The sequence below is a fragment of the Saccostrea echinata genome, unplaced genomic scaffold (assembly GCF_033153115.1).
Source record: "Saccostrea echinata isolate AGI-Se365-2 ecotype Australia unplaced genomic scaffold, CSIRO_AGI_Sech_v1 ptg000033l, whole genome shotgun sequence".
Lineage (NCBI taxonomy): Eukaryota > Metazoa > Mollusca > Bivalvia > Ostreida > Ostreidae > Saccostrea > Saccostrea echinata.
Genome location: NW_026889782.1, coordinates 31,090,001 through 31,206,382, shown reverse-complemented (window position 1 = coordinate 31,206,382; position 116,382 = coordinate 31,090,001). Strand labels below are relative to the sequence as shown.

General features: G+C 33.1%; 4 protein-coding genes across 4 annotated transcripts in view; 2 read left to right on the top strand and 2 right to left on the bottom strand.

Moving 5' to 3' along the window:
* The first annotated feature begins 805 nt into the window (after positions 1-805).
* On the top strand, positions 806-15,403 carry LOC133198412 (ficolin-1-like). The gene is made up of 5 exons (XM_061334507.1): positions 806-833; positions 5,888-6,024; positions 6,200-6,296; positions 6,484-6,651; positions 15,147-15,403. Exons 1-5 carry the CDS (start codon positions 806-808, stop codon positions 15,401-15,403), a joined length of 687 nt encoding a protein of 228 aa, XP_061190491.1.
* An 11,770-nt stretch (positions 15,404-27,173) lies between these two features.
* LOC133198411 (angiopoietin-2-like) lies at positions 27,174-40,294 on the bottom strand. Its single transcript, XM_061334506.1, has 6 exons — positions 39,869-40,294; positions 37,444-37,581; positions 36,364-36,398; positions 35,889-35,985; positions 34,106-34,273; positions 27,174-29,989 (listed from the first exon to the last, which is right to left on the bottom strand). Exons 1-6 carry the CDS (start codon positions 40,269-40,271, stop codon positions 29,736-29,738), a joined length of 1,095 nt encoding a protein of 364 aa, XP_061190490.1. The 5' UTR covers positions 40,272-40,294; the 3' UTR covers positions 27,174-29,735.
* A 12,100-nt stretch (positions 40,295-52,394) lies between these two features.
* Positions 52,395-59,017, top strand: LOC133198410 (ribonuclease Oy-like). Its single transcript, XM_061334505.1, has 11 exons — positions 52,395-52,504; positions 52,588-52,861; positions 54,677-54,771; positions 55,113-55,197; positions 55,315-55,358; positions 55,797-55,872; positions 55,987-56,054; positions 56,504-56,614; positions 57,070-57,118; positions 57,202-57,282; positions 58,764-59,017. The coding sequence occupies exons 1-11, from the start codon at positions 52,395-52,397 to the stop codon at positions 58,926-58,928; spliced, it is 1,158 nt and encodes a 385-aa protein (XP_061190489.1). The 3' UTR covers positions 58,929-59,017.
* Positions 59,018-85,318: 26,301 nt separating this feature from the next.
* Positions 85,319-116,382, bottom strand: part of LOC133199113 (uncharacterized) — a 37,174-nt gene continuing 6,110 nt past the window's right edge. The window contains exons 2-8 of the mRNA XM_061334989.1: positions 116,231-116,382; positions 101,306-101,758; positions 100,500-100,748; positions 98,799-99,314; positions 93,616-93,713; positions 87,880-89,049; positions 85,319-87,096 (exon numbers count right to left, since the gene is read on the bottom strand). The exon at positions 116,231-116,382 is cut by the window's right edge and continues 19 nt beyond it. Of these exons, the coding sequence (XP_061190973.1) occupies positions 86,401-87,096; positions 87,880-89,049; positions 93,616-93,713; positions 98,799-99,314; positions 100,500-100,748; positions 101,306-101,758; positions 116,231-116,382 (3,334 nt within the window). The 3' untranslated portion in view covers positions 85,319-86,400. The remainder of the gene's footprint in view (positions 87,097-87,879; positions 89,050-93,615; positions 93,714-98,798; positions 99,315-100,499; positions 100,749-101,305; positions 101,759-116,230) is intronic.

Below are 116,382 nucleotides of genomic sequence, written 5' to 3'. Positions count from 1 at the left end.
TGTCTTTTTGTAATTTTTTTGTAGACCATAATTTATCAGTTCCCCAATCTCCTAATTCTGGCAATATTGTTTCGGTATGTCTGAAATCATTTTATCCGTTAATCTAGGAAAGAGTCGGTTTATCTGTCAAATGAGAAATGGGTACATTTCAAACAGTATTTGCTAAAAAGAATATTTTAAGAGCAAAATGCATCACTCATCTTAAACAAATTGCTGTACCTCTTTTATTAATACAAGGAACCTATCACAACAATTAGTATTTGTTCAAAAATACGTAAGAACTATCATCTATTTTAGAGACATATTCAGGGAGCCGTAGGGGTAAGTGGTAAATTCTTTAAATCTTGAATGCTTCAAGTATATCTGGTAAATATAAAAAGTAATTTCTCTTAAATTCTCGCTTTTTCATTCTTTATTGGAAAATTATGAAAAAGAAAACATTCCAAAATTTTCTCTCTTTTTTAATGGCTGTATTTGATACCCCTTTAAAATACGATGTCCTATTAAAGCGCATTTTAAGCAGCGAAGGTTTTATAAATTGTTAAATAGATATAAACTTTTGCTGTCATGAATGTCACAAATAGCTGAATAATCCATACAAAAGACAAAGATACAAGGAGTAACAATGACAGATATAGCAAAACCGTTTTATTGCTATAACTGTTCTTTTTTCATCTAGAATTAGAATAAATAATTCAAATGCTACTGACAATTCTTTTTCGTTTCATTTTTCACAAAACCTAAGTCTATAAATACTTGCTTCAGTGTAATGGTTGGATTAATCTACACCATTTGTTGGTTAATTATGGATGAGGAAGGGAGAGTTAAACAGGGTAGGAATGAAAAACAAATATTATTTGTAAATTATTAATGTCTTCTTTTCATTTGAAACTAAATAATTCAAATTATCATGATATTTTATCTTTTGGTTGACCACAATTTCTCAGCTTATCAATGTATCCAGAATTTTTTTCAACAATTTAATCATTCGATACACTATACCGTTGACAATCACCAAATACATTTAATTAGTCATCAAATTTCGGTCTCTGCAATTTGTTTCAAAAATGCTACATCTTATAACCTCTCTCTCCTTGTACTGTATACGTTAGGACAGTTGTAACAGTTCATGATGAACTTGTGTTCAAACCAACTGTATATTATTTATGCAATAAAATATGTTCAAACTAAACTAAACCTTGTGTAAGTACTAAGTACTAAATGAGTTTGGGGATTATTCCTGGTTAGTGCATCTGACATGAACATGGTGAACCATGGGGTAAAGCAGAACTGCTGGAATAAATAATATTAATAACGATGACCTATAAAGAAATACTAACATCAAAGACAAAGTAAAGCCGTTTAAAGCCTCATAACCCCGAAATAGTATGTAAGTTATACTTTTACGTGTAGTAGAAAATACGAAATTAATAATACTGTCATTTGTTGGAATGGAAAATGGGGATTGATGTGGATGGCTGTAACATTGCAAAAATATCAAATGTTTCGAAGATTTCATAAAGAACGTTTCAATTCTTTTTTAAAAGTTCGGATATTTTTTTTAAGAATGATACTGTTTCTTAAGAACTTAAATGTAACTTTTTATGCAATGCGAAAAATGGTTGAGGAAAAATGATTTTGAAAATCGTGCATTAAAAAATCATAAGTTTTACACAAGCACAGTTCTTAAAGAAGTACGTGTAAGGATGAATCAAGTTACATTAACTGTCTGTCAGAATGTATTGTCTGAAAATTATCTATTCCTCAATTTTTTACACTCGTTCAAGCTATCAAATATACGGTGAAGTTAAATAAAAGTTCTATTTACGTGGGGGGGGGGGGGGGGGGGGTGGGCGCATAAGGCAGGTTCAAGTCAACAGCTTCAGAGAATCTACATATATCTCATTTAAGTACCGTAAAATCAGTAACGTTGTGATGAAGTCCAAAAGTTGTAACTTTTAAAGAAGACATTGTAATTATGTTTGTAAATAACGTAAATCAAATTTAGAGACAGTACCGATATGTTATGCATAACGTACGTTCTTTGTACTTCTTCAATAGACTATTGAGCTAACTGTTTGTTACTTTATGTTTCAAAAGGACGAAGATAGAGAAGATATGGATTGACAATAGCAAACCGTATGCGCGTACTTGTTCGTGTAAAATACAAGTTAGAATTACGCGTACGCACTTTCGTAACTCTTCGTGTATAGTAATGTATGACATGTAGGTGTGCCTGTGAATAATTAAAATACAATGGTCTTATCGTGAAATTCTTTTGTAAATCATTGTTTGAATAAATAATATGCGTGCATTTATTTCAAATGATTTGTTTTAAATTTTTCTTGTGTCAAAAAATGGTTTAAAAGTCAGTATGTTCTAAATGTAAAACTCTATAAAATTATATTGTTTTAGTGATCAACATTTACTTTTTTTCTGTCAGTCTACAAATTAAATATTCAGATATTTCAAAATGCATTTATCAAATAAAGCGGCAAGTAATGAGAGATAAAGAACGAAATCCTTTATAACATAATACTTGTCGATCTAGACAAATGTACAAACGTATAGAAAATCAAGTGTTATTAATTTATCTTTTGATAACAATTATTTCTAGGAGCTCTTCAAATATGATTTTGTTGATAATTTCAAAAGATACCTTCTTCTTACGTTTTTCAATTAGTTTGAGTTTCTTATGTCTGGATTTCATTTTATTTAAATTTTTCAGGTCTTCCACCTATATGCACCTGAGAGTGAAGATGAACAATGCAGTTTGCTAAAGGCAAATTTTCACCCCCCCCCCTTTGTTTTTCATTTTCTTTCCCCTAAGCATCTTAAATAGTACAATATACGGGAATATAACGTATTTTTAAAAAAAAAATTCAGCAAAAGACAATGAAGGAAATGACAAGTTGTAAACAAGCCTGAAGGCTATATTTTAATTACTCCAAGTCATGAAGATTAAATTAGAGATCAAATTATTTTTCAGACGTTCTAATTGTTGAAATAAAAATAAAATTAGAAATGGAAATATATTATCTTTGAAATTATATAGACTAATTTATATATTGAGAGAGAAATATATAAATTACAAAATAATATTCATTTTAAAATGCCGAGAAAAGAATTTTAAGAAACTTAAAAATAAAAACCATATAAAACATGAAATTGATTAAAACTCATATGAAGTTTCTTTTATATAATTCTACACGACAGCGATAACGCTACTGCTGAGAAAAAAATAATTTATTCTCTCACTCGCACTTCAGTAGATACCTTTCTTTAAATACTGCAAAAATTTTCCTTCTTATGGTAACTTACAAATGAATTATATGTAAAATTAGAATGAGTTTATTTTTTTCTATTCTCAACTTCCTTTATTTAAGTAACAATATTCCACTATTACCTGTATAGGCTATTAAAGCATTTTTTTCCTTAAATGAAATCAGAGGTCAAGTGCTATAAATGTTCAGGATTCCACTGCAATGTAAATGTCTATATCAGATTTCATAATTCCTGCTTATGATCTACTATCATATTCATCCAAAATAGAATCGATATATCGGTGATTAGTAAAATAGAGAATACGTCACTAGTAGGCAATCACTTTTCCGTGATAGATCAAGGATCTGGTATTTATACTTTGTGGCTGAAGCATCAATTTGCAAATTCTTACAAGAACGCAGTAGTTTATTGTATAAACACAGAGGACAGTATGAGTGATATTTGTATAATTTGTTTAATTGTTGTCTTTTTTACGGTGTCTCAAACTACCAATGCGTCTTTAGAATATACCGCAAAACTGGAATTTGATGATAAAAAAAATCAAACAATGAACTTTTAGGAGAATATAACTCTCGGTCGTTGATCGAGTGTGGCGTGAATTGTCAAAGAGAGTGTACATGTAGATTTTTTGGCTATAATCCGAGCTTGAAGAAGTGCCGTGTACACAGGAGAACTTTCACTTCCGTAATGTTGGACGAGACCGGATGGAAATACTATTCTTATAACGGTATGCATTGCTATTATTATCATTCTCTTTTCACACTATATTTCACACACACACACACACACCCTCACACACACACACACACACACACACACACACACACACACACTTGTTAAACGTGTCAAACGGGGATAGAGTTTAACGACTGTCAAAATATAGGGGATTCCTTTATCTTTCTCTGCTCACAGGCTTAGTCACACGCGCGCTTACGTCTTTTGCAAACACACCATGAATGGAATTGCTTGCAAATATTTTCTGTTCTTCTATAAATAGTCTTTGTGTCATAAAGAGAACAGTTTTAAACAATTTTTAGCGATAGATAATATTAAAAGACCTATGGAAGTCGGATCGGGATGTTTTGAATTTTTTTTTAATTACTTATCCGAAAAAAAACTATTCTCAGACATTACATGGAACTGGAAAAAATTAATTCAATTGTTATCAACAAAATTTTACAAACTACTTATACCACCATCTTTTTTATTTTTTGCCTTTCAAACAATTGTATAAAATACTTAAAATACTAATATAAGATGCATCTTCAGTGTTGTCTAACGCCGCACGTCAAACATGTAACAGCCATCGCCATTACGTTATCATTTTCAGTTCACCATCAACAATTTATCCTCTCAAATGCTTCTATTTTTTTATTATTATATTTACTGCCATTTTGCCAAAAATTGTCTTATTTTGAGTTGGAGTATTTAATGTTTGTTTTTTTTTTTAACTTTGTCCAAATGTTTATTTACTTAATCATTTTTTGTGCATAGATCTAATGTATCGCCAGATTCAAAAGTAAGTGACGTAAAAGATTGACTATTCTTCTTCTCACATTCTTCTTCCTCAATTGAAAAGGTGATAAACTTTTAACCTGACTTAACGCCAGACTTGAGTATTAATGCTTATAAAGGTAATAGAAGTTATATTAAAGATACCAGAGTTGCAGAAAATACCAATGTTAATGGAAATCAATGGATGGAGAGATGCTAGGTAGATGAACATGGATGGAGGATGAGCCTTTCACGTCACTTCCTTTTAAATTCGACAATACTCTAGATATACATGTACGCAAATTGAAATAAATTGCAGTATAGATATTGTATATATTTTTGTAATGGGATACCCCGAAACTAGACGCTGCGGTACAATGAATAATCAAATGCAATATGGAAATTTAAAACTTGTTTTAATGAAATAGCTCACAACTAAATGCTCTAGCACAATTAAGTTGGGAGTGTGCTTGAAAAAAGTATTTGTGAGATATAAAACAGATTTATGGATGAACTATAAAATTGAACTCCAAAGGGAAACATCATAAGGACATCGGTAAATGCTTGCCCCTCGGCGATAGAGGAGACCTTATGATGTGTTTATTTTAATATATCTAAAAATAATGCATATATATCGAAATGATTTTTAAGGCAATAGTCCCAAAAGCCTTTTTATCCTTTTGATTTTTTTTTTTGATAACTTTTAATTTTTAAATACTGTAGAGCATCTGTGACATTACTTTTCGATCATCCCTCGTTAGTTTTCTCAATGTACAACGGATCAATCAACAAGTTCGAAAATTTAATGTTGACGACATTTAAACACTACGAATACCATCGATGTTGAACTGAACATTGAGATTTTTTTATAAAGATTTTATACATATTTTACGATATAATAGATTAAAGGAAAAATCCGCATATCTTTTAGATAATAAAATAATTAATCAGAATCAAATCGTAGGAGGTTATCTTGATTTGTCGTGCCATTTCACTAAATTTCATTTTAAGTTCATGTATGTATTTATGGGACTTTGTCTTGTCATATAAAATCGTCCATATATGTAGTTTCTTCATTCTTTTTCTTTTTTTCTCTTTTCTGTTTAAGTTTATCCTAGAGATTGTAAGGATCTTCGTGGAAATGGTCAATGTATGTCAGGTGTATACGAAATTTATCTTTATGGTAGCAGCCTGGGTCCTCTTCAAGTTTACTGCGATATGAAAACAATGGGTGGAGGATGGACGGTATCAATTTATTTCAAAATTCTTTGAATATCATGAAAATTCGAATAAGTAATTCCATTGTTAAAATACCTGGTAAAAAAAGAGAAACATATATATTCTGAGGACACCTTAGTTGCATATGAAATTTACAACTTTTTATGAGAAGAATGATTATACAAATTTATAACTTTTAAAGGTAATCCAAAAAAGAATAGACGGATCTCTGAGTTTTGACAGGAACTGGGCAGAGTTTAAGAACGGTTTTGGTTCACCGGAACAGAAAGTCTGGATCGGTAAATTTGAATATCTGGTTTGCTGCCAAAATTAAGATCCTTGGTCTTTTAAGTGAAATATCAAATTTGAAAGCGAATCATAGATCAGACTTTAACACTGGGTAATCATTGAACTTCTGATTATTGAATTATATTCAAAAGTTCCTGAAATAAATTAATTGGTGATTTCAAATAAACTTTAATACAGGTAATGACGTAATCAATCAGATGACAAAGGGACACAACTCCTCCCTCTACGTTTCCATCACATTAGTGGATCGTACAACACTATATGAGTTATACAACCAATTCTCTGTATTTGATGAAGCAGAAAACTACAAACTCTTTTTGGCTGGACCTGCTACGGGAACCTTAGGTATGCGTATAGGTGTAGAATGTATCTTACAGACTAGAAAAAGGAAGAGAAAGGGAAGAGGGTGTTAGAGATCAGAAGAAATGAAAATTATTCCATACACTGATGTTTATATTAATTTAAAGGCTACAGTGTGTTGAAGATAAACATAACAAAAGTGACTTACGACTTATTATGTTACATAAATATATAATAGAAAATAAACGTTTTTTTAATTGAAATTATCGAACACTCTAGCATTTAAGTTCTATATACTTTGTATATATCCAAGTCTGTTGTTTTTTTTAATACTGTATCTGTAACTCTAACTCATCCCCCTTCACATGTTTACTCATATATGAGACCTTGCTCATTTATATCTCTTACCATAGCACCATTTCATTATACTTAATAGCGCATTCTTATTAAGGTCTTCCGTTTCCAACGGAAGACCTTCTACTGATTGTGATGATTAAGATTATTCTTTTTTTTTTTTTTTCCTAGACGCCAACTTTGACGCTTCATATCTTCCTCATTTTTAAACAGATTTTGTTCAAATTTTCAGAGCTTTTAGACTTTACAAAACACTGTCAGAATACCGTAATACAATTCGGAAATTACCTTCTGTTCACGAGTTATTCCCCTTTGATTGAATTTTGCACGCCTCCCATTTCCAGACAAAGGCTCAGAAATGGTTATAATTGGAGCACAAAACCCTTTGAAATTGAAAAGAGGAAGCATTGAAGTTGTGCACATCGGTTTTTTTTTTTTTTGATTTTTGCATTAAAAATGGCGCTAGAGAGGGGTCAAAAGTTAGAACGCGGAAAACAGCAAAAAATTTGACATATTTTCCTTTATATCTTGAAAACTAGAAATATTTTGTTAAGACATGTAGAACAAAAGTTGCGCATAATTGCAAGGGCTTTCATATTATACTATTTAAAAGGGGCTGGCCCCTATGATTAGGGATCTTGGGCCCTTAAAAGTTTTTGCTTTATAACTCAAAAACGGTAAATATTTCGATCTGGATCTTGGGAACAAAATTGTTCTTTTACACCTTTTTGATCTAATGAAAATGTTGTTTTGTTCGAGTATACCATGGGTATTGCGTAATACGTATTAGAAAGCAGGCCAGGTAAACAGGTAACGTTTTTCATTCGGCAAGGAAATTAGACCTCTTCATGTGTATAACTTAAACAGACTTGCTATCAATAATATGCCCTGCGGTATTTAATGTTAATTTTCTTTTTAATAAGGTTTAAAACGTGGTTTATGGTTCACTATTAAATTATTTATTACAACTAGTCTTTCTTTTCTTCTTTTTTAAATTAGGTTAATAGTGTTCAAAAGCGGAGAATATTAAATCTATCTTTCTACGTTTATTATTACAACAAACTTTGTAAGTGATTTTAAACTGTATGCATTGAATAATTCACGATCATTAGCTGTATGCATATTACGGTCTCCATGTTCAGCTCGATGTTTAGTTATGTAACCCAACGCGCGAATCCCACGCTGTTGATCGAGGTCACCAGTGTACTAGCCACCTGTGACCATAAACAAAGCTAGTATTTGTGATCGCGTATAATGTCAATTTTGTGCAAAGAGCTATTAATTAATGGAAAGTTATGTTTTTAATTATATCGAATCAGTAAGATTACTTTACCGATCTTTTATAATCTTAATTCCAAACACTGGTGCATAAAAATCATTTTGAATTTTAATCGCTGTTTTTGTCTGTTCACGCAACAATACATTTAAAAAAAGTATTGCTCTATCCCGTGTTGTTGTATTTTAATTCATCTGCAATTGTAATTGAATGGGGGCTTCGGTAAATAATTGTAATTACTACGCATGCTACGCACATATTATTTTTACCACCACTCTTGTGAATGTCCATTTATTATTTATAGAATTAAATAAACATTAACATAAATAAAAATTCCTTCAAATATACATGTACTATAATTCAAGTCTTTGTAATATAGCAAACAGTTTCATCCGTCTCTGCCGCTTTGTGTCTTTAAGTGTTGTAGTCCAGTCCTCGTTTACATACACGTGGCCACAGAGAGCCGCGGGCACCTCGATGTTGAAATACATTGTTGCTCTACACCGCACAAACAACTAGCATGTACATGCAGTGTAGTAATTGGCAAAGATTGTTTGAAAAATATAAACTCGCATGTGTTCGCTACGAAGCATTCATTTTAAAATTTTATTTACATGTAGATACCTTATAAGAACAAAATAAAGTAAATGTATAACGCCTAGAACAATGTTTAAAAATTAAAATACAAATATCGTGTGCTCGGAAGGGAAGATGGCTTGAAAGGGTGTGTCTGTGAATGCTTAGATCTAGCAAAACACTTCGCAATGTTAAGCATACTTGTGGCCAAATCCTTTAAAAGTGGGGGCAATCCCTAATCCTCGCACCCTTTCTTTTTGAATCTAAAAATATATACCATACTGAGAGTTGTATATAGAGCGGGAATGTTATTTTATTAGTCCTTAAAGGCACAACTTAAGAAATGACTTATAAATTTTTTTTTAGATAAGATTGTTTCGTGATACAGCTGTGATAAATCTTAGGAACTTCTAAAGTTATAACTTAGGCATATCTTAAGATAACTTAGGAAACGTTTTTGAAACAGGCATGTCAAGCATTCAGTCAGATCTATTACGACGTCCATATTACCATATAAGAGAATGAAATTTTGTTTTGTATATAAAGTGGTTATTACAAATATGCGTGTTACAAAAATGTATGTTGAAATCTTCAAAAGCTATCGAATTATTTGCATACGTGTACTCGTACATATGAACATTGATCAACACTGATCAAGTGTATACCGGGACCCGGGATAGTCTTATTATAGCTCTTGCTTTGTCAAATCATTACTTTCATACCCCTTGCATTTAAGAAAAACAATGTTATAAAAAAAAATAATAATCTGACATATAACAAGTATACATGTAGCGTGTGCAATTTATTTGGCTAGGGGCATGTACACACGTGGTTCGAAACTGTAGGGGGCTACAAATGCGGCCATAACTAGTATATTTTTGAGGTGTTATAAAAAACAAATAATACTCACAAAAGCTTATAAAATTGCCGTTCTATCGATACCTTATATGCCATGTTTCATCCACCAACAACGCCACGACATCGATGAGAAATACGTTTCTACACGGGCATTTTCTTCGAAAAGGATAGGAAGTTAATGAATTAAAATAATTAATTCTTTTAGTTAACGCATTATGTTTACCTCTTTATTTGTTGTATGCAATAAGTATAGACCTTACTAGTAATGACTGTTTGGTTGTCACACCTGTGCATGTGTCGTGCGAGGTACAGCGGTAAGGTAAATTACCGAGAGTCGCGATGTGCGGGGTGATTCGGAATACCCTAAATGACGGTGGTCCATTGAATTTCTACTAGTAAATCAACCTGTCAAATCTAACATGGGCCCACATAATACGACTAAATTCGTTTCATGAATGAACTGGTTCTTAACAAATATATGTATAGTATACAATATCTTTTCTTTAGATCTGTTTGTTTATTATTTTCAACCACAATCTGCAGTACATGTATAGTTACACGAAATCCATGCACAACGGCGCTACACCTGTCAATCAAAATCACTCGATATTGTGAACTCAGTCTGGTGTTACGGCAGCATTTCCGAAGTGATTCAAAATATTCTATCGGCTAATTCTAATTTTTCGCGTTGAATAATAATATTTTGGAACAAAGTTGGAATTAAGGCTGGAGCTGCATGCTGTGAATTTATCACACCTGCAGTCTGCAGTCTTCCCTTCTTACATGTATATGAAGCATCTGTTGAGTAATGAATCAGAGAGCATAATATGCGGAACAAGTTTGATTGAGATTTTTACTTTTCCTTTAAGATAAAATGATTAATAAGATAATTTATGCATCTAATAGATACATATAAATGTACATGTATAGCTTTTTAAAAACAAGAATCTGTAATTGAAAATGTGAAAGTGAAGAGTTTAGGTAATAGTTCTTAACCAAAATTTAATGACAGTTCATTCCTTCCTAGTCTCTATATAACTTTTAATTACGGCCGTGCCCTCTCCCCTTCAAAAGATGTCTAATACATGCTTTTAAATTCTGTTTATGTATCAAGAAATTTCCACAGGTACTTGTGGACAGGATCCCCCCCCCCCAAATTCAACCCCAATGTTTGTTGGACATTTTTTTCCACAAATTATATTTATTACACTTATTCATCATGTGTACCATAGGAAAAAATCGAGTACAAGTACCTGTGGAAATTTCTATTTGCCCCCCCCCCTTCCCAAAAAAACTGTAATTGTTTTCTACGGGCTTGACAACACGTACTTGTGGACAGACCCCACAAATTATATTTATTGCACTTACTCATCATGTGTACCATATGAAAAAATCGTGAAAACCCCAAAATAATCGTTCCACACAAAAAATGCCTCACTATGTATAGTTAAAACATTAATTTTTCATATTTCTTGATGAAATTAACATTAATAAAATCAACACAAAATTAATACCGTATTACATATCACTTGAATTTATCATAAAGCAGAAAATCTGTTCTGCGGGCTTCAAGGCCAGCTCAGGAACCTAAAGATGTCCTCATTTTCCAAGTCCAGTACAGAACGTAAATTAAATGAAATAAATCACACGATCACTGGGAAGAACTCAAAGAAAGAAGACTCTTGAGGAAAAGATATTTTGATTCGACTTATAGACTGAAATAAACCGATATTCTCTTTTTGCCACTCTTTCCTGGTGCCCTGGGACTCTGAATGTAGGATCAGTATTTTTCTCACAGGTCCGTTGTACGGATTGTACGGGGGGGGGGGGGGGGGGGGTGGCAGACCTTCTGAAAATAGTCTTTTGTTGTAGTTTTAATATGTAAATTTTGATTTAGTTGCTGCTTGCACCCTCCCCACTCTTTGTTTCTCTACGATCATACATAGGCGAATCCCAGCAAAAATGTAATGACCCCCCCCCCTCCAACACACACTTTTTTTTTAAATGTGTATTGCGATAGGACTTAAAATTGGAAAACATTTTCTGTATATCTCTACATCGAAAAATATAAAACAAATATTTTTTTTTATATTTCCTTTTTAAAACAACATAGATAATTATGCATAGCTAATTAAATACTGAATTAAATATTTATCTTTGCAGACAATATGCTCTGGGTTATAGAACATGATGTGAAAGCGTATCGTAATGCACCTTGTAATCCGTTGGATTTTCAGATTTAAGGCCAATGCGAAAACCTAAAGACGCCGACATTTTATTATGCTACTGTAATCGAAGATCCGGGGGGCATACAGTTTTTGTCCTGTCCACCTGTCTATTTGTCTGTTAGACTGTGTTAGCCTCTTTGTCCGCAAAAACTTTAACTATGCCCATAAAATTTGATTGGTTGGAACTACTGCTTTCATATTTCTTATGTGTATTCCTAGTAACAAGGACTTCCTTCAGGTACCAACATATTTGACCTCTTGACCTTGAACTTGGAGTTTGATCCTCTTTCGCAAAATTTTACCAAACTATAATTTGGCCAAAACTTTTGAACAGTTGGTGCTATGGCTTTTATACTTCACATCTGTATCCCTTGTGATAAGTCTCCTCCTTGGGTATAAATATGTTTGACCATTTGACCTTGACCTTGGAGTTTGACCAACTTTTAAACAACTTTAGCCTTGACAATAACTTTTGAATGACTAGTACTAGGGCTTTTATATTACATAGGTAATTTTCTTGTGACAAGGCCTGTCATTGTATACCTTTAATTTTGACCATTTTACCTTGACCTTTGATTATGTCCTACTTTTGAAAAACTTTAACCTTGGTTTTAACTTTTGAACAGTTGGTGCTAAGGCTTTTTTAATACCACATGTGTATTCCTTGTAACAATTAAGACCTTCCCTCAAGTACAAACAATTATGTTCCCTTGACCTTGGAGTTTGACCTTTTAAAGAAATTAACCTTGGCCATAACTTTTAAACTGTTGCTGCTGTGGCTTTCATACAAGTATATATTTCACAGTATATTCTTTGTTCAAGACCTTTATTTGGGTAATAACATTTTTTTTTTATCTTTTGATCTTGACCATGGAGTTTGACTTGCATTTGAGAAACTTTTAACTTTTGCCATAAGATGCCATATGGGGGCATCAGTGTTTCAAAAATCACATGTTGTTCAGTATCCAAATTGGGCATAAAACATTTACAATGATCCTTTAAAGCAGTGAGTTGAACCTAATAAATTACGACTATAGAAATTATGATAATTTATTTCGATGTATGGTCTAAAAAAACGTTTATTATACCTCTGTGAAAACTAGCTTACAAGTGAAAAATCACTAGTAAAATAGAATTTGATTGGCCGAGAATGTCACGTGTCCATCATGTTTGCCCTGCAACAAAACGTCGTGTTTCACGATTGTGACGTCACAATTAAACGAGTGAGGAGTTAGATTGTTTATAGCGACGCTGCTAACTTCGTTCGCGCGGTAACAACAACTAAAAATTCACCCCAAAAAATCACCTTAATTAATGGAATTGCATAGAGATATTAGATTAAACGTTCTTTATTAAAATGTTTGCACTTTTCAAAATTCGTTTATGGAAATACAGCTAAAATACGTCATGAGACGTCACAGTCTAGACGTTCCAAATGTCTCGTGCTGTTTGAAGAGGTGGATCTTAAAATTAAGTGAACAATGCACTCGCCCAACGGTCGCACCGTCAGCATATTATCGTTGATTGATTGTGTCGATTTAAATGTGTAAAAATGTAATGGTGTTTGAATGTTACTGGTGTGATCACACAAACTTGTCACGTAGGATTTTTTTTTAATGAAACGAGGCTATTGGTGTACCTGTAACTTACATCTCTTTCATATCGTTCTCATCAAATGCATGTTTGCTTTATTCATTGGATCTCCTTTGTAATTCCTGCATTTTGGTTAATTCGGTATTATAAACAATTTATTGCATAATAGTGAGGGAGACATAAAGATTTCTTCGCAAATGAAAAATCATATTTCTCTCGGGCGTTGCCTTCGGGGAGTATGATTTTTCATGGGCGAAGAAATCTTCAAGTTGCCCTCGGGGAATATGATTTTTTATGGGCGAAGAAATCTTCATGTCTCCCTCACTATCATGCAATAAATGCAAACTGTGAACTTGTCAACTGCGAAACACACAAAAGGGTATCGCTGATATCATACAGAGTGTATCATTGCCTTGATCAGGCCCATAGGAAGCAAATTCAGAGGTTTTTTTTTTGGGGGGGGGGGCACAGCCATACATTTTCAGTTGACAGTTGAGGGGGCACTACTACCATAAATTTCCTGACAAGCAAAAAAAAGGTCACCAACTACCAAAAATTCCTTGACAAGCAAAAAAAAGAAGGTTATCAGACGTTTCTATCGAGGTGGCACAAGCTATAGTATCTATGTCTACTATAGTAATCTATATATCGGCAAAATTATTGGGGGCACGCCCCCCCCCTCCCTCGGTTCCTACGGCCATGTTGATTAAATTTAGGGTCACTAAGGAAAGAATGTTTTGACTGGATGAATGGTCTGAAAGAACATGTGTTAACTTGTCGAGTCGGTAACACAAAGATGGGGTTTGCTTATAACCAGAGTGTGTCATGGTTTGATGCAAGGTCATTTGAACGAGTTCAAGGTCATCAACGGAGAAACAACATTCCTTAACTGTCTTTCTACTGGTGAGACATTGCAAGTTGATACCCCTTACAAGATTGCTTATAACCTTAGAATGTGGCATGACCTTGACTCAAGGTCACTTCTTCCTGTTCGCAGCTCCAACGGAAGACCTACTCGTTGCTTTGCAACGAGCTCTGCTCTAGTTTTGTATTCTATTACGGTTATCGCGAAGATCAGAGAGATGCCACGGACATTATTTTCCAATAAATCACAATCGTTATCGAGAAATTATCAATAAATTCAAATCGGTTTCCTCTAGTTTTGACTGTGTTTCACTAGGAAAAAGATAGAGGTGTCTTTTGATTGTGATGCAGATTGGTGGAGAAAAAATTACTTTTTTTTTTAGAATACATCACACTTTTTCTAAAGCTTGAGATATAAATGAACGAAGAGTAGTACTCTGCTATGACGATGCAAGACACATCTCATGACGTCCAAACCTAGCTTCTGCATTTCTCTATAGAGAGGATCAAGTATTCGCCGTAGTAGAATAGAAATAATTCCCCTAGTTGTCGGAATTGTTGGAAATTATACCCCGTAATTTTGTTGGCAAATAAAAATCTCGCCCTTCGGTCTTGGTTTTTATTTGCCAACAAAATCTCTCGACTATCGGGGTATATTCTCCAACAATTCATCCGACGAAGGAATTATTTCTTAAATACATCCAATGTACATGTAGTTCATTTCTGATATTCTCAGTATTGACAATCAGTGTGTGATATATACTTTAAATTATCTTTTTTTAATTTTACAGGGGATAGAATGTTAAGCACAGGGTTGGTTTACAGAGATCTGTCTGGGATGCCATTCAGTACCCGAGACAGAGACAATGACAGGTATGAAGGTAACTGTGCTGTTTATGCAGGAGGAGGAGGCTGGTGGTTTAACGACTGTTACTTTGCCTTCCTTAACGGTCGCTGGTCCTCTTCAGACTGGATCTACCCATGGTATCCGCCAGTGTTTTACAGTAATTCTATAAAGGAGATTGTCATGATGATCAGACGTCACTAGGTATATTCTTAATATATACATTATATATACCTTGTATACATTATATACATTGCATATATTGGGTCTTCCCATGGTATCCGGCATTGGATTATGGTAATTCTGTAAAGGAGACTGTCATGATGATCAGACGTCACTAGGTATATTCTTAATTATCTATACCTTGTATACATTTACTTTCTCACGTCACTTACAAAATTATACATTCTTACTATGCACATTACTTACTTTTTAATCATTTTAATCATTTTTTAAAACATTTAAGTTGAAATAATTTGTTTCATATATTCTGGATTACGGGGGTTTTATATAATTTCTTGGGAAAGATGCTTTGCTTACTATCATATTTTAGAGAAATTTCTTTGTTTATACTCAACAGACAGAAGTTTGAAAAAAAGCCAGAGATTGCGGTTCCATGGACACTGAAAAAGTTTTATGACAAAAGAGACACTCTACCACCTGTGTACATTATTACGCTCATGTGTTTCTCTTTTTCTGCTGAAATACTTTCCTGAAATTATAGATTCTTGTTACTTTTCTATATTAAATAATGTTCATGATGTATGATAATAAGTGGTGTATATAAATGGTAAACTAGAAATGTTTTCTTGTAATTTTCATTTCCTGTCACAAGAGAGGTCAATTGGTGCAAAGTCACAACGAAGACTAATATACTGTAAAACTTATCACCAAAGCACTTTATAAATACAATTAAGTAATTTATTCTCATTGTATTTTACGCAATGGTACAAAATTTTTCAATTAGACCAATGTTCTATCAAATACACTTTTATTATCACAAAAAAGGACAACTACCAAATACATCAGATATGGGAAGGAAAATGCTTCCATTCGTCTTTGTTTTGGTAGTAATACTAATATAGTTTTGGCGTGAACTGAAAAGACGAACAGTGATCGGTCACAAAAAAATTAAAAACAATACAAATTTGTGAACAGGGCATAAACAAGGGCTCCCAGAAATTCAAGAGTGGGATCAGGTGAACAGAAGTAGTAAGCAGCACCTGTTACACCCGTGGTGAGGCCTTTGTATTGATTAGGTAGAAGGAAAATTCTGTACTAAATTCATATTTAGTATAAAAACAAAGGCCTTACAACTGGCATGAAATAAACTACGAAAAATTTGATAATTTATGTTTTTTAACAAGGTCATAAAGACAGCCATAGAATTTATGACATGCTGACTTAGAACGAGGTTCATTATTGGTTTCAGAAGACAAAGCGTTCATTTCACTTAACGAAAATGAAAATCCCTGTTATATGATCAATAAGATTAAGGAAAGTCAAATTGGAAATTTCAGGTATTATCTGTTTCATTTGATACGTGGAACAATTCAGTTGAGGAGGTTGGATCCTGCTAATATGTTTTTGGATTTTTTGATACATGTACGTGGAACAAATCAGTTGAGGAGGTTGGATCCTGCTAATATGCTTTTGGATTTTTTGTCAGATACATTTTGAGTGTCTACATACATTCCTAATTAAAAATCAATGCCAAAAAGGGTGAGTACGTTCAAGGGCTAGAAACTACCCATGCACTATATTACTATAGGACACAAGGATCTGAAAAAACTCAATTCAGAGTCATCCTCTGGTGACCTTTCTAATAGAGATGTTTCTGAATATGAATCGAATCCGAATCTGAAAATGAATCTGAAACGAATCTGAATCGGAGGGATCTCGATCCCGATTTGAAAACTGGAAAAAGATATCAGTACAAGAAAATTTCTTAATTATACAATAAATAATATAAGTACATGTATATGAATATTGATATTTTTTCTGTGATTTATTTTTCACATGTACGATGACGAGGAATATATGGAATTTAAATACGAAAAGTGTTAAACCTTTTCTTCCTCCTTTTGAATTTAACAAGTTCATAATTACTTTTGCAAAATACAAGTACATGTATTTTTATTCTTCTGTTTTATTTATTTATTTATTTTTTGCATTAATTTTGTTTGTTTGTTTTTTGTTTTGTTTTGTTTGTTTGTTTGTTTGTTTTTTTCATGGAATTCCATATACGACAGCCAACTGCTTACTGCCAACTGCTCACAGCTTACTGCCAACTACTCACTGCCAACTGCTCACTGCTTACTGCCAACTTCCACTGCTCATAGATGATATTGCCTGTTTTGTTATCTTTAATACACATGCTTAATTGAATAAACTCTATGGTAGATTACAATAATATTTATTACAAAAAATTGGCGGATTCAGGAATTTTTAAACAGTGAAGGCAAGGAAGAAATACTATAGGTGGAAAGAGTTTTCCATCTTAAATACAAAACATTTAATTCCCATATTTCCTTGCAAGCAAATAATTCAATAGATTTTTTGACGGGGTGGGGGGTGGGGTATTAAAGGTTTATATACGTCAGAAAAAATGGGGGAGGGGCAAACTTTTAATAGGATCTTGAGTAATATTTGTTGGTATATGCATTTATATCAGAAATACTAATAAAAAAATCATAAAGGCCTTTTACTATATGTAAAAACAGTTGATTTCAGGCAAGGAAAAGCAATATCAGTGCGGGGGGGGGGGGGGGGGGGACCCAACATAATTCCCTTGACAAGGAATAAAATAAGTTAAAGGCGTCTTTAAGGAAGGAGAACTACTGTACAGTATATGTTGGAAATTAATTTAGTGGGTACGTCCCCCCCCCCATCACTACCACCACGAATGTTTTTACAGATCCAACATTAGCAATTAAACCGATTTACATAAGACACATATAAAAATTCCCAAATAGAGGTACTTTTCTTAAGAAACACCGAAAGATATTGCTAGATATTTTACACTAGGGAAAAGTTATGTTATTATAATTTTCAGTAATATTTTTAGTATAAATACATATACCAACAAATGTTACTCAAGTTCGTTCTTTTGTCGTATGTGACCCCCCCCCCCTTCCCGCGTCATAAAAAGCTACCAAAAAAATTATTTGCCTGCAACAAAATGCAGAAATTAAATGTTTTGTTTTTAAGAGGAAATACTCCTTCTTCCGATTTACTCCTTCCTCGCCTGACAGTTTAGAAATTCCTAAATCCGCCAAATTTTGTTATTATTGTAAGAACTACGCACGCTAACTCTCGATTCCCGCCTACATTTTCCATCCATTTAAATCAATGTAAATGGCAATTTGGACTTTAAAACTTGTTTGAATGCAAAGAAAAGTTCATTAGTATTAAGTACTAATTTTAAAAGCCAGTGACAAAGAGTTCATTGCTCTTAATTACAACTCCTTTCATAAGGGGGTAGAAAATTTTATCAATTGAAATCAGGCTGAAAACGTAAACATTACAAGATTTTCAAATACTCATGGAAATGGATAAATGACTTTTAAATCTCACCGTATGTTTAACTTATGTAAAATTCAACATATGAGATTGATAAAGTACATTTTTTTTATTTGTTATCTCATTTGAAATTGGTAATAAATGACTATTTTCCTGTTTTTAATCTTTAAACACGTGACCCCCCCCCCCCCCCCGTGAGACAACAAAACCTTTGGAATGAATTTGTGAAATAAAGTTTTCAATTCATAAGAACTGAAAAAAAAGATTTGTTGTTTCGATGGGGAAGATGTTTTGTAAATCAATTTCCATTTTCCGTTAATTTCGATGGTGAAAAATTTTCTCAACTTAGAGACTTACATCTCTGTTTTCCCAAATAAGTTATGTTTTACATGCGCGGATCTAGATGGGAGGGTCGGTGGGGTCCGGACCCCCCCCCCCTCCTGGAATTTGTAGATTTATTTAATGTATATACTAAACCAACTAAAAGTGACCTTGGACCCCCTAGAAAACGCGGATCCGTGTTAAGTTGGTATGAAAAGTCATAGATATGAAGATAGGAAGCATAAGTAGTTAACCCCCCCCCCCCCTCCAACCACCACCACCACCACCACGAAATAAGTTTTTCACAGTTTGGAAAGGAGCTTAGGTGTTTTTTTTTCTTGTAGGGAAATTTCTGGGTTGAATTTTTTTTTACCGGGGTGGACCCCTCCTGGAAAAAATCATTTTATAAAAATTCACATAATATCAATATAAATATGAAAATTTATTCAAATATGTGTGGCAGTTGGCAGTAAGCAGTGAGCAGTTGGCAGGAAGCAGTGAGCAGTTGGCAGTAAGCAGTTGGCTGTCGTATATGGAATTCCATAAAAAAAACAAACAAACAAACAAACAAACGAAACAAAAACAAACAAACAAACAAACAAAATTAATGCAAAAAATAAATAATAAAACAGAAGAATAAAAATACATGTACTTGTATTTTGCAAAAGTAATTATGAACTTGTTAAATTCAAAAGGGGAAGAAAAGGTTTAACACTTTTCATATTTAAATTCCATATATTCCTCGTCATCGTACATGTGAAAAATAAATCACAGAAAAAATATCAATATTCATATACATGTACTTATATTATTTATTGTATAATTAAGAAATTTTCTTGTACTGATATCTTTTTCCAGTTTTCAAATCGGGATCGAGATCCCTCCGATTCAGATTCGTTTCAGATTCATTTTCAGATTCGGATTCGATTCATATTCAGAAACATCTCTAATAAAAATATTCATTGAAGTTTTGAACAATCAGAGAGCTAAAAAAATGCAAAAGCAAATACTAAATATATTAATGGACAGAAAAGACTATTGTCATTCTGTTGACAGGCTACCGAAAACAGGCTACAATTTTCCATTCGTTTATCATCGGAACTTTTACCTGAGTAAGTGAATTCCGAGATGTTTTTAAATTCTTGCCAGCGAACGTTTATTGAATGATTGGAATTTCACCTGAAAATGACCCTGAATGGAGTTTTTTTTAGATCCTTGTGTAGAGATCTCTGTCAGCGGATCAAATGATCGGATTATAATCGGTTTGAGAATATAATTGTTATAGATATCAGAGACATATGAAAATTTTCCGACTTAAAGAAATTTATCACCTAACACCACTTCCCTCCCCAAGAAAAAAATCCAATATATTTGATTGTTATACAGTACATAGTAAATAAATATCTAAGCAACTGACAAGTTCCTTAGATTAAGAAATCACGTACATTTAGCAATTCTTACCAGATGGGTAAAGCATTATGCACATATAACATTGCAAACTTTTAATCTTTTTTTCTGCTTAGCAGAACATGTTGAAATATGCACAAAACCGAAGCTTTGTTTTACAAAAACATGGTGAATTTAGATATATTAAGATAAAATTATTACGGCTGATTGAGCGGGAGGCCAAATAATTCACAAAATCCATAAGAACGAACAATTATCTGTCTTTGTCTAATTGTTTTTTTTAAACGAGACTACACCATAGTATTAAGTATGATACTTGGATGATTCCCCAGGAAAAAAAATCACAACTTCCAGAAAGTATTGTGGTCATTAACGGAAAAAAAAACGTGATTCTTCTAGCAAAAAGGGTAGGAAATAAAAATGATTTTCTTTTGCTAAATTTATAACATAACTTTTAATTTCTTTCTAGTAATCTTAAAATAGCTACAGTTTAATAAAGGAATTAGCTGCAATCTTGATACTTCAATATCTAATATCAAACAAATGTAATTATGGTTATTAACTCAATATTGAGGATGATTAGATTTTCTACGAATTTCGACTTCTCATGTCATTTGGCAGTCACGTGATTTTAAACCAGTTACGTTAGAGTATTAAAGTCATCTTTTAATTTCAATAGTGGAAGGGCATAACCAAGTTATAATTTTTAGCTTAGTTTAATATTTATAACTCCCACTGGAGTTTTTGGGAAGTTCCACGATCCAATAAAGATTCTATCCCATTGTTAAAATCGTATTTGTATGAATGATTACTAATGTTTTGCTGTTTAACTGAGTTCAATATAGAAACCATTAATTTTTATTCAAGATGTCATCAGGAGCGAAACACTTTTTAAATACCTTTATACTTTCAGAGTTCATTTTTGGTAGCTTGCTGTGAACCACTGTATGTATGCTCTTGCACTAAATCAGTTTATCAAGACCCTAACATTATCCTCCAATGAATCTTCATACAAATTTACGGCCGTATCGGTTAACTAGGAAATGTACGTAAAATTTATGAATCAAATCATAAAAACACATTGCACCCATGCAAATGGCCTCTTAAATATCTCTACTTGTTTTAATTGATTTGTTGACAGAACGACCGTTAGAACGAGCGCAGAAACCTATATTCAGTTTTCATTTCGATCGGGCTCTTCAAACCGCACGTGACGTTTAGTACATCTAGACTCTGAAGTCACATGACGTCGAGTGTAAGTTGCATTACCAAAACGAAGTCTGAACAGTGCTAATTTTAATAAAGACGGTTTAATCTACTAATTATCTGCTATATATCCATCAAATCAAGGTTTATATTTTTCTTGGAACTTCTTGTTATACTGCGAGAACGTTGTTTGCGGCAAGATGCAATTCACAAAGCATTATGGGACCACAGGTAATTCATTCAAATTCATTTGGATCAATGCGCAAAGTCCGAAATTTCTCTTCACGCTGCTCGCTGTGCTCCCTATTATATCTGTAATAACTTCATTTTTTATCCTTCATTACATATTTATTCCCTTTTAAGCCACTGTGTTCCTTTATTTCTCTTACCATGTCACCGTGTCATTATATTCAATATTCCGTTCTTATTATGAAACACATTCAATATACACTAGTGTTTCATATTCTTAATTTTAATTTTCTTTAATTATACAGGTGACAGTATATTAAACACTGGGTCTTCATTCAAAGATCTGTCAGGGATGTACTTTAGTACACCGGACAACGATAACGACAGGGCTGGATATAATTGTGCTGTTCATTACGCTGGAGGGGGAGGATAGTGGTTTAACAACTGTCACGATGCCTTCCTTAACGGTCGCTGGTCTCCAGAATACTGGCGTGAGCCTTGGACTCCAATTATTCAGTTTGGGACATCAGTGAGGAAGACGATGGTGATGTTCAAACTTTATTAGGTAAATATCCTCCATTTCAGTACGGGACATCAGCAAGGAGTTTGATGATGATGATCAGACGTCACTAGGTAAATGTCTTCCATTTCAGTACGGTACATCATTGAGGGGCGAGGATTATGATCAGACGTCACTAAGTAAACATCACACAGTATTTATGCGTAACTTATCTATACCAGGCCTCTATTTGACCTCTAAAATTAAGTCACAAATGCAAAATTTTAGTCACCAAGTAATTTTTTTTTCTTAAGCACCAATTTAAAAACTGATATTAGTCAATATATAGAGACATGTCCTTGCTAACTTTCAAACATCTTTTCTGCTCTTTGTAAAGAAATGATAACTTTTATAGTTCAGGAATTTGACGATCACCAAGTCAATTTAAAATGGTCACCAATTACGTGACTTATAGAAATCTTTTACGCGCCAATCATAATTTTAGGCACCATGGAGACTAAATTAGGAGCCAATTAGAGCCCTGTAAACATGAAACATGAAATATGAAGATGACGAACAGTATTCAATCTCGAAAGTCAAATGAAACAATACAAATTTGGAGCAGAGCAAACACGGACCTCAAACTTTAGAGATAGGATCAGGTGCCATGGAGGAGTGAGCATCCCCTGGCGACCAGTTACATCCGCCGTGTGCTCTCTGTCATGAATGGAAGAAAAAACGGGAAAATGCATCTATATATATGCCAGAAACACTCAGTTTGCACCGTTAAATCAGAATTAATGGTCACAAATAACAACTAAGAAGACATTTATTCTCAAATTTATACATACATTATTTACATTTTATTGATTTCCTGAACCATTTCATCTGATATGATTTTGTATCATTTATTCTAGATGCTTGGAATTTTATTCAATTTCTGAAGAGTCAAATGTATATATTTATAATCTTTATATTTCTTTAATATATAATGCTTTATTTTTTCAAACTCTACAAATTCGGATTTTAAGAAGATGCCACGCTTCGGGGCCACTTGGACGCTGAGGACACTGTTCTGCTAAAAGAGACAGTTTTCCCTTTGTGTTAATCATTGCATTCCTTTAAATTTGATTTGGACAGGCACCTAGTATCCATTTTCGAAGTGGGAGGTGGGGTTGGACAAAAATTGACTGAAAAGCAAAGATTTAAAAATAAATGTCTGGAAAACTTTGACCATCAAAAATCATGAAAAAAAAATGGGGACAACCGGCCTTTAAATAAACATTTTCATTCTAAATAAAGAGTAAAACGTTATGTTTAAAAAATTTGGGGCAATGCGCCCCCCCCCCCCCCGATACTACTTGTCTGTAATTGTAGATTACTTTTTGGTGTTCTAAATTACATTAACTCTGCTTATAAGTCTTGTAAATTAACTGTAAACTACATGTAGAAATATTTTGTTGTAATTTTTAAATACTGCCACACAGATATATCTGGACTGATATAATTTAAAATGCATTATCAAAGATACACACATAAGGTATGTTTTTTGTCCATTATTATTATTATTTTCTGAAGAGTCTTTTTCCCTCGTATATTTTTCTCACCGTCACGGTAGCTCAGTCGGTAGAGCGCTTGCTCCGTGATCGGGAGCCTGTGAGTTCGAATCTCGACCGCGACTGACATAAGTGGATAAAAGATAAGTAGCAACTGTTCTTTCGCCAAGCGCTCGGCACTTTGAAGTTAAAGAGCAAGAGCCACTTAGGGGAGTTATGGCCCTGAGAATTTCTGTAAAATCGAAACTGCTCAGTTTTGGTTGAAAATGCAGTATTTATTACTTGGGCCCTTGGTGATTGTGTATCTATTGAACATGACGTAATTTTCTCTCTAGTTAATGCATTATGACGTCATAAAATGCGTCATTTTCCCCATTTCCTATAAATTCCCTCAGAAATGGCCAAAAGTTGAGGTATTTTTTCAATATTTCATATAGAGCACAACCTCCGATCCAAAATATGCAATTAAATAATGAAAGATCTGTTTCTGAAGATCACAAAACATGTTTTAATTTTTGGATCGTGGGCTGTGCTCATATTTTAATTCTTTGCTGCAGGTAGTCAAATACGCATGTTTTCTGCAAAATTCAAGAACACTGCATTTTCTCAAAGCCTGTTTTCCTATACCTGGATTCTCAAAAAAATGTTAATAGGAATTGAAAGCACTAAGTCTCTACTTTATTTTGATATTTGAAATGAGACGGAGGGTGATAATCAATTAATTGATATAAGGACAGGGCGGGATATAAAGCAACCAGACAAGCCTTAGAAGATGCCTGGAGTGCTGCAAATAATGTAGCTACTTATCTATCGAGGAAATTTTATGGCCATTTTATGGATAAAGAAAACCTAGCTCTTTGCGGGTCCTTCGGATGAGACCTTAAAAACCGAGGCCCCGTGTCACGGTAGGCGATGGTACGATAAAGATCCCTCACTGCTCAATGGCCCTGAGTGCCGAGTAAAGGTCTAAAGAACTACACACGCTAACTCTCGATTCCCGCCTATGTATTACATCCATTAAATTCAATCCTAATGGCAATTTGGTCAAAAAATCTTTGTTGAATGAAAAGAGGAGTTCAATGGTAATTGATTAATAATTTTAATACCAGTGTTAAATAATTAATTACTACTAATTCCAACTCTTTTTATAAGGGGGGTAGACGATGTTTTCCATTGAAATCGTGCTTGAAAGCCTCAGCATATTTTTAAATATTCTTGGATATGGAAAAATGTTCCTTAAATTTTTTTTTTGTTTTACGCAGATAAAATTAAACATAATTTGTGAAGAATTGAGCATTTTTGTCGGTTTTTTTTTTATTTTGGTCAGTAAACATATGCCCTCCCCCTCCCCCGTGAAACACAGAAAGCTTTAGTATGAATTTGTGAAATAACAATCCATATGACCTGTAAAAAGAAATTTTTGTTTCACGGGGGGGATGTTTAAAAAACATTTTCAGTTTTCCGTTTCTATAGAGAAAAACACAAGTTTTACCAAACCTTCAGAGTTATCTCTCTTTCTTTTCCCAAATAAGTGATGTTTTCTGAAAATTCATATAAATATCTATAAAATATGAAAAATTCTTCAAATATGTTAACTTTTAAAATTGACTTGGAGGTAGGCGGGAGAACAATGCTATCGTTCGAAGCCCTTCACCGGTATATGGTGACGTCTCTATATGATTGAACAATTCTCGATTGGGACGTTCAGCAACATACAATTAATAAATGATATATTTTTATCCTCACAAAAAATATAATCCCTTAATTATAAGCGATTTACGCCAAGGAAAATGCCTTCACTTGTTTTGCTGTTGATAGAGAGGCTAAATTGTTTATATGATAAGAAAAGTACAAGTTTAAGTGTCTGTGTTAGAAATTTGATGCGCGCTTCCAATGCACACATAAATTGAATTGATGAGAGCAATGATACGCGCATCGTAAAAATTATTGGTCTTATCAATTGTGCGCGTATTAATTCAATGGACGAGAGTAATAACTGATTTGATGCAAGCATCAATTAATTTATTTAAGGAATTATTTATATCATCAAGTAATTAAAGATACCTTCAATAAGGGAATCTTATGATAAGTTGGCGCTCCACACAGAAATAATAGCGAAATAAATGGAGTGCTTGGCTTACTCCTTGCCCCTATATTCCCCTCTTAATATCTACACTATTACATGTGCGGATCTAGGAAAAGAAACAAAATAATTTGAAAAATAATATTAATAGGGATGTCAACAAATATTCGATTCCTCGACTATCGTTCGATCATATCGACTATCGACTAAGATTTATTTACTGGATTATTCGTTAAATATTTCCTACCTAGTAGCAATTTTAAATTAAAGGTAATAAACTTAGATTCTCCTAATTCATTTATTAACAGATCAATGTTCTCGTTAGTAAACTCAGGGGGAGGTTAAACTGTTCAAAGTAAATTATTTGCATGTCAATTTATGATCGGCAAACATGCCTCCAAAATCTACGGTCTAAATCAAAAGTTATGTGAAAATGAACTTGCATTCTGTAGTGGAACATCAAATATGATGTATCATATTACATGTGAATATGCTGAATCCGTCAAACGTAGCGATATATTCAAGTGAAACTTTCCCAGTAAATTCTTCGCAAAAATGTCAAAGTGCGGAGCCAGAAAAAATGTTGCTATCACAAACTTGATCATCAAGAATTGTCTACCTCTTATTGCTATAAATGGAGAGAGCTCACAAGAATGATTTGGTACTATAGATCCAAATAATAAAGATCCATATAATAAAGCTTCAACCTGCAATTCCATAAGATCTCGCTTAACGCAACTATTCATGAAGAATAATTCAACCTGCAATTCCATAAGATCTCGCTTAGCGCAACTATTCATGAAGAATAATTCAACCTGCAATTCCATAAGATCTCGCTTAACGCAACTATTCATGAAGAACAATTAAACAGCTGTTACATAATTGTAAATGCATTTAAACTGGGGGAGAGTTATGAGCGTAATTAAATGGTCGTTTCTTTCTGATATCAATATCATGCAGTAATTTCAAGATTGTTTTGATTTTTTGCACAAAATCTCATAATTAAAATTTATCGCAAGCTCTTTCTCTCTCTCTCTCTCTCTCTCTCTCTCTCTCTCTCTCTCTCTCTCTCTGTTTTAATAAGTGGGACGCTTTAATAACTGTTTACCAGTCAAAGGGCACAAGACACTTTCAAATGGCTTCAATTAACGGGTACATGTACTTGCGTTATGAAAAGAAAGAACAAATGCGAGCGTTTGATATCCTTTATTTAGATTAATGTGCAGTAAATATCATATTTGAAATCAAGTACATTGAATACATATATGGATTACTCAGAAAGTATTTATTATTCACAAATTCGTTGAACAATGGTGATAGCATATATTAAATAGTGTACAAGCAATTTGTAAAAGACAAATAGTGAAAATGACATGAAAAATTAATTTAATTTCGAGTACTCGACTATCGTTCGACTAAACCCTTCAACTATTCGAATAAACTGAATAAAATTGACATCCCTAAATATTAATAATTAATACATGTAATAATTACTAGCAATGATGGAAAAAATAATGTAAGACATGGTAAATTAAATATTTTTAATATAAACGTACAAATATTTTTCAACGTCTTAGCTTGGCGGTTTGAAAAGCCTATGACCTGCATATCCATAATCATAGATCCAAACCTGTATTCTGGTGTCGAAAAATTCAAATATTGACTTTCTTTGACCTTTTAAAAAAATAAATTAAGAACTTTTGAAGGGACAGAGTTAAGTTTGTTGAGAAGGTGTTCAAGACATAACTGTTTATTTACATGAGGTAGTAATGAATCAAAAGAAATATCGTGTATAATAGGTTTATTGTTAGAACGATGTCCATGGCTACTCTTAAATCTCTGTATATTCTTAAAAAGTCCCATCACATTCACATTTCTACAATGTAGACTTGAAAGATTCCCAACGTTATCGACATTGTCATTGCTACCTTATGGAAAGGCTTTGCCTAGTTTTCTAATCCAATATTCTTCTTGTTGTCTACGGAAAGGTGTACTCAATGATCGGCTTTTAGTATGATGGTAAATCTTTTCTAGAATTCTAAATTTCATTGTCAAAATAGAATGATCAGGTTAATTTAAGTGCTTGTAGAGAAGCTGTCGGTCTCTGTTTTGAATTTGAAATTTAAGTCCCGATATTCCTTTATTAAGTGAACCCTTGGTTTGACCAACGTAAAGAAGCACATAAGGGTAACATTCTATTCCGTAGACAACACAATGTTTTAAAATTCAATCGGAAAATTTTACTTTCTCGGATTTTGACGAGATGCCGAGGTAGAGTCCTTTTTAATATGCAACAACACACCAATTGTTAATATATTCATGTATTTAAGCACATTTTTCACTTTTATAAAGATTTCATAAATTATATTAGTCAATCAGAAAATGATAAAAATGAGAAAAATACCATCTCCGTCGTAATTGATAAAGAATGAGGGTAACAATAATGCTCTTCTTATGTCAGTCGTACGCTAATACGTTGCCCGAACTCTTAAAAAAAATTGATTAGATTTTTTCATCAAGTTTTCCTTGACAAACTGTTAAATACTTGCATAAACATCCAGCCTTCATAATAATTACTTCATATAGACAAAAAATTGAAAATTGTATTAGTTCATTGTCGCAAACCCCCGCCAAAATGTACGATCCTGTCCCATTCTGGCCGTGGTTGAATGAGAAGAGGATATTTCGTAGCTCATTAAAATATTGACAAATGCAAGTAAAGCATAGTCGGATAATGAACTTTGACGCGATCTTTCGATACCCAATCGCAGTATACGAAACATTTCTTGTATACTGTTGATGTCAATTGTTTATTTCAATTGCGATGGAAACAAATATTGTCATTGGCTGAACATGACGTCACAATTTTAAGGCGTAAATATTCAAGATTACAAGACACGTTTTGTGATCAAACAGCTACGGGTAGGAGAGAGCTGTATGCGGACTCCGGACCATGGCTTTAGACGATGGTATTCGTTATAGCAAAAGTGCTTTTTGTTAAGCGTTTTGTATAGATCTGACAGACCGAATATTTGTTTAACGTTATAATAAACACTACATTTCACTATAATAAGTCACATTTACTTTCTTTTTCCTTGTACATTGTTTCATGGCAACATGTCCTTGAAAACAGAACTGTACGTATATGTAATAAAATTGCATTTTTGTAAGCCTCGATAGTAAATAAAGCATTTTTTGGCATTTGCATATATATTTTTTTTTCAAAATATAAATAGAATCTGATAGTATTGATACGAGTTATACAGCAAGTGGTAGAAAGAAAGGAAGAAAATGACAAGAAAATTCAAGTACCCATATCTTTAAAATCAAGTATATATGCTTTTTATTTAATTGATTTTTAAAACTTAAGGGTACATTTTTTTCGTCTTGTTGTGGGAAAATCCATTTGCTATTCAAAGGAAAACAGGCAAACAGGAGGAAAATTTAAGTCCTAACTTCATTGATGGGAATGATTTTTTTCACATTTTGCTATGTCAAAAATAAAATATTCTTTTTTATTCTATATGTTACAATATTTTCACCATATGAAAATAGAACTCGATTCCTTGATAAAGTGTTGTGTATTTCTAAAATGACAAAAATAAAAAATTAAAAAAAAAATTAAAAAATTCTCTCAGCAAATTTCTGTGTGAAGAATTAAACGTCTACAATTGATGGTTAACCGAAAGTAAGCTGAAATTCTAAATATTTTATCTTCACTATTCATTTTTCAATGAACAACATGAAACACGATCAGTGAGGTTTTATCATCATTAGAGTCTCCTTTATTTCATAACCATTACGAACTGTTGGAGTCCAAGGCTCATACCAGAATTGCGGAGACCAGGGACCGTTAAGGAAGGCGTCGTGACAGTTATTGAACCACCAGCCTCCTTTTTTGTTAGCAGCACAGTTTTCACTAGCTCTGTCATTGTCTTGGTCTGTGGTGGAGAAGTACATACCAAACAAATTATCGGTTGAACTCCACGTGTTTAACATACTGTCACCTGTAGTATAAAAGGACATATTGTATATGTACTGAAAAAAGTAGGCTTTTTCATTTTATGAGATTCAGCAGAGAGAATGATGCGCAAATTCATGATTACTGTTGATAATTGAATTAAATGAAGGATTCGATTCAATTCATAGATTTGTGGCCAAATATCCAATCTGAAATTTTCAAGGCTTTCAGAATCGAGCTGAATTCAAGTATGGCTTATATTTACAATGATATATGTTCGTGATTCTGTGTAATACTTAATTTGTTTTAATTCAATATCAATAACTGAAAGTTATTCATGAAACAAGTCTGTCTATCGTGGTAGTTATGAAAGTGCTAATAAAATGTAGTTATAAATATACCAATTTAAACAAATCAGGAAACGTGAATTCCTTGTAGAAATCAACAAGTACTCCTCGTATACACATTATGTCAAGATTGTCACGTGAATTGCACGAAGTGTAGCTTTTGTTGACGTTATTGCTTTAACTATGGTTGATATAATTGAGGTATTGACGTCAATATACTAAAGGGCATAATTTGCCCAGATAGCATGACTACGTTGGCCCAACGTTGGCTAATGGTTGGATCGTTGGCCGATGGTTGGCGTTGGGTGTACAACGTTGGCCCAACGTTGGGCCAATGTCAACATAACACTATTTTACTCAAAAGCCGAGGTTGGTTGGGGATCCAACGTTGGGCCAACGTTGGGCCATTGTTGTTAGCTTGTCACCCCTAAGTTGACGGAGTTTGTTGGGAGACTACAAGGTTGGCCCAACGTTGGGCCAATGTCAACATAACACTATTTTACTCAGAAGCCGAGGTTGGTTGGGGATCCAACGTTGGCCCAATGTTGGGCCACTGTTGTTAGCTTGTCACCACTAAGTTGACGGAGTTTGTTGGGAGTACACATTGGGCTAACATTGTGAATTACGTCCCTATTTTGATACATTTTGTTGGGTAGACAACGTTGAGCCAACGTTGGGGTGAAGTCAGAATTCAGGGAACAGGGTGAAGTGTTCTTTATATAATCGGACAAAGACAGAGAGAGTGAAAGTAAAAGATAAAAAATAGTTAATTATATGTATTTAATGTTACACATACCGTGTGTTCTTAATAAACATGCATGGTGATGTATCAAGCTATTTAAGGTCAGACGATACGTTCCTCAAATATCTGTTTTGTATATCTTCGTATTGTATGGAAAATACTCAAAATCTTAAATACTTTCTGATTTCTAAACTGATTTCTAATCGTCTTTGAAAATTGAAACACTAAAAAGCGTGATATTGGCAAATTAAGTTTTTTCCAAAAGGATTTTATAGGAAACAACATCCTCCGGTATCTTGCACAAATGCCTGGTAAGGTACCTCAATTTTTTGCGAGTAAACATATGAAAGTAGTAATACTTCAATGACAAAATCTTAGAAAAAAAATATATATTATTGAGGAACGTATCGTCTGTCCTTAACGTAAAATATGCTTAAATCTTTAAACGTAGTAATAAATTAAATGTTTTTGAGAATCACATAAACATTTATTTAATTATGCATAAATCTAAATTAACTTAATTGCATGTCAAAAAAATAAAATGAAAATATAAGACGAACACACTATATAAAGACTCCCATTACATAATTTTTCTAAAGTGTTGGATTTAGGGAGCATATTCCAAGATAAGAGCACATTTTCTGACCAAGCAATTAGGACAGGGGTTTTCACAGCGTGAGACTGGCCAGTTTCTATTGTAATCGTGATATCTGATAGGACGGGATGGTCAAATCTGCATCTTTTTAGCACGTCCAACATTATAATCACTGAGGTTTCCCACAGAAGAACGTTGAAGGTGTTATGTAAAAAAGAAAGCTTTAAATTTGAAATGTGTGTTCTTTGTGTGGATTTTTAAAGCTGTGTCAAGACATTTCATATACAAAAATGTAAGTACCATTTACCTCAAATTATTTCAGATTTTAATGCACAAAATGCAAAGTTTGTTTATCTAAACATGCTAAATGCAATCTTTTATCTTTTTTTTTTCTAAGCTTGCTTAAGTTTTATGTAACTAGTTCAGTTGCTAATTACTGTGCCTTTTCTGCATGATGTATAAATCATAAAATAAAACGTATCATTGTTACCATTAAAATCTAATTTGTTCACGGTTAACAGCTCTTGAGCTTCATTTTTGAAAAAATGGTAAAATAAGTGCATCAACCGGGACTGTAACAAAGGAAAATATATAATCACCTCCACATTCCAACTGCATTTGGATTCATAAATTTTATTTATTTTTGAATACATATCTTTGAAAGTTTGGCTGGGTCAGTTTCATAATCATTTAGACATCTATAAAATTCTGTCATATATTTTCTATCAAATGTTAAAAAAAGAAATCAAGAAGTTATTACTTGGTGCATTAATGGAAAGCAAATCTCTTCTTTATAGATTTTAATTCTCATTCTATTTAATTGGTGGAAATAACTTTGCGACTAAAGAGGAGAGTATTTGCTGCCAAAGTTCTCTAACAAAATTGCAAGGAATTCCATTGGATGGGCAAATGAGGAAAACCAGCTTTTTCAAAGATGATGGGGATTTAAAAAAGTAAGTAATAAAATTTCCCCCAGAAAAATACTATAGTCGTACATTGCTACTAAATGTAGAAAAATATAATAAGATTACTAATTTAAAAAAGAATACAAAATAATTAAAATATCCATTGTATTAATAGTTTCTAATGCAAGGAATGAATTACTATGAACTTGTATAAAGTACGACTTTACTTTTAGTTTTCAGCATTTCTCTTTATTTTGAGATTTGCTAAATGGATTTAACATTTATCTATTTAAAAGGAGCTGTTCGAACTAACTGCTTGTGTGTCAGATAAATTTCTATGGAAATTAGCAATTCCACTGCATGTGATCATGAAGGAAGAATGAGTACAGACAGGGAAAGAAAGAAGGAAATGCGTTCAAAAATGAAACAGAGGACAGTGATTGGTTATTAACCTGTTAACAAGTGAATTTGCGAAAAAAGTGTATATTAACAATAAGTGGAAAAGTTTGGAAATTGATTCTAGATACATATTTTAATCTTTAAAAAGGGCAAAATTATTTATTGTTTTAATTATTTTCAAAATAAATTTGTTATTTTATACTTTCATTTGCTTAATTCCCTTGTGTAGAAACAATTAATTCCATCACTAATAATTTATTTTGTTCTGATTAAATATAAGAAGTTAAACAAGCCTGTTATTATTTTTTATTTATTTTAGCTAACTTGTATTTTCAAGCATAGGATTGGAGGTAGATTTTTTTTCTGATTGTAGAGACGATCGGATTAGTTCATTTGCAGATTTGTAACAATTTAATATGACTTACACATTAGGCCAATGTTGGTCCAATACATCGGGCCAACATTGGACCGATGAGCAAACTGACATTGGGCCAATATCATTTCCCAACGTTGGCCCAATGTAATCAATGACGTTGGCCCAACATTGACCCAATGTCGCATTCATTGGGCCAATGTTGGCTCAATGTTGGACCAATATCTGTAGAATCACACTTTACATTGGGCCAACGTTGGCCCAACATATCGGGCCAATATTGGGCCGATGAGCAAACTTACATTGGGCCAATGTCATTTGCCAACATTGGCCCAATGTAACCGATGACGTTGGCCCAACGTTGGCCCAATGTTAGCTGGCTATCTGGGTGGCTAGGCGGAAACCCTTTTGTTGATCAGTAATACTTATACCTGGCCGCTTATATATTCTAACTAAGTATTATTACTCGTATTATTGATTTTTGAAAAAAAAATACTTGGTAAGCTTAATGGAATTCCAGTGATGATAATCTATTTTTAGCTTTCCAGAAAAATACAAAGTCGTGCAAAAATGATGAAAAAAGTAATTTACCTTGAAAACACTTTGACCTTATCAGAAGTTTCTTACATTACTATGACTCGGAGGGAAATACAGAGGTAACATAATATCAAGGTAGTCAATGCTCTATCAAAAAATTGGCTTCTCTCCTTTTTACTAATTCTCTCTCTCTCTCTCTCTCTCTCTCTCTCTCTCTCTCTCTCTCTCTCTGTAGATTGATAGTCAGACATTCTATTTACTTACCCAATGTTCCGATAGCTGGGCCTCCAAGGAAGAGTTTGTATTTGTTTGCCTCATCGGAAACAGAAAACTGATGATATAATTCGTAGAACGTTGTGCCATTTTGTAAAGTAATAGAGACATACAGAGATGAGTTCCTTTCCTTGGTAAGATGGTGAATGACGTCATTTCCTTCAATATCATTTTGTACGAATTCATTATTAATAATATAATAATATGTTTAATTCAGAATAGTTGTACATGTATTGTATTTTAGCCTATCAGACTGGAATATTACACATCCACCCACCCACCCACACACACACACACATCCACACACACACACACACACACACACACACACACACACACACACACACACACATTTATATATAAATTGGAAAATATGTCTTAATTTAAAAATTTACTTCTTTACATGCTCTAAATGATAAAAGGCTGTTATTTGGTCAGAAAGAATAGCGTTTAAGTATTTCAATGTAAATCAATAAATAATGTAAAAACGTAAGTAGAATTGCAAAAATAATCATGTCTATTATATGCTCCTTTGTTTACTAGAAATATATTTATTTTCAAAATGTGCACTCAATTGGTTCAGAAAGGCATGTAAGTTTAAAAAAAAATGTTTGAGTTGCAAATGTTAGGTTATTGAATGCTAATGCAGTGAAACTTTTCCAAACCCGCCCCCCCTGAAAACCGGTTCTCCCTAAATATCGGCCGAATTTATAATTCCCGACAAAATTCTTAACATTTCTTTAAACATTTATTCCCATAAGACCGGTCATCCCTGAAAACCGGACACCGGCCACTTTTCCAAGAACTAAGTGTAAGAAACATAGCTAATTTTTCCTCATGATACCGGCCACTTTTTGATTGCAAGAATTATAGTTGTCGTTGGCCAGAGTGTAAGTATTGACCGGCCAAAGGTGTGAAAAATACCAACCAGAAGTCAGAGGTGTGAAAAACTACAAACGGCCTCTTGGGGTTCTCTGTTGTTTTGTACCCGTGTTGTGAAGGGGTAGTCACCTTGCCAGACTACGTAAGTGAACGATCTAAGTTTTGTACACATGATTAAGCTTCATGAATCATTAAAATATCAAACAACTATTGAATTAATAAAATATCAAACACATAATGAATAAACAAAATATCGCGCTCCATGTTGCATCATACTTTTAAATAGACATAAGCGCCCTTAGAATTGGACACTGAACAAAGACAAAAGTTGAGAAAAAAAAAAATAATGTTTATCAAAATATTCATTTCATGATTAAAAGAACAGAAATTTTGCTGAGAAATGTTGTAATTATTTACTTTTCACTAAGTACAAACAAATTTATAAATGACGTAAGCGATATCCATATGCATGTAGATAGTTTAGGTATGGAGATATTTTGCAAATGATAAATAAAGTACCTCTCCATAGTTTTTTTCTGTTCTTATTTTAAAATTAATCTTTTAAAAATCAACAGGTATGTCGAAATTATCCTTACTAACTGAACAATGATCATGAATTTTTACACCCTCGGTATACATTAGGTACCTGCCGATAATTAATCATGTGCTGACGACCGACAATCAGCTGGCCGGTTGAGAGAAGTTTTACTGTAGTTCAATACGATATCATATAACATTAATTTCAACAAAGTTAAGTTACACTCAGATAACAAGATATGAATTGAAAATGTGCCATAATTGAACAAATTAGCATTCCTTAAGATATTTTCAGATGAGCATTTACCACTCAAGTTGGTAAATAAGTCTAAAGCGGACAAAAATAAGAATTTACCAATCCAATAAGAGGAATGTGGATTTCCAAAACCCTTTTTGAACTCCTTCCATGTCTTGCTAAAGGTCACTGATCCACTGATCCGCTTCTGGATTGCCTAGAGTTTACAAAGTATTTATTAAAATTCTTGTCATTCTTAGCTATAATTGTACTGTTAACCTTATTTTTCAATACATTATCTATTTGCATCATTTCAGTCATTTAAGGCACTGTACTATTTTTTTAAAATCACTATTTATACTTAAATCTATTAGATGTTTTTTCGCCGATAACGGTATTTTTTTCAGAGGAAAATTATATACTAGTAAATTCCATAAACTGTTAGTGAGAGAGATTAAGAGAGAGAGAGAGAGAGATCTTGATCTTACTGTCCATCCTCCGCCATTAGTCACCATATCACAGTAAACGTCTACATGGCTTTCGTTTCCAAAGGGATATATCTGATATATACACCAGATTGTGTTTGTCCGTTAACCTTGAGGTCTTTACAATCTGCATTTAGTTTTAACCCTGTTTGAAATAAAGCAGCAATTAAAAAAAAAATGATTACCAGATGCAATCTTGTTGAATAGATGTTCGGTAAGATTGACGATATCATTATATGGAAAAGTACATTGTTCTACATACATGTAAAAGCCCAAATGACTAACTATATTCAGAAATATTTAAAAAATAGAACATGAACACATCTTAATAGTTTTTAAGATACATACTGGTCTGTTTGTTAAGAGATATTAAGATTCTAAGCATGTCACAGAGGCCATAATCGGAAAATAAGAAGGGCTTTGAATGAATGGTTTAAAAGTTAAAGAAATTACATCGTTATAAAGATTTCTTAAATACTATTAGATTGGTGGTCGTGAAATATGTATACTTTGTTTACGTCAGGTCAAGAATATTTCACTGATTTCCATTGCAATTTAAGTTGTATCTGGGTATTTTTTGCCAATAAACAGTGTGGTATATGTTGTCTCAATCGAAGAACCGGTCTATGAAACTCGAATCCAAGACTTATGTATCGATCCTTTAACGCTATGTGAAATGACGAGAGACCTTCGCTATAACTACATTTCCACGCCAGAGACTTATTAAAGACTTTGCATCAGTAATTATTACAAAAAGATAGTTTTTAAAATATGTTTATATTTTCCCTGATGCATATTGCAGCACCGTTGTGACTACAAAAAGGAGACCGGACCTCATTGAAACAGGAAATATTATTATTAGATTTTGCTGTTAGATAAATCCGACATAGAGAGCTATAGAAAGATACTTAATTAGGTACACTTGCGAATTTATGTCGCACAAGTCGACGCAGTTTACATGCAGTTAGAGGTGGATCAAGTAATGGCATCATCAACTTTGCTTGCTATAGTTATATTCTGAAAACCCTTTAAGACCTTATTTAATTGCTTTCACTTTTCTTTCAATTTCAAATTGATTTCTTTTTAAAAATTATCCAAAGTGTTACATTAAGTGCACCAGGTATTGAAAAAAGGCATTTTAGTTGTACTTAAACCTCCAGATTGAAATGAAATGTTGTTATAATACATACTAGTTAAGTTAAGGTTGGTCAGCAAATCTCTGATTTCCATGTTATCCTGTCGCAGTTGATCTACTTCTCGCTGGAGCCTTCTATGCTCGGTCAGAAATGTTTGAAATTGTTCTATCTTTTCATTACTCTTGCACGCAGCTATTTCATTCAAATCAATATAATTAGAACTTGTATAAAATAAACTAGACATGAAGAAAATTGTCCTCACTGTTGCCATGACTTAACTTTCTCGTTGTCCTGACGAAAACATTTCTTGTTTATATCCTCAAGTTTAAATATCCGCTGAACAGGACGTTTTTAAATAGTTCTATGTAAGACAGCAGTTTTACCGCATCCCTTAAATGTTTAGTCATGAATTTCTTGGAACACAGCAAAGATGATTAATACTTCAAACAAGTTCCTTAAAGCATGGATTTGTTATCAAAAGGTAACATCATTCTGTATGAATAAACAGAATACACAAATGAAATATATGGAGATAACGAACAGTATTCAAGCTCAAAAGTCGATCAATCAATACAAAACAGGAGCAGAGCAAACACGGACCTCCAAACATCAGAGGTGGGATCAGGTGCCATGGAGGAGTGAGCATCCCCTGCCGACCGGTTACACCCGCCGTGTGCTCCTTGTCATGATCGGGAAATAACGGAAAAATCCGTCGACAATTCAGTGTGTAAATAATGGCCTAACAATTGGTGTGAAAAACGACAGTCAAATGTAATTTATTATATTTTTTCATAAAGATACTGAATGAGATCCTTTTCAGAGGTATCCTAAATTTTGGACAATCCTTGATTATTCGCACATACTAATTTTTCATAAAACTTGATCATTTTAAGGAATTTCTTGAATGATAATTTAAAAAGAAGAATTTTATGACACATTCCTGCAATGAAACAAGAAGAAATTAATGAATGAAGTTGATCCATTTAAAACCAATTAAAGAACGTCATGGTGTCTAGACTTTTAGAATGTATATGCAGGTATCAATAAAACCTTTTAGTGCAAATGCTCATTTATCGATATTCAAATTGTTTGTGGCGTCGGCTTGCCACCTAATAAATCCAATTTAAGATATTTTTCAATCAAACCGTTTTACTTTTCTGAAGAAAAAAAAAGGGACCAGTAGACCCATATGATCACTTTTTAATTTTTTTTTTTTCGTTTATATGTTTTAAATTTCTTGGTTAATCTATTCCTTTGTGAAAGATCAGAAGATCGAGAGGCATGTCAATATTGCCTACAATTTAACTACAGGCAAAGATGTTTTGATAGATTTTGACATATTTTTCCTCCATCGCAAACACTGGTTACTTCTGTGACCTGATGCGCGTCACAAAATAAGGGTTTATATAAAAAAGTCATACGCTATGACAAGTTGATTTTTCTTAGTTTGATAAGTCAGTGATAAATTTGCATGATTAAAATTATTTTTAAAAATCCTCTCAAATGGACGGCGGGAATTGTCTTTCTTTATAGATCTTACAAATGCATCAATCTGTACTCCGTTCAGCTTTCAAGGCTTAACTTTTTTTAAACAAATAGGATTTTTGCATATATTTAAAACCCTTTACAATATCTATTACAAATAATTATTTGGAAATTATTGAAATTATTGAATTTAGGGACGCGTTTGATTGACACAATCTTGCACTTTCACAAAGTAAACTTTACCCTTATTTCTTAAAATATGTGGAAATTTTGTTGTATATTAATGAAAAATATTAAAACTATTACCCAGAAAATTCAGAGTAGAAATATGACAAAGGAAAACTAGCTCGACCAGTATTGTCAGTACGTACTGAGTGATGTGTTCAGAGTTTAACAAATTGAACAAACCCGGTGAAACGTAAACATTATCAAAAACAGAGCTCATGCCCAGTTTACAAAAACAGTTTACGTTTTACCGGGTGTGTTCAATTTGTTAAACTCTCTTTTAAATAATCATATTAACAATTGTATAAATTCGACATTTATGATTTGCAAGAAAAAATAATATAAAAATGATATTTTACCCGTCAAAGCATTTTCATCGACTGCATAATGGTGACTTGTTGTGATTTAGGGTGGTTTAATGGTAGCTTAATGGACATTAATCACCAATAAGTTTGGCTTCATGGTTGGGTAATGGTGACTTAAAGATCGTTTAGAAGCATTTAGCACCTATAAGCTATCTTTAAGCCAGCATTAACCTACCATTAAGCGACCATTAAGGACCTGTAATGGCTTAATGGCAACTTAATGATGGTCATTTATTACTTAAAGAAAGCTTAAAGATGCTTAATGGTGACTTAAAGACGACCATTTAGCCAACATTAAGACAACCTTACCACACAAACACACACACACTTACACACACACACACACTCAATGAGAGAGAGAGAGAGAGAGAGAGAGAGAGAGAGAGAGAGAGAGAGAGGTTTACCTTTTTCGACAGTTTGCAGTGTCCTGTTATTAAAAAGTTCGTAGATATCGGCAATATTTTGCTCAATTTTCTGAATTTCTCTTTTCTGCTCCTGACTAAGCGTACCAAGCTGTCTTTTTAACGTTTCTATAGCCTGTTGTAAAGAGGAGATTATTGCTTTTGTAGACCCTATACTACGCTTCACAGAAGTAACGTCTTCAACTAATGCCTTTACATCCCTGACCCTGGCTAAACGGATGAGAGTTTCCTGGTTGATGATCTGTCGAAGAACATCGATCTCCTTGATTTCACGTCTGTCGTTTATTAAAGCTGTAGAGTTCGGATTGTTAGTACCGGTTAACAAGGAAGACACCATAGCTTTACAAATTGTAATGAAAATCGTAAACAGAAATACAGACTTCATTATTTGAATTTAGATGTAATATGACAATACGAAAGAACGCAGTGTTTCCGCTCGGAGATAAAATACGGTATATATAACCAAATTATTGGCGGATTTCCCAAAAGCAACTCAGTTTTATCACAATAATGTATGACAAATCTTGTTATTTCATGTGCTTAAGGATAGGCATATTATAACGGAAGTTCTGTCTTACTGTCCTTGCCTTGTCTTTCTATTCTGAAATTTGGAAATGGTATATAAGATGGCAACATTATATAGGATTTGAACCCCTTTGATATTTACAGTGAATATCCGGAATGACCCACGTTTAAAGTTTATATACCTGGCATTTATTTTACACTTGAATATTACAGATTTTTAAAAAAAAAAAAAAAAACCATAGAGAAACCGAGTTAACAAATGTTTTAATCCGGCATTTATTCTTGGCGAGACTAAATGAAAAAATGAAGATAACGAACACTGATCGATCAAAAAAAATCTACAAATACATATAAACCAATTTTGTGAACTTGGCATGAACGGATCCCCGGAAATAATAGAGGTAGGATCATGTGTCTAGGAAAGATAATCATCCCCTGTTGACCGGTCACACCCGCCATGAGCCCTATGTATTGACCAACTAGACGGAACATTCCGTAGTCAAATTTACTTTTAAGAAAAAAGATTCACAATTGGTATGAAACAGGTTAGCCAAAATACGACCTAATGATAGGTCAAATTTGCTAACAAGGTCATTATAAAAACAATAGAATTTAAGAAATGTTGACCTTAAACCAGGCATAGGAATGGGAAAACTAATTTTAATTGATAAAACAACGTCGTCGATATGACTGAATGTCAGATTGAAGGCCACGGCAAGTTCTTTTTTTTCTTCTGATGTAGAAGTTTTTATATGAATAGTATTTCATCTATTAAAACAGAACATAGATTGCATTTTGGTTGCTTAATAGTGATTTATAGATGTTTTAAATACATTAAGCATCTATAAATCTGGCTTAATATTGGCTTAATGGCTGCTTAAAGACTGTCTAGAGGCAGCCTTTAAGCGCCTAAAAACTATATTTAAGCCATCATTAAGCTACCTTTAATCATGCATTAGGTAGTTTGAAATGGCTTCATGGTACGTTAATGATGGTGTAAATATTAATTCAAGATAGTTTAAGGGTGCTCAATGGTAACTTAAAGACGACCTTTAAGCACCTATAAGACTTCTTCGAGCAAGTCTTAAAGGAAGTAATTCATCTTCTGGATTTTGCAGACTAACTTTACCTTAAAACATTGTCTAAAACATGTGAGATCTTGTTTGCGCTCTGGCAATTGCGATTTTATCGTTTGGCATGGATTTTTAATACGCATGCATAAGGGAAAACAGTTTCTTCATATTGCTATTAAACCCGACTTTTTACAAAACGAACATGAATGAAAAAAACAAAAAAAAAAACAAAATATATATGGCTAACATTTTCTATTTAATAGTCAGTAATCTTTTTTATTTATAATTTTAAGTAAATTTTTAGTAATTTAAAAGTGTTATTGTTTTTTAATTAAATTGAGCAAAAACAGTATTCATCTTGGTGTTCCGCGAGTATTGAAAATGCATATAGTTCTTACTGTGTATTATATCGCACAATTACTTGGTTTTATGTGTGTTATAAGATATTGAATGTTGAAGATTTCCAGTAGCTCAAAAGTCCATTAAAAATCGGGACAGAGCAAATACTGACCTGAAAACATCAAAGGTATAAGGTCAGGTGGAATTGTACTGGTATTGTACTGCTTTACTGCATCACAAATGTCTTCTTTTCTCCTTGTCATTAGTAATTATAATTCATCATATATATTCCGTAACACACATAGCGATGCTTTATCATCATAATGGATTCCTTTAGATCACTGCCATTACTGTCCAAATACCAATAGTAACTGTATACTTCAGCTACACCTCAAAAACATCATAACACTCTTAGTGGGTCTTTATCATCATACAATCTTTCCTTCAAATAAATGCCATTACTACCTGTGGTGCCAAAGACATATAAACATTATGTAACGCACTTGTTGATGCTTTATCATATCGCAATCTCATATCTAAGACTTGCTTGGATGCCAAAGACAAGTCATAAACATTCTGTAACATACGGAATGAGGCTTAATCATTATAAGAATCCCCTTTATATCACTCTCACCAGTAACTGGTGAATATCAAGGACACGTAATGAAAATGTTTTGAAACAAATAGTGGAGTTTGATAAAAAATTAATTCCCTTAGGAATTATTACAAGAAGGATCAACACACAACAATCAAACATGTTTAACTGTCTCTCTTGCTCTCTCTCCTTTTGATAACAAAGCAGCACACCTCGTCACAACCCTTGGGTCACGTAGATAACCTTCCAAATAAGATTTTATATGGTTTTTTTTTAATTTATTTATAAATAATCAAGTACGTTCGAGTACGAAGAAAGATGACACTGATTTAAATTATATATAACGTTTAAAAATATCAATTATCACAAATGATTGTTTGTCAAAGTAATTTTGTGAAAAAGGTGAAGATAACGAACAGTGATCGATTTAAAAAAAATCTACAAACAATGTGAATCTGTGAACATGCACATAAAACACAATACCCCGGATATTACACGGGTAGAATAGGGTGTCAAGGAGGAGTAAGCTTCTCCCGTTTACGCTCATACCTGCTATGAGCCCCATCTATTGATCTGGAAGACAGAACATTCTGTAGACAAAGAACTATAAATGGTTTGGGCAATTTTAGGCCCCCATTCAGAAAATGTTTGTATTTACTATGGGGAGTGATATGGCAAGTGTATTACTAAAAAATATATTTTAATTTGTTCAGGCATCCGGTTGTTAAGGAAATCGTCGCCAAAGACACGTACCTTCAGACCTGAAAATCTGGCATCTATTTTCATTTAATCAATCTTTAATTTTGATACCAACTATAATGTCTTCAGTAAATGTCTATATTCACTTTGGGATATGTCAAAGTGACTGTATTACCTAGAAAATATATTTTAAATTAATCAGACATTCCTATGCCATGGAAACCGTCTTCGAAAACGTATTTCTTCATACCTGAAAATCTTGCTATAATTGACATTTAACAAATCTTTAATTTTGGTAATATCTATAATATCTTCAGTAAATGTCCATATTAATACTTCGGGATATGCTAAGGTGACTGTATTATAAAGAAAAAATATTTTAAATTGATAAACCATTCCGTTGCCATGGACATCATCTTTAAAAAACGTATACTTTCAAATGTATAATTGTAGTAGCATCTATGATTTCTTCCGTAATGTCTATATTATTTATACTGTGGGATATGTTAATGTGAATGTATTGCTAAGGAAATATATATTAAATTAATCAGACATTCCGTTGCCATCTTTTAAAAAACGTATACATTCAGATCTGAAAATCTAGATTCTGTTGTTATTTAACCAAACTTTGATTGTCATAAAAACAATCGTTAATTTTGATACAGTCTCTAATCCCTTCGTTCCGATTTTTTGTTAAAATATACATCTCATAGTAAAATGAAAATTATTAATTTTAACGAAAACTATTTTTTGAAGGGGGTGGGAGATGAGTCATAACAAGTAATCAACTTGTCCGTCTGACCATTAATCTGTCCATCAATGCAGTCGTTTTCGACATTAACTTGTAACTAAGAAACAATAAAAGGTTATATTCTATATATAGGATTAGCTCTATCTTTGATTTGATGTCTTTTCAACAAATTAAAAGCCATGGCAAAAACATTGACTAATTTGTGTTGAATTCATAATTCATACTTTATAATGAAAAAATATGGATTCCCTTGCTTCACTAAACGTGAAGGTGACCCAAGACTAGCATTTATATTGCAATATGAACATCATTAATTCTGTGCATAGTATAATCATATTTGAATTGCAGAAATAAGAAGTCAAACATAAAGTCATTTTAAATACTTGTCAAAATGAATTAAATGTATCAGATATATGTTAAAATCACGCATTAAACGATTGAGGGGCAGTATGAAAACCATCCATCCTTCTGTATTCAATAATTCAGAAGTGAAAAAAGAGAATTAGATAGATTACACGATCAGTACGTACTGGTCCCTGCTGACAAAGCAGGTAACCACATTGTCTTTGTTTGTAAGGCTCATTTTATAAATTATATTTAGAAATTGTTTATACGTAGAGCATGCTCTTGCGTATCGAATCAACTGAGAGATATAAACCCCGTCTGCAGGTGATGAAGATATATTGCTGCATAAGTAAGGGAAGTTGACGATTGAAACGTTTAAGTCATCAAGTTTATCATAAAGCTTGGTTGTCAGGTTACCATTAATGTCCTTTTCTAGTAAAATACATGTATCTAAATATGAAACATATGAGTCAGATTCTTTGGTATTCTTTATTTCAAGCTCACTGGAATAGAACGTATCGACATAAGAATGGAAATAACCATTGTTAATTGACAATACGTCGATATACCTAACTGTCGAGTTGAAGACCAAAGCAAGTGTTTTCTTCTTTTCATGGAGATTTTGAACAAATTCTGCTTCATATAAATACAAAAAGGTCTGCTAATAACGGGGCGCAATTGGTACCCAGGGGAATTCCATGAATAAATATTGAACTGAGATATTTCTTAATTTATTTCCGTCAAGCCTCTAAGGATTTGTGAATAATAAATTTAGCCTAAAACTGTGAGTCTTAATTTATTAAATATTCAATTGACAGAGAATTCTCCTTATTATTTTTTCTATTAGGTCTTAAGATTTCTAAGAAATAGATTTTTAGAAAGTTGATTATTAATCAATGAAATATTAACATCAGATACTATGCATGGCCTCAGCTTTGTCCAAGTGAATTATTTATTCAATTTACGTCTATATGAAGTTACTTAACTACAATTTTATACGAGGATGGAAAAGACACTTGCTGAGAATAATCAAGAATGAATCCCTCATTGTAGATCTTCTGGCGTTGTTTTTCTTTGAATATAGTAGAAAATTATTTTTTTTCTATATTTCCCTCGGGTAATTTTTCGGGTAAAAATGTAGGTGGTTACTTGTTAAGATAGCATTCCTGATTAAAACCAACGACAAGAATGATATTGTTTTTAAATAGCCAACAAATATTGTAGAAACTCTCAATGGTAATAAATGATGACATCAATGACCGAAAAGTAAATTCATTTATTAATTTTTTTCAACATCGTAAACATATACCATTCTAATGCACGAGAGATTTTAGATAAGTTTTAAGTATTCTAAACCGTTAAATGTTGTCAACATTTTGAGGTTTTTGTAGTAGAATACCAAGGAGAGAGAGAGAGAGAGAGAGAGAGAGAGAGAGAGAGAGAGAGAGAGAAAGATATATTCGTTCAACAAATAGGGTTTTTTATGCAAATCAATTAAAGCAAATATTCAGTATATTTGACAAAACATGTTTTGGTTCCATTTGATTTAGGTCTACGCTTGTCTGTCGTAGCTCCATTTCATTTAGGTCTACACTTGTCTGTCGTAGCTCCATTTCATTTAGGTTTACGCTTGTCAGTCGTAGCTCCATTTCATTTAGGTCTACGCTTGTCTGTCGTAGTTCATGTTCTCGTGATTTCTAGGAAACAAATTTATTTCTTAAATGACCTTTTGATACTTGTCCTGAAAAGAATTTTAAAGAGCTAGGTTCACTTTATGCATAAAATGGCCCTGTCCTTATGTCAATTAATTGACTTTTACCTTCAGTCCCTTTTCATATATCAAAATAAAGTAGAGACTTAGTGCTCTTATTTCCTATAGCAAAATTTCTTTTTGAGAATCCAGGTATTGGAAAGCAGGCTTTGTGAAAACGCAATGTTCTTGAATTTTGAAGAAAACAGGCGTATTTGACTAACTTCAGCCAAGAATTAAAATATGAGCACACCTCTCGATCCAAAAAATTAAAACATCGCGGCTATGATAAGGCTGTCCGAAGAATGTCACAGTGTACCAGCCGTAGTAACTTCTCTGAACTACCTAGATATGACGTCATAATGGCATATGACGTCAAGTCACTGCATACTTGAGCTGACATGACGGGGAAAGTGTCATAACTTTTACATTCCTTTCACATCACATGTAGAATTTTTTTACCTTGATGTTTAATTCATGTGTCTGGATTGTTGTTTTAAGACTGTAATGATGGTGAATATTTGCAGTATAAATATCGTTATTACTTTTTCTTGTCTAACATGTACGTATTCAAGCAATTGAAAAAAGGATGTGAAATGCCCCCCTTACGTGTCTCTAGACAGAGTTAGAATCTATAAATCTTATATATATTAGACTGGCACAAGTGAATAATAAGGATTAATTGAACATATTCTGTGTGAATCTACTAGAGAAATATGTTTTCTAACTGAATTTTGCTGGGGGATTGTTTGTAATTTATCCTATTTGTATAAATTGCGATGAAGAGTGGAAAATGACCCCTTGTATGTGGGTAAGTTGAATTTCTCGTGAAATATTTTCTTATGAAATAAAATTCAGACTTGCCCCCAGCACTTTATATATACCCAAGAATACGTTTAATTGATTTATATAACAAGCCGTTCACAATAATTTTGTTTTTCACTTGTGCCGATGCGATTTTTGTGCAACATTTAAGAAATTTTTAAGTGTCCGTCACGTGATCAACACAGTCATGTGACATCACAAAAATGCTTTTTTGTAATACCTTATTCGACTTTCTTTACAACTTAACTGTGTAAGTATACATAGATTACAAATTGAAATCAAAACATTGCTCAATATAAAATAGTATGTATTTAATGCATATTAAGCCTTCGGACAGCCTTAACCTAGCTGCGATGTTTTATGACCTTCAGAAACAGATCTTTCATTATGTTATTGCATATTTTGGATCAGAGGTTGTGCTCTATATGAAATATTGAAAAAAATGCTTCAACTTTTGGCCATTTTTAAAGGAATTTTAAGGATATGATAAAAATGATGCATTTCATGACGTCATAATGCATTGACTAGAGAGAAAATTACGTCATGTTCAGTAGAAACATGGTGACCAAGGGTCCAAGTGATGAATACTGCATTGTCAGCCAAAAGTAAACAGTTTCGATTTTTCAAAAATTTACAGGGCCAAAAAAGGCCCAAAGTGGCCCTTGTTATTTGCTAGAATTTCATCATAAAAAATAGATGGATATATAATTCAGTCTGTTTCCTAAAATTTTAGCAATGATTTTTTAAATTAAACAATATATTTTTAGATAATCTAACAATTACCGAAATGTTTAAGCTTAAAATTTGAATTGTTAAATATAAACAAACTAAAGGTTCTGATTTTTTTTCATTGAAGGAGAGGAATAAAATCGATGGTAAAAATGGTGTAGAGTATTTATATATCAAATTGAAAGTCTCTAGGTTTTAGCGATAATATATTTTGCAAAATAAAACAAATTGCTGAAATTATATTTAAGTACTATTTTTATATGCATGTGCATATGACGATTTTTTAATAAGCAACTGTATCTACCTTTTGTTGAAAAAAAATTTCAATGCTGCTATAGGTACATGAAGCACTGACGTACCGGTTTAAGGAAAAACAAATTCTTAAATCATCAAGGTATACTTAGAGAATGAGCACTAATGCTTAATCATAAAATATGAAAATGCATAGATATGCTCAAAGTCAATTTAAACAATACAAATTATGAGCATAGCAAACAAGGATCTCTGAAAACAAACAAGATCAGGTGCCATGGAGGAATGCCCTGTAAACGGTCATATCTGCCATTAGTATTCTTTCTCATGATCAGGAAAGCAGTAAATCGGTAGATAATTCAGTGTGAAAATAATTGCCTAACAATTCGTATAGAAAAGGTCGGTCAACATATTACTTGTACACAAGGTCATTGTGTCGGCCAAAGAATAAGAAAAATATGACTAAAAGAGATTCTTGACATCATTATATAAAATCAACTTATTTGTCAATAGCCTGCTCAGCTCCTTTAAGAAAAATGAGCGTTCGTAAAAAATGATCTTGTGCATCGAATCAACTTCTAGACAAACCTGATATGCATGTGATAATGTTATATTGCTGCATAAATGCCGCAGCAAGAAACCTTTTCTTTTCATTCATAAGTTAAGAAAAACTGCTTCCTAAGAATACAAAAGGGGTTTGCTTATAACGAAGTTTGTACCAACTACTTGTAGGAGGACCTGATTTCCAAAGACTACATAGATATTATCAATCAGAAACTCATTCTTTTCAATATCAACTTTGGAGTATAATTTGTGTACAATCAGAATGTTTTTAACAAAAATTAGTTGGCATTTGACCAATGGCAAGATATGTAAATTAATGTGTTCAATTTTAATTGAACATAGAACAGTTGTCTATAATTTCAATAAATATTGTCTTTAATTTATCGTGATAAAGTGCTGAAATAGCATACGTCTTCATTTTATAGATATTGGTAAAACTTTGTGATCACAAATTTAATAAAAGTGGCGCAGTGGTTAAAGCGTCTAGAGTGGCGGAGTAAGGAGCTGGTCCTTACGTCGCGGGTTCCAATCCACTGCAGGACGTGGAGAACGGACCTTTGGATGAGACCGTATAAACTGATCGAGGTCCCGTATTGCAGTAGGTCCCCTACTGCTCAATGGCCCTGAGTGTCGAGTAGGTAAAAATTTGCAGCCCTCTACCGGCAAGTGGTGGCCTCTTCATATGAGTGAAAAATTCTCGAGAGGGACGTTAAACAACATACACATAAACAAATAAAAATTCTTTTAATCTTTTATGTGCACACTTCCGATTAACAACACTTCTCGAATATAAAATTGTCTTTTGTTTGAATATGTAACTGTCAGTTCTTATAAAGAATGTGATTAATTATATCAAAAGTTGCTTAGAAGAAAAGAAAAGATGTTTCTTTTCTTGATATAGTTGATAGTACATCAATCGTTTACATTATTTTGATACTGTTCATTAAAAGCCATTAAAAATGCACAGAGAGAACCCAAAGAGAAAGTCCAGTTCAAATGTTTACCATCGCGATTTCTTGAGGGCCATCTTAAAAGTTGTCAAATTTTACTATTGGAACCTATGGGAATTTGTTGGAAAAACGCCAAATTATCACATTTTCCCTAATTTTTTTTTTTTTTTTTTTTTTTTTTTTTTTTTTGTATTTCTGTCCTAGGGATTTCGTTTTCAGTCAAATACATGAAAGTAATTTTTTAAAAAAAATCACCAAGTTGTGAAATTTCAAAAAAGTTGACCATCTGGTTTGGTCGGGAATTATTATAAAGTTTATTTTTCCGAATGCCCAATATCTCTAAATTTGCAATATTGCGGCATGCATTTTGTATATATCGGCACAGATGAATTATTTTGGTAAAAAATAACAATGTTTAGATTGCTGGTATGTTTCCTTTAATAGTCTATCAACAGTGTTTAATAAAATGTCCATGGACGTGTTGAATACTCAAGCGAGTCAAGCGTCATTCTTCAGTCATGCATTACTTACAGATCCGAAAAACAGTGACGTCGTGAAAGCTGTTTCAGCATTTATTCCTAAATATTTCTTAAAAGCACATTTTAAGACCCATAAACGTTACAGATTATGTTCATTTTGTGTTACAACCGCAAAACTTGGATAGGTGTTACATCTATGTTGCAGATACGACTGCATGAAACGAAAAAAGTGCGAATTAGTGGAATAAGACTCGGCCTCGTTAATGCAACACCCATTATCAATAATCAGGAATAACGAGAGAAAAAGGTGAATTAAAGAATTTAAAATAATAATAATTTAAAAAACACACACACACAAATATTTTTTTACACATGCAGTATATTTAGGAATAAATATTAAAAGTTATGATAAAAAGCATGATGCAGCAGAAAATTACACTTCAACAATCAAACCACTACACTGACAGGAGTTTAGATGCCTGTTTTTTCTTTGTTATTAAAAAAAATGTTGAACTCAAGACCTACCATTTTTTTTCAATTTGATTTTTACAAGATGGCTTTCCATACAAAAGAAGTTAATTGTAGTTGAAGTGAAAAACCTTGTTTATATTATGTTCAATTTTGTTCAATTTTTTTTTTTTTAATTAACTATTTTTTATTTTTTTATTTATTTTTTATTCATTTATTTATTTATTTATTTATTTATTTATTTTTTGATAGATTTTATGAAAAAAGTAATACTTAAAAAGTTCTCTCAGGATTTTATTTCACAAACATACATTAACAAAAAATAAATAAATTAATTAATAAAAATTATAAAATTCAAAAAAAGGAAGTAAAAAGGTGAAGCAAAATTTGATGATTAAAAAAAAATGTTCAAACAATTACAATGTCCACATACCATTAAATTGCAACCATAATTAAAAATATGTCAGTATTGTTTTTTTCTTTATATTGAAACTTATTTGGAAGCACACAGGAATTATCGTTGACTCTAAACATTTAACATATTGTTTTTATAAGTTTTTAACCTTAATTAAGTTAAAAGTTTACAATCAATTTAACATGGTGGATAGAATTTTTGCAATAGTTCATTGTAGATTGTTCATAGGTACATGTGGTTTGAAGTCTGGTAGACATCGACATTGCGTTTGTATTCTATGAGTACATGCACGCAAGTTTTGGTCCACAATCTACTCTCTGTCCATCATGCACCATGTGTCCCGAGTAGAAACAGCTGGCTCGCAAAAGAGAATCGTGTCTCCCTAGTCCCAGGCTAATAACATTGATCTCTTAATTAGACAAGCAAACTGATCAAACCTATTTCCTGGTTCAGGCACACAAGACATAGGATAGTTCTCTCCGATGTGTGGTATTGTGCGGAAATGATGTTAATAATACATAGGGCCGTGTATTGAGCAAACTAAAAATTGCATCAATATGATATTTTATAAAGCAATATGCAATATATTTGATTCTTTTACATGTCTATGAAGAAACTCTTGTAAATCATATAATGCAAAAAGTTATTAAATAATGAGTGTTTTATAACCCATTTCAAAGTTCTTTTCTCACTGTAATCACAAAATATACTTGTATAAATTTAATCTTTTAACGATTGTAAAACTGTTAAAATATAGTTGTCTATGTATCTTGTTATAATACTATAAGATGTCCCATCTCCTTAATGTTTATGTCATTATTAATCACTTTTAATTCAAAATAGTAAAATATAATCTTTGGTGCTTGAATTTCTAATTTTTTTTCACAGAATTATAAGAAAACAGCATGCCCGATATTGGAAGTTCTTTTTCGATACGATCTTTCTTGAATATCCGTATGATACAATGTATTGACACAGTCCTACAATAATAATTGCATACATTTAATATCTGCATTTATTAATAAATGTGTGTTTTCCCTTCTGTTTTAAACTATAATGTACAGAAAAACTAACAAGAGGTCACTTGGACAAAATGCTTGTTTTTGTTATTCTCTCCTGCCATTCCTTTTTTTTCCATATTTTTTTTTTCAAAATGATTTTGACCTTATATTGTGGCCATATAAAGGACCTATGATTTTGTAATATTTGATCCTCAATTTTAACTACGCCCTAAAGTCAAAGGTTAATAATTTAAAAAAACTTAGGAATCTTTCAATATTGATATGACTTGTGTGATTTTGTTATATTCTTTTAAATTGTCTATATATTCGTACATATTTAAAAAAAAATCAGTAATTAATTCAAATGAAAAGTTATGTCAACTTTTAACTATTTTGTGATGCATAAAAAATTAGGGTAACATCCGATGTTGAAAGAAGTGTAAGTGACACAAATTTTAGCGATACCAGTAACCTTGCTAAGAATGCCAAAATTGATTTGTTAATTTTTTTTTTATTTTACAGTAATTACAAATAACAAAGTTATTTCTTAGATATTTAATTTTAAATTATACAAAATTACAGATTTGGTGTGCTTACCCATTGACAGTGGATATAAAGATTGGTGGCTTTGAAGATGTAGGATCAGACCTTGTGTTTCTTGCACGATATCTGTGGATTCTCCACAGCCAAAGTTTTGCAGCTTTTCTTACCTTTAAATCCATACTTTGAACAAAAAATCCACGTAAATATGCTCCTGGAAAAGCGGTGTAGGAATGCGTTTCATGGAGAATGGACTGACTTAGATGGGGATAATAGTGTTAACAGTAACATTCTCCAACGACCTAAAAAAAGGCAGAGGTGAATGCATTCGAACATCTTATTGGAAAGAAGTTTTAAAACGTGAATTAATATACTAACATTTGCTATGGCTTGTTATACAGCACCTTAGCAAAGAAGTTGGTTATTGTGATAAAACAGCAGAAGTTTGAAGGAAAATACCTGAATAAAATTGATCATCAAGTAGAGCAACAGAGAAGAAAAGAAACTACAAAAGTTTGCAGCAGATGGGGTCACATCAACCTAAGAACAAAAAGAATATGTGGGAATGAGATGTGCAGAACCAACCTGAAACATGCAGAAATTTCAAGTCAGTACCCTGATGGCAAAGGAACTTTCGAAACTAAAATAACTATGGCAGAACCAAAGATGTCCGAGGTGCGAATTGCAACTGACAATACATCTGGACTGAGTTGCTCAAAACACTGGTTAATTTTGACCCTGGTTAAGTTAGCCGGTGGTTAAATTCTATACCACTAGCCAACTAACCACTGGTCAAATATCTGTTGCTCAAAATAAATTAGCCTCTGGTTAGTTAACCACAGGTTTAAATTTTAGAATATCTTAAGTACATGCAAATTAATTGTCAAATATTAATACACAATGTTAGACTTCATTACAATTAAATGCTGTTTTGTTGCATTGTGTGTTGTTTTGATTTTAACAATATATAAAATTTATATTTTTGCAAAATTTAAAAACCCTAAATAATTCAAGGTAAGGTTTATTTCAGGGAAAGGGTTTTTAGGCTGAGCACAGATTTTGTTCAATGCATACTAATGCTGATAAGCATCTTAAGTAAATTTTTGTTTTCCACGAAAAGTTGTAAAAGATATAAATAAAAACAATGAGTCAACATCCGTTTTTTTCACACAGTGTATAAAACAGTTATAGATAACGGAAGTTTTTTTTCCTCCTAAATTTTCAGTATTCAGGCCTTACTCGGCGTAAGTACATTTAATTTACTGGAGATTTCTTTTAAAGAGAAAAAAAGTAATTAAACAAGGCATCTACTAATTTGTCTTCCCTATTTTATTTATTGTACATGTACTTCCACGAAAAACTAAGAAAAATCAATAAAGTAAGATAGAACCTAATAGCTTTTGAAGGATCAGATTAGAATTTTTTTATTCATGTGGACAAAAAAAAACGCAAATCATTCTTTCATATTTGAATATTTTACTGCTCAAAGAAGAAAGGTGCCAATTAACCAAACTGTGTGACAAACGAGATGACTTCAGCTTTTCCATTGTCTATTTTCTTATTTATGTGATAATATTCAGCTTACTTGCATTTGGCGTTTACATCTCCCAACTTATTCCATGCTCAAGAACAATCACATCTTAAACGAGGCATATTACCGACAGATAAGTTGATATTACAGGGATTTTTACAACCTCGTTAAGTCCCCCGCTTGGTGCAATGACTCGAGCGTTTGCTCTAGAGTCGCGGTGTAAGGAGTTGATCCTTACGCCGCGGGTTCGAATCCCACTGCAAGACGTTGAGACCAGTCCTTCGGATGAGACTGTATTAACCAAGGTCCCATGTCGCAGTACTGCTGGCACGAAAAAGATCCATCACTACTCAATGGCCCTGAGTGCCGAGTATAGGTCAAAATCTGCAGCCCTCCAGCAGCAAGTGATGGCGTCTCCAAATGAGTGAAAAATTCCCGAACTTTATGAGCAGAGAACTTTTTTTCCAAAAAGATTTCTTATTCGACAAATAAAAATTCAATGTAATTGTTCGAACAAATTATTTTATTTAAAAATAGAATAGAGCAAGTTTCAATATACCATTGAAAGGCGTCGTTTGTAAGTAAAGAAAGTACGTACATGCAATTGATTTAACATAGGTTTTATTTAAGAAATGTATTTAATTTTTTAAGATTCATGAGGACATGAACTACGACGCTTCACGCTGGCATATTTCATGAAGCGCTAATGCGCCAGTCTTCGAATTTGCAAAGAATCTTAAGGAAAAATATTTAGAAATGTAAATATAAAAATAAATATGTTTTTCTTTTATTTCCCCTCAACATGAAGAAGTAACAAATACGAAATACTTTTTAAAAAAAAAAAAGAAAAAAAAAGAAAGATTTTCTCTTTATTTACACAGTTGTTTGTTTTTCATGTACCTGATTTCCGATACTTCTATCAAAATATTAGTAATTGCAAACACTTTTCATTACCTTAGACATCTGCGCAGTCTACTCAGCGATTAAGAGTGTTCGATTTGACCATGATGCCCTTCATCCATTTTATGTTACTTATTGTTATCAGGCTTAGCAGGTTTGTACTTAAAAGAATAAGGAAACGGTCTAAAAGGGACAATTTATAGAATCGATAAAATAATGAAACATAGAGTAACAACGCCAATAAACCGCTGCATAACAAATTAAAGGGAATGTAAAGCATATGATGAAAACATAAACGAATGCGAGCAATGACAAAAACATCGGACGCAATAAAGTTGCTTAACTTACCAGTAACTATGAAATATGAATTCTAGAATTCAGATCAATTATCAAACAAAATCAAACTGCAATAAACTAATTTGGGAAACCAGTGACAGGCGGGTTTGTCTCATTGTCTTTATTTACATTTACCTTTTCTTTTTTTTTCTTTTATAGTGATAACAATCATGTGATAGCAGTTGAGTTTGATTTCTTTATTTTGGCACTTCAATGGCCAGTGACATTTTGTAAAATTCAAAACGTAAGTCAAATTTAAATTCTAATATGTACCATATATTCCGTATCCCACAAAGCCAGTAGAACTATTTTTCTCTTTTAAAATATTTCATCTTAACACATATTTGAAAATTTTGCACAGTGCAGCAGAGACCCGCCCAATAACTGGACTATACATGGACTTTGGTATGCAATGTTCATCATTATCATTTCACTAAAGTGAAAAAAATCAAATATACATTTAACTTTTCGTTGGGATAAACACTGCATGAGTGTCAGTAAATTCACACTTACAATAAAACTTATTGACCAGTATTCAACTTTCTTCAAAATTGTGCAATTTCCTCTTTAAAGCAAAACGTATTCATCTTCATATCCTTAATACACTGTGTATTTTTAATTTAATTTTAAAAATTATTTGGCATAGTGGTTTATTTTCGATATAGAATGTAGAAACATTGAATTGGGTGTAACCTATTAAAGCATTTAAAGTAAATATTTCATTTTGAAAATCATAGATGTTGATACCAAAATCTGAAAATAAGAGGTTTTTTTTCAGTTTAAACTCTACTAAAATGTACAAATGTTATTTTGACGTATTTGTACACATTTTTACATATTAAGGCCTTCAAATTTTACGCCTCCATTTGTGACTGACTGCAAACATAATGAAAGTTTTAGCGAGGAAAATATTCCAGAGGTAAGTTTATTTTCTATTTCCGATGATGGATATACATGTATTATATTGAATAGAAGCAATACGAAAGACGATTAAATACTAGTTACAATAAACTTGCATTTTATTTGTTTTCAGATTACTATTAGCGCCATGAATGAGGCATGGCCAGATCTGAAATCAAAGGATGAGAATAAAAAATTTTGGTAAACACTCATAGTCTTTTCTTAATAAAAACAAAGATATGTTTTGCAAAATAACCGGCTTTCTTTCTACATCTTGTCAACTGAAATGAAAAATAATCAATCAAATAATGAATAATCATTTTTCAAATTAAAAATTTATACCAATAAATATGTTATATGATATTAAAATATGTTATATGCATTCAATAACCTTAAAATCTAATTGGAAAAATAGAACACATAGAAGAAAAAAAATAGAAATAAAATAGAAGAAATATTGAAAATATATTGAAAATTGTTTAAATTTTTCATTAAAAAGGTTAATGGTAAAAATAAAAATAAAATCTTAATTAGACACTCTAAACTGGCTACATAAAACTTGTTAGAATTAAAAAATCGAATGGCATCAGAAGCTGATAATAATGATTATAAACAAATTAAAGTTAAAAAGAGGAATTCAAAATTGACAGGTCACATGAATGGAAAAAACATGGAACATGCGCCGATGTTAACGGAACAAGGTCTTTGGCGGAATACTTTACAAAGGCTGTAGAGTTGGCACACAGTTATAGTATTTATAGGTGTGTAAATCTGAAGGAGAAAAATACGAAAATTAAGTCTTAATAATTTCGTTTCTTAGTCTGCATGTTGGGGTCTTAAAATTAGAATATTTGAAAAATACATTAAAAAAGGAAGAAGAAAACTCAAATTACTTGTTTCCAGGAATTAAAAAGAATTTAATTTAATTTAATTAGAATGGATATAAGACTAACGTATTAGAATAATTTCAATAAAAAAAGGCATTTTCCATATTTTCCTTTATTAACTTTATAATGATATGAAAGTATCATTAAGACAAAGATTGAGAAACCAGCAAAGACTTGATATGAAATACTTGTATTGCTATATTTTTTTTTTAAATAAAGTCACACATGGTAATCATTCTTCCTCCTTGCAAAAGTCAGCCCCAGCTTATTTGTTATGATAACACTTTTATATATCATATAACATTTCTTTGATTATCTTTTTTATTTAGTTTTCTAGAGAAAAGTAACATAACACCAAATGCAACAACATCTTACAGGGTAAGCACGTTTTAAACTAAGAAAACATTTTTATATGATTTTTATTAATATTCATTCAGTACAGAAAGATATTTTTGATTCAGGTTCCTGTTATAGTAGACGGAATTATAAAGGAAACAAAAGCTAATCCTCATATCATATACACACGCATCAAAGATGTAAAGGTAAGCACATATCTGTTACCCCTAAATTATAAAAGGTTTATCTCTTTGAAAGAAATATAGGTTTGCCTGCTTCTTATCTCTCAAAGTAGCAAATTGATAGAGACTGAAAGTAAGGTATAGCAATCATAAACTCAATAAAGATCAAAACAAATTGAATGTACTCGCAAACTTTCCAGTATCAAACATAATCAATCTAGGTCTAGGTCACTTCAGGATCAAGGTTATATGTTTGGTCTTTGTCATTGTTCAACACTCACAACGTTGTTCCATTTCATGTACCTGACAGGGTTTTCTTTGTTTCACAATACCCGTTTTTGGCATTTAACAAAGCGGGGGGGGGGGGGACAAAACGATAAAAATTTAGTTAATATAATCAGGATTACTGCGTAAAAATTGAAAGTGCTCGCCCATATGATGACCATTGAAGACTGTTAAATTATTGATTGTATTTTCCAATTTGCTTCTGATTTGTATTGTTTTAATGGACTTGTGAGCTTGAATACTGTTCGTTATCTCCATATATATTATCTAAGCGCTTCTTTAATCAACACGTGACCACAATTTAATTTCAATTTGACCAACAGCTCACAAGTTATTAAAACTAATTTGACGATACCCTCCAAAATGTTCTCCAAAATTTCATAACCTTTGTGAGACAAGAGAGATCAGAATGTTTTTGCGCATCTGTCACAACTTTGATTCTTCTGTTAGTGATTATTCTATTAGTGCATTTATCATTCTCTTACGGAAGTTTTTCCACACTTCCAAATTAAGCAGAAGCCTCAGTTGCATCAGAGTTGTTGGGGATAATTTTTAACCTTCTTAAACGAAACAATGATATTGTCAGCAAATGCAATCTATCATTAAGTTGCATATTGAGTGACGTTTTCCATACTACTTGTAAGGCCGTGATTTAAATACTGAATTGTCTACGGATATTTCCATTTACCCGATCCTGAAAAGAAGCATTCGGTGGGTTTGAAAGGTCAAAAGAGGTTGCTTACTCCTGCATGGCACCTGATCATATCTGTGAAGTTTTAGATGTTCCTTATTTGATCTGCTTCCGATTTGGTTTGTTTCAATGGACATTTCAGCTTGATTACTGTTCCCTTATTTTATTTAGTTTTTGTTGTTTTTTGCATATATATATTGTGAGCTTCAATGAGACAAATAGCAAGAGAAATATAGAAAACATGGGCATAAACAAGTGGTAAAATATAGTGTAAAATCTGATTGGCCAATAGTTATACAGTTATATAGGCATAATTTTTTTTTTCAATTAGTTACTTTATGAAGTATGATGTACATATAGGTCTAAAATACAAAATGATGGATTAGCAAATGAAATGGCGCTTGTACTGGGTCATAATATATGAAATTCTGAGTCTTTTTTTTTTTTTTTTTTTGGAACACATATTTACAGTCCAGCAATAATTAACACTAGATGTCTTATTATTTTACGTCAATGTTTTCTATTTCAGACTAGTTTCTGGATATCTGAAGTCCGGCTTTGTTTTAATAAAACATTCAGCATAATAGCTTGCAAGAAAAATAATGGCAAAAACAATGTTTTTTATCCACCACCTTCATCTCAAACAGCACCTTCACCTGTCCATGGAGGAAAGAAAAACACTTGCAAGAATTAAAAAAAAATCGATTTCTGATCATGAAACGTCTTTTTTAGTGTTAGATTTGCAAGAATAGTTAAGATGTAACGGAATAAAATGTATATTTTAATTAATGAATTTCTTCCAATATTATAAACTATAGAATACCGTTAACCAATTTGAAGGTCTCGACATGAAATAACCATTAAATAATAACATGTATGTTGTCCACGTCGCAACATTTCATAGTCGATGGTGAATTTCAATCTGAAGAATAGCGAATAAAGATGTTGCGAATAATAGTTGGTTAAGAAAAAATGGGTCTGAGTTATCTTTCAAAATAAGGAGTTAATAATGCATAAAGAAAGATATGTGCAGAAATATAGAAATATGAAAGAAGTTCTATTCAAATTTTATACATCACATTTCATTTTTCACAATGCTAGTATTGACACAAAAATGCATTTGATATTAAGTGATAGAATCTCTTTTATGGTGTCTATCCTAACCTTTTTTGATTGGTTTTCAAATATGTGCACCAATTAGATATTTGTTGTCAAATTGAAATTTATGGAAAGCATGTAAGAAATAAATAACGTACAGAACGTTTGTTAGAGAGGTTCATTATATGTTCTGTATATCAACTTTAACTCAAATTTGCATAGGTATAGCTTGCTTTGTTTTCCTACAAAGGACTTATTTTCAAAACTTTAATAATTTAGATATTGTTACTGAGCCATCCTTCTAGATTTCTTCGAAAATGCTTGCCCGATCATGACAAGGAAAACACGGTGGGTGTAACCGGTCGAAAGGAGGTGTTTACTCCTCCAATGCCTTTGATTCTACCTCTGAAGTTTTAGTGGTCCGTGTTTGATCTGCTCCAGAATTGTATTGTTCCAAGAGACCTTTAACCTTGAATATTGTTCGATATCACCATATTTCATTTTAACCACCGAACATTTATATCTACTGGTGGACAGTCTTGTCGTTCGGTAATAACGAAATGATACTGGCAGACGCTTCGCCCAGATAAAAAGGTGTCATTCTTTTGAGTCTATAAGGGACACAGAAAAAATGTTCAATCATATAATCCTCAGGGATATTAAACATTTGTCATATGTGCAGTCTTCAGACTTCCAGGTTTGGTATAAAACTAATAGTTAAAAAAAGGAGAGGATGCAAAGTTTCTTCAGGTCTTCTAACAATATGTCCGAATTCGCATGGCTACCATTTGTGTCCAGTTATAAGCAAACCTATTTTTTTCCTTATGAAGCAGAATTTCTTCAAAATCTTATACCTGAGAAAGAAGAAAACACTTGCCGTGGCCTTCAACTCGACATTTCGATATATCGATATTATCAATTAACAATAGTTACTTCGATTCATATGTCGACTCAAAATATCTCCGTAAGCTTGAACAAAGAGATACCACAAAGTCTGACACACCTGTTTCATATTTGGATATTTCACTAGAAAAAGACGTAAATGGCATGCTCAACAACTAACAGCAAAATTTAACGATTAACGTCATGACCTTAACTTCTCAAACGTTCCCTTACTTATGAAGTAATATTACCGTATGACCTGCATATGAGGATTATGTCTCTCGGTTGATTGGATACGGATCCGAAGTGCACATTCTACGTACGAACATTTTCTAAAACGAGACAAGCTAATGATAAAAAAATTATGAAACAAAAATATTAACAGTCCCTTATAAAGCCATAGTTTTGCAAGTTCTATGGTCGGTACAATGACATTGTCAGCAAAGCATTCTATCATAAACTCAAATGCTAAATTACGTTTTTCATAATAATTGTTTGGCCATTATTCACTGAATTGTCGACGTTTTGTTCCTTTTTTTTCTGATTATGATATTTAATGGATTTTTGAGATTTAATACTGTTCGATATCTCTATATTTTGTTTTAACCACCGAATATGTATTTCTGCTGGTGGACAGTCTTTTCGTTCGGTAGTAAAGAAATGATACGGGCAGACGTATCGACCAGTTTAAAAAGGCATCAATCTTTTGAGCTTATAAGGGGCACAGAAATGAAATTCTGTTTCATACCGTATAAGTGGAAATTTTAGCGAGACTCAAAGTTAGCGAGTTGTACTTAAAAATTGGCATTTTAGTTTTAGCGAAAAGTAATTTTAGCGATTTTTAAATGCTCACTAATGAAGATATTACAAATAAAACTCAATAAATTTTTAGCGGTATTCAATTTCAGCGATCCCAGCACCCTCGCTAATAATGCCAAAATTAAATGCTCGCTAAGAATGCTGCTTATACTGTATCTGGATATTTTACTAGTAAAAGACGTAAATGGTAACCCAACAACTAACAGCAAAACTTAACGATAAACCTCATGACTTAAACTTCTCAATCGTCAGGTTTCCTTACTTATGAAGCAGTATTATAGTATGACCTTGGGTTTATGTCCCTCAATTGATTCGTTAAGCATGCGCATGCTCTACGTATGAACAATTTCTAAAACGAGACAAGCTATCGACAAAAAATAAATTTTAAAACAAAAATTTTGACAGTCTCTTTTAAAGTCAGACTTTTGCAAGTTCTATGGTCGGTACAATGACCTTGTCAGCAAATCCATTCTATCATTAACTCAAATGCTTACTGACGTTTTTCATAATACACATGTAATTGTTTGGCCATTATTTACTGAATTGTCTATGGTTTTCCCCGGGTTTTTTTTTCGATTATGACAAGGAGCACACTGCGGTTTTCACCGGTCGCTAGTAGATGCTCAGTCTTCCATTATACCCGATCCCACCTCTGATGCTTTAGAAGTCCGTGTTTGCTCTGCTCCTGATTTATATTGTTTTAATGACCTTTTGAGCTTAAATCTACATATTTCATTTCTATGGAGCCAATAATCGTCTTAACAGCGGTATCTACTGTAACATGTTTTGTCCAGTTTAATGTTGTTCACTGTACATTTAAACGTCTTTTATTTTTCTTTTATCGGCAGAATGTTACCACATATTGTCAATTGTTAAGTCTTTACATATGAGATGGGCACTTTTCCGTATGAACAACTGAGATGATTAATTTGAAATCACAGAAACAAATTTAAGCATATGATTTATGAGAATCAAACTCTTTATGAAAACTCTCAAACTATACTAACAATGCGAGTATGCTTAATTGAAGGTAAAACTATTTGTCACTGCGGTCTATGCGGTTTCTGGTTTGCATACAAAAATATAGTTATTGAAAAGAAAACTCATAAGAGGACAAAATCTTTCTGTATTGCTAGAATAAAAAAAACATGTATCTAATATAATATATAGCAATATATAACAGTACTTTAAGTATCTTACGTTGATATAAGAAAATGAACTCAGAAAATACACTTTCAAAAAATATCTTCATATTAAAAAAATATAAATAATTTTTAAAAAAAACTGTCTTAAAAGCGTAAATGGTCTTTAACCAAAATATGTAACGTCTATTTGTTTTTAAGATAAATTACAGAAAGAAAAGAGTGAACAATTCAAGCCAAATGCCGAATCCGAATTAAAGAGGATTTAATGCTTTAATAAAAACTATTATGCCTTATGAGGAACATGTATCGTCTGCTATAACATGGTCATCAGTAAAGACATAAACAAAATAAAAGGGTGGATGTCTACTCTTTAAATATTAAACGAGCATTATAGTTCGAGCGAAATAGAAATAAAAAGAATTATGAGGACATTGAGAAAGCGAAAAATAATACTTGTCACATAAATAGTAGTCAATATAAATTCATGTTAACATGAATAATCAAATTGAATTTATTTTAAAAAAAATCATACATTCGATATAGCATACTGAACTAACGAAATAATCACACAGGCTTTTTCGTCATGTCGAGAACAGTATTGGTCTTTTCTATCACGTCGAGAAAATTTTATAAAAAATACAAAAACGACTTTTTTAATAATACAAGTTTAATTCAAAATGTTGAAGATCCATGATCAAAAGTCGGTATATGATACAAAATTATGTTTATAAAGTTTTTTTGGTCGTTAATACTTGCTGGAAATGTTGGTATGTATGGATACATCTACATGTAGTGACGTACAAAATTTATTTATCTCTTGTACTCTGCGCATGTATATAAAATATACTTGGAATATAAGGAAGAAGTTGTACATAATGATCTGATTATTGTTACTTAAAAATAGTTCATATCTGTTGATAAATCAAGTAAGAAGAGGATGAACATAACATTTTTTTCCTCCTTTCGTTTATTTAGATATTGGCATTTTTGGCTGCATTCCAAGATTCCTATTCAACAAAAGAAATTTTTAATCTTATAAGTGTAAATAATTTGGGCATATCACTTTAAGATCCAAAAACCTTTAAAAATCGTGAGTACACAGGGAAAAGTGGCTCGCATGATTTTCATGCGTTTGCCTTTTCACATGAAATTTATGCGAAAATCATACAAAAATCATGTGAAAAGTCCCACATGCGAATTTCATGTGAATGTTAACACACAAATTTCATGCGAAATTCATGCGATTTTCATGCGACTGAAATTTCGCATGATATTCATACAAATTCCACTTTGTGTGTTATTCATGTGAAAATCATGCGATATTCACACGAATATTATGCAATATTTATACCATATGAGGAAAAGCAATGAACAAAAAATTTAACATTTCAATGTTTATTTAGATGCATCTGTCACAGTGAGTGGTAAAAAATTGCCAGTCTCTGATGATCCCAATATCATATTGTTTGGATGCTCCTTATGAATCCATTAACATTAATGATGGCTGTGTTTAAAGGCAGTTTTTCAATCTTTTTTTCGGTCTTTTGTCCTGACAAGCATTTCCTACAAAGAAATTAAATCATAAAAATTTTTATTATTTTACTACCCATACCGATGTTCAAATTGTTTCACTCAAAGAGGCTAACTCCTAGAATTACTGAATAGGACGTCATTACATACAATAAATTCCATGATATCACCTGAAAGGTCCATGTTTTGTCAACTTGTCTATGTTAAATTGCACTGGTACTATATGTTTTGAGCAAAACAGAAGACCCTATGTTTTGTACATTAATAACTGCACAATAGAGGCATATGTCAGACATCAGAATATGTTATTGTCCAACTCTCTATATAAGTAGTGTTTTCCCTAAGAACCAGCTACCGGCCGAATTGATCGCTTCAATTGATAAAAATGCCACTTTGAAATAAAAAACAAAATAAAATCTAATTGTTGTAAGGTCCACAGAGATTTGTCATAAACCTCAACCCAAAGCCCGATACAATTGATCTCTAACCCTTTACTTTGAAATAAAGGGAAAACACTGTATAAGGTTGTTATTGGAACCAATTGTTCAAATGAGATATAATAGTCCATTTTAGTTATGATATTCCAATTGGATTTATGAGTTTTACAGACATTACAATGCTGAAAAGAGGATTTTTTTTAATCTGCATAAAATAATAAGAATATATCAAATGCAACAGTTTATTACAAGGAATTTTTTTTTCAAAACCCTCACATTTGTGAGATTAATCCCCAAGAAAATTGGATCTTTTGTGGAACCTGCGTCCTAAAATATTTTGTGTGATACACTGTAAAAGTCGTGTTTACAAGTCTCTGCACATGTGTCAGAACAATATACACAGTAAAAAAAAAATCACTTTTCATGTTAATTACTCACTCAAAATTTAGCAAAGACTTCAAATAGTTGTCGCTTAGCATAAAAAATGCATAACTTCATTATGTCTTCGATGAAACGGAACCATTCGATTCACTGGCCGTGTTACGTTGAACCTGAAACGAAAACGAGATCCGAATTTACTCTGAAAATTTTCGTTGCAAAATGAATATCAATAAGAATCTACATTTTAAACACAAAATATGACAAACAATTAATAGTACATACATATTCACCGTCGTTTCAAGGGATAAGAGCACATAAATCCAAAAGGAAACTCTGGAACAAGCCACAGAAGGGTACACTCTTTTTTTTCTGTAACAGGAAGTGCAAGTGGAACCTGGCTAATTCGGCCAATCAATTTCGTATTCATCACAGAATCGGGAAATATCTAAATAACGGTAATTTTTGTCCTTTAAACCTTTATTTTGAAAATCTATTTCCACGTCGAAGTCGGAACTTTGATGACTACGGGGTATACACTTATTTTACGAAACCAAAAGTAGTTTTTTTTTTTTTTTATGGAATGCCGTACGTCACATATTACGTCATCATACGGCTGAGAAAGCAGACAAGAAAGAGCAGAGTAAATTCAACAGTGAACTGCGTATTTTCTGTAAGTTTGTCATATTTTTATCATCTCCTTTAGCACCAGATGAATGTAATATAATTTATTGAATTATATGTTGACAACTTAATAAATAGATATGTTGAAATAAGATGGACCTGGCACAGGCACTCTTTTTTTCATAGTGAACTAGGGTACTGTTTGAAACGAATGCCTGTTGCACCCGGGTCTGGTGAAAACCGCACCAAGCAATATACACCACTGCTGAGAAATATATATGTAGATTAGGATATACCTGATATAGATTTTATTTTTAATCAGACTGTAAGTCAATCATTTTGTTCTAAAAAAAAAAAGATACATAATGGAAGGGTGGCCTGGAAAAAAGTGGGTGTGGTCTTTTATCCTCTTAGCTCCCAATTCTTCAACTCTACTATTTTAAATTTCCTTTTTCTTCCTCTGTCTGACTCCAACCTTCCCTATTTCTTCCTCTCCAAACTCTCCTTTACACCTCGCATTCACCCCATCACCGCCAGTCAAAACATTTATTTGTAAATGTACATGTATTCACAAAGAGGTTACTCTCTCTCTATATAGAACCATGATATTTATATAATTACTACAATGTACTAATGACATGCACAGTGGGGCCCGGCACATCTGTTTAGATACATTGTAGTTCATGATCACTAGTTTGCAAATAGTGAATGAGTTGTGTCCCTTTGTGGGGTCTTTTTTTCTTTCCATGTGGTACAGTCCACTATAATCACTTAAACAAAAGGTCAAGACTTAAAGAATGAAAAGAATAATGTTTTCTTTGATCTTTTTGCCACCAGGACAGGCATTGGTGTGTGCTGTGATAAATTCACAGTGTTTTAAAAAATTACTTTGAAGGTAGAGGCAACTCAATTTTGAGGCAATCAATATTAAAGATACAAATACTATTCTGATGTGAAATGACAGTAATACAACCAACAAGTAACAAATTTTATGGGTTTATTCCAAAGATGACAGCAAAGGGCTAGACAAGGGATATAGCTTTTGAAAAGTGTGGATTAATCATTTTCAATTAAGAGAGCTACGTTCATTTATTCTTGTCCAAGATTTGATATTCATTTCTGTACAACTGTTTGGAAAATCAATATTACTGTATTGTATATTGCATGATGCATGGTGCATATTCAAGTTCAAATTGCAGGGTTCGACACTAACCTTAGTCCGTTAGTCTCAGACTAATACATTTTCATTCGGACTAATAAAATATGTGGCTAATAAGTCCGAACGGACCAATAAAAATTTCTGAAAAACAATATCAATAAATTAATTACCGATGTCCGATTCTCGACAACTTTTACTGGAAAACCCCGCGTGTATTTTTAGATTTCTAGCTTTTGGCGGGTAGTTACGCAATGCTGGGTCAATTCAGCGCTTAATTTTTCGACTGATCGATATGAAGTATAAGGTTTTAGCGATCATGATTTAGTATGACACTTTAAAGAAAGATTTTGGACGTTTTGGATGTAATGTAAAGACAAAAAAAAAATAAAAAATAAAAAACGAGATCGGGAATACGATCGTATACTTGCTGATTGCGAGATTTCAATGAATCTGTGGAATAATATATTAATTTCACATAAATACTTTGTTTATTGTTTATTTCAAAAAATAATACATATATTAATTGTCACGTTAAATTAATGTTAAAAAACATTGATGTTTCTTTTTTTTTCCTTTTTTTTTTTTGACGGACTAATAAAATCGCGTGCGGACTAGTAAAAGTAATGAAGCACTCGTCCGGCTGGACTAAAGCCTTAAAAAGTTAGTGTCGAACCCTGAATTGTGGCCCCAGTGTCCATCGGAGAGGGTGGGGGCTAGAATTGGACTACACTAGGAGGTTAGTTATAAATGGGGATAAATATAAAAAAAATGTTTACATTTCATTGTATAATTCATTGAGTTTGAAGTTTGACAATCTGTTTGCAATAATAAAAGCAGTGATGTAATATAGTTAATTAATTAATTTTTTTTGATTGAGCTAGAGATAAAAATTATTTATTTAGGAGGAGCACTAATGCCACTGTAAACATATTTAAACATTTTTAATTGAAAATATAACAGAATTAACTCAGTTCTCATAAAAAGAGTTGCTTATATAAGTAAATCACAGTTGTTTTAGGAATTAAACTTTTATGCATTCCAAAATACCACAGGTACTTGGGTCTTGGTTTATAAATATGTATGTACATGTACCTTATTGATATGTAATAAAAGTACTTTTTTTTACATATCAATAAGGTACATACATATTTATAAACCAAGACCCAAGTACCTGTGCAAAATACATGCAGATATATAGAGAAGCTTAGTTATTAGAAAGCAAGTCTGAGTAACTTTCCTATAAATGAGTTGCACTGTGTATTCTATTTTGTGTTTACTAATGACATGTTTGGGAAATATTTACTAAAATGTTGTATTCTAAATTAACTTGCAGGTATTTGCTAGTGAATGAGCAGATGGTCCCCCATTATACCACACTGATAGCTTCTCAAAGATTATATATATGTTACATGCAGACAGGTAAAAAAAATCTAGCATGAAATATTATTGCAAAGGTATACATCAATATATATATATATATATATATATATATATATATATATATATATATATATATATATATATATATATATATATATATATATATATATATATATATATATATATATATATATAAATAATGTTGTTATTTATAATTATGTGGCTGACATACTTTTCTCACCATTTTATTTTCGCAACCTGTCTGCTTTTCTGCGACTACTCCATGCTGCTTTTCCGTGATTGGTTTTAAGCTCACCTAAGCCGAAGGCTCAAGTGAGCTTCTCTGATCAAAATTTGTCCGTCGTCGTTGTCATAAACTTTACACATTTTCATCTTCTTCTCCAGAACCACTGAGCCAATTTCAACCAAACTTTATACAGAGTTTCCTTTGGTAAAGGGGTATCAAATTTGTTTAAATGAAGGGCCACACCCTCTTCCAAGGGGAAATAACTAAGAAATAGTAAAAATTGGGTGTGGGTATTTAAAGATCTTCTCATTAGAACCACTGGGTCAGAAAGATGAAACTTATGTGAAAGCTTTCTGACATAATGTAGATTCAAGTTTGTTAAACTCATGACTCCTTGGGATAGGTGTGGGCCACAATGGGCGATCAATGTTTTACATAGGAAAACATGAAAAATCTTTAAAATTTCTTCTTTTCAGGAACAGTAAAGTCATGATTGGTGATTTTTATATAGAAGCATCATTAGGTAGTGTAGATTCAAGTTTGTTCAAACCATGACCCCCGGGGCTAGGGTGGGGTCACAATGAGTGAACAAATTTTTACATAGAAATTAATATATAGAAAAAATCTTTAAAAATCTCCTTCTCAAGAACAGTAAAGCCATGGTTGGTCATATTTACATGGAAGCATTGTCAGGTAGTATAAATTCAAGTTTGTTCAAATCATTACCCCTGGGGGTTGGGAGGGCCTTAATGGGTGATCCAATTTTTCTGTAGGCATACATATATGAAAAATATTCTTCTCAAGAACAGTTAAGCAGTGATTAGACATATTTATATGGAGGCATCCTCGATAGTTTAGATTCAAGATTGTTCAAATCATGACCCCAGGGGTAGGGAGGGGCCATAATTGGTGATCAAAGTTGAAAATGAGAACATATAGGAGAAATCATTTAAAAATCTTCTTCCTAAGAATTGCAAATCCATGATTAGCCATATTAATTCAGAAGCATCCTCAGGTAAGGTATATTTAAATTTGTTCAAATCATGTCCCCTGGGGGTAGGGTGGGGCCACAATAGAAGATCAAACATAGAAAAAAAGCTTGTTAAGCCATGATTAGTCAAAGAAATATGAAAGCATCCTTAGTTAGTGTAAATTCAAATGTGAATAAATCATACCCCCCTTTCCCTGAGGGGAGGGGATATTTGTGATCACTAGCTTATATATTTAATCTTTTCAATACTAAACTGATTTCTGCTTTTTTTTATTTAGGCAATGTGCTCAGATGAGCGATGTGGCCCATGGGCCTCTTGTTACTATATGTTATGTTTTATCTCCTTTCTTTATACCTCCTTTCCACGATTATTAATTGGTCACAGTTAGCAATTAATACCAACGGTTGCCGATATTTACCAGTGTATTTAGCTGTAAATTCCATCATAGCATTCGGTGGTGAGTACTAACTCACATTGTTATGAAAATTGAATGGATCTTGTGTTTTACACTGGTCAGTGGTAGGTTTTAGATGTTATGGAATTTGTTCATACAGAAACAAATTGTAATTATATAGGATGGATTTTCAATCTTTGTTTTAAATTCCAGCACTAATGGTTTTAAATCTAAATGTTCTTATCTAATGTTTTACAAGACTTATCCTGCATAAAATCCTACTTCCACCTCCCTGTGGTAAGCAAGGGGCAACAGGTTTTACCTGGCTAATGGAAGAGGTACAAGAAAAAAGTTGTGGAAAAGCAAAAATATAATTGCGGAAAAGCAGTATAAGGCCGCGGAAAAGCAGGATTTTTTTCCTGTGAATTATGTGAATCAAACTAGCAGAACCTTAAGCATTCAGGTTATTTCGGCTTATCTTGTATTTCTTAAATATATTCTGCTAATTTATAGAATAAATGTATAAAAATGCGGTGGTACTAAGGAGATAATTAACCAAATGCTATTGAATTGACAGTATCTGACATTTTTAAGTTTCACTCTTAGGGCACAGTTAGCATGTCATCACAGCTTCAAATACCAGAGTACCTATATCCTCAGAAGATACATCATGCAAGCAGATTTGTCAATGGTGCATGTAAGTAAATACATGTATGATTTTTTTTGGGGGGGGACAATTTAAATTTGACATTAAGCTGAGCATATTTAATTTTATTATTCCCACCTAAACCAGAAGCTTTAGTAAGCCTTTTCATTCAAAACTTGTCTGTCTGTTGTTGTAAAGTTTTGCATTTTCCTATTACATATTCTCTAGAAACACACCTAAATGCCAGTTTTAACCATTGCAAACTTGGCCATTTAGCACAACTCACGTTTTGTCTATGTCTCAGATTAAGGAAATTCGAGTTTTAACAGAAATGTACAGACTAACTATTTTCCAAGGGGAGAGCATTTAGGGATAATGAAAACAGTGATGTGGGTGTAGTAAAACATTGAATTTTCTCAAAAGTCAAGATCATTGGGCCATATATTATTGGTAAAAGCTAAAACTTTTTTGCCCCTACCATGAAGTTATATACTAGCTCCTACAAAGAAATTGTAAGGGTGTCCTGGAATCACCATGTCTGTTTGTCTGTCTGTAGACATGTTTTGTCTGGAAATTATCTTTTAAACCACTTTATAATAATGCCCCAGTAATCGAAGAGTCGTGAGTATATAGTTTTTGCCCCGTCCGTCCATATTTCACATGTGTATTCATTGTGACAAGACCTTCCTTTGGGTACCTACATATTTGACCTTGACCTTGGAGTTTGACCCACTTTTGTAAAAATTTACCCAACTTTAACCTTGGCCTTAACTTTTGAACAGTTGGTGCTAGGGTTTTCAGATTTCACATATGTATTCATCATGACAAGACTTTTACTTGGGTGTAAATATTTTTGACTTTTTGACCTTGACCTTAGAGTTTGACCCACTTTTAAAAAACTTTAACCTTGGCAGTAACTTTTGAACAGTTAGTACTAAGGCTTTGAAATTTCACAGGTATATTTCTTGTGACAAGACCTTTTTTGGATATCAACATATTTGACCTTGACCTTTGAGTTTGACCTACTTTTGAAAAACTTTAACCTTGGCCATAACTTTTGAACAGTTGGTGCTAGGGCTTTTATATTCTGCATGTTTATTTCTTATGACAAGGTCTTCCCCCTTAATACCATTGATTTTGCCCCTTTGACTTTGACCTTGGAGTTTGACCCACTTTTAGAAAACATTAACCTTTACCATAACTGTTGAATGGTTGGTGCTTGGGCATTTTTGATCTCTCGACCTTGAAGTTTGACTTGCATTTGAGAAACTATAACCTTTGCCATAAGCTGCCATATGGGGGCATCAGTGTTTCAGAAACACACCTTGTTTTTCCCTACACTTTGTAATTATATACCATTGAACTAACTGGTAACAGGAATTTACAGACTGATTTGTCAAACTTTTAAAAAGAGGAATAAGAGAATTAAATTCTTACTTGAACATGACTTTGTAACCAAGAAAACAATCTGAGGCTCATAACTGATAGAAAGGTAGCTTGTGTCCAGAGATGAGCCAGTTGACCCAGTACCAAGGGCATTTTAGATATGTTCAAGGTCAAAAGGGTACAAATGTATTAAATTATTTTTCAATCACAACTCTTTAATGGAAACACAGTAGACATACCTGAGACAAAATTTGCTTGTGACTCAAAGTTATATCCCAAGTCTTACATAGGGAAATTTGAACTAGATATGTTTTTAAAAAATAAAATAATCATAACTTTTATGAGGATATATACTAAATACAAAGGTTGCTTAATTATGACTAGAGGCAGTGAAACAACTCTGCATGTTGGTCATTTAAGCAATGTAAAGGTCACAGGAATTCAAGTTTAAATTCTTGGCCATATAACATAATTATATAATTGTATGTTGAAAAAAAGTAACCGCCAAAGATCATACTGCCCTAATTGTTGATTATGATCATTAGATATGCCATTTCCAGAACAGAGGTCATAAGACAAGATCAAGTTCATAGATTTGATAGAAGTATTTCAGAAAATACAATTTTTTATTGGAGTAGTATCTGGAGAACATACTTGGCATACAGGTGATTATGACCAAGAGGTATTAATCCTACTTAAGGGCCAAGGGTAGTCATAATTGATTTAAAAAATATATTGTCCATTATGAATTTCAATAACCTGAGATTGTTTACTTTTGTATTTTTAGGTATAAAGACAACACCCTCTTAAAAGAATCCTCAAGATAAAGAAATCTTATGTGATGAGAACCTCAATAAAGAAGATAGAAAAAGATCAATGATTTTAGTTTTCAATGTAGAAATTAATGTCACAAATGTCTTTATTTAGTCAGGGAGTCCAGAAAACAAGTTTTGATTCTTTCAAATTCAAAGTTACTTTTTGTATAATCATGCATTACTTGTATCTGGATTAACTGACTAAGTAAGAAAAAGAGAAGATATTAAATCCATGGTACTAAATGTTCAAGGAAAATTCATTTGCAAGAAGCAAAAATTCTGTTTCCAAGGAAGAACGATAGAATTAATGGATTGAGCTTTGGGAGGCACTCATAGATAATGGCTTGATATTAATTTCTGGGGTACGAAAAATATGCTTGTCTTCGCATGATATTCATATGAAACGTGGGTTCTTTTTTCACATGAATTTCGCATGAATTTCTTTTCGCATGATATTCGTGCGGATTTCATGTGAAAATTGCATGATATTTTCGTGCGAATATCATGCGTGGTCCTTGTCGTCTCCTTCTCATGCGAAGAATTCGCATGATATTTGTGCGAATTTCATATGAAATACACGCGAGCCACTTTTCCCTGTGTAATATCCTGTTAAGCATAAATATACACAGTGAATATATGTGCGAGAGTATTCCTGACAATTAGGGAACAAGGAAAAGTGAGAAGATGCAGAATTAAACGTCTTTGGCTGTATATATGCAACAAAAAAAACTTACTTTGATGTAAGTCATCCAATATGTCTACACTGAATAAGTGATCACATGACCTTCAGCCGTCAAAAAAAATTAAATTAAAAAAGAAATTTAAAAAAAAACCAAGTAACCCCTGTAAGTTGACGGAAAATGGAGTGTACTAGTAAATGAACGTAATATATAGTAGATAAAGTGTTCTCTCAGACAATCTTCATCTACACCTGCATGTAATATGTAGTAGATAATGTGTTCTCTCAGATTATCTTCACCTGCACCTGTATGTAATATGCAGTAGATAAAGTGTTCTCTCAGACTATCTCTACCTGCACCTGCATGTAATATGTAGTAGATAAAGTGCTCTCTCAGACTATCTTCATCTACATCTGCATGTAATATGTAGTAGATAAAGTGTTTTCTCAGACTATCTTCATCTACACCTGCATGTAATATGTAGTAGATAAAGTGTTCTCTCAGACTATCTTCATCTACACCTGCATGTAATATGTAGTAGATAAAGTGTTCTCTCAGACTATCTTCATCTACACCTGCATGTAATATGTAGTAGATAAAGTGTTCTCTCAGACTATCTTCATCTACACCTGCATGTAATATGTAGTAGATAAAGTGTTCTCTCAGACTATCTTCATCTACACCTACATACGTTTTGCAGAGGTAACAACTTTAAATGGCTTAACGAAACATTTTCCATATTTATGCAGAGAAGCAAAGGGTCCGTGGGAAGTTATTCCGTGGCCAAACATGTTACAATAGTACTAGCAAACAAGACATATTTTGCGAATCCTTACTTACTTGCTTCCACAGGACAGGAAAGAAAAGTCAAGAGACAGGACACGCGATTTTTTTTTAATTAGAGAAATGGTAATTAACAAGTTTTAGTAAAAAGTACGATAATATTGCACAAAAGATTCATTAAGTTTATAAAGAATCTTACGAAAAAGGACACGTGATCCGAAACCCAGGAAGAAAATACAAAATATAAAATGAAAATAAAATAAATGAACGAATATACCAAAATGCGGAAAAGTCAATGATTGTTCCCATAACAGATAATTACGCTGTATACTAAAGATGTATAATTACGCAATACACAAAAGACGTACGAATTAAGAATGAAAATGTAAAAATAATATTTGTAAAGTTCAAATTGCATATACCATATATTACAGAATTTTTATATAATCAAAATAATTTTGAAGGAGCGACCGTCTGATTTATTCAGAAGCACACATTCATTCATTCATTCATTCTCATGAAAATTTTAAAGTTTGGTATCTAGTTAAAAAATGAATTGTAAATGTGTATCATGATCTGAGAGATAAGTGTACAGATAATGGTTTTATGAATTATTAAGTCATTTCTTCCTGCTGAAAATGTAGAAATTAAGTAAAGAAGTTTGGCCATCACTATTCTTTAAGTAAGCACTTGAAATAGGTCACAACATACTTTGAGCACGTGTTTTGTAAACAAATGAATGTGTATCGCGGAATTCCTCTCCCATTTAAACTATAAAGAGAGAAGTAGTTGAAAAAAGTAACCTTAGGAAAATGTTAAAATAAACATCCTTGTCGAGAATTTATACTAGCTTGAGTGAAGAATAATCTTTCTAAGAAAACTCTCTACACTGTATACTAGCGTTCTGATTCTGTTGTGTTTTTCTGCAACTAGAGAGATCAGTCCTTTAATTAATTTGATCTAAATTCAAATAAATTCAAATCTATAGTGTATTACTTAATTTGTAATCAATTCAAGCACTCCAAACATTCTACAAGGTTATGATAAATTGACTTAACATTTTATTTGTATGTATTTTCTTCACTGAAGTAAACAAATCCTGATTTCTATTCATTGATACTTTATTATCTTCGTACAATTTCCCGGGAAGTAAATGCCACGTACGATATATTGAAAATTCAATAGATATGTTCACTATTTACGTACACCTTTATACAATGAAATGTGGAAAAAATATTTTCTTGAGCATGTGATACGAAATAAGTGAGACAACAAAACCTAAAGACTTACATGAGATATTCTTCTTTCTGTAAAATTGCCAAAGGACTGGATGAATGACATGTACACTTTTTTGAAAAAATAAACCAGTCGTTATTTTACTTGCGTATCTTGCACAGTTTTGTACATGGAAAGTCGGGCAAGTCATTTTATGGAGATGTTATTGCGCTTGGTGATTAAATCACGTAAAGACCTATGATCTTTGGAAATCTTTATATAGGTATGACTTTTTTGCATTTTGCATGTTTATATAATAGAGAAATACCACAAATGTTTATATTTTTTGATAATTGAATATGTATTGCGATGACCGACAGAAAAGATTTATTGTTGCAGTCAGATACATGTGCTCATTACGGAAGCGTAAAGGTCTCTACACTTGTTTTGTTATAACTTGTGCATTATCTTCATTATATTTTATTGTTTTATCAACACATAAAGTGTTATAACTCCTGATTTATACACATATTTTGAATTGTATCTACATCATTTAAGGAACCTTATTTTATTTGATTGATTTTATTGCTATCAGTTATATCGGCTTCAAAAAATGCTGATTTCAAGATATTGACCAAGGCAAGATATTTAATCCTATCAATATAGTAAAGTCGATATTTAATATATCCTTTGGATACCAACAACTTTGACCCTTTGACCTTGACTTTGGAATTTGTCCTACTTTTGCAAAACTTTAACCTTGGCCATTACTTTTGAATAGTTGTTGCTAAGGCTTTCATACTTCACATATGTAATCCTTGTGACAAGACCTTACTTTGGATACCAACAACTTTGACCTTTTGACCTTATATATATATATATATATATATATATATATATATATATATATATATATGTATGTATGTATGTATGTATGTATGTATGTAGGACTCCAAAGTCCGATGGTGACGAAAAGGTCCGATGGTCTTGCCAAAGTCCAATGGTCTGCGCGAAACCCCGATTGTTAGACGTCTGCGCGGACGCCAAAGTCCGATGATCACGCTAAAGTTCGATGGCTCGTTTCCTGTGATACACGTGTGCTCAAGCGCGGTGGTCTGACACGCCAAAGTCCGATGGTGTGGAGAAACAATTAACATTTATGACGTCACAATATTGCGAAGTCAATCCTCGACGCTATTGTCCGTAATTCAAAACCAATAATTTAGGATGAGACATTGAGTCATCGAATACAATTTGACTGATTTTACTTAATGTTTGCACTCACCTGAGTTATTAGGATTAGTCCTTGCACACCGCTTGGCTGATAAGGGTTAGTCCTTGTGCACAATTACACTGACTATAGGATGGGTTGCACCCACCCAAGACATTAAATGTTAATCTTTGTACACTATTCGATTGAGTAGTTTTAGTCTCGCACCCCAAAAGAGGTTTGACTGATCAAGGTTAGTTTCTCTCCCATCCAGGATGTTACAGACTTTTCGAACGATTAGGGTTAGCCTCGCACACATCCAAAAGATTAGGGTCGGACTCGCACCCATCCGAAAGATTAGGGTCAGCCTCGCACCCATCCGAAAGATTAGGGTTAGCCTCGCACCCATCCAAGAGGTAAGGGTTAGCCTTTTTGAGTTCGGGGGGTGGGAGGGGGTGGGGGTTTCAAGACTGTGGAGGTTCATGTGTGTGGTAGATCATATGTTTACCACATTAAATGTTTACAGAGTAATTAGCCAGAGTCACGTTTGCAATATTGTTACTTTCGATTAATCCAAGTATAAGACTAGTACTTAATGTATTTATGTATGAAACATTGACATATGGGAATGGGGCACCTGTCGTTAATTATTTTACTCATAACAATATACTTTGCAAGCATATAATTTTTATTTCAAAGGGAGATTTGATGATGTTTCTTTATAATATTAATCATGCCCCCATAATCGAAGATTCGGGGCATATAGTTTCTGCCCTGTCCGTCCGTCCGTCTGTCTATCTGTTTCTCCGCAAAAACTTTAACCTTGCCCATAACTTTTGATAGGTTGGAGCTATGGGTTACATATTTCACATGTGTATTCTTTTTGATAAGATCTTTCCTTGGGTACCATAAAATTTGACCTTTTAACCATGACCTTGGAGTTTGACCCACTTTTGCTAATTTTTTTCAGACTTTAACCTTGGCCATAACTTTTGAATAGTTGGTGCTAGGGCTTTCAAACTTCACATGTGTATACCTTGTGACAAGACCTTCTTTTAAATGCCAACAACTGTGACCTTTTGACCTTGACCTAGGAGTTTGATCTACTTTTGCAAAACTTTAACCTTGGCCATAACGTTTGAACGGTTGGTGCTAGGGCTTTCATTCTTCACATATGTAATCCTTGTGACAAGACCTTCCTTTGGATACCAACAACTTTGACCCTTTGACCTTGACTTTGGAATTTGACCTACTTTTGCAAAACTTTAACCTTGGCCATTACTTTTGAATAGTTGTTGCTAAGGCTTTCATACTTCACATATGTAATCCTTGTGACAAGACCTTACTTTGGATACCAACAACTTTGACCTTTTGACCTTGGAGTTTGACCTACTCTTAAAATACTTAACATTGGCCATAACTTTTGAATAATTGTTGCTAGGGCTTTCTTACTTCACTTATGTATCCTTGTGACAAAACCTTCCTTTGGATACTAACAACTTTGACCCTTTGACCTTCGAATTTTGACCTACTTTTGAAAGACTTTTTTTAACTTGACCATAACTTTGAACGGTTGGTGTTAGGGCTTTCATATTTCACATGTGTATTTCTTGTGAGAAGGCCTTTCCTTGGGCACCATGTTTTGAGCATTTGAACTTGACTTACTTTTGACTTACTTGTTTGACTGTATAATTCATTTTTTTATTAATTAAAATGATGTTAATTGATATCTGCTTCATTCGGGACAATCTAACTGATCATACCCCCCCCCCCCACACCTTCACCCCTTCTTCTTCAATACGTTTTTTATCTATATTCATTCGACAAATATTTGACACTTTACACATGCTGCATTGTACATGTGCCACCATTAAAATCCCAGTGATATGACGTTTCATCAGAATTCCCCCGCCCGCGAAGTTAATTCGAGAACAACGTAGTTCATACTTATTTTAGACACTGAGGAATTTTCAGTAAAAAATCTGAGCTGCATTTGCATCTGCATTCTTGCACTGCAAAATATTCTTAAATCAAAATGCAACGCAGTTCACTTGAGTTATATAATGATGTTACTATAAATGGTCATTAACAAAAGTTAAGAAAGAGACAAAACTATTCATGCATGATGCATTTAACTCGTGCTCGTGAGTAAACATATTCACGTTTATATTGCTCATGTTGCTAGCTTTTTAATACATAAGTTTATGTATGTTAGTACACTTCAATCAATTAATTGTCGAGATATTTATTACTCATTTTCTCTGATAAATTTTCCCTCATAATATGTTGATTTTCGTAGCAACTTTTCCAATGTAGGATTGAAGGATGGATGAAAGGGAACATTAGTTTGCATCAACCTACACTATTTATGAGTATTTGTCTGTAACACTTCTGTCAAATATATAACTTCACACTTTTACTCTTATATTCTTATCTTTGATGGCTATGTTTATTTTAATTATCGAAAAAAGATAAAAGAAACAAGAGGCCCAAGGGCCTTAACGGTCACCTGAGTATGATACAACAATTTCAAGGATGCATAGAGTATTAAATGAACTGAAAGGTGAAGCTTTGTTGCCCAAAAGCAAGAAAAATATGGTGATCATGATCAACAAAATAATTGGTCTTAATATTCATTAACAGTTCATAAATTAGGTTCTAATCTGTTCCCCATTTTATCACTATCACTATACAGTATATTAACAAATTATCAATGCTTCTGTACTATTTTAATCCTTTGTTGAAATCTCTTACATTGGCATCTCTTGGTCTTTGATGAATATTTAATAAGACAAGTAATTTTTGTCTCATTTTTATTTATCTACTACTTACAAGTCTATCTGATCATTAAAACTATGAAAGTACTTTTTGTATTATACAATAAAAGTTTTTGCATAATTCTCTTGTTCTATTTACCTTTCAAGTACATTATTTACAGTGATAAATTATCAAAAGTAAATGGCAAAGGGGAATAACTCCTCTCAGTAGAATACAAACTAATAGAGCCCTGGCCAGGACCAGAACACTTGACCAAATGGTCCAGATGTTCAAAAATCTGGTAAAAATTCCCTTCCTTATAAAAACTTTTACTCTGTTTGCCTCAGATATGCCCAGGTGCGGAGAAGATTTTTAAATAAATAATGCATTTTTACTACAGATTCACTATATTATCAATAGAGCCCCAACCCCCCACCCCCAAAACACCAGAGCTTCTGACCCTGGGACCATATGTTTGCTCATCATCACTTTGTTTATCTGCTTAACACTAAGGAGCAAACAGGATTATTTAATAGAATTAATGCATTTTCACTAAATTATCAAGAGCCCCACCCTCACACCAGCACATCTGACCCAGGGGTCATGAAATTCACTACTCTGGAAGAAGCACACTTGCTCATCATAACTATACACTTAGCTTCTTTGCTTTTTTAACCAGAAGAAGAAAAGAATATTTTCAAAGAAATTTTGCTTTTTCACTTTATAATCAATAGAAGCCCCCCCCCCTTCCCCCTCACCAGAACCCTTAAACCCGGGGTCATAAAATTCACAATTTTGGAAGAGGCATCCTTGTGTATCATAACAATGTACTTTAGTCTGTTTAAGCAATACCCAGGGGCAGAGAAGAAGATTTTCAAAGAAATAATTCACCTTCACTATAGGATCTATATAGCCCCGCCCTAGCACCAAAACTCCTGTCCCCGGGGCCATGAATTTCACAATTTTGGAAGAGGCATCCTTGCTTATCATAACAATGTACTTAGTTTGTTTAAATAATACCCAGGTGCTGAGAAAAAGATTTTTAAAGAATTAAAACATTTTCACTTCATAATCAATAGAGCCCCGCCCTAACACCAGAACCCCTGATCCAGGGGCCACGAATTTCACAATTTTGAAAGAGGCATCCTTGATTATCATAACTATGTATTTAATGTGTTTCAATAATACCCAGGAGTAGAGAAGAAGATTTTCAAAGAATTAATGCATTTTCACTATATAATCAATAGAGCCCCACCCTAACGCCAGAACCCCTGACCCAGGGGCCATGAAATTCACAATTTTGAAAGAGGCACTCTTGCTCATCATAACTATGTACTTAGTTACTGAACTTAATACCCAGGAGCAGAGAAGAAGATTTTCAAAGGATTAATGCATTTTCACTATATAATCAATAGAGTCCCGCCCTAACACCAGAACCCCTGACCCAGGGGCCATGAAATTCACAATTTTGGAAGAGGCACTCTTGCTCATCCTAACTATGTACTTAGTTAGTTTATTTAATATCCAGGAGCAGAGAAGAAGATTTTCAATGAATTAATGCATTTTCACTATATAATCAATAGAGCCCCACCCTAACAGCAGAACCCCTGATTCAGGGGCCATGAAATTCACAATTTCTGAAGAGGCACTCTTGCTCATCATAACTATGTTTTTAGTTAATTTCTTTAATACCCATAAGCAGAGAAGAAGATATTCAAAGAAATAATGCATTTTCACTATATAATCAATACCCCCCCCCCCTTCACCAAAACCCCTGACCCAGGGGCAATGAAATTCAAAATTTCTGAAGAGGCACTCTTGCTCATCATAACTATGTACTTAGTTAGTTTATTTCATACCCATAAGCAGAGAAGAAGATTTTCAAAGAAATAATGCATTTTCACTATATAATCAATAGAGCCCCCCCCCCCCCTTTCACCAGAACCCCTGACCCAGGGGCCATGAAATTCACAATTTTGGAAGGGGCATTCTTGCTTATCATAACTGTGTACTTAGTTAGTTTATTTTATACCCAGGAGCAGAGAAGAAGATTTTTGAAGAAATAATGCACTTTTACTATATGATCTATATAGCCCCACCCTAGCCCCAGAACCCCTTACCCTGGGGCCATGAATTTCACAATTTTGGTAGAGGGCTCAATGCTTATTACAATCATGCTAACAGTTTGACTGCTTGATGTCCAGGAGTAAAGAAGAAGATTTTTAAAGATTGCCTTAATTTTAGTGGTTTTTGCCCCACCCCTCAGGCCCCAGGGGGGCAGGGACCATGAAATTCACAAATTTTGTCCCCCTTCACCCATAGATGTTATATGCCAAATTTGGTTGAAATTGGTTGAGCGGTTTCAGAGAAGAAGCTGAAAATGTTCAAATGTTAACGCACAACGCACGACGCACGCCGACGGACGAAAACGGATAGCAATAGGTCACCTGAGTGACTCAGGTGACCTAAAAAGAAAAGATTTTACGAAAGAAGATATTATAGTAGAATCATTAAAACGTAGTAAATCCGCTCGTAATAAAAAAAAAATGGAACCATGCATTATATAATGTAATATTTCTTCCCTTAGGGCAGTTATGTTAGTTTAAGAGTTGTTGTAAAATGTGCTTTAAAAATAAAAATTAATTTCATTACAACATGTATTGGTAACGATCCTCTAATAAAACTAATGTCCAAATAACTGTATTTCTCATCTCTCTTTCTTCGCTTCTCCGATTTAAATACCATCTCTATCTACGATATGTCGTAAAAGTTTCCCGTGAGTAAACAAAAACGATTTTTGCGGAAAAATAACAGAATAACATAATTAATATTCATTACAAGATCAAATAAATTAATTCTTTTACCTATATCATATTAACGATGCATTTATTGCGCATCACGTGATTACAACTACTGCCCCGATTTAAGGCAGTTGGAGTTGCGCGGTGAACTTAAAATTAACAGGATCGAACTCTTTTAAAGTAATTTCACAGAAATTTCTATTTTTAGTAACCATTTCAACAACCGATGCACTAAGTTATGTATCTTAGTGTAATCTACTTACGTGCCAACATGATATACTGAAATCAAAGCAAAATTGTAGGAGTAGAAGCGTTTTAAAGAAATTTCACAGACATTTCTGTTTTTAGTAACCATGGCAACACCGTTCATCAAAATCAAAAACCGATGCACTATGTAATGTATCTTAATGTAGTCCACTTGTGCCAAGTTATATTGAAATCAAATGAAAACTGTAGGAGGAGTAGCGTTTTAAATGGATTTCACAGAAATTTCTATTTTAAGTAACCATGGCAACACCGTTCATCAAAATCAAAACCGGTGCATTAAATTATGTATCGTAGTGTAGTCTACTTGTGTGCCAAGTAATATTGAAATCAGACTAAAACTGTAGGAGGAGTACCGTTTTGAAAAATTACAGTTAGACGGACAGACGACGGACACCTTACTATCGCATAAGCTCTTCTGGTCTCTGTCGAGTGGAGCTAAAAAATCAGGCTGAAAGTTACAAAAATTTGACACTTTTTTTTTTTTCGTTTTCTCATCATACAAATTTGACATTTTTTAAAAAGTAAATTCATAGGACCTTTAAGGAAGGTGCCTTTTTTTTGTTTACAAGTGATTTATTTATCAACGAATTTGAGGGTCATGCGACATTACTTGTCCTATCTTGTTCTTTACAAGATTTACTACGCGAGTGAAATCTAAATATAGTTTACGGACATGTAATATCCAAGGTAATATTAGAGGGCTAAGTTTGACCTCTAAGTAGGCCTTTCGAAGTTTGTTTGCAAAATTTATTAATCTTTAAAACATAAGTATGACATCATCCTTTGTTCTTTTAATACTTTCTATTCCTTGAAAGGCCTAAGAGAGTCCAATAAGTTACCTGTAACCGTCCAATAATTTATTAAATACTGTCCATTATTAAAAATAATGGACAGTATTTATGGGGTCGAAGGACACATGGTCACATGACTTTGTTAAACTACGTCATAGTCTCCATTTATATAAGTGCAAAACGTGTAAAGCCTCAGTTCTTGTATAAATTTTTGACATTTGTTTTCTTCAATTACCATCTTATATTAAAAAAATAAAAAGTTTAACATTCTTGTAAATATTAACAAGTTATGAAAAAAGATTGATCCACCCCTCTGTTTCTTTAAACTGCATGTCCAACAAGTCGGTGACGTCATACACGATCTGCTAGTACAGCAAGATCATACTCGGTGAATACAAGGGCGGTATTATTATGTAAAAACAGGTCATAATCAGTATATGATGAAGTATTTTGAGAAACGGGGAACACAAAAAATTATTTTTGCATGGCTGATGACGGAAATCTTATGTAGGTATATCTTATTTTGCTTATTTAGCTTAAGTGTGACGTCATAGTTGGTTTTTTCCCATACTCGAGAAATGTAAACATGAAAAGTTTTTGACCTGCTTATGTCGTCTTTAACGATGTCCTGTGAAATATTGAGGTCAGCTTCACCATTCGAAATTTTTACAGTTAATTAATAATTTGAAGGACTTGCATTTCAACGTAAATTTAAAAATATTGAATGATAGGATTTTTTGTAAATTACGTTTTTTGTTGTTTAAGTTGTCTTAAAAAGTTCGTAATTTTCCCTATCCAGATGCAGTGTGATAGATGAAACTTGCCTTTTCGAATTTTACACCCAATTCATACTCTGAAATATTTTAAAAGATACATGTTCACTTACATATTTTTTATATATGCTTTAAAAATCCAATTATGGACAGAGTAATGAGCCCGGAAACATGGAGAATTAAAACTCCACTTAGATACTGTAGGACATAATATTTGTCAATCAATATCTCTAAAATAAGGTAAGACACCTAATGATATAACTGCTTTAAGATATGTGGGACATACTTATAAGAAATATACAAAATATAATAAAAAATTGAATGACAAGTATTTTTTCAGCTAAAGGTCCTTCTTCCCCTTAATAACTTATTGGACGGCAACATGTAAGTTAATGGATTAAGAAAGCACAACAAAGACACAAATTAGTAATAAAGTAATGAATCCAAAATGTTTCACAATGTAATGAAATATATATTCCTAGTCAGAGAAACAAAAATTGTAAATGATGAAATGTATATTCCAAAATCACAATGAAAGTCAAAACTTAAATTTGAAGGAAATATCTCCAAATTCTATGTAACTTGCACCACCAACACGTTCGGGGATATCACTTCTCCTTTTTTTTCCTGGCAAAAATCAGTTGCTACTTCTTTCTCACTAGAACTCCTAATAATTTTCCTCACTTTCTGCAGGATAACATCGTTTCTTCTGTTATAGGAATGCAAGGGTGTTTGGTCAATAGCCTTTGCCCCATTCGTTTCTGATCCAGCGATGGAAAAAATAAGAATTTTGTTGATTTCTTTATCACCCAACATCGTGATGTCCTTAAGCATGAAAACATCAACGTTGGGTACTGTGCAACATTCTCCCTGACAGGTAAAGAACACAGTCACTGCCCATTTATAATTCTCCGCTTTCTGCAAAAAGCCTTTTCTAAACCATCTAAATATTGTTGATTTAATTAAGGAAGTCTTTCTACGTTCCCTTTGTTTTTCTCCATCCTTGAATAGCGTTCGCCAAGTTGAGAAATATTTTTTTTAAAAATTGTGCACTTGGAGTTCAAATGTATTTATCTTGACAATCCTAAGCTCAAAATCCAAAAATCACTAGAAAAATGACACCTATTAGTAATTTGTTCATCATATCTGAATTTGATTTGCGTCAGAAATATGCGTTCTCCCTCGGAAGAAGACATGCTTTTAATTTGAAAATCACAAGAAATTGATTTTGATATCTCATAGCATTGTGGTTAAGTATTCATAATTCGTTTATTTAAAATAAGCACTTACCTGTAACTGTCCACTAAGTTAACAATTACAATGAATGTAAGTTTCTTTTGATTGTCAGCAACCTTTACCTGAGAGAGTCCAATAAGTAGACAATGCTTACTTAATACAATGGATGAGAAACAATTCTAAGAGAGTACATTATGAACACAACAGAGTAAATGTTTTAAGTAGGTTATAGGCCTCAAACTGCCCATTCTGTGGGAAGAAAGAACTATTGTCGGGCCTAACGGCCCTCCAACAGTTCTTTCTTCTGACAGAATGGACAGTTTTATATAACCTTAACCTTTACATAAGGAGAGGTAAAGAATATGAACATACTTCTACAACAAATGGATGTAAGTGGAAGATACAAATGATAAAAACAAAGGGAAACATAGGTAATCAAAGATTACAAAGACCACCTCGACCAATGTTATCTGTAAGTAACACAAATCTCACATCATATTTTTTTTTCTAGTTAGTATACATTCCAAGATCAATATCATGTAAGTTTGGTTTAAGTAGGACTTAAAGTTATTTAGAAATAGACCTGCTCAAAACACATTTAAACTGTTTACTATTCAAAGAACTTTTGGTCAGTTCAAACATCCAAAGCAAGTCTGGAAGATGCACCATCTATGCAAGTTTAATCATAACAGGCCATAATATTATATACCTACACCAAACAATTATACCCTGGTTACTCATCTCAAAAATGAAGGTCAGATTCAGAATCCAAAGCAAGTCTGGAAGTGTCTATCCCTAGATATATCATCCATGCTAATTTTGGTTTAAATATGGCTAAAATTCATTCATGTGGAAAATCTAGGTTGGATCCAGCATCCGAAGCAAGTGTAGTAGTGTCCAACCCTAGATGCATCATCCATGTAAGTTTGGTCCAGGTAGGGCTTATAGTTATTGGGAATGGACCTCCTCCTAAAACTTAAACCGGGACGCCGACGCTAACGCAGACGTAATAGCATAGGCTCATCTCGACTTCGTCTTTGTAGAGTGAAGCATTTCAATGTTTGACATTTCAACACCATTCACTTCCTACTACATGAAAATGACCTTCATGTAAATCATATACGGTACCAATTTTGATGCACCAGATGCGCATTTCGACAAATCATGTCTCTTCAGTGATGCTCAAGCCGAAACGAAGGAAATCCAAAATGTTTAAATAAAAAAGACTTGGAGGAGCTGAAAAAGGTGCCTAAATTAAGTGCAAGTTTATGTCTAAGAAAACAATATTCGTAATAAACATTTGCTTCTTAATTATGATTTTAATATGAAACCACCAAATCATCTGGAGCTTGGATCAAGTTCAAAACAAAAACATGTAAATTATAATTATCAAATCCTACAAACACTTGCAAAATTATCGAAATTTTACCGAGTTCAAAAATTCTTTAAATTTATACACAGGTGAATATAACATTTTATGAGAAATACCCATAATTTGAAGCATGCTTGCTTTCAGGCCTCAATACTGATTCCAGAAAACATTATTTTTTTTTATAGTTTTAGTTCATTGGAGGCTTCTAAATTAAAATTTCAGATATATTTAACTTATTCTTCAAACATATTGTCACATAAAATCATTTTTAATCTGATTGGTCTATCAATTTAAATTACACACATGTTATTATTCAAGTATTCAAGAAAACATTCTATGATTTCTACTTTTAATTGGAAGCATGCTGGCTTTCAAGCCTCCCTACTGCTGCTTTAATGTCTTTCATATCAGACCACATTTCTTGCACATCCGACATGATTGCCTTCACCATTTCATGCTGACTTTCTATTTTAACCTTTTCTATAATAGCATCTTCATCTTCCTCTTTTAAGGTCAGTTTTTGAATGTAATTAAGGTTATCCAAGTATTTCTTTCCAGTGAAGGTTTCAAGTCTTTTGCAGATATCTGACATCATTGACCAGGTGTCATCGAATTCTGTCTGAGGGGTGGAGGCTGAACTCACATGCGCAGTCAAATTGTTTCGGATTAACCTAATTCTCTCGATGTCATCACCCACCGTAGTTTCTCCTGCAGCAGGCATACTGTTTCCTCCCCAGGTTCCTTTTGTCGGTTTAGGGATAGTTGAACAAATGTTTCTTATCAAGGTGTATGTTAATGAAATATCAAAACTCTTATAACCAGAACTTTTAGCTTTTTGCACGAGATCCTTTTGATCTTTGTTTATTTTGATTTGTGATGATTTCACTTTGTTTTCAATGTGGGAAGGTGGTACCTCAAACTCTAGCATATCTCTACATGCCTGAATTAACACATCATTTGTTGCCATTCCAAGTTTGGCAAATCTAGATCGGCCTCCTAGGTCTTGTCCAGAGGTAACTGTAGCGCTGGCAGCACTCGTCTTTATCTGCAAAAAAAATTCTTTCAGTTAATCTGATAAGGCCATCTTAAACAAGACACAAACAATTCAATATAAAGTAGAATAAGAAAAATCGTTTAGCTATTTTTTTTATTAACACGTTTAAGCGAATTGATGTTCAAGCAGCTTTGGCAACGGGATGCCGCATGATTCCAAGGGATCTCAAGGTCATCAATGAACATAATAAAGAACGTAAATGAACGATGCGTATCCGTTTTCACATGGTATGCTACTTGACAACTTTGTTTGAAAATGTAAGGCCTGAAAAAGTCGGAAAATTTAGTTTTCAGACGGACATCGTGATTCTTCGATATCCCTTTTCAAAAAGAAGTTGTTCTGGTCATAACAGCATGGCAAGAAATAAAATATTTTTATCAAAATACTTAGTTATCACAAATTTTATGCATTAAATGATTAAACCTCTAATAAATCAAATATTGCTTTACAAATCTTCTTATATTGATATTTTTTGTTCAATGCACAGCAAATATAAGCAATTCAAAATATATTAAGCATTCATAGGAAAGAGGGCATGGACTGTTTCTGCAAGGCACTATCACTTTCAGATGGCTTTATTATAAATAAATACCTGACAGAGAGGTTTATAGCTTCAGACATATTTTATTACTAGTATCTATTAGCTGGATGCTTCTGTTGTCCTCTATATTACATCAAATAGCCTAATAACATTATTTGAGTCTTTTTAAAAGAAATACAGTTTTTAAACCAAATTTAATTTATATGAAGCAATTTGCATTTTATAAGAGTTACCTGTATCCAATATTTTGTGATGTTGTTTGTGTTGACAGGATGCTTCTTGTTTGCCGGGCAGGATGGACACAGAAAAGTGTCTCTGATAAACTTACATTCACTGATGACAGTGCTTTCTTTGCTATCACAAAATCCAGTAGGTTTACACTTGAACGCAACATGGAATTTGGAGTTCTCCTCGAATGTGTTGGAAAGTTTGTGTAACATACCCTCTATGTTTTCTCTAATCTGGTGACAAATTGAAACATCAACTTCTCCCTCCACAACAAACACTTGCAACTGAATTTCTGTCTGTGTCATTCCAAGCAGAATATTATGGTGCATGTCCTGATACATGAATACAGCCGCTGTTTGATAAATACATTTCTGGTCTCCATCAGAAAAAATCTCCCAAGGAATCTGAATGCAAGTTGCTATAAGACGATGGAAAAGGCCGGCAGGAAGAAGATCAAAGCTGTAACAAATGATGGATGAGGCAGTGTACGATGAAAAGTATTCCATACGAAATGGTATTTTGTTCATACAGGGAACGTACCATTTTTTGTCACTCAATTTAGCTAAGAGTCCTAACTTCTCCATGTACAGCATGATATCATCTTTGTGATCAATGTAACCATTGTTGTTCATCCTCCATATAGCAGACAGCAAAGTGTCTTGTAACTCTCCGGCTTCGTTGAACTTGTCCCACTCTGAGGCAAGGTGAAACAAATCCTCCTTTGCATGGTTTTCATCTGTTATAACATTTTTAAATGCATCTGCAAACCATTGAACATCAAGAATAATTACAACATTGAGGAATTCTTGATCAAAGTGTAAAATTTCTCTACTGTCATGGAAGAACTGCAGCATAACATTTATATCTTCTACAGTCTGGAGCTTTATTCCCTCTGGCAATGCATCATTGAATCTCTGAAGTTCAGCTTTGTTCAAAATCTTGACATTTTTCTTTTCCTGAAAGAATTTTTCAAACATAGCCCAAGATTGTGGAAGCTCTTCACCCCAGTGATCAAGTTTGCGAACAACATCAAGAATTGACAGTTTGATTTTTTTGATACTTTCATTGTCATGGAATCCAATTGCAAATTGCCTCTTCACATCAAGATGTTTGTGTAACGTTTTCTCCCTCATTTCTAAAATTTTCCATATTTGTCGAAAGAACAGCATTTTCTCCTGTTGAAATAAATCCCCTTTTATATTATATGCAATTGACAAGATTAAGAATTGAAAAGCTTAAGAGGCAGTCAACCGAAAAACCAGGCAGTATTGTATTAATAGGCGGCACATCGAATGTGAGGAATATTTGATATTTTATTCAAAACAATATAATGTAACCCAAAAGGAATAATGTAATTGAAGATTTGTTTGATAATTGCTTATTTAGTAAAATATCCTTCTGTTTTGTGTTTTTGAATGCTCCTATATAAACCATTGAATGTGGGTCAGAAACAAAGAACTTTAATTTCTGATACATTTTTAACAGGACTATAATTCACACTTAACTAAATCTAGAAATATTTCAACTTTTTGTTTAAAAAAATAAAATCGGTGGGAAAAACACTTTTGATAGTAGTTTTCTGGTAAAATATAAGGACGTTTTTATGAAATTTTGCGATGCAAGAGTTATCTCCCGTGGCATCGGTAAATCTGCTCAACACCTTTTTATCGGAATCCTGGTGAAATATTTAGAATCGATTCACTAAAGAAAATAATTAAACAAAAAACTAAATAATTTATTTTCAAAATATAATTCATTTTCGCCTCCAGACGTAATATTTAGATTAAAATTGGCTCTATTATTCAGGTTGAATCCACGTTTCCATTGATGTATCAGTGACGTCATATACCTGACTAATATTGCGTCACAATGAAAAAGTTACAAGTTTCCAGAGAAGTTTGTAAATTCTTTGCGTAAAAGTGTAAAGAAAAAGATTTTTTAAAAAATGATTTCTCTTTTCTGTTTAATTACTCTTCAGAGTGCATTATTCTAAATGTTAAATAATATTTTAATATCAAAATGTATTTTATACACGGGCGGCGTCTCAGCTAGATGACGTTTTGATAAGTAATTTTATACATGTCTGAGAACTAATTTTTTTTAACTGATTTACTAGGATATGCGTAAAAATAATTAATGAAGTATTTATCAGGAACATTTCTTATAAAATTGGGAATCAATGATGAATGTTTTAGATTTACGCAACACTTAATTCAACGAAGTTGAGATGTTTACTTCATGATATTTGTAAAAACTTAAATATATTTATCTATGCAGTCAAATCAAAATAAACAATCCGAAGTACGATTAAAAATGAAAAAAAAAAAAACCTGAAAAATAAGTTATAAAAATATATTTATTGAGTTAAACTACTGCTGAACTTCCCACTATAATTTGGCACTAAAACGGAAGATGGTTTAGTGAAACATTTCGTTTTTTTGTTGTTTTTTTTATTTTACTTATTTATTTTTTTAATTTGGCGATTGAAACAATCACACACTCACATTTAATATGGAGTTTAAACATGTGACTATGTTGGCCAATTCTAAAATGTTTTCACGTTTATGAAACCAATTTTTAAAAATAATGTTGGCCTAAACCCCCCCCCCCCCCGCGCTTTTTGCTTGCGATTTATCGGCTCTTGAATAATGATACTATATATGAAAGAACTTATTTTCTTATTTATATAAAATCAAATTTTGTAAAAGAGGAAAAGGCTTTACAGATGACAGGTAAGAAAAAACTTGGATAAAGTCGAGACTGTACACATAAAAATATTTCCTGTATTTAGGCAAGTTTAATTTCGCCACTGATAGAATTTACTCTTTAATTCCTGAGGAAATAAAAAAGAAATTTTACTTAGAAATAAGATAAATAATAAAGCTAGAAAGCTGTCTGCTCTCATTTGTTGCATAATGCATGTATAAATACTTTTTTTTAAATACCGAGTATCCATTAAGAATTCAATCAGATGTTTTACATGTAATCTTCATGTACGTAAAAGACATTAGTAATTTAAATAATATATAAATTTGAATCTATGGTTACACACATTTAAAAACAGTTAAGTGACTGAAAAGAAATAAAAGACAAGCATATTTATCTGATCAATTAAAATGAAGAGCCAAATTTAGGAAATGTTTCTAAATTTACAGTAAAAACCGATCCCGATCCGATCGAAAATAATGCAAAATTAACAAATTTATCAAACTAAAGGCACCTGCCACCTATATAACATGTTAAAAAAATAAATCAAGTAAGTTTTTACTCATATAACAACAAAAGAGCCAATTACAATTATAGCATTTTTTTCTTTATATAATTCCGGTCGGGATCGGTTTCATTTGGGAAAATTATAAAAAAAAAAAAAAAAAAAATAGGTAAATTTGACTCCTTTTATTTCTTTCAATATACCTGTTCCCACTGATTTTATTGAGTGATTCAAAAGTTTGTACTTTGTATTCATAATAACATAAGAAAAAAAATCTGTCCTTGTAATGTATTGGGTTTTATAACGTAATGAAAATTGGATACTGAATTCAAAAAGTTACTTGCTTAACTCAAATTTGGACCATATAATTTTTTCTAAAGAAGTATAAATTGGAGTCTTATTCATTAATAAAATAAAAGATAAGAGTCTATGCTATAAATAATATTCATCGACACATCCAGCTTTTGAGTATCTGTTACATATACATGTAAAACAAAATAAAAACGTAGTAATTTTTTTACTCTTATATTGACCTTTTTGCACTTAAAATTAAGCATTTACCAAAAATAGGACTAGAGGAGCACTAAAATTTTTTTTAATGTTGCCATGTGTAAACACTTGCTTTAATAAGTCTACATGCAAAAAATAATTAAAATCCATGACATGCGATGTGCCACCCATTGCCTGGTTTTTCCGTGGACTGCCTCTTAAATATTAAAGTGATATGACTTGGAACAAAACTGAATACACACTACCTGAAGATGCTTCTAAATTAATATGACTAATAATGGCTTTGTTGTTTTAAGAAGAGAATTTTTATTGATACAATACATATATATTCTTTTGTATAACATGATCTCCTGTTATGGCCCCTCTATTCTCCTGAGGGTCATGATTTTAAACAAACTTGAATCAACATTAACTGAGGATGATTCTTTATTACTATGAACTACTTTGCTGTTCTTGGGAAGAAGAATTTTAAAGATTTTCCTATGTATTCCTATGTAAATTTTGATCACCTTTGTGGCCCCATCCTACCCCCGGGGGGTCATGATTTGAACCAGCTTGATTCTAAACTTCTGTGTGAATACTTGCTCTTAGGTACATGCAATTCTGTAGTTTAATTGGGAGAACACATGAAATATTTTCTACAAATGTCAATGTGAAATGCTATTCACCCCCTTTTGTGACCCATTCTAAGAAATATGGTCTCATCTTGAAGGATTTTACTAACTGCACTACAGTACAGTCATGTTAATATTTTAATCATTTTTTGTGATCTAAAAGTTTTCCCCCAAATATTCTAGTTGAAGCTTAAAAAAATATTTTTTTCTAAGGAGGCTGTGTGGCAAACTTAAGTTTAGTGGAAAATGGCCTAGTGATTTTGAGAAGTAGCTGCATATGCTAAACTTTTAATGAAAGACAGACCAACAGAGGTGTACAAAATATGTTAAAAAAAGCTCACTTGAGCTTTCAGCTTAGATAAGCTAAAAACTTTAAAACGATGTTTTTATTCTTCGCAGGTGAGTTAAGGCTAGGTACAGGCATTTCTATGCAAAAAAACTAATTAAAAAAACTAATTTCTATATCTATTATACAGAGAAAGTTAAAACTTATTGTCTAATACACACTTGGTACCCAGGACATGAGATAGCCAGAACACATTGTGACGTCATATTATGACGTCATTGTTCTTTACTACACAAACTTATAAAGGACATCATCAAAAAAGCTTTGGCGTAAGAGCATGCTCTATTTTATTTAACTGAAATAAGATATATTTAGAAGCAAAGTATTCCAAAGATTGCTGGTATTGCTGCACAAATATCAACAGCTCAGTTGTATAATTTCTATTTGTAAAGTTTTAAGTTGAATCAGGATAAAAATGTACAGTACGGTATAAGTTTCCTCAAATTCCGATCAAATGAGAAATTGCCTAGGATTTGTGCAGCAGTTTTATTAATCTACAGAATATTCTTCTTAGCATTATACAATTTTTATGTAAAATTAAATAGGGTAATCCCCTGCGCCGAAGCCGTTTTGTTGATGTGTTTTATTACCTCCAGTAGGTAAGAACAATGATGTCGTAATATGACGTCCTAATGTGTACTGGCTATAACGTACGGTGGGTACTAAACATGCATAAGAAAATAAATCAAAACTTTCTATGACTAATAAATATACCTCTTATGCGTTTTTATTAGCTCATTTGCATAGAAACGTCTATTTCTAGCCTTAACTCACATGCGTTCTATATGAATTTAAGGCTTTAAAAAACTTGATACATCATTCTTATGGTTTAATCTAAAACCGCCCTTACTACAGATCCATTCAATTATCATTAAATTTAAAAAAAAAAAAGGTTTCTCATTCTTTACCTTTGATTAGAGGTATAACAAAATATTCAAAACTCTTGCACACTTTTTGTCAATTTTTTGCTCTAAAATTCACTATTTAAAAAAAACACATCTATACTTTTTTGACAATATACGGTATTGACTTTTATTTAGTAGATGCAAAAAGTTTGTACCTTTTCTGTTTTGTTTTCACTGTGTGTGCCAACCAGGATGACAGGAGCCTTATCACTGCTGTATTGATGAATGGACTTCATCCAGAATTCAAGGTAATCTAAAATTAAAAAAAAAAAATACATAGAGTAAACAAATATCCCTTAGATAAAATTGGACCTTATCATTTTTTCAGGTAAAATGCAAAACTATCATGTGAAAAATAAAATATACAAGTACAATGGCCTTTCACTTTTTTCAATATTTTATCATTACCCAAACATAAATGTAGAGGCTGAAATTTTGCTATCAGTCTTTTCATATATTCTGACTGGCAATAGACTGCAATATGCATATGTAAAGAGACTTGGAAGTGTAGAATCTGGCATCAATTTATCTATAGCATTATTATGTTTTGACAATTAATAAATTCTTTCTTTTACAACCTTGAGATTTTTTAAAATTCTTTAGGATGTTCAAACAGAGAAATTGGCTAGTGAGATTTTCAAACAGATATCAGAGAGATCGTATTAGCCAAATGTATATCAATTGTATAATTGTAGTTGTGTCAATGCTTATTTTCCAATAATATTTTCAAGTGATATCCTTTTAAAAATAGATTAAACTGTATATTTTTAATGAATCTGAGGGGAGATTGAAACAGCATTCAATACTGCACATACAACAATCGTAAAAACAATTGTAATTCTTGAGTTGGTTTAAAATAGTACCTCAAAATCACACTGAATATATCTGTAATGACTGTTGGTCATGATCAAAATCAATTTTTGAGACAAATATTATTAAGATTTCTGTGCTCATCTTGAGAAAAGGTATGGATCATTTTAGAATTTATATATACAACGTATCTTTCCTACTCGAGACTGTTACCTTGGCTACATAACCAAGGTCATAAAACGGCTTTAAGAATTCCTAGAATAAACATGAATTTCTGTTTTTTTTCCATTGCAACCAGAAGTATCTAACGAAACTGTAGCTCTACTGGTTTGAACTTATAACAAAAGAAGATAAAATTTGTACTTGGACTAAAAACTTTGCAACAGCAATAAGTAGAATAATGTTCCTTGGTTAAGTCTCTTTTTGTGGAAAGATTTATTGCAAACAGAACAAGAGGCCCATGGGCCACAACGTTCACCTGAGTAACTTTGGCCCTGCTGTTCTTCATCTGATTTTCAGCTTGTAATACGTATTGTGGCCCCGACCTATCCCTGGGGGTCATGATTTGAACAATTTAAATTCTACACTCATCCAGGATACTTCCTTGTAAGTTTCATCTTTTCTCATGCAGTGATTCTTGAGAAGGAAGATTTTTCCTATATATTTCAATGTAAAACTTTGATTCCCCATTGTGGCCCCATCCTACCCCCAGGTGGTCATGATTTGAACAAATTAGAATCTACACTACCCTCAGAATGTTTCCATGTACTAAGTTTCAGCTTTTCTGGCCCAGTGGTTCTTGAGAACAAGATTTTTAAAGATTTTTCATATATTTCAATGTAAAACTTCCCCATTCTGGTCCCACATTACCCATTGTTTTGTTTATTTTTATGTTGTTTATATTCCCTCTCGAGAATTTTTCACTCATATGGAGACGCCACCACTTGCCGGTGGAGAGCTGCAAATTTTGTCCTATACTCAGCACTTACGGCCATTGAGCAGTGAGGGATCTTTTTCGTGCCAGCACCTACTGCGACACGGGACCTCGGTTTATACTGTCTCATCTGAAGGACCAGTCTCCATGTCCCACAGTGGGATTCGAACCCGCAACGTAAGGATCAACTCCTTACTCTGCGATTCTAGAGCAGATGCTCTAACCACTGCGCCACGTGGGTGACTGATTCCCCATTGTGGCCCCATCCTACCCCCGGGGGTCATGATTTGAACAATTTAGAATCTACACTACCCCAGCATGCTTCCCTGTAAGATTCAGCTTTTCTGGCCCAGTGGTTCTTGAGAAGAAGATTTTTTAATGACCCCACCCTATTTTTGTCTTTTCTCAATTAACTCCCCTTGTAAGGGTGCTTGGCCCTTCATTTTAACAATTTAAACTCCTCTTCACCCAAGGATGCTTTGTACCAACTTTGGTCAAAATTGGCCAAGTGGTTCTTGAGAAGAAGGTTAAAATGTGAAAAGTCTACGGACGGTCTGACAGACAGACAGATGGACAGACGACGGACAACAGGTAATCATAAAAGCCCACTTAAGCTTTCAGCTCAGGTGAGCTAATAAAACTGTACAAGGAATAGCCTTTTAAAGGAATTTACTGACTACGGAAATTTCGATTTTAGCAACCATGGCTACATTATTCAAAATAAAAAAAATGATAAAGACAATTTTGAACCTCAGTGTAGCCTACTTGCATGCCAAGTTATATAAAATCAGACCTAACTGTACGAAGAGTAGTGTTTTGAAAGTATTTCACAGAATTTTTTTTATTTCTAGTAACCATGGCAACACTGTTCATCGAAATCAAAAACCGATACACAAAATTATGTATCTTTATGTGTAGTCTATTTGTGTGCCAAGTTATATTGAAATCGGACTACAACTTTAGACGGAGAAGCATTACGAAAGTATTTCACAGAAATTTCTATTTTTAATCCACTGGTCCCACCGGCAAAACTGGTAAATATTTTAAAAGCTCCAGTAATTTTCTTCATGCAATCGGTCCGAGTGACCAGTAAAAAAATCGACCTTTCCGGAATTTTAACCTCTTAATGTGCAGTTTTTAAGCTTAATTGTGAGAACGTCAAAACGTTTGAATCTGGGTGCATGTATGATAGAATAAACTCAAGCACTTTTAGGACAGTTAGTTTTTTCTCAAAACGTTTCATATTCGGTAATAAAAAAAAGAAAACCTAAAATCCGAAATAGTGAGCGAAATTGAAAATGAAAGAGACATGTACATGTAGTTGTAATTTTCTCTTAGTGAAATGTATAACTGGTATGAAAACAAATTTTCAGTTTTTGATTTTTTTTAATTTTAGTATCTCAAATATACATGTATGCTGATGGACCAGTGGATATTTGTGTGGTCCAGTGAATTTCACTAAATCACTGATCCACTTGACCATTCAATTGTTTTTCTTTTCAAAAACTCTGAACACTGTTCATCGAAATCAAAAACTGATACATGTACAAGGAATTTTGTATCTTAGTGTAATCTTCTTGTGTACCAAGTTTTACTGAAATCAGACCAAAACTGTAGGAGGAGGAGCGTCTTGAAAGTATCTTTAAAAGAAATTTCTATTTTAAAGTTACCACAGTAACAGCGTCCATTAAAATCAAAAACTGATGCAAAGAATTATGTATCTTAATGTAGTCTTCTTATGTGCCAAGTTATATTGAAATCAGACGAAAACTGTAGGAAGAGTAACATTTTGAAAGTATTTCACAGAAATTTCTATTTTATAACCATGGCAACACTGTTCATCAAGATCAAAAACCGATACATAGAATTATGTATCTTAGAGTAATCCACTTGTTTACCAAGTTATATTGAAATCAGACTAAATCTGTAGGAGAAGACACATTTTGAAAGTATTACACAGAAATTTCTATTTTTAGTAACCAGGGCAACATCGTTCATGGAAATCAAAAACTGATACAAGAAATAAGATATCTAAGTGTAGTCTATGTGCCAAGTTTTACTGATATCAGACCAAAACTGTAGGAGGAGTAGCATCTTGAATGTATCTTACAGAAATTTCTATTTTAAGTAACCAGTGCAACACCATCCAACGAAATCAAAACGTAATATATAGATTTATGTTTAAGTGTAGTCTTCCTGTGTGCCAAGTTATATTGAAATCAGGCCAAAACTGAAGGAGGAGTAGCGTTTTGAAAAATTGTTTACAGACAGATGGACAGACAGACAGATAGACAGATGGACGGACGACGGACACCTTACTATCGCATAAGCTCTGACCAAAAGAGCTAAAACCAAAATTATGCTTTGAATTATAATCCCTCAGAAGGGAGAAAGAAAACTTTATTCATTCTCTTTTATGTCCCATAAACATTGTATAATAAGAGGCCCATGGGTCACAATGCTCACCTGAGTCACTTATATTAGTAAATTTTCTTTATTTTACTCCTAAAGTTAAAGAAAATATTTTGCAATTTATTTTAATGATATCATCCTATGTACTAACTCTGTTGTAAAACTCTGATACTCTATTGTAATCTCAATACTTTCTCAAGGAATCTAATCTGAAGAATAAACTTAAACATAAACTGCTAATGGATGCTTGCATTAAAACATGCTTTATTACGGGTTTGATGTTCATTAGAGAAGAATTGTGAAAAAAAAACTTTGTGAAGCTTTGATCTCGTATTTAAGACCACCCCAACCCCTGGGGATATTGAATTGAAGGAATTTGAATCTACACAGCCTAAGGATACATCCGCATTAATATGACTGAACATGTATGCCTTTTTATAGGTCTTTCCAAAGCTATATTTATGCGAAACTTTGCTTGCCTATAGTGTTTCCACCCAAGCCCTAAGATTTGAATAGACTTGAAAACATGATGATGCTTCCATATACTGATGAATAATTACATAAGGCTTTTCTGATCCTACGATTTTTCCCAATTTATTAATATAATGCTATGATTCCCTGTTGTGGCCAACCCTAGCCCAGGTGTCATGATTTGAACAATTTGAATCTACACAACCTGAGGATGACTCCATATAAATCAGACTAATTATTGCTTCTTGCGAAGATTTTTAATTTTTTTCTATTTATTCAAATATATGTAAAACTTTGACCGCCCAGTGTAGCCCCACCTTTGCCGAAAGGGTAATGGTTTTAAAAAAATGAATCTTAACTATGTAATGAAGCTTTAATATGTTTCATCTTCTCTGGCCCAGTTATGTTGGTAAAAGAGGATTTTAAAACATGCCAATATATTTTTAATCATTCTAAATTATCTCCCCCTGAAGGAGGACATGGTCCTTCATTTGAACAAACCGGAATTTAATTTATTCAAGGGTGCTTTGTGGCAAGTTCATTTGAAACTAGCCACAATGTTCTTGAGAAAAAGTCGAAAATGTGAAAAGTTTAAAAACCAATAGACACCAGACAAAACACTTTATATGACAGACGACATACAAATGCCGTACATCCTTCAATCAGGAAACCTCACTTGGACCTTCTGCTCATGCCAGTTAATAATTTTACCTCTGTGTGTCCATCCCTTGTATATTGAGCTTTCCTGTCTACAAACTTCTTCTCCAACCTTATCATCGAACTCTTTTTCCATATTGAGCACCAGAATGAAGAATGCTCGTGGACTCAGAAAAATCTGGTGTGAGGCATAATATGCACACTGTCCCGCAAAGTCAGTCATGGTAACTTTTTTATCAGGATCATCTGAAAGGTCTTTTGTAACTATCTGTAATATTCCAGAAAGTTCTGAACTACTAGGGAAATCTTGATTACCTTCAATGGCTTCCCTTCCATTAGATGTAGCAAAGATCTGTTTATATGATGAGGTACTTTGAATGTTGGTTTCATCATGGGACATCTGTCCACGATATGATGCCTCTGCAGTAGAACCTCCACTATCCAATGGCTCTACTATATCCAACATTTCCACATCAATGGCTTCTTCCACAGGATTTTCAGGATCACTAAGCTGTTGGTTTGTTTCCTCAAAACTAATCTTAAAGCGTTGCTGCTGGCTCGAAGAATTTACTACAAAAGGCAAAATAAGTTAGACAATTTTATGTGCTGTCATGCAATTCCTACGAAAGTTAGACTTCTTTTTTTTTAATTCTACATAGTCTTGAAACTTATTCAGAGACAAATTTAACATTGGACTAAAATTAAAGACCCTTAATGTAAACAGTTTTTATCACAAGGGCAAATTGAAGCATGTTGTATGGATATTTTCTCCACTAAATATTCATTAAAACAAATTTGTATACAATAAAACATGTAAAAAGTTTATAATGACATTATCCAGGGTTCGACACTACCATTTTTAGGCTTTAGTCCGGCCGGACTAGTGCTTCTTTACTTTTACTAGTCTGCATGCCATTTTATGAGTCCGTAAAAACTCACACACACATCAATGTTTTGTACATGTTGTAAAAGTTAATTTAAAAATAAACATTGCAATGTACTTTTTACACTTTTTTGAAATAAACAAAGCATTTACGTGAAAAGTTTTATTCCAAGATTTGTTGAAATCTCTCGATCAGGAACTAAGATCGTATTCCCGATCTCCTTCGTTTTTCTCTATACATGTACATTACATCCAAATGTCCGACATATTTCTTTATGTGTCATACTTAATAATGATCGCTAAAATATTTAATTTCATATCAATCAGTCCTAAAATTGAGCACTGAATTGACTCGAAATAACCTAACTTCCTGCCAAGAAGCTAGAAAGCTAAAAATACATGCGGGGTTTTCCAGTGAAAGTTGTCGAGAATCGAACATCGGTTATTTATTGATTTTTTTTCAGACATTTTAGTCCGTTCGGACTAATTTGCCACAGATTTTATTAGTCCGAATGAAAATGTATTAGTCTGAGACTAACAGACTAACGTTAATGTCGAACCCTGTTATCACAATGACCCCTTATACATTGCAGGTAGCATAAGGTATGCTCTTGTACATGCATGGCTTTTAATATTCTGATGACTGACGAAAAATTCATTGTGGTGAAGTACTTTGTGATAAAATATCTTTCGTCAAAGTAGGTACATTGTATTCACAGCAAGCATTCTTGCCAATACCGTGATATGCTGTATATATACAATTTTTGAAACAAAAGACCATTGTGCCTCAACACTAACCTGAATCATAAATCATCTGTGACAAATAGATGTGAAAATTAATCCCTGGTATAATATCAGTAAATAAACAGTACCTTGGATGCTATCTGTCACATCAAAAACATCTGTGTGGATGTCGACTCCCCTGGTTGAACTGATATTTTCCTTTATTTCTTCCAGGTCAATCCCCTTTAGTCTCTCTAACAATGTTGTTTTACCACTACCAGCACACCCTATTATCATTCCAGAGGCATGGTACATGGTTGTCTTCCCTTTCTTTAAATTCTGGATAAAATTCATCACAGATTTGTCTCCCCTCAAAATAACCTGCATTGGTATTCCGACTATAAAGACAAAAGCATTTGCAATTCAATGCTGAAACAGAGTCAATTACATAATTACATGAAAAAAATTGTTGGATACCTGTAACTGTGTTATGTAGTGTTCAGTTAGTACTCTGGTTAATCATTCGCGTTTTTTTTTTCATACATGAAAATATGACAAGATCTGTAAAAAGTTTGTTAATTCAATTTTAACTTTTTTGAAAAAAATACATATATAATGGAATGGAAAAGCCACTGAATCCAATTTCTAAACACTTCCATAACCTAAATAAAAGCTTGTGATATGCATCAGTTACTTTTATGGTATACCAATTAATGATCATTATCACGTTATTCCGTTTGCTTATTGCTTATGATTTTCCAAAAGAAATGTTCATGCATTTTACATTAAAAAAAAAAGAATTATAACCTGCATAACCTGCGAGGCAAAATTGCTCAAAAGATATTTCCACATGACAAATGAAAGACATATCCCATTCAGAGTTATTTGTTCTATAAGTAGATCCTTCAACCTTAACATTCATGAATTTCTTTATTTTGAAATCAAATAGACATACACTTGCTGAACGCCAAATCATGTACTGTTGGGTCCTCCATTGTTGGGTGCTTGAAAATGTCCTCTCCAAGTCTTTCTATCAATTGCTCTGTTTGTTTTGGCAATAACCAGCAAAAGACTTCATTCTCTTTTGGAGGGTAAATCCATGATCTGCAGTACTCAGCTATATTTCCTTTCTCTGCCTGAGTCAGGAAGATATCCACAAATTTTGAATTCCTAGAGAATTTGAGGAAACTGATATCTTTGAAGACATCAGAAGAGAACCTAACCTCTGATTCATTGAATTTCAGAACTGGTTTGTATTTTTCTAAGTCTTCAAGAGTAAATGGCTTAGTGATTTCCTTGGACTGAAAACTTTCGGCAACAGCATTGTACTTGTTTATCCATTTTCCTTCTCTCATGTTAATTTTGTAAGAATTGGAAAGAAGAAGGCACATCAAGAATGCATTTCCACCTACAAAATTAAATAAAGAAATGCTGTTGATATCATTGAAATATTGACCATATTCAACAACACAGCTTTAACAACATCTTCAACAACAATAGCCTTAACAATAATTTTATAGTTTTTTTTCTGCCAGTGACCTTGAGCTTGCAGGAATGACATTCTTCAAGGTCAGGACACACCCGTAGGGAATACACAATCTTTGTACATGTACTAAGTATGAGCTTCCATTTTTTTATTACATAGTTAGAGCCTTGAAAAAAATTATATAATTTTTTTCTTTGAGTGACCTTGAACTTGCCAAAAAGACCTTGCAACAAGATCCAAACACACTCTTGGGTCATAAACATTCTCTGTACCATGTATAAGCTTCCAATGATTTACAAATTTATATCCAGAATAAAATTTCATGGACAGACAAACTAGGTAAATCCTATATCCTTCCACAAAATGCTGTCAGTCGGTAGAGGGCTTGCTCCATAATCAGAAGGTTGTGTGTTTGAATCACGGACGAGACTGACCTAAAAAAAATATGTAGCAACTGTTCCTTTGCCAAGCCCTCTCCTCGGCACTTTGAAGTGAAAGTTACCGGTCTTTTGAATGAGACCTTAAAAACCGAGGCCCATGTCACGATAGGGCTACAGCGCTGGCACAATAAAGATACCTATCTACTCAATGGCCCTGAGTCATAGTGTCGAGTAAAGGTCTAAATTTGAAGCCCTTCACCGGTATATGGTGACGCCTTTATGTGAGTGAAAAATTCTCAAATGGCACGTAAAAGAATATACAATCAATCAATCAGTCCTACCTCAAATTTGTTTGCAAGGGTAAATCAATGCAAAATAAACTGACAGAAGAAAAAGAAATAGGACAAGAGACCCAAGGGCCAATTTGCTCACCTGAGCACATTGGCTAGAAAAAAGAAATCAGTTTAGTATTGAAAAGGTTAAATATATGTGATCATAAATAACAGATTTATTTACATTTGAATTTACACTAACTTGGATTAACATAGCTTTAGAAGATTTTTTTTATATGTTTGATCTTCTACTGTGGCTGATTCCAACATGTACCCAGAGGGGCATGAATTGAAAAAATATAATAAACTTTACTCTAAGATGTATCTTAATTAATATGACTATGCATTAATATGATTTGTTATTCTTGGTAAGAAAATTTTGATGACTTTGATCACCAATTATGGTCCCTCCCTTCCCATGGGGGTCATGATTTGAACAATCTTGAATGTAAACTACTTGAGGATGGTTCCATTAAAATATGTCTAATCACTGATTTATGTTCTTAAGAAGAATATTTTTAAAGATTTTTTCCTATATATTTCTATGTAAAACTTTCAAATTTGAATGCCAATTGTGATCCCCACCTAGCGCAAGGGGTCATGATTTGAACAAACTTGAATGTACACTACCTGAGGGTGCTTCCATATAAATATCACAAATCATGGCTTTGCTGTTCTTGAGAAGAAGATTTTTAAAGATTTTTCCTATATATATTCCTATGTAAAACTTTGATACCCAACAAAATAATTCGTCTATTACTCAATAAAAAAATCTTAAAGTTGTTCTATTTAATTGCCTGCACTTGCCTCCATTTGTCGCTATCACCATTTTGTCTAAACAAAGCAATAGTGCTTGAGCACTCTTAGAAAACCAATCTCATTCCCTCTAACATTGACATCTGCGAGAAAATTTACTAAGATATGTTCAAAAATATGGCATTTTCCCCCATGTATTTATATGTAAAACTTTGATCGCCCATTGTGGCCCCACCCTACCCCAAGGGGTCATGATCTGAATAAATTTGAATCTACACTACCTCACAATGATTCCACATCAGTTTCATATTTTCAAGCACAGTGGTTCTTGAGAATAAGCTTTTTAAATGATGCCATTAATTTTTCACGAAATCATAATTATTTCCCTTTGGAAGAAGGCATGACCCTTCATTTGAACAAACTTGAATCCCCTTTACCCAAGGATACTTTGTGGCAAGTTTGGTTGACATTGGCCCACTAGTACTGGTTCTTGAGAAGAAGATGAAAATTTGAAAGGTTTACAACGACAACAATGACGACAGACAACAGACAAATTTTCTTCAGAAAAGCTCACTTGAGCCTTCGGCTCAGGGGAGCTAAAACAAGAGGCCCATAGGCCACATCGCTCACCTGAGCACTTTGGCTAGGAAAATGCAGAAATCAGTTCAGTATTGAAAAATTTAAATATTTAAAGTGGTTATGGGGGGTGGGGGGTGGGGGTATGATTTGAACAGACATGACTAATAATATCTTTGCTGTTCTTAAGAAGAAATTTTTATTGATTTATCTTTTATATTCCTATGTATAACTATAATCCCCTGTTTTGGCCCCTCTATACTCCTGGGGGTCATGATTTGATCAAATTTGAATCTACATTACCTGCATACCTGCATAAGATGCTTTTATTTTATTATAAAAAATCACGGTTTTGTTGTTCTTGAGAATAAGAATTTTAAAGCTTTTCCTACCTGAGGATGCTTCCATATAAGTATGATCAATCATGGCTTTGCTGTTCTTGAGAAGATTTTTGAAATTTTCCCTATGTATTCCTATGTGAAACTTTGATCGCCCACTGTGGCCCCACCCTACCCCCGGGGGTCATGATTTGAACAAACTTGCATCTACACTTCCAGAGGATGATTCCATATAAATATGATCAATCAAGGCTCAGCTGATCTTGAGAAGAAGATTTTTTTAGATGTTCCCCACCCTACCCCTTGGGGCATGATATGAACAAACTTGAATCTATACTTCCTGCGGATGCTTCCACATAAGTTTCATATTTTCTAACACAGTAGTTCTTGAGAATAAAGTTTTCAAAAGATGCCATAAATTTTTCACGAACTCGCAATTATCTCCCCTAGAAAAAAAAGCACGGCCCTTCATTTGAACAAACCTGAATCCCCTTAACCCAAAGATACTTTGTGGCAAATTTGATTGAAATTGGCTCAATGGTTCTTGAGAAGAAGATGAAAATGTGAAAAGTTAACAACGACAATGACAACAGACAACGGACAAATTTTGATCAGAAAAGCTCACTTGAGCCTTTGGCTCAGGTGAGCTAAAAACACACTTTTCAGTATTAGTTTTTTAACTTTCAACTGTTTTGAAAACAATGCATGGACAATCGCTTTCCAAGAATTGTCAGAGCAGTTGAATGCATTCATCTAAAGGTTTTGGGACTATACACAACAACTAGCTGATGTGTGACCAAACGGTTACTTTTTAAAGAAAATAACAGAGAAGCATAGCTTGGGTAAATGTGATAATTGGTCATAATTCAACACAATGTGGAGTAATAACATTTATCCATACCTCAGTATAAGGTGCTGAACACTTAAACAATTAAAATACAGCTTTGGCTTAGAAGTGTTCAAAAGCAGCGATGTTTAAACTAACTTTTAAAGGGTTTCCTTTTTAAATGTCAGTAGTTCAATTCTACAAATAAGTTTATATACTTGGGAATTTTATTTTTCTCTATTTTAACTAAAATGCTGACTTGTGAGAACTTGCAAAAAACGAAATAGCTTCAGAGTGTTCTTTCAAACTGTTTATCTACAAATTTTGACCCGATAATAAGCACTCATGCAAATCAAAACAATACTTCAAACAGAAAAATGTCATAACATGGAGGTATCCCATAGAACCTTAATCAACCTTTCCGTTGCATTAATTACAGTGATAAAACGCATGTGAGTTAAGGCTAGGTATAGGCGTTTCTATGCAAATGAGCTAATAAAAACGCATAAGAGGTATATTAATTATACAGAGAAAGTTTTTATTCATTTTCTTATGCAATTTTAGTACCCACGATATGTTATAGCCAGTACACATTATGACGTCATATTATGACGTTACTGTATGATCTTCCCTATTGGGGGTAATAAAACACCTCAACAAAACAGCTTTGGCACAAGGGATTACCCTATTTATTTTTACATAAAATTTGTATAATGCTAAGATGAATATTCTGTAGATTTATAAAACTACTCACAAATTGTAGGCATTTTCTCATTTAATCGAAATTTAAGGAAACTTATACCGGACTGTACATTTTTACCCTTATTTAAGGTAGTAGCCCTTTCAGATAACTTTTGCAGGGCAAATTATTAAATTTTGGCGAAGTTTTTGATGACAGATAATTAAACGATGTATAATAAACAACTGCTTTTACGTCATATTTCACCAAAATTTATCATTTTGCCCTGCAAAAGAGCAGTACCGCAGTTATCGTGAAACAGTCTATTAGATGTTGTGTATGAATTAATACAAACACGTCTGTTCACTATGGCTACATATTATTAACTGATATACATTAACATGCATAAAGCTACAACTCTAGAAATTCACAGACTATCAAATAACAAGTTCTGCAGAGCTAGCGATTTCAATATAAACAATTTAAGGTTAACCCCTTAGCAACTGTCAAAATCAATTACTGTTCTAAACATTGTTTTATTTATGTTGGAGATGCATATGTGAACTTTAGAATATAGAAGTTAAGATCAAGGAAGATATAACATTTCCTCCCATCTAATTTATGAACATAAAACACTTGTAGTATTCAAAACAAAACAAAACTATATTCTACATGATTAAAGGTCATAAGATTATAATATGGTTATTATAATAATGTTTATGTACAAAGTCAGCACTCTTCAATGAGTCTTTTCGTTTGTTTACGCACACGCGTCGGATAACGTTTAGGTAACGGTAGTTCGGATGTCGCGTTTTCCGTCTGTGGGCTGACTGGAGACTCGTTGATACATGGCGCGTTTGTCTCATCAGTTACGGACTCTCTTTGTTCTGGCATAGGGTCATTTTACAGTACACTGTTCATCGGTTTTTGATTTTGAGTCGTGCATTTGATCTATGTGTCTTTTCCATACACTTCCTTGTTTTGTTGTAATCTCGTAAGATAACGGTCCTAGCTTAGATCCAACCTGTCCGTCAATCGATTTACTGTTATTTCTGTAATCTAGAACAATTACATGGTCGTTTTCTTTAAATTTTCTGACTGTTCCTTTTTCCTCCACGGCGTTTTTCATGGTTTTGTCTTCTACGATCTTCCTAGTATCGGGTCATATCAAATCTAAGCATGTCCGCAGATTTCTTCCGTGAAATAATTTTGCAGGTGTCTCGTTGGTGATACTATGAGGGGCGTTCCTATACAGCAATAAGAAATTCGCAATCTTTTTGTTGAGCAACATATCATTGTTTTTCATAGATTTCATGCTTCGTTTGAAAGTTTGTACGAATCTTTCGGCTAATCCATTAGTTGCTGGGTGATACGGAGCGGATTTGAAATGTTTAATTCCATTTTGCTTGGTAAAATCATCAAATTCACGTGAGGTAAACTGTGGTCCATTGTTTGAAACGATTTGCTCTGGAATTCCAGTCCTTACGAAAACTGTACGAAGGATTTCAATGGTTTTAAACGATGTGATTTTATTCATCGGGAAAACTTCAGGCCATTTAGAGTGCGCGTCAACCATGATGAAAAATTTTTTGTCTAAGAATGGTCCTGCAAAATCAATATGTATCCTCTGCCAGGGTGCCGAAGGCCACTCCCAGGGATGTACTGGTGCTTTGCTTGGGTTGTTTTGAATTTTTGCGCATCCAGTGCAAGATTTAGTGATGTTTTCAATATCTTTATCAATCCCAGGCCACCATACATAGCTTCTCGCAATGCCCTTCATTTTCACGACTCCTAGGTGCGACGCATGAAGAGTTTCCAATATTCTCTTCCGAAATTTTGTCGGAATTATAACTCGAATTCCCCACATCAAACATCCGTGTTGTGTGGTAATTTCATCTCTACGATTGTAGAACGGCATCAGGGATGTGTCCTCTGGTTTTGTCCACCCTGATGTCACATGCTGGTATATGCGACTGAGCATTGGATTTCTTTTTGTTTCTTTCGCAATTTCCTTTGCAGTTACTGGCAAATTCTCTATTTGCTCAATATTAAAAATTTCAGATGCATCTGGTCCATTGTTGTCAGTTGACTTCATTGGTAGTCTTGATAACGCATCTGCATTTGTGTGTTTCTTGGTACTTTTGTACACAATTTCATAGGTAAATCCTGACAAAAACACAGCATATCTTTGCAATCTTGAAGCTGATGTTACAGGGATGCTTTTTGAAGGGTTAAAGATCGATGTTAATGGTTGGTGATCTGTAATCAATGTAACATTCCATCCAAAAAGATAAGGATAGAATTTCTTAACTGCCCAATAAATCGCCAGTGCTTCTTTGTCAATTTGTGCGTAGTTTTGCTCTGCTTTTGTCAGTGATTTCGAGATGTAAGCAATCGGTCGTTCGCTTCCATTCTCATACTTGTGTGACAATACAGCTCCTATTCCGTAAGGTGAGGCATCACAGGCGAGACAAAGCTCCATTTTGGGGTCATAGTGCGCAAGTACGGTATCGGAAGTTATAAGCGATTTTGCTTTTTCGAATGCTTTCTGTTGATTTTCTTTCCAAGACCATTTTCGTCCTTTTTCCAACAGCTCATGCAATGGTTTTAATTCGCTTGCTAGATTTGGTAAGAATCTGTTGTAGTAATTTACTAAACCAAGAAATGATCTAAGTTGCTTGAGATTTTCAGGAGCTGGCGTCCTTAATACTGCGTCAATTTTGTCTTTAGTTTTCCAGATTCCCTCTTTTGTGACCTCATGTCCACAGTACTTAACACTGTCTTTGAAAAATTCACATTTTTCAAGGTTCGCTCTCAATCCAAAATTTTTGGGGCGTTGAAGAACACTATCCAAATTTCTCAAGTGTTCGTTTTCGGTTTTACCTGTGACAATCATGTCGTCCAAGATACAGTGAACTCCTGGTATTCCTTGGAGAACCTGGTCCATGGTTCTTTGCCAAATTGATGGCCCGGATGCTACTCCATACAACATTCTGTTGTAGCAATAGAGTCCTTTATGAGTGTTGATAGTGAGGTAGGTTTTCGACTTTTCCTCCATTTCCATGTGTAGATCAGCCTGTCTCAAGTCAATTTTAGAGAAATGCTCTCCACGAGACAATGATGCAAAGATGTCCTCAATTTTTGGTAAGGGATACTGATCTACATTCAGGTTAGGGTTGATTGTAACTTTGAAATCTCCGCATATCCTAACTTTTCCATTTTTATTAGGAACCGCAACAATCGGAGTTGCCCATTCACTTGTGTTCACTTTCTCCAGAATTCCCATGTTTAATTTCAAGATTTTCTAGTTCTTGTTCAATTTTGGGTTTCATCGCGTACGGAACTGGTCGTGCTTTACAGAAGATTGACTTTGCATCTTTGTTTAAATGTAGGTTTGCTTTAATTCCTTCAACTCTACCAATTCCATATGAAAACACTGAGCTATACTTTTGTAATATAGCTTGCACTTTATTTTTGCTTTCACTTTTCACTGTAGTGACACTCATAACACTTTTGACATTTTATTTGTTTCAGCCATGACCTTCCAAATAAGGTTGTTGTACCATTTTTCACCACGTAGAGTTCACAAGCGACACTTTGTCCATTGTGTTCGGCTTTTACATCTAGAACTCCTACCGGTTTTAATTTTTCTCCTGAGTAAGTACGGAGATTGATATTGCTCGGTTTCAATGGCTACTCTCCGAATATTTCTCGAACTTAATTCTCCTCTGATATCACGGATACGGCTGATCCGGTATCTAATTCCATTTGAATATCCTTTCCATGTACTCTGACATCTAAGAGTAACGGACGATCATCAGATTTTGAGACAGAATGTATGCTTAATTTTTCTATCCCGCATGAGGAATCGCTGTCATCACTTTCAGCTTGGTCAACATTCCTTACATACTTCTTCTGTTTGAATGTTTTAAATTTCTGTTTACCTTTTGTCAGACAGGCTCGTTTGATGTGACCTTTCTTGTTGCATTTTTGACAAATGGCATCCTTGAAGTAGCAATCGGCTGATGCATGATTTTTGCCATTGCATCGGGTGCATTTGCTAGGCTGTTGTGTGTTGGTCTTTTGCTTGTAAGTTCGTTGATGGTTAAGTTTGTTGACACTCACGTGCTTGTCTCTAAGTTCTTGTGCGTCCTTTGATGCAGTTTCCATCGCCATGGATATTTCAATGGCTTTCTGCAATGTGAGCGTTGTCTTGGACAACAGCTGTCTCTGGATTTGTTCATTGTTTAGTTCGCACACTATTCTGTCGCGAAGGGTGTCATTCAAATTATCTCTGAATTCACAGTGTTCAGCCAGTTTCCGAAGTTTTGCTACATATTCATTTACTGATTCGCCGTCCATTTGTTGTCTCTGCAATTACAGATGGTTTGGAGGATAAATGGTCCTTCAACAATTTAACAATGTCCTGAAAGTTTTTGTCCGCCGGTTTTTCTGAACAGGTAAGATCACGTAATAAAGAGTAAGTTTTTCCTCCAATCAAGCTTAACAGTGCTGGTATATACTTTCATGTTATTTTTCATGTTATTTTCTACTTTGTTCGCCTTGAAATACTGTTCAAGTCTTTCAACATATGAAGTCCAAGTTTCAATGCTGTCATCGAAGGGGTCAATTTGCCATTTGCAATGTAACCTGCCATTTTGGTAATGATGTCTTTAACTGTTAATCACAGAAACTTTGCAGTATCCTTTGACACAAAAATTTCCATGGAATTATCAGCAATATTTTAAAACCCCATTGCCAATTTGTTGAGTATGAATTACTAGTAATACAAACACGTCTGTTCACTATGGCTACATTTTATTAACTGATATACATTAACATGCATAAAGCTACAACTCTAGAAATTCACAGGCTCTCAAATAACAAGTTCTGTAGAGCCAGCGATTTCAATATAAACAATTTAAGGTTAACCCATTAGCAACTGTCAGAATCATTTACTATTCTAAACATTGTTTTATTTATGTTGGAGATGCATATGTGAACTTTAGAATATAGAAGTTAAGATCAAGGAAGATATAACATTAGAGGTGTAATACGCCATTTCCGGTAAAAATGACGGCATTTACCGAGGTATCTGACATCGGCAGTTTTCGGAACACTGTACTTCGTAAACAAAAATGGCGTGTCATCAAGACAGCCTAGGACACTAACATAAAACATACACCAAAGAAAAGGAATATAACTTAGCGGAGAAGAGAATAAATATGTTATTACGTAGAAAACATGTTAATATATTTTGTTAGACAAAATATGCAGTCAAAACGATGATACCTTCAAATACACACTTCATGGGTTTTTCCAACTTCTAAAAATAGCACCATTTTCGAAGAACGAACGAAGTATACCTTCTTCAAAACTTTACATTCGCACAGCGATTTCTTGTGATTCTCTCAATATCAGCAAACCGTTTGAGGGGAAAAAATGTACGTAATAGGTAGCATTCTGTGCATTGTAGAATCTGCAATTCATAAGTGACGTTCAATGTCCGTACGTAAAATATCTGAGATGTTCAAAATATATCAGTAAAAAATAGAATGTAAATATGTTTACAACATTAAAGAAAAAAAAATTAATATTAGATATGGGAATAAATGATTTATTCTGGGTTGGGTTAGGGTGATTTTTGTTATTTTATTTACATTAATATATTTATTTATTTTTACACAAGTTTACTGTTTAGAAAGGGGGGGGGGGGGTGAATATTTTTTATTGATATTTTTTATATACATGTGGGGAACAAATTAGTTTTTTTTTTTACCTTTTGATTAGTGTTTCTGTCAGTTTATATTTTAGTCTACATTGCATAGTAATGTTTTGATCTGTAAAGAACTTCATGCACATGGAAGCTGCAAAAATGTAGGTCATTTTGCAAATCTGTGTCTGGGTCAAGGTCACTGTGATGAGGTCAATCTTCTGAACAAATGAATCTGACTATAGTGAAGTTTATTCAATATGACAATAACCTGTTGTTTATATATGCTCATCATTTCATTAATTATCACATATCCAATGACATTTACAAAAAATAATGGCTTAAATTTTTAGGGGTACATTGCTATGATACAGAATATAGATAAATATTGTGGATGGAATAAATTTTTGTTGTTGTTATATTATCACAAACACACCTTACACAAAATTGATATTATTTTTTTATTGATCTTTCCTACCATATTTTTCTTTGACAGAATATTGCAAACGGTTTTATGAAAAAATCGCCAAAATTGTCACTCAAAGTAGACAGGTTCTCTCGATTACAAGTATTCATATATTATACCTGATGAATTTGAACTAAAAAGAATGCATATCTGCAATCTGTACTGCTTAGTGTTGCAGCTCAATACATGAAACATTCAACTTTTTGCGACTAACTACAGTAGAGGTAAAAATTACATCAGATTCTGTACCTTTTGTCTATTAAAGGTGCACCAGTGGTCTACTGGTCTGTATGTATAACAAAAGAAAAGTAGCACTTGGATTTGAAACTTTGCAACATGCAACAATAAATAGAATTATGTATCTTAATGTAGTCTACTTCTGTGCCAAGTTATATTGAAATCAAATGAAAACTGTAGGAAGAGTAGCGTTTTGAAAGTATTTCACGGAAATTTCTATTTTTAGTAACTATGACAACACCATTCACCGAAATAAAAAAAAAACAGAAATACATATTATGTATCATAGTGTATTCTAACTGTGTGCCAAATTAGATTGAAATCAGACCAAAATTGTAGGAGGAGTAAAGTTTTATGGAAATTTCACAAAAATTTCTATTTTAAATAACCATGGCAACACTGTTCATCGAATTCAAAAACCGATGCATTAAGTTATGTATCTTAGTATAGTCTTCTTGTATGCCTAATTATATTAAAAGCAGACTAAAGCTGTAACAGGAGTAGCGTTTTAAAGGAATTTCACAGAAATTTTTATTTTTAGTAACCATGGCAACACTGTCCATCGAAATCAAAAACCGATGCACTAAATTATGTATCTTAGTGTAGTCTACTTGTGTGCCAAGTTATATTGAAATCGGACCAAAACTGTAGGAGGAGTAGCGTTTTAAATGAATTTCACAGAAATTTCTATTTTTAGTAAACATGGCAACACCGTCCATCGAAATCAAAAACTGATGCACTACATTATGTATCTTAGTGTAGTCTACTTGTATGCCAAGTTATATTGAAATCGGACCAAAACTGTAGGAGGAGTAGCATTTTAAAGGAATTTAACAGAAATTTCTATTTTTAGTAACCATGGCAACACCGTCCATGGAAATCAAAACCAATGCACTAAATTATGTATCGTAGTGTAGTCTACTTGTGTGCCATGTTATATTGAAATCAGACCAAAACTGTAGGAGGAGTAGCGTTTTAAATGAATTTCACAGAAATTTCTATTTTTAGTAACCATGGCAACACCGTCCAGCGAAATCAAAACCAATGCACTAAATTATGTATCTTAGTGTAGTCTACTTGTGTGCCAAGTTATATTGAAATCGGACCAAAACTGTAGGAAGAGTAGCGTTTTAAAGGAATTTCACAGAAATTTCTATTTTTAGTAACCATGGCAACACCGTCCAGCGAAATCAAAAATCGATGCACTAAATTATGTATCTTAGTGTAGTCTACTTGTGTGCCAAGTTATATTGAAATCGGACCAAAACTGTAGGAGGAGTAGCGTTTTAAAGGAATTTCACAGAAATTTCTATTTTTAGTAACCATGGCAACACCGTCCAGCGAAATCAAAAACCAATGCACTAAATTAAGTATCTTAGTGTAGTCTACTTGTGTGCCAATTTATATTGAAATCAGACCAAAACTGTAGGAGGAGTAGCGTTTGAAATGAATTTCACAGAAATTGCTATTTTTAGTAACCATGGCAACACCGTCCAGCAAAATCAAAAACCGATGCACTAAATTATGTATCTTAGTGTAGTCTACTTGTGTGCCAATTTATACTGAAATCAGACCAAAACTGTAGGAGGAGTAGCGTTTTAAATGAATTTCACAGAAATTTCTATTTTTAGTAACCATGGCAACACCGTCCATCGAAATCAAAAACCGATGCACTAAATTATGTATCTTAGTGTACTCTACTTGTGTGCCAAGTTATATTGAAATCGGACCAAAACTGTAGGAGGAGTAGCGTTTTGAAAAATTGTTTACAGACAGACGGACAGACAGACAGACAGACAGACAGACGACGGACACCTTACTATCGCATAAGCTCTTCTGGTCTCTGACCAGTAGAGCTAAAAATTATGTTTGGACAGAATTGCATGAAACTTTGGGAAATATTGCCTGAAGTGTTGTCCATTATAACTAAACTGAATTTAGTCATATTCAAGGTCATGACCATTACACCACTAATACCTTAACTTAAAACTTTACAAATAGAAATTATGTAACTGAGCTGTTGATATTTGTGCAGCAATACCAGCAAACTTTGGAATATTTTGCTTCTAAACATACTTTGTTTCAGTTAGATAAAATAGAGCATGCCCTTGCGCCGAAGCATTTTTGTTGATGTCTATTATAATCTTGTGTAGTAAAGAACAATGACGTCATTATATGACGTCATAATGTGTTCCAGTTATCTCCTGTCGTGGGTACCAAGTATGTATTAGACTATAAGTTTTAACTTTCTCTGAATAATAGGTACAGTCCTTAGGCATTTTAATTAGATAATTTGCATAGAAATGCTTATACCTAACCTTAACTCACCTGTGAATATCATAGGTGAATGTGAAAGGGGAATAACTTCTTTAAGTAAACTAACAAAAAAATATTGTCCTGCCCTAGCACCAGAGGTCCCAGACCAAGGAGTCGAGAAATTTACAATTGTAGAAAAGACGCCCTTGTTAGTTATAACCCTGTACTAAGTGTCCTTAATACCCATGGGCAGAGAAGAAGAAGAATTATAGGGAAATTATGGATTTTCACAATATATTTAACAGAGCCCAACCCTACACAAAAGCCCCTGTCCAGGAGCTATGAATTTAAAAATCTTGAAAGAAGCATCCTTGCTCATCATAACTATGCAATTAGGTTGTCTGCTAAATACACAGGCAGAAAGAGATATTTAGTGAATTTATGCAATTTTAAAGGGGCCTGGACACAGATTTGAAGTTAATATTTTCTCAAATTTTCTGTATAATATCATGACTTATATGTTGCTATAGTATTTTGCATGGAAATATAATTAAAAAACTTATTTTGTCAGGAAATTAATGAAACTACAAATTTCAGGATGCATTTGATTGACACATCCTTGCACTTTTACAAAGTAAACTTTATCCTTAATACTTAAGAAAAGTAAAAATTTTGTTGTGTATTAGTAAAAAATATAACTATAATCCAGAAAATTCAGAGTAGAAATGTGAGAAAGCACACTCAAAACTCAAAACAAACTCACCAATATTGTCAGTCAATGCTCAGTGATGTATGCAGAATTTAACAAGTTGAACACACCGTGTGAAACGTAAACATTAACAAATAACAGAGCTTGTGCCCTGTTTACAGAAACAGTTAATGTTCACCGGGTGTGTTCAGTTTGTTAAATTCTGCACACTTCTCTGAGAACAGACTGATAATACTTTGTTCAACATTGCTCATGCACTAACTCTGTTTGCTTAATACCAAGGAGCAGAATAGAAATATTTCAAAGAAATAATGCACATTCACTACATAATAAATAGCCCCCCCCCAAAAAAAATAATAACACCAGAAACCCTGACGTTGGAGCTTCAAATTACAGATTTTGAAAGAAGCATCTTTGCTCACCATTTAGCCTTAATATCATCATATTCACTTGGTTTATCTACTAAATACACAGTAACATAGAAGATTTTCAAAGAATTAATGCATTTTCCCTTTATAATCAATAGAAAAAAATTGACCTCAGCCCTAACACCAAAAACCCTTGACCCAGAAGAATAATTGTAAAGAATTTATGCATTTCAATATACGATCATTAGAGCACCGCCAAAACTCCAGAACCCCCGACCCTGGGAACATGAATTTCAAGGTCACGGTTTCAAAAGTCGAAGTATATTTTAATCATATCACAGGCATTGTACATGTGACAAGATTCAAACTGTATCTCTTCTCATTCAAAAGTTATTACAAGGTTACAATTATCCCAATGTGTTCAGTCCTATTATTTTTTGTTTATATGTTTTATTACAAAAAGTATACACAACGTACATCTCTATATTGTTTACAGGTCTCTTTATTCAAACAAAATTGATTCTCTTATACTAAAGAATAAGTTTGGTTGTAATTGCTCCATTTGGATTTCATTACACAACAGATAAACATTGAACAAACGCGGATGTGGCAGGTGGCCTTTTTTTTTAACTATGACAGAAACATGTAGAGAGGACTCAAGATAACCTGAAAATGGTGGCGGCATATCAAAATTTTATTTACTTGACTCGAAAAATAAAATCCTGAACAAGCATACATTAACAGTTTCAAACTTTTACCTTCTATCCTGTGAATGTTGTGAAACAAGTCCTCTATATATTTAAGCTCATGTCTGCTGTGATCCTCAGAGCTGGTACACTCCACACACAAGGGAACACCACATGGGGTACAGAACTGCTCCAGGGGACTTCTGGGATGCTTTTTGCATTTG

Excerpts from the sequence above, each read along its gene's own strand:
- LOC133198411 (XM_061334506.1), bottom strand. The coding sequence starts at position 40,271 with ATGAAGTCTGTATTTCTGTTTACGATTTTCATTACAATTTGTAAAGCT. Across the intron at positions 36,399-37,443 it reads GACCAACCTTAACTTAACTA|GGTTAAAACTAAATGCAGAT; the intron begins GTATGTATTATA and ends TATTTCAAACAG. Across the intron at positions 29,990-34,105 it reads CCCAGCTATCGGAACATTGG|GTGACAGTATGTTAAACACG; the intron begins GTAAGTAAATAG and ends TTTATACTACAG.
- LOC133198412 (XM_061334507.1), top strand. The coding sequence starts at position 806 with ATGGATGAGGAAGGGAGAGTTAAACAGG. Across the intron at positions 6,025-6,199 it reads CAATGGGTGGAGGATGGACG|GTAATCCAAAAAAGAATAGA; the intron begins GTATCAATTTAT and ends TAACTTTTAAAG. Across the intron at positions 6,297-6,483 it reads GGAACAGAAAGTCTGGATCG|GTAATGACGTAATCAATCAG; the intron begins GTAAATTTGAAT and ends ACTTTAATACAG.
- LOC133198410 (XM_061334505.1), top strand. The coding sequence starts at position 52,395 with ATGCTCCTGGAAAAGCGGTGTAGGAATGCGTTTCATGGAGAATGGACT. Across the intron at positions 52,505-52,587 it reads CGACCTAAAAAAAGGCAGAG|CACCTTAGCAAAGAAGTTGG; the intron begins GTGAATGCATTC and ends CTTGTTATACAG. Across the intron at positions 55,198-55,314 it reads CATTTTGTAAAATTCAAAAC|TGCAGCAGAGACCCGCCCAA; the intron begins GTAAGTCAAATT and ends AATTTTGCACAG.